The sequence below is a fragment of the Trachurus trachurus genome (genome assembly GCF_905171665.1).
Source record: "Trachurus trachurus genome assembly, chromosome: 24".
Taxonomy (NCBI): Eukaryota; Metazoa; Chordata; class Actinopteri; order Carangiformes; family Carangidae; genus Trachurus; species Trachurus trachurus.
In genome coordinates, this window is record NC_139910.1 from 24,598,950 (window position 1) to 24,743,128 (window position 144,179).

Sequence of the window (144,179 nt, forward strand, 5' to 3'; positions counted from 1 at the left end):
AGTCTGCCATTAATAAAACATGGTGGGCAATTTTAAGAGCATTAGAAGTTTGATTGCTTCAGGGCAGGCCTAGGGGACTTTCAGGACAGTAATTATTTATATAAATGAAATGTCATCTCAGCTCTGGCTCAAGTAGACATAACCTCAGCAGACTCCACATGGAAACACTACGGCACAACAGCTATCTTTCACAGATAGGCCAAGCATGTTGTCAAGCATATTGCTTTGACTGGAGCGCATAAATTCGGTATGTGATATTACATGAAATGTCTTCTTCTTCGCATCAGGCCAAGAGAGCAACAGCAGTCGTGGACACATTGAATGCTGAAGGAAAACATTATCCTGAGTTCACACACACTCTCTTGCCATCCCTTCTGGCTGCAAGCAGCTCCTTGATCCTTACCCATGGGTTTCTCAATAATACATCAATGCCTCCATTATAGCTTGTATCTGCTGGCTCCGGGCAAAGGCAGTTTAAGCTGGGTTGCACTGGGCCAGCATACCACAAATACCCTGTTTGTGGACACAGGAAAGGTTTTAAGTCCAGAGTGTTGCCTCTAAGGAGACATGCATCTCGCGTGGTAAGTGCCATCACTGAATGTGAGATACCTGAACACACCACAGGGCAATATCTACAAAAGAGATGAGGACATGCTGAAATGAAAACTTTGTCCAACTGTAAAAGAGACATAACGTTGACACTTGAGCTCTTTTATAAAAATGACCCAAGTTTTAAGGAGATTCCAGACATAATGTATGTTAAAACATAAAAATAAGCCCAAGGACAAAGCTCAACTCTTGCACATCAGTGGACAAAAGCACATGCATCTTAACCAGCTCTGATTCTGGGTCACAACCTTCGTCACATCCTTTTATCTTCCATTTTTCATGTCTCTTCCATCTGTTTACTCTCTAAAGAATACTAAAATAACATTAAAATCTTAAAATAGAGCAACATACATGAAAGAAAACTGCATATAATGCAATTTTTAAGAACAAAAAGAGCATCCTGTGTTGTCGAGGTGAAGTGCACAGACCGGTCAAAGCAGCCATTTTGATGTGTTTAACCACAATGTGACAGGACTGACATAAACAATGAAAGGTCCACTCTAGGACAGCTCATGGTAATATGAATATTGCTCTGGGATTTGCTTATAGTCGGTGCTTCATTATGCAATGTTTAATATTAATAAAGAAAGTACAAGTATATATTATTCATAAGCTGATTTACTGTGGTGTATGTGTGTGTGTGTGTGTGTGTGTGTGTGTGTGTGTGTGTGTGTGTGTGTGTGTGTGGACTTGAGTGACAGATTGAGATGCTCCCTTGCTACCGGCAATACAACTAGACAAGGCTCTTACTTTTCTACAGGACACATCCTGACAATTTCTCCCACAGTTAAGAGGATTTGTCCGAGCACGGGTGAATATATAATGCATGCAGATTCCAAATTTTAATTTGGAGGAAGTAAATGATTCAATGCTGGCTTTTCTCTGAAGAGAGGCTGAGAGGGGAACAAAGAGGGCATAAGATGTTACACATTGTCTGGTAGTCTGCACTTACACAGTAACCTTTAAAACACTCAAAGGTTATGATGACTGTTATGAGTTGTTGTTTTTGTCATATACAACTTTCCAAGTCAAAGAAAATGTACTTTGTTTTAACCAGTTTTTTCTTGTTTACTTTGTGATGCGTAGTCCTTAGATTCATGTTTGTTTGGTTAATCTGGCCAAAGTTACTCCTCCAGTATTTTTTTCCTTTGGGAATACAATTGCCATGTAGCTATAGGTAGGTAGCTAATATATAAAAAATAATAATAATAAAAAAATCCTGCTTAAACCAATTAAGATTATTTATTCACAACTGTCTGTAACATGACAAAACACAAATGAAGATCTAGGCCCTATGTGTAAAAATAACAGACAAAACAAAAACTCCCAAAAACAATGGTAGGATTTCAGTTCACTGTCATTTTGTTCAGAGTGGGCATATGTAATAATTATATAATTGGCAGGATTTACAAACTTAATGCGATGCAAACCTCCAGCTGAACTGATCCACCTGTCACTTTCTAAGTGTATGACAAAATCTAATAGCTACCAAATAAGCCCTAAAGTGTCTTAATTTATTCAAGCTATGATGATGATGCGTGTGTGTAACTTTTTTTTTTTTTTTTTTGAAGCTGTGATCATAAGATTGTTTCACACCGACTGCGCTGATATTGCGAGTGGAGCATCTATTCAAGTTATCTGGTCAATCATAGGCTGCATGTGCCAAAAATCCAGTCCTGGCTCCGCAAACCCACAAGTAATTATTTGTCTCCCTCTAGTGGATGTTATTGGTAATAATATATTTTCAATATTTGAACAATATGAAGAAAAAAAAATGTAACACGTGTGCCTTCTTTGGAGGGTTTCAGAGAGTATTATCGTAAGCATTTCTATAATTAATGTGGCAGAGGAAAAGGGGTAAAACAAAAATCTAACCACAGTACAGACGTACCAGATGTCCTACGTGATGACGTCGCCAACAGCCTCTGACGTGCTGAATAATGGCGATGCCCTTGTTACGATGGGGACTGTTGTTGATCACTTTTTAGCCAACTTATTGTGAATAACTGTGGATTACTCGTACAGCCGTCTGCTTTCGGTGATTTAGTCGGACAGCTACATGTTAAAGGTAAGGCTGGTGGTTCGTCAGAGACAGACGGACGCTAATAAGGCTGAATTATACTTTTCGAGGCTTCCCGGTGTTCAGACCTCGAGTGGAGCAAGTTTGCTAGCCGAGGTGAGCTAGCTGCGGCGGCCCGGCAACAGCACCCACCTGCTGAAGTGACAGCGCTGACTGTCTTTATCTCAGGTGTTTCGGTAATTTTAGCCTCTCTGGTACTTACCATTTAAGTTATACATGTTCACAGAAAACTCTCGAGGCGCGTCTGTGTATTTGGTCCCACGAAGCTAACTTTTCGTTAGCGTTAGCACAGCAGTCATTGGGGAATCTTAGCGAGAAGCTAATGGTTTCATTATGCTAATCGCAGGGAAACAGTTTACGTCGCCATCGACATTAACAATCAACTGTTAATTATGTCAAAGTATTTATGTTCTTCTGTACACATAGTAGCATGCTTGACTGTGGAGTCACTCATGAATGAATGAATGAATGGGAGAGGAGGGGCCGTGTCCAACATAATGTCCCTGTCAGCCTCAGTGACGTCTTTGCTGTTCTCCTCTTTATGGGATATTTGGCTATTAACAGCTAAACTGGGCCATTTCTGGTAAAATGGGACATGTGGGGAATGTAAATAGAAAAATGGGGAACCCTCTTTCCATGTGTCATGCACTGCATACCAGAAGAAATGTATTGTGTTTAAATACACCATGAATATGTGGAGGCTCTGTGTATTACAATAGCTTTGTAGCCTTTAAAACTTGAGTTATGCATCTCAGGTTGTAGGGTTGTTGTGTTGGCTGTCGACTTTTACCACTCTTTTCTCCACAGTTGTGACATGACTCCCTGGATTCTCTTTGGTTGTCAATGTTGTTGTCTCAGTTTTCTAGATAAACATTGTTATAATGTTGAGGAAAGCACAACTAACTGCTGCCTTTCTGTCTTTCAGCCGTCCAGTGCAGCGGGTCCATCTTCTGTTGCCTCTCCTCAACCAATGAAAGACTCCAAGGACATCTTGTCAATGACGGGCCAATCGATTCTGGATCACATCAAACCATGCTGGTACTGGGACAAGAAGGATTTAGCCCACACCCCGTCTCAGTCTGAGGGCCTGGACCCTGGCACAGAGGCTCGGTATCGGCGAGAAGGAGCCCGCTTCATATTTGATGTGGGGACACGACTGGGCCTGTATCCTTGATTGATTGGTTTAGAAGAAAAACCAGTGCATGGTTAAGTTTCTCTGGTTTTGGGTACCCTAACACCATCCTTTAGCAATTACTAATATTTGCTTGTGTGAAGGCATTCAAGTGCTGAACTACTTCAAACCTCAAACTTGATTGATATAGCACTTTTCATACGCATTAAAAACCCAACCCTTCTCACACACTGATCACACCATTTTGTTAGATGTTTTTTGCCATAAAGGTTGATATCAGACAATTGTGTAAAGAACTTTAAATGTTTTGTGATGCCCTTGACTGTCATCAAGACACTATGACACACTGGCGACTGGCATCATATATTTCCACCGCTTCTACATGTTTCACTCCTTCAAGCAGTTCCCCAGATATGTAAGTTCGATAGTTAACTTCATTTCTTTTAATCCCTGGAAGTGAACAGAATGTGTTGTATTACCGTTGTGGTTTGTGTCTCAACAGGTGACAGGGGCATGTTGTCTTTTCCTGGCGGGGAAAGTGGAGGAAACCCCAAAGAAGTGCAAAGACATAATCAAAACAGCCCGCAGCTTGCTGAATGATGTGCAGTTCGCCCAGTTTGGAGATGACCCAAAGGTGCACTTTCTGTTTTGTTTTTTTTCGCTCTGTTGTCTTGAAATGTTGTCCCTGTCGACACTGGGCATTGAAAGTGCAAAGAGACGGTGAACTGAACTCAACTATTTCAGTTAGGGAATTTGTCTTGGTCACTGAGTTCAGAAAAGGAAATAATAGTCTTAACTTGGATCTGTTGTAAACCAGTATTACACAGCCCTGCCATAATATCATGTTACTTTATCGAAAGAAGAACATTCTGCAGCCTGTTTGCTGTTAATCTGCTGCAACAAGCAACCGCACAGTAACACAGTAATCTTATACTGGTGGGTTCTGCCTTTCTGTTTCCACTCCTAACCTTTGAAGTCAGTAGTGTGCACTGTAAAGCCCCGTTTCCACTATGCGGTACGGTACGGGTCGGTATGGAACGGTACGCTTATTTCAGCGTTTCCACAACCATAGAACCGTACTGGTCCCATGGTACCCGTTACCATTTTTGTAGTCTGGCCTGATGGAAGTGCGTTGCTGCGATTAGCCTCTGATTGGTCGGAACGAGCCACCCGGCGGAAGTCCCGCCTCCGTGCTGCAGCTTTCACAGTCTGCCCGGTAAAGGGAAACATCAACAAACAACAACAGGAACCGAACCATGGATCTATTATACATCCGTGTCTTGAACTGAACAGAAGAAGAAATATCCGTCAGCGGTTGCCAACCGCCGTTAAACCGTACAAAAGAATAAATATCCGTTAACGGTTGCCGACCGTCGTTACACCGCGGACCCAAATCCAGTTTCCAACCGGCAATATTTTGCAAGTGCACCGTTGCTACGGCGCCGACCGCAACGACTGTGACTGGTTGAAAAAATTCCAAATGGCCGGAGTGTTTTTTTCTCTGATTGCAGAATCATAGGCGGACCAGCCAGACCCTTCTTCTCTGGAGGAGGGTCTGGCGAGCGAGACTACCATTTTTGTAACCCTTCTGGTTGGGGTACCTAGCACACAGGACCGGTTCCCTTGGGGAGGAGCCAAAGCACTGCAACGGCAGTAAAATGGGACATGTGGGGAATGTAAATAGCAACGGAGTCTGGAGTGCTGAGGAGGTGCAGGCTCTGCTCTCTATTGTTGGTGAGGAGGCTGTGCAGCGGGAGCTCCATGGCGCTGTGCGGAATGAGAAGGTTTTCCAGCTGGTTGCCGTAAAAATGGCAGAGAATGGGTTCAACCGGACCACGAGCCAGTGTTGCTACGTAAGTCGACGTAGCGGCGCTGCGACGCGCACTCCGCCTACCCCTGAAGGTCCCCTTTATAGAATGGAAACGCAAAGCTGACCATATCCGACCCGAACCATAGCCGTACCGATCCGTACTGTGCCGTACCGTACTGACAGTGAAAACGAGTCTCAAGTGTCTTGCATGGTATAACTTACTTCACATGTTCTATGTCCATATGTTCTTCAACAGGAGGAGGTCATGGTGTTGGAGAGAATCTTGCTCCAGACAATAAAATTTGACCTGCAGGTGGAGCACCCCTATATGTTCCTGCTGCGCTACGTCAAGCAGCTCAAGGGTACGTCAGGAAATATAGCATCAGATCCATACACAGTTTGATGCATAATTATGCGAGTAGCCAGTAAAGCAAACGCTGTTTTTATCTGTTACAGGGGAGAAGAATAAAGTGTGCAAGGTGCTGCAAATGGCATGGACGTTTGTCAACGACAGGTAAGCAGCTGGTGTTCAAACACTGTCTCCGGTTCTCACTCTTGGTGTCTCCTCTCTTTGATTGACTTCATGTCTAAAACTGTAGCTCCTAACCAAAGCCGCTAAGTAATGTGTATTGATGAGTGGTTGAATTACAGAGATGAACTTTAAAGGCTTCACAGCCTATGTTCTTTATTTATAAAGAACTTAGTGTACGGGGGTGTCACAGTGGTTAAAGACACATACCACATAACCGCAATGTCACGATTTGAATCCGGCCAGGGGGCTTTGTAGCCTGTCGACACCTTTTCTGTCTCTCCCCCACATTTCCTGTCTTTCTCTCTATTGTGTGTTGACAAATAAAGGCAACATGGCAACCGAGCTCAATTCAAGAGTACACAGTCAGACGTAAAACAATTCATATAGATAGTATGTCTGGAAGTTCCAAATCTTCCTCTGTTTTATTGAGAAAAGTCAGATCTGAATGGAGCCATGTTTCCCCCTGTGCTCCTTCCAGCCTGTGCACCATGCTGTCTCTGCAGTGGGAGCCAGAGATTATTGCAGTAGCTGTCATGTACCTGGCCGGCCGCCTCTGTAAGTTCGACATTCAGGAGTGGACGGCCAAACAGTCGTCACGCCGCTGGTGGGAGCAGTTCGTCCAAGACGTCCCGGTTGAGCTGCTGGAAGGTGCTGATTGTACATCTTATCACCCCTCAGGCCTTTCATTGATACTTTCATCTCCTTCCACACTTGTCTCACCAACATTGTCACTCTCTTTCAGACATTTGCCACCAGATCCTGGACCTGTACTCTCAGGGCAATAAGCCCATCCCTCAGCAGATACAGGAGAAGGAGCGGGCACCTGCTCCCCCACTCCCTGCTCCCCCGATTCCACAGGGACAGCCTCCCACCTCCAACCCTCCTCCTCCACCACCAAAGAAGACTTCCCCTCAGGGTGGCAGCCCTGCACGCCAGCTCAAACGCTCGCATGTGAATATCCATTTGAATTACACTCTCTACATTTAGAAAGTCTCTCTTTTATTCTTAGGTCAGGTTTCTTTATTTACTACTGTATTTAAAAGTCTTCATTACATGTTACAGCTTGTATGTGTGTTTACCTCATATATCTCAAAGCAGCAGAGTATTTATATTCATGTATCCTTGTTTCAGACGTCCCCCAAAGATGAACCAAAGGCTCCAGGTAACCTCTTGTTAAAACCTCATGCTCATTTGGGTTTTAAAGTAGTTGAAATCTTACAAATGCCTGTTCATCCACTGAAGGTTTTCTCATTAGCATGATAGTTGTTGTTTTTTTTGTAAGATTTAATGAATATTCAAGCCTGGAGTAAAGTGTCCTGATTTTTACAAGCTTCAGCATCTTGTTTACTGGTATTCTCTTTTATTTTCACAGAACAAGTCGGGTCAAAGATTCCTAGACTGGAGAGTCCAATGCCCCCTCTGCCGACATCACAGCCTCCCTCAGGTAACTGTTGGATTTCCTTTGTGAGGAAGTTGCAGTGATTTAGATGTAGTTTGGTGCAGAGCCTAGGTACATGCTGACGTCGTCTGAGCGTCCTGCTGTGTCGTTGCGTGTGCCATCAAATAGGCCTATAATGAACAGCCGGGGACCCCCTACCTGGGACTGCAGCTTAGAAAGCAACTCAAAGTCTTTAGTCTGCCTCAGTCTGCTTACATAACCAGCAACTTGTCTGGACATTATGTTTCCTAACGCACGCATACTCCTAACCTCTCCCAGACCAATCTGATTAGTGTTTGAGCCCGATAATGAGACCTCCTATGTGGCTGAAGCCTGGCAGTCATGGTCTGGCTGTGCGCTCACTGTCTGGGAATGAAGAGGTTGTTAGAGATCATGTGGGAATGAGCGGCGTTGTATTATTTACGTGCAAGATGATGCCAAGTTTTTTAACAAGTTGTTTTCTCTTCGCCATTTTTTTCCCCCCTCGTCGCTCACCAGACCGAAAAGCTCCAGCTCCGGCTCCGGCGCCTCCCACAGAAGCAGAACCAGGAAGCGAGGCCGCCCCTCCTCCCCCGCACGCTCCGCCTCCGCACCAGCCTCCTCCCCTGCCCCACCGCCCTCCTCCGCCCCCGCCCTCCAACTATCTCATGTCCACCACCAGCTCCTACATGTCCGGGGAGGGCTTCCAGAGCCTGCAGTCCATGATGAAGACGGAAGGCCCGTCCTACGCCCCCATGCCGCCCAGCTACGCGCCCCCGCTCCCGCCGTACCACGTCTACCCACCGCCCGCAGCGCCACCTCCGGGCCCTCCCCCTCCTCCTTCCTCTTACCCACCACCCAACTTGCCCCCGACCTATCCACCTCCAGGTTACAACAGCTACCCTCCGCCTCCACGCATGCCACCGGGGCACGTCCCCCCTCCAGGGATGGGCCTCCCGCCTGCCGGGTACCCTCCTCCACCTCCTGTGCCCCCAGGACAGTCACAGGTCCCCCTGCCCCCACCGCCTGGCATGCCCCTGAACCGCGGCGGGTGGATGAGATGAGGGTGCGATAACGGTGTATGAACTGAGGCTGTGCGGAGGGAAAAGCTCTCTGCAGAGGAAGAACAACCAGGAACCTGTGTTATTGTGGCGCACACACACAAAAAAAGAGCTTTTCCACCTGATTAACAGTTCCCATGGGTTGTGAATACAGGCTTATCAGCAGATAGACTTGAAAGGAAAAGTGAAGTCTGGACAGTACTGTTATGAAAAACTAGAAGTGCTGCTGAAAGTTTGCAACAAGAGTCTTGAAATATTTGTTTGACATAAGTGACTTAAAGATGCACAGGATTGGAACGTAGTGTATTCATTTTCAGGGTCCTGTAACCAACACTGTCTACTCATTGCTTTTGTTCTGGGAATGTACCAGGAAATAGTGGCTCCATGAATTGTTTTTTTTCTGTTTCTCTTTTTTAGTGTTGTCAGACTGCTCATTCGCTAATTATAGAGGGATGAACTTACAACCTTTGAGTGAATCAGAGGCAGAGTCTTAATTTTCCTTGTGTATTCTATCACCTTGTGTTTTGATTGTTGTTAATTTTCAGTCACCCCCAGTGTTTTTCTTCTTTTCCACATTCCCACTGTTTTACTGAAACACAGAACATACTAGAATCTTGAGATGGTTTAACACTCACCCTGAAAAATGCTGTATATTCAAACATGTTCATGAATGTACAGTGTGTGGAAACATGTTTATTTTTGTCTCGTTACATTTTAACCACACTGTGGTCATGTTGCATATGCCTCTGCTAAAACTGGCCGTGCTCTATTTTTTCGTTTTTCACACCTCTTATTTCCTGTTATTTGTTTTGAGTGTAACTGCTCTGCAACCAGCTTCACACGTAACACAACAGAAACCCAGTTATAAAACCACCCTGACATCAAAACACTGGACAGTCTATGGTATATTTGTACATATCTGATCATTTCACTTAGACTTTTTTTTTTGAAGTTTTCTATCCGTATGTGCCTTAGTCAGGCCTCTTTTTTCTGTATCCTGCACGCAGCTGTGGTTTTGTGTCTGAGTGGCACTTAGGACAGTACAATAACAATAAAAACTTGCTTTTCCTACTTTGAACTGAGTACTGGTGGTATGTTTGCAGCTCTGTCAGATGAGCTTCATAAGCACAAGGCCGGAACAATGAAAATACATTGCAATGAGTTATTATTTCAGTAGGAATAGTCATTTCTGGATTTCATTCTCACATAAAAAATTAAAATAAATAAAAAATCCTGATTTAATTTGTATTGGTTCTTGCAACTAACAAGTGTGTTTTACCTGGATAATGTGATTCATAGGCCAGGCCCTCTGGAGCACAAAAATGCTTCATTTATAGTATATTGTGGCACTGCTCTTGCCATTTAGTGTAGATAGTGTATATTTCACTTAGTCCTTATGGGCATCAATCAAATATGTTCTTAAAGGATGAGCAGTAGAGTGCTGTTTCACACTATTATGTTAAAATATTAACATATATTCAAATACAAACATTTATACAATCTACAGCAACTTCTGTTATATTTATCATTAACAGTAAAGTTTATAATCCTCCTTCACTAAAAATACATGTATTATTTTACACCAAATTACTTCAGTTTTTTTTAGTTGAATCAGTTGGTCTTTCCATGAGCCTGTGCCCCCCTGACAACAGCAGACATCCCTGGTTCCTGGTCAGTGATGCACAGAATATCTCATTTTATTTCCAGCTCAGCACCAACAGAGGGCAGCCTCGCTCATCCACGAAGGAGAAACAACATGTCTGCAAAACTGTCTGCTTTATCAAAGAAAGACAAAAGTTCACAGTATCATTAACCAACTTTTTTATTTTCTCCCAAATGTTTCTAAAAGTGGCCTATGTAATGTTTTTTTTTCTTTTCACCTGCCAAATCCATCTCATCAGTGAAATTCATGAAAAGAAGTTATACAGCCATGCTCGTTACTGCAGGAATTGACATTTATTTACGCCGTAGATTCTAGGTTTCTGTACTGTGGTTTTAGCATATAGGCAGAGAAAAAGAAACACTATAGACGTTTAGAAAAAAAAAGACAATTGGGTTCCAAATCAAAACACCATGCAGAAAAAAATGTGGCACATCTCAAATCAAATGCCTTATATAAAGTATTCAAAATTGTATCATGGCTTCAAATCAGTTCCTAGAAAAAAGGACACTTTTAAAAACCATACTTTGATTTATTTCTTTTGACCCATTATTAGAGAGAACAGAGGAGCATGGCGGGCACCCTCGGAAATGTTCTAATTTGGAACAAATAACACTAGAGATGGGAGAGCGTGAGCTGTCAGTCACTGAATTGATCCATCAGAAACAAATATCTGATCAGTTCAAAGCATGACTGATCAGCCACTGATAGCACTCCCATCTCTATCTGACACCTGGCAATAAATACTTTGACAAACAGCTGTTTGTTCATTCTGACATCAAGAAATACTCAATTGTTAGTGTTATTTCAGAAGACATCTAAGGGAAGACTTATCTCTCATATTCTAAGAAAAAAAAAAGAAGATTCAACTTTTAAGAAACATGCGCTGCATAAACACACCTGCTGAATCCATGACTACAGAAAAGGTCTAAAGAGAAGCGACCTTTTCATCTACTGAGATACAAAATGACAACCAAGGAATTCAGGGCAATCCAAGAAGCCATCCAAACTGAACTCAGGGTTTAGTATTTGGCCTTGGAGCTCGTGTTAACGTTAATGGGACTAAAGATATTTTAGAGAGGATTCAGCAAATGTCTTCAGCATTCTTCAACCGTGTTGTAACCAGGGTTCAAAAAAGAAAAGAAAAAGAAAAGAGGATTCACAGGCAGATGCTACAGCTGCAACAGAACCATTCAGTCTCCTTTTCACACACACATACACGCACACATGCGCACCAACACTCTCGCAGTCACAGATGGGCAAAGGTAAAGCTGTAGCCCTCCCAACCTGAGAAAATGATTGTCAAGCATGCACACAGCATACAATTTGAGTTTATTCCACAAAATAAGAAACGGATCTATCCGTCAGCTCCGTTGAGATGGTTTTTGATTCAAAAAAATGGCCTTGATACATTTTCAGAGGTTACAGAGAGAAAAGGAATAAAAGTGATTCATCTGGAAAAAGAATAATTATTAATTAAAAATGAAAAATAAAAAGATTAAGTTCATTACCAAAAGCAAACCCTGTTTAAAGGTCCGGTTGTGTGTGTGCTTTTCAAACTAAATTATTGATCACATGGCCACGCTAGAATACAAAATAGATAAATCAACAATAACAATGAAGTAGTGCCATGGTTTTATACATAATATACACAAGATAACAGTGATCTCTAGACTTCATTATCCATAGACTTGTCTTATAAGCAAAAGGCGCTAGGTCACAGTGGGTTTCACTTGGTTAACACTTTAGAATGCTAATTCTAGTTATACTTGTTGACCACTAGGGGGAGGGGCGATACATGTGACAGGAGCTAGGATCTCTATAGGAGGTACTATCAAAACTTATCTGAAGATACCACCACAATGTTGCTTTCCACATCCTGGCAACATGACAAGAGATGTCTGCCCCTGCCGCCTCATCATCATCAGTCCTGTGCTTGAAACCATGTCATATCGCTATAGCTTCACGCAGCATAGCTGTGCTCCGAAGGGACTAGAAGTGGTGTGTGTAGGCCTACTGTATGTGTGTCTTTGTCTGTGTGTGTGTTATGTGTTTGTTTTGTACAGAGAGAGATCATTGTGTAGCCGGACGCCTCCGAAAAACCGACAAAGAAAAAAAAAAAAAGTGGCGAATCAGTGAAACTAGCTGCCAGTTGTCAACATAAGCTCTGAGAGATAAAAACATGTTGTGCACGTAAAGTCGTACATGTGAAGGAACGGACTAACAGGGTCCGGTTTTGTGGCTACGTCTGCCAGTCTGGAGAGAGGAGTGTTTGCTGAAGGAACGCTGGGTGCTGTAGGCAGTGAGGGAGCACGGCATGATGGGTCGCGGTGGTTGTGAGGGGTGTTTTCAGGTGAGTGTAGGTACTGTAGATCCTCATCTTTCTCTCTCCTCCTCTCTCTCTCTCTCTCTCGCCGGTTGCCGTGCTACAGCGGCCCTTTGAACTGGTTCCCAGAGAGGTGCTGTCTGATGGACAGCTTTGATCCTGCTGCATCACCCAGCTTTCTCCACACCACCTGCAAACACGAGGGGAGACAGAGAGAGAGAGGGAGAGAGGAGTTGAGACGTGCAGACGGAGAGGCAGAGACTGAGAGAGTGAGTCTAGGCAGAAGAGAAAAAAAAGACTTTCTTCTTCAAGAGTGAAAACTTCAAATGCTCACAGTTTGACTTTGAGCTGCACACACACACACATGCATTACAGTAGAGCTATCTCTGTATCTGTCCTCTGTCTCTGCGAGGCTGCTCTCTGGCACCGAGATCTTTCAGTGAGGGAGTGAGTGAGTGAGATGGGGGGGCCCCCGGGGGACCCCAGTGATATTACAGAGGTACCATTGTAGTGCTCCCCAGATTCCTGGCCTGTCACATACCTCTGCCGGGCCCAGATAGCACGGCTCTCGCTCTGTCTCTCTCTCTAATCAGCGGACCTTTTTATCCCGGACCAGGCCTTTCAGCGCCAACACAGAGAGATGGAGGGAGATGAGGGAGATGAGGGGAGGGAGGAAGAATGGAGTGGGGTGAGGCTGGGGCACAGGGCGGGAGGGAGGAGGAGGAGGAGGGTGGTAGTGGTGGGTGGGGGTGCTCTTTTCCCTGCCGCTCCAGTTTAATTGCTCTGACAGCTCAACTACGAGCCTCTATTTAGGGCTTCCAGTTTAGAGGTGGCTTTGGATGAGGGGGGAGAGAAGAGATGGAGGGATAGAGAGAGAGAAAGAAAGAAGGAGAGCGAAAGGCAGCTCCGTGCCCAGGACACTGCTGCAAGTGTCATCCCAGACCAAATGAGTCTGAATGAGGGTTCCTCATTAGTGAGAAGCAGCTCAGAGCCTGACCTGATTTACTCCCAATGGAGGAGAAGGGAGAGGAGAGGCCCACGGACAGAACAAACAGCAACTTCAATGGAGATAAGCTTCCTTTGTTTTACGGCGGTGGGGGCAGTGGGGGGGCAGAGTGGTGGTCAAGGAAGGGGGGGGCAGGTGTTGTTGCACTTACGTTACACATCTCTCGCACAATGGCCTTCTCCTTCTCGCTGAGATCGTCCTCGTAGTCCTCGGGAACCTGCTTGTCCAGGTTCTCGTGGACCTCCAGCACCTGAAGGCAACACACACACACACACACAGCGATGGGTTAGTGGTTATGATGCACTGAGCACACACACATGCTCCCTGAGTAAGGTCTGCAGTGCTGACCCTGCCCTGTCATGCACCCAGAGGTGATATATACAGTAGATTAAATAAAACTGAACTGAATTAATCAGTTGCATTAATATATTAACCTCATTGAACACAGACACATAGACATGTGGTGATCACTGATGATGCTGTAGTGGAGCAAAAACTAAACCGTGTTTGTTGTCCCAAACCTTTTCTCTGCTGTTATTTGTAGCACTTTACTTCCCTGTTTTCATTTCATGTTTATTTTTCCTGTACTAACTCATCTGAGTCTGAACCCAGGTTTAAACTTGACTTTTCTGGAGCATTTATATTGTTATCATCACAAATTCCTTTCTGAAATAGCAAAAAGATCTGATTTAGGTATATTTAACTGAATTTAAAAATTTCAACTTTAGTATCAATTCTGCACTAAAGCAAGAGATACTCAAGTATTGAGCCTTTTTTATTGTGCAGAAACAAACAATAAAAGATAGCAACAAGTGTGAAAATAACAAAGGCCACAGAGACAAGACAAGAACATATGTGACAAAAATATGTGTCACATACGACAGGAACATGAAGACAAAACCATGCTGTGACAGATCTGGGTCAGGGTAACACTGGATCATGATACTAATTAGTAATACTGCAACAACCAATAATGCGTGTGTGTGTGTGTGGGTGTGGGTGTGTGTGTGTGTATATACACAAATATATACACATTATACATATATATATATATATATAACACACACACACACACACACACGACCCAGATTTGACAACACATGGTTTTGTCTTTATGTCCTTGTCTTATGTCATCATATATATATAGGGGGAAAAAAAGAAAACATCAAGAATTGGAATATTGTCTGAACTTGGATCTAGATTGGTTTCGGCAGCTCAGTTTGGTCTAGTGCTGTTTACTAAGGTAAGAAAAAAACTGACCAATCAGAAATAAGACCATAACTATGCTATTCACTACCTACATAGCTACATTTAAATAGCTCTGTAGGTGACACGGCTTTACAGCTCTTAAACTTGAAGTGCGGCTTAAATGAACCCTCTAAAACAATCTGATCACATATCATACCTTCATGGCGTGCACCACGGCCTCAGGCTTCTGGACGCAGGACAGGTAGCCTGTGGCGGGTGAGGACTCGCTGGTAGGGAGACGACCCGTACCCTGAGGGGAGAGGATGAATAATAAAGGGAAGAGACCACTTTTAGATTTTTGTTGGTGTCATTTCTTCCTCAAGAGACGGTGCACAGAGCAGAACGAGCAAATACTGTATGTGAGACGAGGGAGGGTGACCTGCGACAGAGGTTAAAAGCCAGATCTTAAAAAGCCCACAACATCTGGAGGACATGGTCCCTGCACACTGTCAGCCCACAGTATCTCCTCACATCTGCTGTCACACAGAGTTAACCCCCCGCAGTCAAATGACAAGCAGCTCACAGAGCTCTTCATCTGACCCACACCCGAGACGCTTCGCTCGGTAAAGAAAACATAAACCACTCTCCCCTTATCAGTGGGTGTGTGCTTCTGATTCGACCAGAGAGATTCCCTACACTGTAGCACTGAAAATGCCATCCCCTTCACCCCGCCTCAGATCACCTCTCCTCCGCTTGTGGTTTTTCTGTCATTTTTTGTTGTTGCATTGGCCGTGTATTCAACTGCCAGCCAGGTCTGCTACATGCACACTGTGATTTAACCTGGTGTGATGGGAGCAGCCAGCCAGAAAGAGAACCAGGGGGTTTGCTTGACTCATCCCACCCCCTGGTTAGTTCCAGACAGTACCTCACTGTTAGAGGGACACAGAGATCTCTGGGACACACAATGGCACCATTCACTGTAACCTGGCATCGGGGTCCTGCATTAGACACAGCTCCGTGGCTCTGTTAGCCCAGGTTCAATTCCCCAGCTCACTGGTGATCCATTTGCCGGCCCCCATTTGGGTGCCAGAATGGGCCCACAAAACCTAATGGCACAGAGATAAAGTAATAACCCTAGTGCAGCCAAGAGGGATGGTTTGTGGAAACTGCCCAACAGTCTATTCATATCACATCAGCCTCATGAAAAATTGATTTTTCTGCTGGTCCTGAGGGTTATGGCCTGACAAATGCTTTGCCTGACAGCCATAGGAAACCGTGGGAATAACTGTTTTTCTTACCCCTGCAATGAAAATAAGCATTTATTTCTTTCCTGAGGCAGTGAGAGGTCAATATGACTGATCTGTGAGATAGAAACAAAGGAACATGGTGATTCTTCAAAGTAAAATTGACGTTATACTCACAATGATACACTGATAAATAAAGTCAACCCTTACTTGATCAATTGTGAAAGCCGGCAGATGAATAGCATTGTATTCATGAGCTTTAATATCACAGACATCATGAATAGAATGAAAAGGTTAATGTGAGGTTCGGTTATTATATTATTATTGCATTGAAAAGGTTGCTGCTCAGCAGCACACTCTAAAGTTTCAGAGAGCACCAACAAGCTCTTAAATGACCCATCTGCTTTTATCCTTATTTTTTACAACCTGTCAGTCTGTGTATTCTTTGTGTTATTCAGTTTTAATTTGTATTTATTTATTCATTTTTCTGTGTGTTGTCACTTTTCTGCATTTGTCATCTGGCCTCCATTTCCAGTCATTTTTATTGACCTGATTGGAAGTCTGATCTGCTATCTGATCTTCAGACTGGGTTGAAATGAATGGACAAGTTTGGAAAATGGTCTGAAAAACTTGTGATTATTAAAGGAATAAGGACACAGGAAATGTCTAGGGTGATAGCCTATTATTACATCCCCTCATTATTAAAAGGGGGAAGTCGACATTTGAATAAAAAATGATACACAGAATATAAAATAACAAGCCCCTTGTTAAAAACAAACACACTCTCCACTGTGAGTTTTTCTTGTTTAAGGTCACAACAGCTTCATTTCCAATACAGCTCCTCTACACTGGACTTTGAAGTCAAACCACCAGAAAAAAAATATGTAAATCACTGTCACCTCTGTTTGATGTTCTGCTCTGTGGGTTAAAGCCATTATGTGAAATGCGTAAACACTTTGAGTGTCATAGTGTTGAACTTTTCACTTCATTCTCCGCTGCGGTAAAGAGAAGGATTTGGACAGCGCAGAGGCAGAGTCTGAGCATGAGCCAGCTCCAAGCAATGTTTATTAAATCAGGCCTGCATAAACAGGCCTGATTTAGGCCTGGCAGGATGAGGGAGGGGAGCAAACGCTGTCAGAATCAATGGTTTGCATTTTGAGCGTACAGAATCCGAGTCGACGGTTGAAGTGGTTGTGAGAATCACACTGGCTGGCTGCTCTCTTCCTCCATCCATCTTCTCTTTTCATCTTTCTCACTTGTTTTCTATCTATCTGACAGTATCATGCACACTCACTGACCTGAAAGTGGGCCTGAACGTGAGACAAAGGACTAAATATAAAGGATGAGCTGATAGATCAGGATGGGTACACACAGCAACAGTCCAGTTCACTTAAGTTCTCTGGCCCCCACATCTCTCATTTCCCTCTAAATCTCCCTCTTCATCTTCCAACAAGGAAGGGACTTTCTTTAACTTCAGCCTTTCTCAAATGCAAATCCTCCAATTTGATGAAATGTATCTGAAATGCAGTGATACAAACCCATCCTCAGTCTTCTAATGAGATAATTTCACAACGCAACTAGATGTCATGTCTGCAGGAGACCACAATTCATACCTCATGTCAATACCGTGACCTTGTTTCATGTGTAAAATGAAACGCAGGGAGACAACCATCAAGATAATTTCCATCTTATCCTTCCTCCTGTAGGAGAGACCTTCCATCGGGTCAAGGTTCATGAACGTTATTGAGTGGCAGGAGGCTCCAGAGGGAGGGGTGGGGTTTGACCCCGCAAGCTTAAAGGGGTGCGAGATGGCCTGCGCCTCACACTGGGCCTGTGATTAAAACATAATATTGATTTTTTACACAGGGAAGATTTAGTCCTCTGGGTAGTGGCATAGCCCGACTCTGACCTTCCTTAAGCAGGCGGAAAACAATTATCCAGCCTCTCCTCCCCAGACAGTGGCAGGGTCACGGGTGGCAGTGGATTGGAGAGAATTATTACTTTCATAGTGGGATTTTAGTTCAAACAGGCTCCAGGGGGGAGGATGGAGCTGACGGGCCGAGGTACAGGAGAGAGAGCAGAGGAGGCAGACTCCTCTTCATTTTCCTGTCTTATCTTTGACTTGGTTTCTGTTCTTCCTCTTTTCTTTTTTCCGCCTCATGTCTTTTAGTCTTTTATCCCCCCCCTTCCTTCTGTGTGTGTGTGTGTGTGATTTCCCGTCATGTGTGAGACTGAGGTTGCCTGTGGAGGTATAATTGGAGAGTTAGCAGTAAAGTGAATTAGAGCTGACTTGACTTGATCCCACTGCTCCAGTACAGTCCTCCATACAATTAACCATGTGTGTGTGTAATGGTGTGTGTATATGTGTGTGTGTGTGTGTGTGTGTGTGTGTGTGTGTGTGTGTGTGTGTGTGTGTGTGTGTGTGTGTGTGTGTGTGTGTATGTGTGTGTGTAATTAAACCATAACAACATTTGTTACAAGCAGTGTCACAGTGTTGATCTTTGACTATAGCTGCTTGAGTGGTTAGGTATGAATGGGCATCCCTCCTGTGCGTCAGTGTGAGTCTTTATGTGTTTGTGTGTGTGTGTGTGTGTGTGTGTGTGTGTGTGTGTGTGTGTGTGTGTGTGTGTGTGTGTGTGTGTGTGTGTGTGTGTGTGTGTGTGTGTGTGTGTGTGTGTGTGTGTGAGCCTTCTGGGTACTGACCATGTGCATGGCTTCCTGGCGCTGGGGCAGCGAGGACAGCTGGGACTCTGAGTGGTAGAGGGTCATTCCCTTCCTCAGGGCACGAAGGTCACCTGGGTTACACTGCTGCGTACAAACACAAAATACAACATTGTATGTTTGTGAAACATATAAACAGAAAAAAATACACAGAGACCAGGCATCAGAGCCATGACAACTAAAAATATCTACTGTATACATATCTACAACTAAGTGTTTCTCTGAATGCGTGTTTTCAACCACCTTTGGAGTTTGGCACTGACTTGACTTCTAAATAACTCGCATCACATTTTTCCAACTTACTTTGACTTAGAAATTAACAAATTAATCTCAAATGTTAATATTTAACATATGTGTCACATGTATTTTGCTTCACTGTAACTGGTACCGTTGTACAGAACCTACTGTACCTACTTTACCCTCATACTGTATACCGTAAACATTAGTAGAGCCCAACTTATACACTGCCTGTCCCCAAAAACAGTCACCATTCTAAGCTAATAGGTAAGAGCCTCCCATTGGATAATTACTGCATGGATAATTATGTTTCAGCTGGCAACAACTTATTTAACCCTAACTGATGCAGTCTCATTTCTTAAACAACCATGTTGGAAGAAGATGTTCATCTGTTTCAGAAGGGTCAAATTATTGGCATACCAAGCAAATAAAACATCGAAGGAGATTGCTGAGACTAAAATAGGGTTAAGAACTGTCCAACGCATTATTAAAAACTGGAAGGAGAGTGGGGAACCATCATCTTCAAGGAAGAAATGTGGTCCAACGTGACCACAGAGTCCAGACCTTCACCCCATTGAGAATTTTTGAAAAATTAATGCAACAATGAAACAATGCCACAGCAAATGCATTCTGTAATCAAAGCTAAAGGCAGCCCAACGAAATATTAGAGTGTGCAACTTTTTTTTGGACAGGCAGTGTATATATTTTTACCACGTGTGTGACATTTCTGGACTACTACCTATTATATGTGCTGATATGTAAAACAGCACACAGGCTATTGACATCAACTAATAATACCTGGCTGGTTTATTTATCGGCCTAGATTTTCATTTGAGAAAAGATATTGCATAGCTGAACCAAAAGCTCTATCACCTTCATTTACAGTCACAGGAATTGTATTATTTGGATTATTCAAGTAATTAAATTAAATTCAACTCAATCGGTCTTTATTATCCCCAAAGTGGCAATTGTCTGTGCAACAGTGGTCAACACTTACACAACACCCAAGTCAACGCACATCAATGGAATAGCTGCACTTCTGAGAAAAAGTTAGAAATGCCATTAAAATATGTTTTACTGCACTTTACTCTACAACTTCTTTTTGTGTTTTTGCCTATATTCATGTCTACAATAACCAGTACTGTCAGATGATATCAGCCTGCTAATGTTTCCGCCTGGTCCACTGTGTATATTTAGATCCTCATTTAGGACTCTGTGGGTCTGCCCCCCCCACCCCACCACCCCACCCTCCTACGCAGGCACCTGCCTGCACTCTCGTCGTCACTCTGACGCCACATTGCTTCAAGCGCTTCCTTTGCAAAGCTGATTTGTAGTTGTTGTGAGGGTTTTTTTTTTTTCGAGAAGAAAAAAAAAAGGCCCTTCAGAGCACCGGGGCTGTATCGCATCGTGCTTCATCAAGGGACATTACGCAGGGACACTGTTCCTCAGATTTGTCCTCATTAGCAGCCAAAGACCACTGGTTCCTGGGGGCAGTAACCAGCCTCGCTTCCCTCCGTGGGCAGAGAACACGGCAACACCACTGTTCCTTATGACATTTCTCATGTCACGCACTAATGTTCCCTCTGTGCGCGGCGCGGTGTGTAAACACACGTGATGCCTGGGAGCGCTGGGCTATAAATAACCCCAATGAGCTGTGGGTGCGCGTCTATAGATGCATGGACATTGTGCAGTGTTGTCTGCCTCCGTATTATCTCTCTCTGTGTCACATAACTCAGGTGCACACTCGCATGCGGTTTTGCACACAATCAGCATTCACCTCGTCTCCTCTGTCCTTTGATGTCCCCTTCCCCTCTTTCTCCTCCAGCTCAGTATCCCGCTAGTGTTCCTCTAACCTTTCCCAATCCCTCCCTTGGCACTTCTTGATCCACCCTTTGGCTTTCCATATTCATGCCCTCGATTCTGCACCTTTGCTAACATCTCTTTGTCATTTCTCCGGGCTTTTTGCGTCTGTCAGTAGTCTATGCTCTGTATGCCGTAAAAACACAATGAGAATAAGCAGACCTGCTAAGATCATCATCTTCTAAGGGAGTTTCCATTATCCAGTTATGATTCATATTATGCCGAATCCAGTCTTGCAAACAAACCAACACGTCTCCAACTTTACTTCCTTCCCTGACCTGACCTTGACCACTGAGACCAACAAAGCTATTTGTTTGCCAGACAGCGGGGGGACAGTTGGCCCTCTGCACAGCCTTCTTGGCTAAAGCCCGGGCTCCTTCCGTCTATCCATCCATCACTATGTTCTTGGAGCTGACAGGGAGAAGCTGTGGACGCCACGCATCATTTCCTGCTTGAGTTATGAGGTGTGGGGGGTGACGCCGCCTTGACACAAGGGTACAGAGGATGGCAGCACGCTCCCCCAACAACCACAGGTTCATACAGGACACAAGCAGTTTAGGACTAATCCCTGCTAGACACTGTAGTCTGAAATAATCATTTTTCCTGACTGCAAGGGCAATTCTGTTCCTAACCTATTTGAGAGTCCAGCCCCAACCCGCAATGTGTTGTCTCCAGAGGTGGGAAGCAGTTAGTATGTTTTTTCTTCTTTTTTCCCCTTGTACTGAAGCCAGCATGTTAACCAGCTAGCCCTGACCCGGCTGGCCCATCCCATTATTCTACAATACAACTTTATTGCAGCATCCAGGCAGCCCTGGAGAGCCAGTGCTGTATTATAACCTGTCTTCTTGTAAATGAAATGATGGCTGAAGCTCCTGGTGAGAAAAGCTGTTGGTGCAAATGTTGTGTAGCATTAGCGAAACATATACAATAGTTCCTTTAAAGGGATAGTTCACCATTTTGGCAAATTGGCCCATTGTTATAATCCCTATAGTCATGGGAGTAGATTTGTTACCTTTAATCCAAGCCAAATGCAGAGACTGCTTGCCGGAAAACTGCCCCCAACTGCAACGTGCATCAGTGGTTTTGCATGAATTTACCTCAAAAACAACTGTGTCTCGTAACGTTCTGTTATTATCTCATAGCGTGGTGAATGTGCAGGTCACAACTTGTCCACCAGAGCGTTTTGGAGTTGTTGGATTGTGTATTTGATGAGTTTGATGAGGGAAACCAAGAAATCCCATTAGCCTCCGTAGTGTAGCTCTGAGCAGCTCACGGCTCTGCTCCGCCGTTCTAAAAACAGCTTGCACCGACAATTAAAGGTAACAAACCTACTCCTAAAACTATAGGGATTATGGCAATGGGCCAATTTGCCAAAATGTTGAACTATCCCTTTAAGGCCCCATTAAAAGTTTACTTTTTGGTGATCACTTTATTAAAGAGAAGATCCCCAAATCCTGAAGATTTTCCAGTCGTAGGTTTCCCTCCATTTTCACTATGAGCTATATTATGGGATGGTGCAGCGGGAAGGTGACGTGGCATAACAGTTTGTTTATTGTGTCCTAAGCCCCCCACCCCTGCTTTTAGCCAATCTGAGGCAACACATTTTTTCAGTTGATAAATCAGCTATGCTAAGTGTCAGTAAATGAGCCACAAATTGTCATCATTCAGGTGTCCACTCTCACAAAATGATTTCTGTGAGCCTGCAGTTATCCGAGTGTGTCACACGTGTGCGTCTCAGACTCGTGCCGAGCTCTTACATGTTAATAATCAAGTGGCAGTGAACATGTAGGGACAGCCAGACACACTTCACTGAATTAATAGGGAAAAGTACTGGTTGGGAGAATTGGGAATCAAAGCTAAAGAACAAATCGTGTACATGCACGTGTGGTTGGTTGGGAATGTTTGAGGGTGTGGGTTCGCACACACACACGTGTGCAAATACACCTGTTTTTCTCATTGTGTTTACACCTGTGCTGTGTGGGACTTAATATCTGCGGTGGGAGCAGGTTGTTATCTCCCGCCCCTGTCCCTTCGGTGCAGTAACAACCTGTCAGCCAAGCTTGTTTGGGTCAACATTCCTGTGATAAGAGGCTATTGTTTCCTTCAGGCTTAACACAAGTTTCACTGGACCAGTTTCATAACACAGGAAGTTAGGCAACATGTCCATTGAGGCAACTAATTCACTGTAACGATGCCACCTACTAGCATTCAGACACACCATTAAGTAGGCTATTACATAAGAGTCAGATTAAATAGTAAACTGGAAAAAAACTCTTTTTTCATTATTTACTGGTGTACACTTTCAAGAAATCAAAGTTTATTAATAACACAAGCATCCAGATGTTTCTTAACTCCAGACAGACATTCCCAGGTTCCTCAGTTGCACTCACATACCAGTTGTTGGCCATGCATTATGGATGCCCAGTTCTACCTGCCTCCGTATCTTAAATTATTCACCCCCCAGACATCCCGACAAGCCAGGACAAGCGTGTGTCATTTATGCACCAAAGCACAATGTAGCATTCATTCACCTGGGGTACCTTCGTACCACCAAACACTGACTGCGCGGTGCAAAACAAGGACAGAGGAAGGCTTTCTTGCCAAGATAGGCCACATACAAGCAGCTCCACCTGTGTTCATTCATTAGCACAGCATGCCAGCAGAGCGCAGAGGGGCCAAAAAAACAGGACTGGACACAGAAGCAGGACCTTTACAAGGTAACACAGCCTAATTCCTTTGTGCCTGTGACAACAACGCTGTGTCAGAGAGCTGATTCAGTTCCATGGTAATGTGTGTAGCTTCACCTTGTCGTAAATTTGGGGTTTTTTTCACTGATAAAACTTACCACAGGCCTAAACATAGATTTAAAGAAAACTTTGACAGAGATTTCGAATTTGTTTGGATGAATGCCACAGATGTGTACAAGTCTAATGTCTTTATGATGAATATAAAGTTACAGCTTAGTTTAACAACAAGCAGAACGATGCTAGTCTGGTTAAAAGAGAAAAAAACAAAACATGAGTCTACAGAGAAATATATAATAAATCTTGGTTTTAAAAGGGATTATGAGCTAGAATATTTCTCAGCTGGGTGCAATGACTTCCTGACCACCAGATGGTTAGATACTTTACCACAGCATGTTGTATTTCCTCTTTGGTTAGAGGCCTTCAACAGGGGGTCCGTGACCCCTAGGGGGTCCACAGAGGTACTACGGGGGGTTGGGGTCGCAAAATGTTTGGTTGATTAGACTATTTTTTATATTATTTCGTTTTCACATTTGTGTTTAAAATAAAAACGTCAGTTTGAATAGCTTGTCTGCATGATTACCATGCAATTGACAGACAGTTAACAAGGTCTGTTTATAAATGGCAGTGGGACGACCCCCTACTCATTGTAGGTTCCATGTTTAAAATAAAAACATGAATATAAACCTCTGTATTAAGTGAATAGGTAAGTATCCAATGCACAAATATGTGTACAGTTTAATATAAAACACAATTTCAGACAATATAGTCGGGGGCCCTTGGCCTGAAAAACGTTGAAGACCCCTGATAGGTAGATTGATACCAAATGATTTGTATGTCTTCATGCTAACTAAGCTCACCTGCCAGCTGTGGCTATGTCTTCATATTTACTGTGTGAACAGAACTTGGGAGTGGTATCAGTTTTCTCTTCCAACATCTCAGCAATAAAGCATCCTGTGTATCCTTTAAACATTACCACAAACCTGATTCAGCACGCTTTTGTAAAGTGTCAGCGTAAGTTGAACATTTCATTATGCAACTGAGTTCACTCGGCTGTTACGCTGTTACAGGTGGTCCTTTTTAGTGTGTCCACCCTCTGTGTGAAGGGAAAGCAACAAGTTCAAAGCTGAGAAAAGTCCCACCACCAAACGGATAAAAAAAAGGGGAGGAAAAAGCGAGAAGAGGCTCGACTGGTTGACAAGCAGAGAAGCCAACGAACAGTGGCATTTCAGACAGTTACCTTTTTCGTCTGTATCTGTGATAAGCTATAGCGGCTATAAGCCTGGAGAGAGAAGAACATAATGGTGGATTGGTTTAATATTTCATTAATTTTATTACGTTGTGAATATTTTCCTCCTGTGCTCCACAAAACATATAGACACAGTAAAAAAAAAACATAAAAGAAGATGTAAAGGTTTTCATCTCAGAGAAAGAACACACACATTATCACTTCAATAGTGAACAAGGGCCATTAACTCATTTTTAGAAGCAGGTTCATATTATTTGCCTTGACAATGTGTAACATCTAATTGTAGCACTTAAAGGTTATGAGGATCATTTAGGGTTGGTATTCCAGCCTACAATCCCTAGTTGCCTATATATAAATCTGATGTGAGATAATTGGGGGAAGAAAAATCACAAAAAAAAAAAATAAAAGCTTAAAATCAAAAAGTCTTTTTAAGTGTGAAATTCCAGCTCAGCTGTCTGCAGCCTGACATTCAATTAAACTGAGTCACATCAGAAAACCTCATGATAAAAAAAGACAACAAATGATATATGAAAGACAATGCTGTAGATATTTTATGCTATTTCTATACATTTTGATTTTGAAATGACTTACACGCTTCAGTTACATTTCACCAGGAGTCTGTGGTGTGCGTGTAACACACACCTCTGCAGACTGACATGCGACCTCCTGGTGAACCAGACCAGAAATCCACCCACCCTCTTTCTCACACTCCCAACTGCACTCACTCAGGCCTCCATCCTCCAAATTTGAGAGAAGTCAGAGCAAGGTCAACTTTGGGAGAAATGCTTTACTCTGTCACTGTCACTTAATGCCTCTCTCCCCTCCTTTTACCTCCTCTCCTCTCCTCTCTCCTCCGCTCCCACAGTTCCCCTCGGGGGCTAACATCACGGCTCGCTACTGGAGCTTACTGACTCCCCATGAATTAAACATGGATAAACATATTCTCCAACTAACAGGCAGGCTGTTGTGAGGGGGTGGCTACAGAGAGGCATCAGGCTACCACTTTATCTCGCACAGCTGCCGATCACATGTCTCCGGGTGAGTTGCGAAGTTGCACAAGAGGAGTGTAGCGAGGGTATGAGTTCAAACAGCACCGGAGTGGGCAAACAGATGTCTGTGACTGAGAGGCTGACAGTGACGCAGACGCATGTGCCTCACCTGCGTGAGGAGCTTGTTGTTGTCGTCCTCCAGGATCCGTACTTTCGTCTCCAGCTGCCTGATGTAGTTGGAGGAGGAATCTGAAGAGAGAGAGAGAGAGGAAGCAGAAAAGAGAGAAGTGATTAGCATTTAAAAGACCTCAAGCGGAAAACAGGCAGGCAGGGCCACTGGAGTACACTGACCACATAGAGCTCCAAAAGGTTGCCCAGCACTTTGAGAGACCCAAACCCTCGTGGTGAAAGAGCATTCTCCAGATGAGCAGCTTCACGAGGGTTAAAGTTGAAAGTTGAAATATGTGCAGTTTTTTTTTTTGACACTCAGTTGACTTAAAAATAGTTCTAGCAGCTCAAAAAACAACAGCGTGCACAGGTCAGATGTTGTATGAATAATACTCAACCACATATTTCTACACATGGGAAATTAAAAATGTTTGACTGTCATTATTAGTGAGTCAGCGGCTTAATCCTATGAGAAAACAGTGAACAGGACGGGACTTACAATGCTAACATGCTAACGTTTAGGAGGTGGCTATAATGTTCAGTTCCTTGGTTTAACGTGTTAGCATGTGTTTAACTTTTGCAATTTAGCATGTTAGCATGTGTGTAACTTTTGCAATTAGCACAAACCACAGCTGAGGTTGAAGGAACATTAGTTTTGTAGTTGAAAATCAATTTTTTGGACTTTGGCCAAAGGGAACAAGTACCAGAAAAATGACTGGCAACAGCTGACTGATCAAAATATTGACTTAAAAAAAAAAAAAAAAACGGATTATTTTGGTCCATAGATGTTTTAAAAACCTGCCAGAGTATAGTTCAACATCATGACACAGCATTTTGTGACCAATCAATAGTGAAAAGCATGGATATCACACAAATTAACACAAAACAAAAAAAGCTACAGTACAGCTAACCGTTGAGGAAATCTTAACTGTTACTTTGTAAATCTCTCTACCATCTGCGGTGCCTGGTGAAAAGTCCCCATGTGTTAAAAAAACTAGTTGTAGCTGAGTGTCAAGGGTCAAGCGCTGAGCGTTCCCACCCAGATTAGTAGTGCTTGACCTAACTTCTGACCTCAGACTTGACTGGGGCCATTTCCCCATTTGGTCCACATTTTCCCTGCACCTCTCTCATTCACCGTGAAACAGGCATCACCGTCTTTTTTTGACATTCGTCACAGAACTATTCCTCCATCGTACACACCTGACAAACTGTGCAATTGTGGCCTAAGTGCTCCACAGAGAGGCACCATCACTGCCGATCCTGATAAAGCAGCATTCTGCGTTAACATCAATCAACCCCAGCGGGTTCAAACCAGGGACAGCAGCTGTGTGAAGAGTGGAGGTACAGTTTGACTCAGTAGGTGGCACACAGCCTGTTATCTAAAAAGGCATGTTTAATTTACAGTGAGATCAAAGCCGAGCTGCGCACAGGAACTGAACTCCAGCAGCTAAGTGAGGCGCGCACCACTGTGCACACAGCTTTATTTTATTTTGTTTTCTAAGTGGAAGCACAGAGAGGCTGAGCGCGGAAGAAAAGCCGGTGGGGAGGTTGCTGATGAAAATGATGGGTTGAGTAAGATGCAGATGAGAAGTCACTGCTGTAGGGTACCACACACACACACACACACACACACACATGAAATCACAACTTGTTGCACAACTTTAGGTGAGTTGGTGACCTTGGATTTACCCAAACAATTTCTATAACCTTGTTGATAATCACTATGCAACCAGGCTGGCACTATTCTGCAGAATCAACAATCAAGATACACACACTCAGTATACACACACTTAACTTTTTTCCGCATTTTGCACTGTAAAGGACACAGTCAGAAACAATAGCTGGAGTTTGTTATAATCAGCTTTCTGCTGTAATCTGAATTCTTAAACAATGCAAATACAAATCATATTAAAACAGTTTTCATAGACGGTAACATATTAGCAAAACCAGTTTAGTGCATATATATGTTTCTAATGCCTTTCTCGTGAGATTCAAACATTTACAATTAGCATTTACTACTGAGACTATGTTGTAGTATGACGTTTTGCATTCAAAATACTGGAGCCAAAGTTTGATTTACACTCAAAATGATGCTTAGTGCTAAATAAATCAGTAGGTTTTCCATAGCTAAACAGCTGATTACTTGTGAAAGTCAGACAGTGTTCTCTCAGTCAGTACACAGCCAGTCTTCTCTCTTCAGCGCCAGTCCAAATGCTCTGTATGTCACTGAGACACTTGAAATATGCCAGCCAAAATTAAACAATACAGTTGCAGATGAGGAGATGTATGGTGCTTGCTTCTATGGTGCATAAACGGTACATAAATACATAAACTGCATGTATTTTCCAAGAGCTGAGAGTAGACACCGAGACTGACAGTTGCCCCTTCTGGGCCTGAAGGCCTGTTCATGTCCAGCCCTTCGACTTTTAAGGCCAGCCAGTACAGACAGTGCTGTCAGCTGGCTGGTTAGCCTGTGGTTGGGTAGCTACAAGAGGAGACTGTAGTGACCAGAGCTGGTAATCCTCCCTTCCTGCCCTTTGACCCTCTAATCTGGATTCATCTGCTGGCCTAACCTGCAGCCAGATCTCAAGCCGATTAGGATGAAGGTTCCTCAGCCTTCAGTCATCAGCGGCACACTCAAACAACAAAGGAAGCAGCCTCAGAAAGACAGGAGGGACAGAAAACCAATGTTGATTGCTTATGATTTTTTTTATTTTTTTTTTATCGTGTGTGGTATGGTTTAAGTGGTCTGTACTTTACTCAGTGATGGAGAGCTCTCAGTCTATAATCCAATAAACTCAAAAGTCATCCAAGTCTGTCAGGGCTTATTTTTTTAATCTCCTTATATCTAATTAAATAAAATTTAAGATAAGCAATCTAAGATAAATAGCTCAGACGTACCCTATTTGATGGGAGAATCCCAGAATTGGCCTAAAGTGAGGAATCCCACTGCCATGAGCTCTGTGTCTCCATGAACACAGCGCCATCTCTCTTTCCCCTCTGCCTATCTATAAGCCTTTGATGTGTTGTAAGGGGTTACGTTAAATCTCAGAGCGCATCACACATGACATGATTAAGTGGTCCTGCTTAAATATGTGCAGATCTGCCGTGGGAACATTCACAGGAACACCAAACATGCACAACCACCTCCCACACACACACACATACACACACACACACACACTGAGCCGCAAGGATCTGCAGGGAGAAGCCCGTCACCCTCTCTTTAACACCCGGCTCCGGCTCTGTCATCATCCTGGTGGGAGAGAGGTCAGGCAATAGAACTGTTCCTTGGCTCCCCTGCCACTCCTGCATCCTTTTATCTCCTCCAACCCCTCCGGCTTCACAATCCTCTCTCTCGCTGCTCCACCATGAAGCTGGAGGAAAAAGCTACAGATCACACAGAGATGGCAGAACCGAGCCAAAATAATTACCCTGCAAAACACAGCCCAGTATCTTCTCCTTTATACACAACAAGCACAGAGGGGAGAGGCTGCCATTACTTATGCATAACCTGAGCATGATCTTAAGGGCTGATAAAGTAAAAGGCCCAGTGAAGAAGCAGAGAAGTATAAAATGTCCAGCTAAGCAGTGCACAACAGAGAGATAGAGAGATAAAGAGAGAAGAGAAAACCTTGCCCTTATAACACCTATGTAAGCTATTTTAAAATCTTAACAAGTGTTGTTTACCCAGTGAATTGAGCTGATGCATGTTTAAGTGTGAGAATGTGTGTATTTGTGTGTGCACCGGACAAAAGGTGACGCAGACAGTGGTGTGAGTCCACCCCCCCACACACACGTCACTTTTCATCACGTCAGTGCCACTGTGACCCACTTCCAGCAGCCACTCCCTCCTTAACTCTGCCCCACTCCCTGCTTCCCTCTCTTTCTGTTTTATTGCATCCCTCCTACTTTAACTGCTCTGCCCATTGTCTTTCTATTCTGCTTTAAAAAACAATGAAGACATTTGAGAGACTGACCCACCGGTCAACTTTGTAGGTTGGTGATGAGGAAAAGGAAATATGTTTGTGTCTTATGTTCTTGTCACTGTTAATCGATATATAAGTTCAGCAGCTTCCAAAAAAACTTGTGTGTTAGTGACCTCTTTTTTTGTTTAGTTTTTTTTGCTGGGCTTCAATTATCCTAAATCCATCTGTCCATCACAGCTTAACATCACGGCCTCTTCTGCACAATGTCAGTCACTCAACACAACATTCCCTTTGGCTGCAAGTTTTGTTTTTTTTCCTGCAGACAGTTTTATAGCTTTTTGGATTGAGGCACGTTTCCCTATCCAAACTGAATGCCAATGAAAACAACTGCAGTGTTAAAACTGAGTGAAAGGGTTGATGTGGTGATGTGTGTGGGGAAAAAGTGACCGCAGTATGTTTAAAGACTTGTTTCATGAGCAGGTAAAAAACATTTTTTATTTCAAAATCCATCCTAAATCAAGGCGCACTTACTGTAATACCACACTGTTACATGGTCTTCACCAGTAGGTGGAGTTTGTAATAAGCAGGATAAAGTTGATATTCTTTGCTTTTAGTAATGTCAATAAATCCCACAAAAACTGATTCTACCAACACAAACCAAGTGTTGCCTGATAAAACACATTCCTAACATGCATTAAAGGTTTCAAAATCCATATAAATAAAATATATAATATAGTATAATTGAGTGGGAATCAATGGCTTAACAGATCAACGCTGGGGAGGTTTTGGTTTTTCTTCTTGGCGGGGGTGGGGGGGGGTTTGGTCTTTTTATTGGACAAAAATCATATCTTACAGCATATGGCAGCATTATATTGTGCTCACTGTTTTAAAGGACATAATGATTTGTGATCATACAATGGCAATGGTGTAGTCTTTCTGTTAATATACAATACCATTCCCTTCTTTACATTTCTACTGCTTTTCCATCTCCACATGTGTTCCTTTCGTCACGCCCTTCCTTTATATGTTTCAACCCCGAGTGTAAGGCAGTAGGTGGGACTGAGTTTATTGGAGGTCAAAGCAGGTCGCTCTTTAAGGAGGCAAAGTACAGGCAGACAGCACAGAGTAAGACATGCTGGTGATTAGGGCGGTGTGTGATAAAATTAGACCATGTGTGCACACATTTACACTGGGCACTGAGCTGATATTGCCAGGAATCTACAGTAATGGCAAAAAAAACTACCTGCACACTGTGGATTCCATTTCCCTGATACATCAAAATAAGATAATAAGAAGTTAAGAAGGACTGGGTTTTGGAAGGACTGGGTTTTGGAATCCCCTCATGTTTTGAAGTCAGATCCTTTGGCTGTTTAGGAGCCTGCAGTGCATTGAAATCACTCTGTTTTTATTATTCCTGGCTCGGCTCTAGCTTTCATCTCCTATTCACAGCTGTGGCACTGTGTTTTAGCACAGAGACATGGATATTCTCTCAGCTCTGTGTGTAAGTGTGTGCTGAGTATGAATGAGTGCAGCATTTGTACGATAGGGAGTGAGCGTGGGTTGCATGGGCGTCTAAGCTGACTGTGTGTGTGTGTGTGTGTGTGTGTGTGTGTGTGTGTGTGTGTGTGTGTGTGTGTGTGTGTGTGTGTGTGTGTGTGCGTGGGAGGGAGGGGGTACGAGCAAGCGTTTGTGCGAAAGAGGGGATTTTTTCAACCCATCTGTTTATATATGTGTGTGTGTGAGTGGATATGTGTGTTCAAGGCAGGAGGTTGGGTCAATTACCTCAAGATGTTGAAGAAAGAGCAGAAACAGTCTAAACAGTCTCTCCCTCTCCTTCCCCTGCACCAACACTAAGTAAAAGTACAGTGAATTCCATGAAATCTGACCTCACTGTCTACACAAAGTCCAATTTATCATACAATAACATCTCCATTAACCAGCAACTTTCAGAAAGTCTGGAGAGAACATACTGAGTCATTGCTGGGAAGAGGGATCTGAATGAGGCCCACCTAAGAAACTGGAAAAAATTAGGGAAAAAGAGGGGAAACGAAACCTCATCAAGAAGAGGCACCACTGCTTCTAGTCAGAACTTCTAGCCCGAACCAGTCGGGTGATCAACTTTTAAAATAAAAAAATAAAAAAGTGTGTTCATTGTTAGGACTTCCACTTCATTCAATCTTTCAATAATTGATGAGGAGAAGGAAAGGCAGTTGTCTTTTATCAATTATTTTTCATCGATAAATGACTTAGACAATAAAGTGATAATGATTTATTGCTGCTGATCCAATTTGTGTCCACAGATCTTTTGCTATAAGATAAGCCCCGCTACCGTTTGTTACTGTTGCAACTGTCAATATACTGTCAGTTCTTGCACCACATACTGTGACAGATTCAAAATTCATTGTCATTTCTGAAACATGTCTTTGTTGATATGTAAACTTAAATAAAAGGAAAGGCAAGTCATTCCAAACCAAAGAGAGTCATCTTGTCCACTAAAATGACAGCCATTGTCTAGTTGACTTTGTAAGATTGTTGGAAATACTGACTACAGCTGACTTGTGTGTTGCCAGCTGATTTATTTAAAGGGGAACTATGCACATTCGGTCACTTTTTCGCTGTTTTGCTACAGTAACCCTCCTCCCGGCCATGTGCATTTATTTTCAACAAAGCTGAGGAGAAAGCAATCCATGGAGCGGTGGATAATGTTGAATATCATATGTCACGATGTGTATATTTGTGTAGTCTAATCAGTCATAAACCAAGAGATTACAGGTTATGTGTCATGGTGCCGCCGAGACAAGAGCTGGGACACCAGGGCGGAGGCGTGGATTGGTTGGTTTTCGGCCAAGAGATGCTAGGTGGAAGGCAGAGAGCCTCCATTCTCCCTGTAACAAGTCATTTAACCATTACAATTACTCTGAAGCTGTTTAATAAATTAATAATTTCAATGTTGCTGTAAAGAACTTGCATAGTTATTCTTTAACATGAGACGTGTAAAAGTGTCTTCAACATGCACATGGCTACATTAGCCTACATAATATTGTGCCAAAGGGCAAAGTCTTCTGTCACAGGCTATACAAATTTCTAAACAGGTCTCTAACCTGTTTAGCTACATGTCCTACGGTAAAACATTCTATAGCAGTGTCCTGCATGGGCACACGCCCTTTAAGTTATGTCTGAAATGAACATGTTCTGTATTTTTCTTAAGTAGGCTGGCTATCCCTACTTCACAACAGAGCACACAAAAAGAATCTAATTATATGCCCCTTAGATTTAAGTTTACTGTAGCTAGTAAGATGGTTAGCTGGACATGCTAATGTTCACAGCGTCCAGGCAAGCAAAGAGGCTGATTTTTTTTTTAGTTTTGCTCTTATTTGGGGGGTTTGTGAGGGCAATAATAAAGAGCCCCCATTCTCCAAACTTTATATAACAGATATTACTCGTATTACAGCCCAGTTATGTTGTTTTTGGCATGCGTAATTTAACAGGCCCCCCTGTGCCAAGTTAGACTTGCTACATGCTAACTGGCCAGATGCTTTTGGGGGGAGGCACAGAGTTCAGTTAGCAGACTGATGATAAGTAATTGCATCATCTCCATAATTTCTTCTTCCTGGGTAGGCAACACATACACAGCAGAGAAATAATGTATGCATACAAAAATATGAACATACACTTTACTCTGTATGCGTATGTGTATGCATGTAGTGCGTGCTTCCTCTGCTCACTCGGTCATAGCCAGGGCAAGCTGACCAAAGGAACAGAGAGGAACAAGTTAAGTGGGCACCCATGCTGCATTAATGAGGGGGATGGCAGAACCTGGCAACCCAAGCACGTAAACCACGGGGCCCTGGAAGGGCTTCAAAGGCTCGACTGTGCTCATCAGCTGGCGGGGAGCTAACCCCATCTGACAAGACATGGCACTCACTCTGAAGGAGAGAGAGTGCCTCACCTCCCCACACACTCTCTGGTATGTGTGCAGATTTACATGGGTGAGAGTGTAGTATGTTCTAGAGACATGTTTTTTCATAAGTGTGTGCGCATATCTGTGTGGAAGACGAGAGAAACCCCATACTAAGTGACTGGTGTGAAAGTTAAAGTGCCAAATGGATTACACCTAAAAAAGGGCAGGCTGTGTATATCAGCAACTCTGACAGGTCGACTAGGTGGAATCAGCTTTTTAATCATTTGCTGCTGCTGTTCACAGGAACGCCAGGCAGGACTCACTTATAACCAGATACACCTCAGTGTGCTTTTCCATGTGAATTACCACACTGCATGAGAAATCATCTGTGTCAAATACAAAACTACTACAAGTGATTTTACCTTGGCATAAATATTTAGCACACTTCGGTTTGAATATTATATGAATATATAGCCCTGTGAAGCCATGTTTGGTCTTCCTGTGGAAACACCACTGCTGATAAGCTGTGATGGGACCTTGGACCTTGACCACACAAAGATGACTAAATAAGCTGTGTGTTAACTGTTGAAAACACTACTGCTTGAGTTGTGACCAGGGTTTTACTACCTCTTTGTGAATAATATCACAATATCAAATTAATCAATAATGAAATGGAAAACTTCTTAAGACTACTTGAAGAGATTTTTTACTAGTACTACCCTCGGACCAGAGCCCTAATTACTATACAGGAATTCACTTTTGTGTTTTCCTCTGATTAAATGGTACATAAAATTCCTGAGCTCCTTAGTCCAATCGAAGAGTTTCTGCGGTGGAAAGGCCCTTTAAGTGCTTTGTTTTGGATTTACCCCTGAAAACTCACTCCCTTACAGGCAACACCCATGTAAGAGAAGCATTTACCTCCTTGACTCCCGAGTCCCGACTGACGTCTCCTGAAAGGACCAAGCACTTCTAAACTTCATGAGATAGAATAGAGAGACTATGCATTCCTTGAAACTCAAGACAATGAAACAGAAAGTCTCCTGGAACATTTGGACCCTCCTTTTAGAGAACTACGAGAGCTAACAAGTGCCATTGCGTAAGGGGTCCTAAAATAACCGTGTTACGATGAGGCTGTAACTGAAATCACCCTGTTACATTCCTTTCCAATATATGCTGCTAGTGAGCATGGTGGCTTTAATGAAAAAATCATTAAGCTTCACCAAAGGACAAAAAGAGAGCTTAGGTCAAACAGTATAGATCTAATAATGTTCAGTGTCAACATACTGCGGGTCCTCGCTTGTTTCCCACCCCACGCATCCAGGCTGAACCTCATTTCCTCTCAACATAAATCAATCAGGCAATCTGGATAAAACAAGAGTTGACAGGGAATCATTATTGACTTCATCTAATGAGCCACAACATGCTATGTGTGTAATTATACTGGCAGTCATTTGAAACTATGCGGAGGTCAGTTGGGACTCTTTAATGTAACAAAGGCGGTTAATGTCTATCGAGTGGAAATTGAAGACCTGTTTAAATCTCTCATGTCTTGATATTGATCGTTGTGTCAACATCCTCAGTGGGCGAGAGAAAAGAAAGAGGAAGAAGGGCAGAAAGAGAGAGAGAGATAGTTTATTTATAGGTATTTCCAGCAGACAGTAACACAGACGTGTCTTGTTGCTATCACACATCCTGTCCGGCAAAGTGATGCGGCCCTCCCCTGTCTCCTCCGCTCGCCGTCACCACCCTTGCAGGGTCAGCGGACGCCTTCGCGCGCCTGAAGCTGTGCACAGCTGGCTGGAAATGTGTCTACGTGTGAGGAGACGTGTTAATGTGTGGATTTATAAATAACGAGTCCTTATATGTGATCGGGATGTGTATTGGTGTCACTGAAAAATCCGACAACGGTACAGTACGCTCCACTGCAGCCTAACAATCAAACGGCAACAAGGCCCAGATGATCAGGCCACTTGCAGGGACGGTGCCCTATGACCTTAATCTTTTGATTAGGTTAGAAGAATGGCAATCTGGCAGCCAGTTGGATTTAATCCCATGAAATCAAAGCTGTGGCCTTATAGTTGGTCCACACCCTTAATTACTGTCCATGTGTGCATGTGTTGGCCATTCAGTGAGATACAACAGAAAAGATTATTTTTAGATGGATTGGCAAATGGATATTGTTTGTCCACAGAACACTACACTGCAACTCATATATCTATCCTTGCGTGTTCTGTTTATTCATTATCCACATTGATTTTCCTTATAGGGGTCATGGGGGGGGGGGGGCTGGAGCCCATCCCAGCAGACACTGGGTGAGGGTGGGGTACACCCTGGACAGGCTGCCAGTCACTCAGAGAGCTGACATAAACAGACAAACAACCATTCACCCTAGTTTAACAATTAGCCTATAAGCCTGTAGCTATTTGGACTTGGGGGGGAGGGATCCAAAGAGGCCAGAACTTTCTTGCCGTTAAATGACAGTACTAACCACCACCACCACCATGTTCACTGTAGTGTTTTCCAATTCCAAGAATACAAGCTTACAAGCTTCTCGCTATGTCACACCCGGTGACACCTCTGGCCCCTTGACACCGAAGGTCAAGGGGCGTAAATCTTGATCCAGGGATGGGACGGCGCATTCCTCTGGATCAGTCAACCAGTAAATAGTGGTGTTCAAAAACCCACACAATCCCATTTGTTAAAAACACATTTCAGTATCATACAGATAGTTAGACGTGTTGTGGAGATTACCTAGATTTTGCAAGCAGGAGTTATGAATATTTACTTGTCGGTTAAACTGACGTCAATCAAGGCGCTTTTTTCCAACAGAAACATTTAGAAAACGAATGTGAAACCAGCAATTTGACTCCCAGCGTGTGACAGCAGACGCTGATATGTTGACTGTGAACGTCTGCATGTCATCAACATGATGCCCCACAGTGCCCATGGAAGGCTTTGCAGAAGAGGCTTAAGAGACGGCTGGCTTTTACCTCGCGCAACCCACAACCCACTGCAGTGTGTAAACAAACACCAGAGGGCATTGTGGGTAGAGAGTGTCCTCCCAGAGCCCATGGCCCTCTTTAACCTCATTCCTCTCCCCGTTACCACGGTTTCGCCACCACAAACCCCATGGCAACCCAATTTGCATAAATCTGCATACCTCCCCGTTCCTTTAAAAGCCTGTCTGGCTGACTGCTGAGCTGGCAAAGGCTGTGCTTATGTAAGCAGAGTACAACAGCTAGCAGTTAGATGGTAAATACAGAGGACATTCCTTCAATAAGTATAACCCTGAAACCCCTCTATTATCGGCCTCTGAAAATCCCATCGGCCGTGCGGGTTCTGATGCAATCTGAAAACGGGGGCTTCGCTCAATAATGTGGAAATAAGCCTTTTCTTTCCAGTGACATCACCCAGTGGTTTCATTAATGTTTGTATGAATAATAACCACATCGGATTTCATTCAAATGCAAATCAGAGGGGAAAGGCAGAGTAGGCAAGATTCAACCTGTGGCTCATATAATCCAAATGTTGACAGAGTCAGTATCGCTTCGGTGCTTTATCTGTGATTGACTAGACCTCAAAACAAAGCATTACCTGCGACAACATGTAGGAAATCCTAAAAACTAGTCTGGCAAAAGTCGACTTGCGAGAACGGCCCCGTTAACGCCCCGTGGCCCTGTGGAAAACGCCGGGAGAGATTTACAACAGCACGAGGCCAAAGCTCTCACGAAACAAATCATTCACTGCTCATTCTGAAGCTTTACCAACTATTAACGGAGCACTGACAGATAAAAGGAATCTCTGAGGGGCTATTAGCACGGTAATTGCCACAAAGAGAAAGATATCTTACGTAAGAGCTGCCCAGATAGACAGTTATCTCATCCTAACCACGGCTGAAATTGAATTGATGTTGGACCGGAGTTCCATAGCCTCTGACTCGACCTGACAGCAGCATTTTGAGATGTGGTGAGACTAAGCGAAGGCGACAGCACTTATACTCTGCAGTTGTCAGGAAAAGAGGCCATTAGAAAGGAAACAGGAGAGTTGAGAGGGAGCTGTACAGTAGGGAGACAAGAGATACTGTGCAGACAGGACAGAAACAGCCATAATAACCAAGGGAATTCTATTTCATCCCATTATGAATGGTTTGCGTCGGCTCCATCCAGGTCTCCACTACAGAAGACAGCAAGGCTCGGACTCATTATCCACTTGATCCGTGGATGTTTCCCCTCTGACTTATTTCTCAACTCACTTCAACGTACTGGAGAGAAGTGACCAATGTTCCTGACTCTGAGACATCCTCATCCTCTTCTACAAGACAGAACTCTCTGAAACGCATCCAAACAGGAACATGGTGCTGACAAACACACATGCACAGAAACAGGCTATTTTTAACCCCACCAACATAAAATCTCCTTGTAAGAAGCAGCGGCAGCAGCAAAATAACATTTTAATCTACCAAGTGTCTGCACACACAGATACACACATACACACACACACACAGATACACAAGCTTACCCCTGCCGATGGCAAGACACCTAGCAGCTGTAGACACAGGAAGAGAAAAAAGCACATGTGCATCAATGTATGTTTATGTGTGTGTGTACGATCGAGAAAGAAAGAAAGATGGAGTCAGGGTGTGAAACATCACAGAGAGAAAGAGTCAAGTGAGCATAAATGCCAGCAACCTTTTTTTGGGGAGGAAAACCTTACAAGCCCTGACAAGCAAACATTAGGCTTCGCTTGTGTTTATTTTTGTCGCCGTTATGCCTGCTGGGCTGTGAGACGGGGCCGCCAACACAACATGTTTTCTTCGCATGTCTTCTGTTTGATCACAGCTGCCAAGCATTCCCAAGGTGTCTGATCTTGTCTAATGACTTCCAGTTTAAATGGACTGGCCTGATCATCTCCTCAGCTCTGGATCTGTACCACCTTCAGTCTAATGCTTGTTGACAATATAATGATTTTCATGTTTTACTAATTATCAGTCATTATAAATTACCTTTTTTTTTCAGGAAATCATATGCCGCCATAAAACTCTTCAATGTGCAATAGCTCAGTTTAATGTGCAATACTCCAGCACTTTACTTTCCTTTTAAAATAGAACTTCTTGTTTTAAATAATAATTAACTACTTTTAGTCTTTTACCTCTGATGTATTTATTTATATGTATTGCATTTGAATTTCTACTTGTAGGTTTATTAGTTTATTGGGAATTAGATTAATTTTCTATTCAGGTCTGCAATTCTCTAGATAGTGCTGTATATTTATCTTTTTTTATTGAATGACATGTGAATGCTGCTGCTGTAACTACCATAATTTCCTGTGAAGGATTTTTAAACTATCTATCTATCTATCTATCTATCTATCTATCTATCTATCTATCTATCTATCTATCTAAAGTAATTTAGAAAAGTGAAAAAAAAATGACATAGTTGACTATATCATGATGGATTTAGAATTGAGTTTGCATACTTCTATGAAGGGACCCCCTCAGACTGGGTCTGGATGACCTGGGGGTTAACTTGGGAGACAGGACAGCTTGGAGTCAGACAACTTGATCCCCTTTCCAAATAAAAAGTTCCTCAGACCCAGTTGGTCCCAGGCCCCCTGCTGTGGGGGTGGGGGGCTGTTCTAAAGGAGGTCTCATATGCAACAGGTCAGTCAACTCTTACTGGCCTGGTGGAGACATAAAGCAAGCAATAACTGGGAGGAGAGTGGGGGATGAGAAGGGAAATTAAATAAAAATAAAGGCATTAAAATGATTTAGGTGGATTGTTGTCTTTTTTTAATTATTTGCTCTTTTGCATCTTTTTCTTGTCTCTATTGGTTTGAGTCGAGTTTTCCCTCTTGTCTGCTGAAAAGAAAGTAGAGTGAATGGGATTTTTTTTTTTAAACATTCTCTTGCAGTTATTCTGTTACTCTTATTTCATATTAACAGTCAATAAACTGAAAAATACAGCTTAGTTGTTAAGTGTTCTCTTGACAAATGCTGTCCCAGAATGCAATGCTGGCAAGCCAAAAATAAAAGTAAAATTGGCACAGGATATCAAGACAGCTCTAGACAGATATGAGAACAGAAAAAGGAAATGTTCAGTCTTTAGGGAGGCCTTTCAGGTTATTTTGTGACTTTTATTTGGCAGTGGAATTAGTCACTGTTTGATTGATGTCCGACATGTATCGTATTCATTTGCATAAAACAGTACAGTACAGAGTGTTGTACAGTCTACACCAACTCCAAGAATAGTCTGATGTGATGTGAGTATGTAGAGCAGATGATATCCAGTGTGCATGTAGCATGGAAGTGGGGCAAAGAGTCTGGATGTGGGGAGTACTACAAGGTGAAGAAACATGGACCTACACTGCTGACCTACACACTCTATGGCACTGTGTGTGTATGTGGACACTGTGCAGTGTGTGTGTGAGTATACAAATCAATAAAACAAGCAGCGGCTCAACCAAACGCATCTCCAATCACAACTACAGTGATTTATCACACCAGTTAACATGTAATTGCAGCTAATGAGTGGCTTCATCAAACAGCGCTGCTACCAGCACCAGCCCCATCCCCACCCTTAAGGCAGTAATGACATTTACAACTGCTGCAGCTGCCTATGTTAAATACATTTACAATTTAGGGCAGTGCATCTGATTGGATGATGTAGTGGATTAGGGCTATGGCTATATATAAATATATATATACAGTATATCCCTATGTACTGTAGTCGAGTACATAGGGAGGGCTTTAAATGTCATTATACACTGTGCTGTGGTATATCATAACTGTCCCAATGCCATAACTGCCACTGCAGCATTGAAGTGCTCCTTCCTTTTAAGAGGCCCAAACCACCTCTGACTCTGTAGCCATTAGGTTTATTAGTGTAGCCTGTACAGGGGGCACACACACACACTAACACAGACACACACTCACATAAACAAACACACACACACACACACACACACACACACACACACACACACACACACACACACACACAGGGGAGAATCACAGGAACAAATTCCATTAGTGAGTGAGACTAGAGGTTTATAGCCAGATGGTTAACCTGACCTGAATCAATCTGATGAAGACTTCATCTTACACACATACACATACACATACACATGAATATAAATACCTCATAAAGCCTAATGGAAACTCATCAACTGGTAATTTTATTATATCAGACCTCCCTGACACCCCATCGTTTGGTCGTCAAGTCACACGTTCTCACTTTATGATGCATGGCTATCATTTACACAGCAGGGTGGCCACAGAGGCAGTCGGTCTGATACAGCCTCTGACGGGGCAGAATCACGTCAGCCTCATCAATCTAACAGTCACAGGCTTTGAAGATCTTTTTGGGAGGGGGAGTCTGGGTCCAATAAGTGAACAAACAGCAAAATTTGTTCCCCAACTATAAAATTAAACTGTTTTTGACTGGAAAATTATAAGTGTGGCTGAGGCTGATGTGCTGCCACTGGATTCCAAAGCCACTGAGCTGTAGGAGGTGGTTGAATAAAATCCTGGGGCTACTGGGCGCATTTTATGTGATGAATCTCTCAGTCTTCTTTTAAAATAAACACGATGTAATGCTCGTCAGCTTAGCTGTATCAGTCCTCTTGCCTAAGTTTCCACGGGAAGGAAAAGACGCACATTTCCCAAAATGTCAAACTATGTCATCTTTCAATATCCTAAAAAAAAAAAAAGGATATTAACTCCTAAATTCAAAACATAGCACCAACATTCAGAAGCAAAAAATCATCTGAAAGTATTTCCATTTCATTTTTATGACATTTTTATTGTAAAGTGTGAACTGTGACCAGCTGCACCAACATAGAGTATATAATGCAATACAGCAGGTCCTAACAGGTCCTAACAGGGCCGTAGACCTTTAATGATGTGTGATATTACAGTTTAAATGTGTCAACATTATACGTGACTAATGCTCAACATCAGACCATTTATAACTGCCAAAAAAAACGATGAACACCCAATTATTTGCTGTCAGATTGAGCTGTGTTCGACTGTCTGACTCCCCTTAGCTTCAGAATAAAGACACCAGGGATGAGACAACAGCAAGACTAACTTTATCTTGGACAGCACAGTTGGGTCAGACACACTGTGTGCGACCAGCTGGTCCCTCTGACTCAGTGGATCTTACCGACAGAGGGAGGTCAGCAGGAAATCACGAGCAGAAACCGGTAGAGGAAACAGTTGTTGGCGGACGGGACAACACAGCGAGGATGAGGCCGTCAATATCCGATCGCTGCAGATTCCAATATAGCTTACTAAATCAGAGGGTTAGAGGTTTAAGAGAGGCAGACTGATAATAAAAATAAATGCTAACTTGCTCCAAATGAGCCTTCAGCTGTTTTATGCCTTTTTTATATAGGGAGGGGTTATCAGACCTTTAATCATCTTACTGTAAAAGCTCCAGATTAGCAAACAGGAACATATGCTGGCTCTTTGTCCTCGACAACATTCTCTTGCCTCTCTGTCTCGTTTTAAAGAACGCAATGAGTTCAGTGTTTTCAGCTGGTGGGAAATTTTAAAAACTGCTTAGTGTTTTCCTGTTCCCCCTCCGTGTCTGTGGATTTCCTGCACTTGTTCTATTTTTTTCCTTCCACTTTCCAAAGAAACGCGGGTCGGGCAGGCTGGTGACTGGAAATTGCCTGAAGGTGTGAATGTATGTGTGTGAATTAGTCTGCCAGGCCGTCCACCCTGCAGACAGAGCGCTGGCCGGGTCAGGGTGGACAGCCTGTCCAAGTGTTTGGGTACCTTCCAGTTTCCCACAACCCTGCACAGCACTGAATCGGAACAAGGGATGTATTATTGATTTTGTTGCATCTGTGTGGCGTCAGCACAATGTCCACATACAAAGATGTACGCCCGACTTTTTAATTGCACAGCCCTGATTTATTAAAACTTAAAAGGCCGCAGGCTGAAAACCAGTGTCAGCATATTTATCTGCATCACAAGCTAAATTATTAGCTTTAACATACAGTGTATTCTTCGGGACTGCTACACAGCAGCAAACTATGTACCGTAAATAATTGAAAAACAACAATGTCCCACTTCTCTCTCTCTTCAAACTTGTGAAATTTGAACTTTAATTCGACCCTTCTCTCGCATTTCTCTTTCCGCATGTGAAATCCCATGAGGCAGTTCAGCAACAGGGCATGTTCACAGACTCCGACGCCTGACTTACGTAACCAATTCTCTGTTTTTATTATGACATAATGACAATGTGCTGTGCTCTCTCTTTACCTTAGATCCAAGTTCCTGTCAGCAGGCTCCCCTTATTGACATTTCTCTGGAATTTGAAGTCAGGGTAGGGCCCCACCCAAGAGCTATTAACATCTGCAGCTATGCAATAAATTTTACAGTTGATATCTCAGACTGAAAACCATTACTCATCGCAAAACTGTGAGTAAGTCAACTTCAGACCACCGACGAGATGTTTGGTGGTTGTAAAACATTTTAGCAGATGGAAATAATCCAAGTTAAATCAGTTATGAAACACACTGGAGGTTATGTGTAAGTCTATAAAAGCAAAGTCATAATTGAGATTTGTACGGTGTTGCATTTGTTGGATTATAGTGTCGCATTTGTTGGCTTAAGCGACCGACTGTAATGTGGAATAGAAGTGTACAATACGTGTGCCTATGTGCATCTGCACTCATTATTCCTTGAATGCTTTGAACTTTAACTTTTTTTACTTTCAGAATTTGCTGAATGAAAAGAATTACGAATAAATTATTCAACTTTCCTGCATATATTATAATTGTAGGTTTGGAGGCCAAAAAACACACTTTGCACTCCCAGTTAAAAAGACATAGAGATGCATAGAGTGACAGCAGCTGTGTAGATGGAGATGAAATGGATTCCTCTGCTGAAATATTTACTTCTCTGAAAATAAAAGTATAGGAGGTCGACAGGAAGCTCTTCAGTGCTGCTGCAGTGATATTTCAAGCCTTTTTCTGTGTTTTTAAGGCCCCCCACCCCCCCCAAACCCAAACCCTCTCAGCGGCAGCAGCTGAGGTTTCAGGCCATTTCCCAGCTGCGCCTCCTAGCAGTGCCATCTTCCTCTCTTTCATCCTCTTGTTTTGTTATGTCCTCCGTTTGCCTCTTTTTTCCCCTCTCCCCTCTCACCTGATCCTCCTCTACCTTATCCGTCGCTCTTTGCCCCATCTGTGCTCATTTCACCTCCATTTCTACTTCTTGTTTCTCTCCTTTTCCCTCCTCATGTCCCCTTCCCTCACTCTCCACAACCCCCCCCCCCCCCCCCCCCCCCCCCCCCCGTCCACTTTTCCTAATCCTACTTCTTGCCTCTTCCATATTTTTCTCAATTTCCCTCAATTCTGAGATTCCCCTTCTCCTCAGCCACTGATGTGGGCTCCCCCGCCAAAAAAACCTCCTCCGTCAGCCTTTCCACCCATTGGGTGAACCGCACCGCCATGACTGTGGTAAATACAGCATTAACACAATGGGAATCAATTGTATCCCTCTGCTTTCATTTGACTTGGCAAGCTTTTGTGATGCCATTATCTCATCCAGCATTTTCCAAACGGCCAGTTATTAACTTCTGCATGGAAACGGCTCATGTTGTACCTTTCATCTTGTGCCACGCTGTATAAATACTGCACCATATGCAGCCTGGGTCTGGAGAATTACTAACTGGTAGCACATGACACGGCCTTCCTCTTCATCCTTTTCCATTTCATGCCTACCGCTTTTGTTTGTTGTACATGCGCCGGCTACAAGGAGGCCCTCGAGGTATACACTGGTACACATTCCTTCTTGATGGAGCAGATTTAAAGTCACTGGTTGGACATGGCATTCCTCCGCAACAAGAGTCAACTTGTTTAAAAGTTTCCCAATCAAAAAGGAAAAGTCCGACAGCAGTAATTTGTCAAGCATGGGGAGAGAGATGTACAGTTGAAAGGCACAGAGCTAAAGGAGGTGCCACTCTATAGAGAAAGCACAGTTAAGCACACCCCATAATACTGAATAAGAGGGCATGGTATCCTAGCAACAGGCATAGAGGAGAAGCTGCTTGCTCTGCAGTGTCCTCTGTTGCTCCTGGATCTTCAACCTTGCATCTCTCTTTCAGAGGTTTCTCCACAACAGCCCTCTAGGAGACACTTTGATCCTTCCCCCCATCCTTTCTCCCTCTACTTCCTGTTACGACACCCTGTTGCACCCTAACAAGGGCACTTTCATCAAGTGTGCATGCCGTTTAACAATGCTACGTCTCCTGAAGGGTTGAAGAGAGAGTGCCTCGGTTCATACAGTGCATATCATATGCAGGGCTACGTGCCATGTATTTAAAAGAGTGGTGGGCAGAGAGATATAGCGCTGGATCCCGCTCTTCAAATCCTTTTAACGGAGAAGCCCTCCCCTCCAAACCCTCTGCCATGTTTCAGAGAGCCTCGGCACAGCTCAAACATCAATGGTTTAATCCCCTTCCATCTTTTGTTGACTGAGAGGAGAGCGAGCAAGGCACAGAGGATGTATAGGAGATAACACACTGTAATACATCTCCAGAAATCCCTCTTGGCGCGGTTTGTTACTCAATTAATCTAATTCAGATTGAGATCACATAAAATGGGTAACTAGACTATACTTCATCTGAATTCTTAACCTGTACTGAAAATTTCTGTTGACGTCCGTAACTCGATGTGGGAGCGGTTTGTAGCAGGACTTTGACAGTAACGTCAGTCAAGCGTTTGATAAACACCACAGACATCAGGGAAGACATCCAATCAGCTGATTTGAATCAGCTGTTTGCCCGCACCCGCACTCAGAGGTTGCCACGGTGATTTTAATTGTTTAGCTTCACCGAGTGGGACATTGAGAGACACCTGTCAAATTCACATCATAACTGCTTTCACATAGATTTATATTTTCAGAGAGAGGAGACTCTGCTAAACGCCGTGATACACAATTTTTATAGAGTGAAAAATGAAGCACATTTTAAAAAATGTCCCAGCTTCCTGTTGTCTGCTCTCAGTTTACATTTGACTGCCTGGGACAACTGGATGGTATTCCTGCCACTTTGAGGCACATAGTCCATGTTCTGTACATCTTTGTGTTTTAATGGACATGAAAGAAAAGAGGACAGAGGACAAATTATCCTATGTTCTGCAAAAAGGATGGAGGAAATTCATGCCCATGAGAACGAGCCATACATAATTCTTCAGACCAGTTAAAGAGCTTTTCCCCATTTGGTGTGATATAACATCTGCACCAACATCAGTCCACTCAACAAAAATGCAGACAAAATTAGTAATATTTTGGAAAATATGAGATATTTGGCTGTAGAATTTCACAAAAGTCTTTTTAAAAACATAAAGATAGGGATAAGGATAAGATGCAACAAAATCAATAATCCTACTAGTTATGGAGACAGTCACACACTGATGCCCTCCAAGCCTTCAAAAAAAGTATGAGTTTCATCACTTTTATATTAAAGCAGTCAAATTTTCAAATCACAAAGTAATTAAATAGCATTTTAACATGCTGTAGCAAACTTTTTAGTTCACTGAACATAATAAAACCTGTCATATTTACTCTGCCACAGCGAGTCAACTTGTTGATGAAAGCAAAAAACTAATTTAGAGCTGGTAGCTTGGTAGACGTTGAACACAAATGAGACACAGCAGGCGAATCAAGTTGTCGCAATTAAAGTTTAAAGTACAGCATTAAACTGTTTTAAGCTCAAAAGCTCTAGTTTGAGACCTCCAGGATTCGGGGGGGTTATGAGGCAGCTTGGTGCTGGTAAAGTATTAACCAAGCTTTGTTTCATTGCAAGCTGACGACGCCCGATTCCAAATGTGCTGATGCCGAACTCTTCCAAAAAACAGCAGCAGCAGAGGAGTGAAGCAGTGTGAGATCAGAACTAAAAGAGGCCACAGCGCTGAGAGAAAGAGAGGAGAAACAGGCTGGCTATAATTGGCTGTCAGAAGTGTCATCTCCTCTCAGTGTGTGAGTGAGCCGAGTTTGAAATATGCTGCGTGATGCCCCACTGAAGATGAATTACTGGCTGCAATTGGCTCATCGGACACCGAACCAACTCTATATAAGAAGCCATAATGGCCATCCCGACAGAAACAGGAGAGGGTATACCATCTCTTCCTCTAACCTCCGTCAAAACACGAAAAACCAAACTCTCTCCATCCCTACTTTCAATCCACTTTCCATCTACCAACCTCGGCTACATCCTCTTTTAAAGATCCGGCGCTGCGGCCAACCAGAGCCGAGCGGCCCGTGTGTAATCTGACATTATCTGCACATCTGCTGAACCCAGAGCTAACGCTGATGGAGTTAAAGAGGATCGGAGGGGAGACCCAGGAACATCTCCAGAGTTTTAGATAATCATGTGGACATCCCTGATGGTTGTTCCACGAACATTAATACCGGGCACAAATATCCTCCAATACCATGAATATCAAATACATGCAAAACAGATGAAGAGATAAAATGCTTTCGTACGTGCACCCCTCTCCCTCTGGTCTGCCGAGGCTGCCAGTCGTTGATTTAGTCCGACAAACTGCGTTCTCATATGATTATCAGCCTCCACCTAAGCGCTTTATGATTGTCACAGCCGCATCGCCCCGACCGAACACACTTGCACTCGGCAGAGTTCAATAAATAATGACTTTGATCGGCCTTTATAATCTGAGATCAGGTCTAGTTAAGTGGGGCGGTCTTAATAGATTTGTGATGGCATTTTATCATTGCTGGGCATTTGTCATGAGCAGCACAACTGGGGCACAGGGAGAGAGATAGATGAATCATTTTTTAAATAAATATTTAATGTTGAGGGAACATTGATGATGTATTCATAGCATTCAGAGTTCAAAACTGGCCCCTGACCTTCCCCATGTGACTCACCTGCTTTTTATTCTTTATGTTTTATTGAAGAAAGCACAAGGCGGAAAGCTTTTTGGACCCGATGGGAAACATCAGACGAAGGTTTTAACATGTCTAACTATGTTCAGAATTATTCATGTGACTGTTCTTGGCCGCTCTTGGTGTTTCGCTTCATTATCTCTCTTTTTTTGGATCACCTTCACAGCTCTGATAAAAGCATTATCAGCCATCAAGAATATTAAAACACATTTTTGAAGTTTTTCCATTTACCGCTTAAGGCCATTAATTCAGTGTGGTTCAGTTTTGCTCATTTCTGATTTCAGAACAGTGGGAGAAATCCAAGTATGAGAAAACAAAGAGGTTAAAGAGTCTACAACTATGCTGCAGTGTGAGTCTGTACATAGGGGAAGCGGTGCTTTAAAGGAGTCCCTTTATTTGTTAGCCCCCCCACCAACTCTTCTGATATTTCAGAGACAGAGAGGAAACTACTCTCCACCGTCTTTGTAACACTGTGTGGATAACAATAGGCCACACTGACAGATGGGCACAGTTGCATTAGTGTGAGGCATTAATGGAGAAGAAGGAGGAGCAGCGCTGGAATGCCTGAAAGTCTGTAACCTCATCCACTGTGAGAAGAATTCAAAATACAACTCGCATGTTCCCCACTTGGCTAATTCTTTACATATTTAGCAAACTAAGAAAAGTGTCCCATTTCTCCATTCATAGACTTCATGCAAAAGTTCCAACTACTGCTCCTTTCCAGGCCTGAAGTAACAAAAAATGAGTTGAGGTAAATGTCCGTGTCGGGGCCCATCCCAAACCAAAACAGAAACATGTTTTCCCAATGTACAAAGCTCCGTCTTGGCACTTAAAACCCAGGCTGCAAGAGGAAATTAGCCTGCAGAACAGTGGAGCAAGGTTACCTGAAACCATCCCAAAAAACTTCCTGAGAATGGAGCAACAGCATCGAGACTGTACAATTCATTCCAGATGCTTCGGTCGACCGTCAAAGCTTCACATAATCTCATCCATCTCGAGGGCCTGCTGCCAGATTCTGGGTTTTTTTTTTCAGGCGTTCCAGTTACGTAAAAGTTACAATTACGCCTGTGAAGCCGTTAATCAAGTGTTTCGATATTTGTTTATTGTAACAGCGCAGCAGATTTTCTGTCAGTCAGCTAAATCGTTTGCACAAATTCCTTAGACATGGACAAGGGACATGTCGTCCAACTTGAAAACTAATGAGTCGTTCCATTTGGGATCTACCAAAAAAAAAAGTGGCCCCACGGACACATCTGGAGCACCCAAGCGAGAGCAAAGACAATCTGTAACTGTTAGGCTACTCCACAAGTTGGGAGTTCGGTGACAGCATTATTTAAATGCAAGAAAGGTGAAGACATCTGCTGACTCCAGTCTCCAATGTCACAGCAACTAAAAGCAAAGAGCTGACAGGCAGAAAACCCAGATGAACACCTTGTTCCTCCCAGGCCTCGAAAGGAGCTGATGAAGAGGTGTTCTGTTGAGGAGTTGCTGACTTTTGGCAACCTGGGACCATTCCACTGTCGAAGGTCACAAGGTGTGATGCATAGACAAAACCGAAGTGCTGATAGTGAATTTATGGAGCGGCCCCAGATGGGTTTTTGTAACTGGACCCAGTTACTCTTTTGAATCCCCCTCCTGTGTCTGTCCTTTGCATCTTATTCAGCTGTTTAGATCTCATCCCATCTGATATACTGCACAGATCAATAAAGGTCTTGCCAGAGGTGCAGTACCTCTCAATAAGATTAACTTTAGTCAGTTAAGGACTCGCTGACGATGGGGAAGAGAACAAGAATGGGGTGTGCCTTTGCCAGAACCTTACATGCTGCAGGCAAGCTACATTACAGAATTCTATGTCTACTGTATGTATCTATGTATCTATGTATCTATGTATCTATCTATCTCAAGGTATATTAGAATCCGTAACATCATCTGTCAGTCTACTCTGTCAGATTAAGAAGAGCCAGGAAACACAATACCAAGGTTCTTATCTTTTGAAAGTTGTTACAGTTAATCAAATGATTAAAGTGACTACAAGGACTTTTCGGAAAGCGAAGTGGCGAGCCGACCACTAAATAATAACATCAAAATAACTATAAAGACAAAGCGATATATTTATCGAAAATGGACCCATTAACAAATGTGGTAGATTCATCCACATTAATATGATACTCTTTTATAGTCAAAAGCAAACTTCTCGGGGTATTTTTAAGTGTAATGTGAAAGTGGCTACAGGGTAGTGATGAAACAACAGAGTGTAATCACTGAATTACCTGTGATTCTCACCTTTATGGATGAGTTTGTGGCTTTTGTGTATTCGTTTTGGATAAATGGCACACCGTTACTCTCAGCAGCTCTTATTTGCATACAGTTACAGCAAGCAAATGGTTTTTAGGAATAAATAAAATGCTACTTGAGCAGCAGCAAATAGCTAATGGACAAAGTTAGGACCTAACTTGTGAACAGAGAAGAACAAGAAACACTGTGATCACAAACAGACCTATAGCTATGGGAAAATACAATTTTCTTTAAAAATAAAGAAAAAGTTAATATTTTGTTTTTAAAACAAATCCTGCCTACCCCAGCTGTAAGGGGCAGATATTTTTCTTTAGGAGCTGATGGAATACAAAATAAGGCTGAAAAAAAGTACTAGCTATATTTGTTAAGTAGACAAAAACACAGTTCCAAATGAATGCTGATGTTGCTTTGTATCTGCTGGATGTGTAAATAGCCACTGCTTACACAACAACAACAACTTTGTAACAGGTTTATGCCTTTGTTTAACTGCCCCAAGTGGAAGTTAACAATTAGTATACACTGCTAATCAAGCAAATCAAGAGGTTAACCACAAAAACAAGAAGCTAGTGACAACTTGTTGACAAAGGTGCCAGGCCTTAAAAATGTCCAGTATGATGATCTGCTTCTTAAAATAACCCATTGTCTTGTCAACTTTTCAAATCTGAAAGTAAAGCTGATTACAAGAAGATAAGTAAAAATCTGTATGTAACTCCGGCCACACCCTGTTTGTTTCTAATGAGTGAGTTACTTTTCAACAGCAAACACACACACACAATGCACACACGCACACACACAGAAGTGACCTCGCTGTAGCCAGCATCATTCTGTACGGGTCAACCAGCATGGAGGCCGGCCATGCCCAAACCTATCCCCATCCCCCTATCCTTTACTTCCCTCCGCTTCAGTAACTCTGAGGCCAAGCATGGGCGCCGTCCACTCGCCCCACTGATCATTGCTGTTGCCTAGGCAACTGAGCAACCCAGCCCCTCCAGCAGCCCACTGCCCATTGAAGAGAAAAGAAGGACATCCACTTCTATCAGTACAGACGAGGAGAGACACAGGAAGCGCAAAAGGCCTACATGTGTGTAAAAGGACGTACATTATTTTCTACATGTGATACAGTAACCCTGGTGACCACACAGATGTAACAGCAGGTGCAACTTGTTGAGAAACTGATCTTTAAAAAAAAAAAAAAAAGACACTGTGTTTGTTCTTACACCGAGTCTGTCTGTGCACACAAGACCAGCGCTGGCTCAATAACCCCATTCTGTCTGCTGAGTGTTGTGCTGATGGGAACGAAAGGACAGCGGATCAGAACGCAGGTTCACAGGAATCAAGAGAGAGATGGATGCAGATGGATGGTGAGGGGGAGACTGAAGAAGTGGAGCCTGTCAAGTGAGGAAAGACCGGAAAGGTGGAAGTTCAAAAAAGGGACCTATAGAGACACACTTTTTTAGGTTTGGACCATATGTTTAAAGGGATAGTATACATGATTATTACATAGCGTGGTGAATGTGCGGGTCACAACTTCTCCACAAGAGAGTTTTGGCGGATTGTGAATTTAATGAGGGACGGGGAACCTGTACCACTCACCTCCATTGTGTTCGCTGAGCAGCTCACATCTCTGCCCCGCAGATCTCAAAACAACATGCACCGATAATTAAAGGTAATGAACCTACTCCTATGACTATAGGGAATATGGCAATAGGCAAATTTGCCAAAATGTTGAACTATCCCTTTAAGTTTTCACACAAACACCTGGCAACACATACGTGCAGGTGAGTAAACGTGCAATTTTCAGCAAATACAATTGTGGAGGAGCTTCTTGCAAAGAAGACGGTCTATTTGGGTATATATTGGTTTGGTGAAGCACCACAAACAACAATTTTCGGACATTTACAAATACACCATCCTACCACTGGTACCACTGAGACCAGAGAACCTCTCACCTGGATGATGGATCACCATCCCCCTAAAAAACCAACCGGTGACGGAACCAGCCAACCATCAGTATAGCTGATACATTACATTCATGCAATCACCCGACCCTGACATACTTTCATTTTCCATCTTCCTGTTTCTCTTTGCCGACTCAATCCTGCTGTGTCACTAAGAGCACAGAGACCCACTTCCTCTTTTGTTTATCCAGGAATGTGGGACATCCTGACAGGCTGGCTTTTCATCGACAGCACACAGCTGAGAGTCCCCTTCCCGTGACTATTTCTCTTCTATATACGTACGCGTTTGTTTCCATTCCATTATCAGCGCTATAAGCCCACGCCCCGGCCCAACTCCAGCAGGGTGCTGGGAGATGCAATTCAAACAAACACCACTCTCAAAGTGCACCTGATGCAACTCAGTCACTGTGGAAAATTAATTTCAGAACATTAAAATTTCAACACCACCAGAGGAGGTTCATGAAAGAGCATTTATAGTGACTAGTTTGGCGCCTTTGGGAGTAATTTGCAAACTACAAAACATAAAAAGAAATGACATGTCAGCAATTCTTTTCAGAACAGTAGTTTTTAAATAGAGCAACCACTTCTACATGTTTTAACATGACCTAATACGATCCTAATAATGTCGCGTGTTAGTGTTAGAGCTGTACTTTCAGTTGCGTCGCCAAGAGCAGTTGTTATTCTTTGTTGAGAAGTTTTGATTACAGGAACACACCATGGAGGAGCCGCCCTTTCCAAGGAAGGTACAAATGCCACAAGGTCTAAGAGGTTCAAGGAATCGAGTCAGCATCTTGGAGCACAGAGTGTGGACAAACAGGATATCAGCGACAGAAAACATCCTATTCCTGCTAAGACTGCCTTTCATAGCCTCGCAGACATGCCACACAATGACTTGAAACCACAGCCGAGAGGAAAACACCATTGTGTTGTTGATCCTCCAGTTTCCTTTGAAACTAGAAAGGGGCTCACACAGAGAACCACTGAGGCTGACTTTGACTAGCTGGCGGTGATTGATTGATATTTATTTAAGAGAAAAACAAAAGGAGATACTGAAACCCTGACTCTTTCTTTGAAAAAAATAAAAGCACGGATAAAGATTTTTGCAATAAACAAAGTAAAAGAGGAACTTTGATTCTTCCTCATAGAAAGTGACCTCAAGAGGTCTTTGAATTCAAAACTGTACTCTAGAGAGAGAGCTACACGTATGATCTGTGCTTTTTACACCTGCTGACAATCCACCTGAGAGGAAGACGACCAAGCGCTTCTGTTGCACATGAATGCAGAATATTAGGGCGCTGACTAATTTGTGTAACTATGATGAAATGCACACAGGCTGGCTGCAAACTGGGAGGGCTGGTTCTTCAGTTTCATTGTGAGATTTCAGGTCATGTCACTCCCCAAGGGGAAAAGAAAAAGAAACTTAAGAGAGACACAGTAGTGAGACAGAGAGTAGAGTTTCTAAACCAGAGAGAGGAAGAGTTCACACTCACTGTTCCACCTCATATATTAAGACTCACACACACATAAAGGCCAGGTGATAAAGACCCTAGTTTAACCATGCAATTTCAACACCTCGCAGCGAGTTAATTAGGACTAATTTGAACATAATTTGAGGCAAAGCGGGAAGGTTTACAAGGTGACTCAGCACTGACTACACAGGGACGCTTACTTAACAGATGTAGGAGGCCAGTGCGAGCCAGTCTCCATTAATCTGAGACAACATCGAAAACAAGATTCACATTGATGCATTGTAATGAAATTCATAATCTCTGGTGAATCACTAACCGAGCTGACCGGTTTCTGAGAGCCACAGGCATCTCTAGACTGAGTCAATGAAGTCTTAACACTATCACCTCCGCGTCTCTAATCTAACAGTTGATGCTTAGCTTGGCCACATTTTAACAACCTGTACACTATACCTGCCGGGACCTGCTGGTGCTTTGTTACGTACCCCGCCCTGCCATCGTTCTGTTCATTTATGAAAATGAGAAAAAACTGCCCCTGGCCAACAAGCATTGGAGCTGCCAGTCCCCATCGGGCAAACTGTTGGTAAAAAAGATGTACTGAGCAAACTGGTCCTCTTTTATGGAGCAGTTCATATTCCACGTGAGTAACACAGCTACTTTTCTGCAACAGATTCCTTCATTTTGGCTTTCTCATTGGATAGCACTGTCCAGCTGGCTTGCTACTTGGTCAGAGTTTATGGGAAATAAAACACCACTGCACTGTGAAAGGTGCTAAAACACTATCCCACCCTGTCTAATGCTATGTGGTTCCCAACCTTTTTTGGCTTGTGATCCCATTTTGACATCACAAATTTCTGGCGACCTCGCGTCCATCATTCAAGATGCGCCAGCTGCATTTGCATGTTGAACTCAATTTATATTCAAGAAAGTAAAAGTATAGAATACAGTTGTTTAAGATTATGTGTCGTGTTTTAATCACAATTTTAAAAGAACGATAATTGGTTAAAATAATATTTTTATCAGTAATTTCTTTTAATCAATTACTAGACATTTCAGGCGACCCCATTTGAATTTCAGGTGACTCCACGTGGGGTCCCGACCCCAAGGTTGAAAAACACTGCTATAGGGTGTCAAATTGAAAAAAAATAGTAGCAAAATACACTGATGTCAGCCTCGGTCTTTTTCTCCGCCCAAGACTGAGAAACCTTGCCCTCTGTGATTTAGAGTCATTTCATCTGCCGAGTTAACAATATTGTCCCTTTAAAGCTCTTTGCCAGCTAAGAGGCCTGAGGGAGTGTTGAAAGGTTTGTTAAAAGTCAACAAGCATTATTGCAGAGAGGCTCTTTATCAGTTCATCTGGACAATGTCAGAGCAGCACTTTTCTGTCTCGCTTGGCCACTTTGTCTTAATCTCATAAAGCTACACTCAGTCTGTGTGGCATTATGTGTGTGTGTGTGTGTGTGGGGGGTGGGGGGGGGGGGTTAATGCAGGTTCTCTATGACAGCATCATATTTCAGTTAGTCTTTGACTGGAATTGGGTTGCAGACCACCTATAGTGAATGCAGTCGCTGAGAGGTCTGGAAATAGAAGTCACTATAATAGGTCACAGCATCACAGTGGTAGTCTGCTCAGCGTAGAGCCCCCGCTCCACTGTCTTTTTATTTCTTCAGGGTAAAAGCCTTCAACCTCCTCACACATAACGGTACACTCCTAGTCCAAGTAAACATGCATACACACACACACACACACACACACACACACACACACACACGTACACACACACACACACACACACACAGCTTGGATCCCCAAAGGAATTGGAGGGGTTGGGGGCGGGGGTTTGTCAGGCGTGTCAACGCACAAGAAATTCAATTAAGCAGACAGCAGGATGCCTCCGAAACGCAGCCTCCTTTGAGCTCAATGTGCCTTCCAACAGACCCCCGCCACTCCTCCACCCCCCCAAGCTTCCCAGCCAACCCCTTTCAGCCATTCAGCCACTCCCCCAACATCGCCAGGATCCATTGAGGGCCCTTTGCTGGGCTCCCTTTCATACACTTCCCTCACAGTGCCTCACTCGCTTCTAAAGAAATGGAGATGCATCGGCCAAACAGATTTAAATAAATAAAAAAATAAGTAAAAATTGACTAAAGTGGTAAGAAACTCGAGCCTCTAGCTCAAACAGGTTGGTTTTACTCTCGGGACACTAAAGTTTGTTTCATCCTGCTCCTTCTATTCCATCTGTGTGTGTCTGGCACCCAGACAGATGCTGTTCATTTAGCACTTGAGCGGCAATCCTCGAGCTTGTCTCCTAAATGCCCGGGGGAGCCACTGGCATTTGGACAGCATTAAATAAAGCCACTCTGCAAGACCTCACACCGCGACCGGACCTGACCCCGCAACATGGTCGCTTCACTCAGATTTCAAGAAGGCAAAGGAGGAAATCTGTGCTGGACAGTGGGGCCGTGGTCTTATAGCTGGCCCTGTGGAAGCTATAGCTTCACAGCTTGGAAAATGATTTATTAATAGAAGTGATGAAACACTTGTTTGATCTCACTGCTCCTGGGTTCAGACATCCAACTTGTGAAACAGTAGATTTCAGATTGTTTTGTTGTTTTTATCAACCGGCATCTTAGGCAATGTTAATAATAGTTATGTTCTCTTTCTGCATGGAGTTGTTAGTAATTGTCTCAGCTTTATTTAGGACAAGATAGCATCAATCTCATTACCAATGCGTTTGGTTTGAACAATAAAATAATGAAAACCACCTCCCAAGTGAGGGGGGGGCTTTCCCATGCTAGTGTGTTATTGTGTATCTCTGCATCATTGTCAGTGATGAACACACTCAGCCAGAGCCTCAGGGGCACCCAATGTCACACACACACATCTCATGAAACAACACAGCAGCTTATAGAGGTGCTAGGCCACCACAGACACAATATTGATGTTACATAATAAGAGCCAAATGCCGCCAAAAAATGTGAGTGTTATCATGAGTGTGCACATGTGTGTGTGTGTGTGTGTGTTTCTGGATTAAGGGCTCCCTTGACTCTCTCTCTCATGCATGCCTCCATCCTTTTGTATTTGTTACCTTCACAGCGCACAATTCCAGGAATGACCGATGGATAACATGTGACCCTACGTGATCTGATTTGAAGCAGCTTGTTGTGAGCTCCTGCATGCTGCTGCCTCCCTGTCCTTATAAATCAGGGTACTTCTTTTTTTTTTTTTTTTTTGGTCCATGAAACCGTTCATTTCCCACGCCAAACAGATCATGGCGAGTTATCGGTCCATGTGCTAGCTAAACGAGGCTTAGTGTCCTCCTGTTCCATCACGGGCGTTTTCATCCCAGCTTGCAGCTCTCAGCCGTGTATTTAGGCCTCATAACAGGGACACTGATTTCTGGTCCCACGCCATGCATTTTCAAACGGGCCATGAGCAGACACAAGTGCTCTTCCACATCCAAGGACAACAATGATAATCAGCAAACGAGCCACACAAAAAACGAGCCACACAAAAAATCTATTTCCCCCCCCCCTTAAAAGCTATTAAGATAAGTCCTCTTCCTTGAGGACCACGAGTGCACTGACCTAAATCAGTGCAAAATTCAAATGATAGGGTAGCGTGGGACTGAAAAGGCCACTTAAGGATGATGTGTCAGCATGTGTGTGTGTGTGTCCAATCAAGACTTTACAGTAAGGTTAAGCCAAGACCCCCGCCCCCCCTCCCCTTAGCACCATGTTAATCCTTCATGGAGATTTTGATCAGCATATGTTGTCAATGCCATCACACTCATATGGTCACCATGCACCACAGCCTGACTGTATTACTGTACCTATGAGCAATGAAACCAAGGAGATGAATATTGATGTTGGTCATACAACCAGGGTTCCTACACATTTACTTTTTCCAGACCCTAATTTCCAGACTTCGCGGTAATTACTCATCTAATTAGGCTACTCAAATGTGACATTTGAGTAATTATATGTGTATAATCTAAGTAAATTATGCAATGCATCATTTGTTTTCATTATTCTGAATTTTTATGCCATTATGTCACCAAATAATTTCCAGGGGTTTGTAGCAAAATAACTGAGCCAATGTGAAGTTCACCTGAGTATTATATTATTTCCATATAGCCTAATAGTTTCCATTTTCCATAGCCTACTTTTCCAGATCTGGAAATGTATAAAATCAAATTCCATACTGTCCCATACTTTCCATACTTGTGTAGGAACCCTGTACAACAGGTTCAATCAGCCTACACAGAAATGTTTAGAAAAAGTAAATAGTTTAATGTGACTTAGGAGGCAGCAACTAAATCAGGGGTGGCATGAAATCACCCACATTGGCCCACGTGATTTATTAAAGACACACAAAGTTGAAAATATAAAAGAAATAGGGTGCAATGATCCATGCTTTTATAACAGACCCAGCCTAATTGGATTGGATTGGATATGTGTCTTGTGGTGCCCTTAAGTCTATGTGCTGTTTATGACAGCAGGTGTGTGTGTGTGTGTGTGTGTGTGTGTGTGTGTGTGTGTGTGTGTGTGTGTGTGTGTGTGTGTGTGTGTGTGTGTGTGTGTGTGTGTGTGTGTGTGTGTGTGTGTTCACAGGTGGAGGCTATACTCACCATTAAGTCCATTTGGGATGCTCCTGTGATGGTGCGGTGCTGACAGGTCGTCCATGGACCTCCTCATGGTGGGGCCCAGTTTACTGTTCTCTGAGCTCTTGTGTATGTGGTTGTGGTTGTGGTGGTCGGGGCTCCCAGCGCTCCCCGTGCTGGACGTGCTACTCCCGTCCCCGACATCCCTGACGGTGCCGGTGCCCCCGTTCAGGTTGGTCAAACTGGACTGACTGTCTATGGAGCTCCTGGAGCCGGCTCCGTTCCTCTCCTCGTCCAGCATGAGGATGATCTCCTTCAGCTCAGAGTTCTCCCTCAGCACGGTCTCCTGGTTGGCCTCCAGCTCCTTCAGCTTCATCATGTAGGCGCCCACCTCCTTCCACATGGCGCTGGCGGTGTGGCGGCCGAAGCGCTGCCACTCCCGGGACAGCTTCTTGCCCTTCTGTCGGTCGTCGTCCAGGAAGCAGCAGAGCTCCCGCAGCTCGTGGTTGTCGTCCTGCAGCTTCTGGTTGATCTCCTTCAGGTTCCGGATCTCGTGCAGGTGCACCTGCAGCCTCCGGTTGATGTCTTTCATCATGTTCCCATGCTCGATCATCAAGTTCATCTTCTCACCGTCAACCTTTCTTAATCTCCTGACCAGCTCCTCTTTGCTGCTCCTCAGCATCTCCTCGTCCGTCAGCTGGCTCAGGTCATCCTTCTGTCCCTCGGACGGATTTTTAGCCATGATCTGTCTTTTAGGCTGCGAGTCTCAGTTCGTTCAAAAAGAAAGACGTGCTTCAGATCAACTATCAAAACTCATCTAACCAACCCTCAGTTGTGGAATCGTGTTAAAAAATGAACACATGGTCCAAAATAGCTATCACCGTGCGCTCTGGTTGTTTCAACAGGCCGATAATGAAAAAGGGAAAATATTAATATGATGCTATGGCAACCCCGAGCACGAACTGAATGCCCTCACTAATCTTTAAAGGAAAATCCTTTGTGAATCAGAGGGAACAACAGATGCCATTCACATTCCGTCAGCAACCAAAACAAAAAACAAAAAAAAACACAAGATTTAACAATGATTACCAGTGATTTTCAATCAATCAATCAGGTCCTAGTCCTGGTCCCGTCAGCACAACAACACGCCGTGTCCCGTCGCACCGTGCACCGTCTCCGCTGGACATCGCTCCATTCAAACGATCGACGGGGGGGGAAACGGAAAAACGCAACAAATTGAAATCTTGGTCGTGATTTAACGTGAATATCGCGATCGGTCGAGTACACGCGACTCCTCTGCTCTTGCAAAAAAAAAAAGAAAAAGAAAAAAAACAAACACTTTTTTTCTGTTTACCGGAGGTGTCCCTCTTGAACGCGTTTCACCGTCAGCACTAGCGCTCCTCGGATATTAAGCCTCTTTCACCGAGGTGGGTCGGCGGTGGACGGAAGGATTCAAGCCCTTTCCAACCTCAGTCTGCTCGGAATTAGCTGCGGACCCCCCTCCCTCTCCTCCTCCTCCTCCTTGTCCAAACACTCGGGTTTGAAATCATTCAAGAGGATTTGGGCCAAGACGGCCAATCAAGACGTGGGAGAGGAGTGGGCAGCAGGTAGATGAAAAGTGCGCTGGAGCCTCATAAGGCTCAGGCTCAGCCCTCTTAAAGGAACAGTGAGACGAGTTCAGCTCCGAGAAAACCAATAATATTCCTTCAGATGGGCTAAATCACAACAGAGCAGGAGGACTCACAATATTAGAAAATGAATTAAACATTATTTTACTTAACTTAGAGTTTAGATGTCAGGCTTTAGTTTGTAAATGTTGGTCACAGGTTTTTCTTTGGAAATCTGTGAGCATAAAAAGCTGCGTTGTGTAACTGCCCTAACAACAGTTTCAAAAATCTAAAAAGCTTTAAATCCCCATATATTAATATCATCATCCTATTACAACCCCCGATTCGCCATTTAAGACTCTTATGCTATTACATGAAATGATAACAATCTCCTGAAACGAGCGGTGATTCTGCCACAACTAACAGGTGCTTTGAGGTTTCTTTGCAAGCTCACAGCGCCCTCTTGTGTACAAAGTGGGCAACGCCCCCAAAACACACAAGGCTGAGTGGGTACAAAAACTAAGCATAAAATAATATCAGTGTTTCAAGCACTTAATGTGATCGACATTATATACATTAGTAAAAAAAAAAAAAAAAAAAAAGGAGCGAAACAACTGTTTAATTTTTCAGTGGTCTCTTTATTTGAGTAAGCATGATTCAGTATTTTATGTTAAGAGCAGTTACTGAACTATAATGTCAGCTCATGCAGATTTAAGTGCTTATGATACTGTTACCCAAAAAGGGACAATTGCTTAGATATAACAACATTCATGATATTTCCAAGTATTAATATAATCATTCATTGTACATATAAACAACATTGTATTTGTAAATGATTTTTAAAAATTAGCCTAACCGTAAAAGTAATAAACCAAGCTGGCAGCAATCAAGACTGTTATTCAGTGGATAGTCCGGTTCATCTACAGACCCAGTCGCTCCACAAGGACTATTACGTTTCTTCTCATATTGTGACGCTGTGGCTATTTATTTCTTCTAATTCCTATGTCTGACAGTGCATATCACTCCACTCTTTGGCCTGAGTGTGGCATTATCCAGGATGTCAAAGGTCTGTCCGGGGACAAGTGTGAAATCAAACCTCTGGAGCAGCTTGGCCATCACCACTTTAGCCTCCATCTGAAAACACATGCAGTGTGTTTATGTGTGCCGTAAGCGTTTGTGTTGATAATCTGTGACCGACTTTCTTGCCATCACTCACCTGAGCGAAGTTCTGTCCCAGGCACGAGCGTGGGCCGAGGGCAAAGGGGTAGTAGCAGTAATAAGGCCTTGTTACACAGATAAGATAAAACTTTGATTAATGTAGAGCACTTGTTGCTTTGATCTGCTCCAAGTGACCGACACAGAAAAATAAAACGTGTCTCTGGATGCAACTTACTTGGTAACGTCAGGGTGAAATCTGTCTGGATCAAATGTCAGCGGGTCCTTGAAGAATCTGTCCATCCTCCCAGTCACATAAGAGCTGAACTGAAGTTTTGAACATTTTAACAGGAAGATGTTTTTTGTGTGATAGTTTTGTTGCGTTTTATGTATATAATGCAGAAATACTGGACACACACTTTCAGCTTCAGAGGTACAAAAATGTGAACACTCACAATACAGTTGAATCCTGCAGGTATGTGGATACCGTTTATGACCATGTCTTCAAATATATCACGAGATGTGCCTGGAGCTGTCGGGTAAATCCTCAGAGTCTCTTTCAACACCTGGGGTGAGGTTAGAGAATGACAGGCACATCTTAGGTCAACTGCTTGAAAAATAATGGATACCCACTGCACATTTTAGAGAGGTGGAAGGCTAAACTCCTCATTAAAAGGACTTATGAGGTGAACTAAGAGAGCACGAATAAATTAACTACTAATGAAACGCTAAAACATTCCTCCCAACTTCATGGCATATACCTGGGACAGGTAGGTCAGTTGGCCCAGGTTGTCATAGCTTATTTCCTGTTTCATCCCAATGACATCATCCACCTCTTTCTTCACCCTAACAAACAAAATACAGTTAAACATCGACATCATTCAGCAGATATATTATCAAGCTGTCTTCCCCTGCATTGTTAGCTCTTACTTCGCCAGTATATCAGGATGTCTTCCCAGTTCCATGATGCAAAATGCAAGCTGATTGGCTGTTGTTTCTTGACCTAGAGTGTTAAAAACTGTGTCAAAAAACAACTATGCTGCCAGGACAAGTTGTATGGGTTCTGCACCAATGTCAATACACTTGAATTACATTTATACTATTGAAATCTGGGTTCAACTTTTTGGGGTGTCTTTTATGTTATTAGCCATATTTATTTTATAAAATTGTATTTTACAAAGCAGAAATAACACAGACTCACCTGCAATGAAGAATGTCACAAAATTGTCCAACATGAACTCTTCATCTTCTTTAGTCATGCTTTCCTCTGAAGTAACAAGAAAGTAGAGTGAGCATGTAAACCAAAACTTGACTGATCTCCTTTAATGACAGATGCAGAGCACACCACATGTGCATACATACACTCTAAAAGATACAGGTGTCTACATTTCTTATCTATGCATACATATACTGTATAAAGTTGAAAATGTGTGTATTGAAATGATAACGCTTGTATACTGTATACAAGATAAAGCGTTATCATTTCAATACATATATTGATAGAATAGCATACTAAAGACATTAAAAAATACATATGCATTTTTTAATGTCTTTAGTATGCTATTCTCAAAACTCAATACATGTCAAATCTATGCTAGCTTTTACCCTGTTGTTTTTAATTATCATAACCCTGTTCCAGAACAGAAATATAAAAAAAAATGTAAAAAAATTAATCAAAGTTAACTTTGGGGATGTTAACCTTTGTTCGCAGTTTTAATGATCTGCGTGAGAATATCCTTGGGAACGTCATCTCCGTTCTGCATGGCAGTCTTCCGTTCATGGATCCACTGTGCTCCAGTTGTGCGCAGCAGGCGGCACGCTTCCCTCACTTCATTAACAAACTGTTTGTTTTTTGGCTTGAACTGCAAATACAAGATATTAAGATGTCTGGCAGTATTAGAGATTTACATTATGTGAACTCCACACAAACTAGCAGTAAAGTCATACCTGAAAAAAGATGTCTCGGATGTAATACACCATTCCCTTGAGACATGTCTCAATGGCTTTAGGGAAAGGTGAGGTATTTCCCAGCACGTCTACATCCACACCAAAGGCAACCTGAGGGGGAAGAAACAAACAAACATACATTCAGTTACAACATGGTTTGATGAATCTTTGTGCTAAGCTTGCACTTTCTTTACATTCGAGAAAAACTTGAGTTTGGGATACTGTACTGGATCAGACGCAGACACACTACCTTGGCAATAACATCAAGGGTAAGACAGTTGAATAGGTGGAGCATGCTGGCTTCTGCTTTGCTATCAGCAAGATCTGAAAGTTTACTCATCAGGTTCTCTGCTCTCTCATTGAATGTGCCCATTAGACCTCTCAAATACCTGAAAGCAATGATAGTTTTAGGCAGTGGAATAGTATAAGACATAGGCTACCTGCAAAGCTCCCCAGACATTTACTAACCAGGCAATGTTGCGCAAAAGAAACAAAGAAACAGTTAGCCGCTGTTAACAGGACCTACAATTATTGTAAAAAAAAAAACACATATTGGGCAAATTCCCCATTCTGCGATAGGTAAATAACTCACAAGCTGCTGAACGCAGGGTCCATGATCCGGCGCTGTTTGTACCACAGCTCATGGTCCTGTGCTGTTACTAAGCCATTACCAAGGAACCTTGCAGAGAGGCATGAACACAACACTTTCAAAATGGTAGAAACATATTGTAAAAGATTTGACATCACACCAGTGATCCATATAGATGCTGTATCTTACTCGATAATGTCAGTTCAGGAGTTCAAGATATTGAGAGTATCACAAAATACACTGTATCTGTATCCCTTAGATAGGCTACTTATCTGACAAATTACCTTTGACCAAATAGGTTGAAGAGTTTCTTGTATACCATTCTATCTTTGGGGTACTTTGGGGACATCAGGATTTCCTGTACGTGTTATTAGGGGGGACATCGGAAGACAAAGATTTATTATCAGGAAATATGGTTTTACAAGGAAAAAAAAAAAAAGACAAGTTGTTGGTTTTTTTGAGTGGGTGGCTGCCATTTCTGTGAAATCTGTGCACTTTCACACTGTTTATTGCGCAAACTTATGTAACTCATAGTTACACAAGTGTATAGGCTAGGTGTAACGTTTACCTTGGTCGCTTCTGGACAGGTGACACAGACTGTAACGTAATTGAGAATATTTAACCTGTAAACAGGCCCATAGGTCTCTGCCCTGTAATGACAATTTAGTGAGATTTGCACGTAAATACATCCACATTTGTGCAGACAGACTACAGAAACAGTAGCCTATATGGGTAAAACTCGTTCTTACCATTCCAGAAGCTTGTCTTGTATAAGCTGGTCATTTTTCATTACCCTCAAAAAAGTCGGTGAATGTCCGAGGAGGAAACTGCGAGGACAAAATCAGAGGTCAGGTGGTCTCGGTGTATTTAACGTTAGCTAAGGCTAAGCGACAAGAAAAGAAGTATTGTTAGCATTAGCATAACCCGAACAGTGTCCCACTTATCTTACCTGTCTCTTGGTGGCCCAGGTATGTGGTCATATTTCATATGCATGTGTTTCACATACACGCAATAGCCAAGAAATGCAATGAACATCAGAAAGAGCAGAAACATCAGCCCCTGAGCGGTCCAGCTCAAGAGGAGATGAAAAACTGCCATTTCGTTACGACTGATCCGCGAGCTAGTGGACCGGGTAGGCTACTGGTCAACGGTGAAGTGTTGTACAACAACGTGTGTCGGACGTTTAATGGTCGTTAACCTGTATCAGGAACATTTCCGCATTTTTATCAGATTTCTTCCTTCTTAGAGCCACTTGTTAAAGTGTGCGTGCGTGTCTGGCTCCATAGCTCAGTGGTTAGAGCACTGGTCTTGTAAACCAGGGGTCGCGAGTTCGATCCTCGCTGGGGCCTGCGTTGTGATAGCTTTTCTCTTTCTGTAACTGCTGTTCAGTTTCAGTTTCATTCTTTACTGTGAATGGAATCTTACACACTCTCTCACACATACACTATAGCTATAGTCCCCCGAAATGTCTGTGTGTAGTGTACTGACCCTACAGAGAATGTATGAGCATCACTGTCACGTCAGCTCATCAGGCTGGCCCCCAAACTGGCTAACATGTGGTTGTAGGCAGGAAACCCTCCAAAACGTCTCAACCAAAAAATTGCAACACCTTGAGGACACATTATAACACCTGCAGAATGGAACATTTTCTATTGCAGTGTCACATCATTGGCAAAACAAAGTATGCTACGAGGGGAAAACACCATAAAATGTATTAAAGGTTACTGTTTTAATCATTATAACCAGAAATTATATTTTTATGTTTGAAATGTAGGCGTAACCAGATTTTTGCCAGTAATACCCCTTTTTTAAGAAAAAAAAAAAAGAATGTGTGTCTGTTGAAATATAGGTGGCCTAATGTGCACTGGCCCTAACTCACATCTGTGAGTTTTACATAAAATCTGTGATGTCTGTATGTCCTAAACCTGGGTCTGAATCATTCAGCTTTGCATTGAAATCCATATAGTTACACAAACATCAAGACCTCTGTCTATTGTCTCAGCTAGGCCTATAAGGTCCCCAAAAACCAAGCTACTTTTTTAAAAGCAGAATAAAGCCTGTGTCATCTGTCCGCTGTAAGACCTAGTAAACGTTGGCTCATGATAACCGTGGCACAGAGGTGAGTTAGAGTTTTCACAACTTTAGAAAGTTTGAACCAAAGTCTACTGGCCTCAACTCCGAGTTCATCCCTCACCAATCAGTTTCAGCCCAGAGAGGCAAGGGAATTCCTCCATGACTGAAAATAGGATCAATATTGGCAAACGGAGCGTGGAACTACGTAGTTAGATGCACTTCACACATCATATCACAGCTGCTTTCACCCTCTCATGGTTGATTCAATTACACTCATCTCCAGGAGCACTGGGATAACAGGGTAATTGTCTGAGTCAACACAGAATAGGTTTGATAAGGAGATGCATTCAGGAGTGATAGGCTAACTGATGCAGATGGACATTGTGAATCAAACACGCACTTTATGCTTGCTCGTGTAAATATATCGGCCGATCATTAAACGCATCCTGCGTTGCCAAAAAGGGCTAAAAGGCTGTGTGACAAAGCGAGCGTGAAAGGCACAAAATCTGATTTAGACTCCATGTTGTTGCTTTAGCTCTCATTAACCAATCGCTCCTGATGCACCCTCTCCTCAATTCCAGATGCATTGGTCTGTAGCATCCTATTTGTGGGGAGAAATATGGTGATCTATATGATTAAAAGATATTTCAGGATATCTGATCTGACTGCTTTTTTTTTAGCTGATTTAGGTCTGCAAATGTGAGCACAGCTTTTATAGCAATGACGCAACACTGCTGTCATTTTAACGGATGAAAAAGGAGGCTCTTGTTAAACATGCACATACTTAACATCCTTTAGTCTGACATGACATGAGGCAATGAACAGCATACCAATCTGAGCAGCAGTGGTGATATACACACACTTTAGGATTATTGTTATATGGTAAACCAAGCTTCTAATGAGTCCAAGTGTGTATGGTGAGAATTGGTGTTCATGTTGCTGTATTTCTGGTTTCATCTTTATTCATCCCTGCAGATCATCGGATGACAAACTTAGCAAATAATAAATGGGTAAAAACATTTCATTGATGAATTACTTTAGTTTCAGTAATTTAGTTTCTTTGAGTTACTGAGGCAAAGAAAGAAAAACTGAATTTATACATTTCATTTTCTATTTGCTATATTGAATATATTTGATTCAATTAGACGAAATGTTTGCTGTGAAAGGTGATAATTCATTCCTCCTTTCTTCATAGAACAAGCAATAAATACATTAATAATCAATATAATGGTAGGATCAGCCCATAGTGAGAGTTGTAGCCCTCAGCATCCCTGGGCTCTTTTATTTATGGTCTTAATTTAAGATTTTAAATGCAACAACTTGAAAACTGCAGATAACTTTTTCAAACATATTAAGGGATAATAAATTCTACCACGTTTCTGGAGTATGGCCTAATGTTATTCTGAATAAGTTGTTAAAGTTTCAGGCTGAGTAGCAGGAGTTGTATTTTTTTATGTGCAATGACCTTTTTTATACAGTCTATGACAAATAGAGAGGGTTGCGTTAAAGCCTGTGTATTTAGTCATATTGACCAGCAGGGGGCGGTCTTTATCAGCATCCTCTAATTTCCACAACTCTCCCATCTCTCTCTTCTCCTGCAGAACATGCACTGGAGGCTCATTAGGCAAAAGTGGTCGATTGTGATGTTTCCCGGTGTGAAAGCGTGCCTGTAGCACAATTCACTGAGACTGTGTTTGTTTTCCACCATACCTGCAGAAACAAGATCTCACATTCTGATCTGAGGCATGCAGGGCAGCTCACCTGACCTGCAATACCACTTTCCTCCTACTTGTTTACTATGATCCAGCCATTTCTATCACTAGGGCCACTTCATACCTGTACATATTGTTCGCAATAACCTCCAAGCTTGTCTGCATTCTTATCTTAAAAAGAACGTGCAATCATATTTTTGGTCCAGGGTCTTGGCTCTGTGTAAACGCTGGAGGCTAGGGGCTGTTTGATGTTGTTATGGCTGGCTGTCTGCCGCCTCAGTACTACTGGATCTGCAGGGCCCTCTCATGTCCAAAGGTATTGTGTTGGCTGCTCTTTTGATTATATTATCAACAGAGAGAGAGAGGGAGAGGGAGAAAATTAAGACTCCCACTGGACATGAGTAAACAAACAAAAGTTTGTAGAGTCTGGTTCATCCAAAGAATGTGAGTTATTCAGACTTCTCTGAGGATATTGATGTCCAGTGTTGGGATTATCATGCGGAATATTGTTCTTGCTTGATAAAACAATTTGCCTGTCCTTGGTTTGCAAGATTGAGAACCATGAAAAATATAAAGGAGGAAAGGACAGCTTGACACTAGACATTGTAAAAAAAAATGAGGTTGATGTTGGATGGACATGGATTATATTTCTGTTGGAACTGAGAAATCAATGCACCTCTTAGATTGATTACAACAACTGACCTTTCCATTTGCAGTTTTTGCCCAGCAGCCTACTTTGGTTCATTAACAAGTAATATGAACCTTCACAAAGAAGCCAGTCTTACTTTCTCACCACTTTTCACATGCAGATGGTGAAATTAGGGCAACAACAAAAAACAAAAGTTTTATTCCTGCTCTAACTCCTGGGTTTTCTAACAATCTCATGGGTGGAGGCTCCATTTTGAGATTAGTCTTGTTGATCATCTCAGAACAAGGCCTTCCTCTGTGTCAGGCTGGTCAAGGAATGGGATAAGTCAAACTCCAGATAATCCATTAGATCCTAAGATCCACTGGCATTCATATAAGTCCTGTAGGTAGAGCAGCTGAAGCACGTACGTTTTTGTGAGCATTAATACTGTGCTTGTTTCAGTGACGGCTGGTTTTCATGCACTGCTATGGGCCCTTTGTGTGAACGTGGGGTTGCCCCCATCGCAAGTCGTCCACAGGGAGAGGGAGGATGGGGGACGAGACAGCGTGTAACGGGAGCAGCGAGGGACTTGAAGGGCCATGCTGTTTGCAGGTTGACCAGCCGCAGTACACCCAGAGGAAATCTCATGTTCCTGCCAGCCTACAAAAGTAAACAGATCTGTAACCACCGAGCACTGGCATGAGGCCTGGGCCACCAGCGCTATAACTAAAGGAATGAATCACATCACACACACGTTCACTGGCTAACGTGTAGGTGCATGGTGAAGCAGGGGCTCAGGGCCGTGCATGGCAAATCAAATCTTTTCACATTTTGAGTGTGTAATGATTGACGCAAGTTCGAAAACACCACATTGACTTTTGGCGAGTTTGAGCTTCTGTATAACCACAGCGCACTCCCTAAGTGACGTTGATGAACATGCCCTCCGCGAGCTGTGAAGTGTATTCACCCAGGTTTTTCAAAACGCATCCGCCTGGAAACTCTTGCTTCATTCAATATTTCAGATAACATCTTTTAGCCACAGAGTTTTGAAACCTCCTCTCTCTTTTATGTTCCTTTTTTCCTCCCTCTTCTGTTTTCCCTCTCTCGGCTTTCTCCTCTGTCTACACATCTGCGGTTATTTATCTGTTATTCTGCGGCAGCAATGTGGTCAACATGTGTCTGGCTACCCTCCACCCAGCACTCATCTGTAGTCAACATAGGAAATCACTGAAGGACCATAGTAAACCTACCAAGCTCCTTATCGTTCATAACACAGTGTATACATAACGAAGGGATGGATTTCTATCTCCATAACATTAGTACATCCTCTGCTAATTGTGTCCCATTTCTGACCTAATGTTCAATCAGAAAAGGCATATAGCCATTGTTTTTCCTCTCTCTCTCTTCTCATGGGTCAACAAGAGCAGAAGTGAAGGATAGACACCATGACCTACTGGAATTAGAGTATCTCAGAGGAGTATTTGGATTGCCTAAGCCTATGGATTTGCATTACCCTGACCTTTGAACTTTTAATCTCAGTGTTATTTAATCCTCTAGAAAGAGTATAGCCTTAGACAAAATGATTGTAGAAATAGATCAACCTAGAAACCCCGGCGGTGTAGATGGATGACAGTGATGGTGGTTGTTAAAGCATACAGGAGCTTAAAAGGTTAAAGTTGTGGTACAGCATGGCTATTTTTTCTAACGGGTCAAGTGGGAAATCTTGATTTTGATTTGGCCTTTTCTAGAACTTGAATTGAAAGGCCGCTCCATCCATCCTGCTCTTTGGACAGACTTAAAACTTTGAGCCCAAAACCACTACTGAAAATTATATTCATGAAAACCGTGACTCACCACCAGAGGACTTCCCACAAGCACATTTGTAAATCCCGAAGCACACATGGCTTAAAAAGGCTGCGGTCGATTGTTTAGAGGCCGGACACAAAATGTTAGTATGACTTTTGACTTGTAGATGTGAATTGAACTTATAAAGAAAACCAAAGCTAGACTGAGAACACACAGACGATAAAATAGAGTAAACTGAGGAAACGTTTGATGCCTTTGGTTCAAACAGCAAATGCACCCACTGCTAACGAACAGGCTAAACAACTCATTCGTGAGAGCTAATTGAACCCTGTAACGACACAAGGAAAAAGGTAACACGGAAGAATAATTAGGGTCTTGTGCCCATTACTTCTCATCAAGGCAAACACTAACACACAAAACCACAACCTATTATGCACAGGTTATGAAACAGTTCAGCATTTAGGCTGAAGCTACCACAAGCACCTTGATGGACAAGTCACTCAGCACTTAATAAAGGGACTTTTGATGGTCGTGGAAGTAATTAAAGGAATAATTTGACCAATTAGAATATATTTGTTTGCTTTTACTCAAAGTTGAATTTAGTAAGACTGATTGCACTTTTTTGTCCACGCAAATATAAATCTGTTCCCAGCAGCCAGTTAGCTTAGCCTAGCACAAAGACTGGAAATGAGGAAATGGCGTGTCTCGCTTCATTTGATGGTAACAGTATCCAGAGAGTCCTCCCCACATTATGACTGATTAAACAAACGTGTTAATTAGTGAGCTTTAAAGGTGCTGGTCGGCAGATTCTGATACCTTTGGACCGAGTCGGGCTAGCTGTTTACCTGCTGAGTCTTAGTTGATTGTAGTTAAAAAGACATGGTGATCCAAATATTATGAACTGCAGAAAAGGCTCAACTATCCCTTTAATATAAAACTCTTCTGTGCTGATGTCCTGACATGGGGAAGTCTCAGCCATTTGGTGTCTATGAAAGAGGAAACTGTATGGCCTGTATCTATTGGCTGCCTTAATGCTGCGAACACTGTACCTGCCTTGTTGGAAAAGAAAGGTGCAGAAAAGTTTGGTCAGTCAATAACGAGTACAACTACTCGGTTGTTTTTGAGGAATTTCGCTCAACAGTACTATGCTATGCTTGGCTCTGCTACACGATATCTAGCCTACAGCGCGCAGGGGGGGGAAAAAACGACACATATAAAAAGTCAGATGATGAATGCAAGTCTTTATATATATATTTCATCAGCATAATTGCAACAACATTTTCATAGAGCACTGCAGTACAACATAAAATGAAACACACACTTAATGTTGCTGTATGAAGTGATATGAGGCAAGTGGTTTCCCTTTTGATAATGGGTGCCTTCATTTTTCAGTCCGATTAGTGCACCATGTTGAGTATAGTCATTTCAAAGCTTCAACAAACTTAAAAAAAGAGAACAGACAAATAAATACTGTACAACACCATATATGTAATACTAGATTCAGAAATCACAAAAAGATCATGCTTTTCTCAACAGAACAATTGATATACGCACTTTCATAGAACAATGCAGCATCTCTGGCGAGTTTCCCTTCACAATTACACTATCATCAACAAATGGCAAACATGAGTATTTGATATATCATTTGTGTGTGTATGCGTGTGTGTGTATACATATATATCGCATATATATACACACATATACATACTTTAAATAAAGTGCCTTCCTTTAAAATCGGTGATTCCAAAATGTAAATGCACGTCTGCATATACATATGTGGAAGCAGAATTCCTGAAAAAAAGGTTTGGAGCGAACATCCATAAAATCAGACTGGATAGAAAGGGCCATTCCTGGTAGGTCTAAGATTACTACCACTACACAACTACTGCTAAAATGCTAAGACATTAGCCTCATCAATCCTTTGTAGTATAGGCTACCTAATGGTGGCTAAAAGACTGACTGCCTCTCAGGGATGTTTATTTGAGCAGGAATATCCTTTCTATCCAATCAAGTTCTGTACATAAACCCAAAGACCCTAAGCCAACAGCTTAAACAGCAATGACATCTCTGCATCGATTCGATTGTAAGGGTTCCCAATACTTTCAGAAACTGCTCAAAGCATTATCTCTTCACCACTTCCAATCTGGATTACACACACGATACCCCATGCTAATCTTTTACCCAAATACACTTTGTACAAGGTCCAATAGTGCTCCATTATCGAGGTAAATGAAATTTGTTTATCATTGTCAGTTAGTCCCCCTGAGAACATTGTAGAGACACATCTATGAGCACAATCTACTCACTGTAGAACTGAATGTTTTTCCTACATTTGCACCAAAGAGACTTAGGAGGCTGGAGTTACACAGGCACCAACAGTCTGATTTTTTAACTCTTTGGCACCCGGATCATATATTTTCCTGGCTGTGAAGATGGTGTGAGGAAACGCATGTGTGTGTCAATCTGTGTGACAAAACATTTGAAATCAAATGTGCTGTTACTGTAGCATTACTGCCTAAAGGCTAGTCTCATAATTCTCGCTAGCAAGCTCCATAATGACAACAGAAAGTTTGAAATTATTTTTAGCTTACCTCACTGGTTCACAACCCAGATTATTTTATTATTACCAATTTTTTTGTCCCAAAAGATTGGCTAAAATGTACATTACTCTGAATGCATGTGGCATCTTTTGGGTTTAGTAATGTCCTGTCCCCTTCATACCTTTTGAACCTGAAGAATCTTATATTGTAGCAGCATAGTTGGGATATTCATCTGTCGGACTCTGCCCATGTATGTGTTTCTTTCAATCAATGCAGCCCATATTCATACATTTCCAAATGTAAAAACCTACAAGAAGCATGATCAGGATGTTTACCATATGTTGCTATTGTCAATCACAAGCACTCCAGGACACCATCAAAAAAGCCTGTTAGCAGGCATCATGCTTACACGCACCCAGGAGAGTGTACTGAATATAAAGAGAGAGCTTGATGTCATGCCAGATGTATAACAGGTTGGCAAGCATTGGGAGAACACTGCATTTTTTTCCATTCATGTAATTCAGTTCAGTTCAGTTGAGCCTGTTGTCAGGACACTGTGCCAAATCCTAACTTGAGACAGCCACACATCACCATCATTTCTAAACCCCACAAATTGACCAATCGCAAATGTGCATTTCCTCCGAGTCGTCGATGCATGATAAATGGCTGATGCACGGTTTAGATGTAATATTTCTTGATTTTTAAGGTCGTCTGTCTCCTCTCAAATTAGGATTGGGCCCTCTGACTCTCTGAGTGAAGTGGTACTTTTGGCTGTGGTCGCTCAGTACTCCCTGGCCTCTTCCAGTTCATTCATGAACACGTCTTCATGGGGGTTCTCTGGGCAGCTCAGCCCGTTATTGGGAGGCCGCACCGCATGGAAGCGGCTCCAGTCTCCCTTGCACAGGATCCAAGGCAGCACATCCACTTTGAAGTGTAGCTCAGGTGAGAACTCAGTGCTGATGAGGTTAGGCGTACCTGCGCCTTTCCCCCGCGTGATCAGCCGCCCGCGATCGTCATAACAACAGTGCTGCGCTGCAAGAGTAGACGAGTCACCAGAAAGCGCTGAGCGGATGCAGCTGTGAGCCGAAGGCTTGTAGATGTCCAGGCGTTCTTTAGAGCCACTGGCGTCGCGCCAACGGAACTGGCGGGCATGGTGCTCGTCGTAGACGCTGACCACGGTGTACGCCACTTCAGAGGGGTAGGAGCAGGGGCAGCTGGGCAGCTCAGCCAACACCTGGTGGAGGTACCTCTGCAGGAACTCACTCTTACAGTTGAGCCACTTCTCACAGCTGTCCACATCTGTGTGAAAAGGTGACACCACATTAAACTGTGAGTTATAGTTGTTATTGGCATCATGAAACATCTCCATTACAATGAAAGCCAGAGGTTCTATTGACTAGTTATGTAAATGCTGTAAATCAAAATAAATGCTTAGTAACATTGTGGACTGTATAAAGAGCCTACAGTTAATGGTTTAAAATATGATCCTGTTCATTAATGAGAGATGTCATAGAGCAGTCATCATCAGATAAACTCACCTGTTCCAAATGGCTCTGTGCCATTCTCCATGTCGAAAGGGAAAGGTTCAACTACGGTGTTGACATCTCCTACAGAAAAAGAAGAGAGAAAAAGCTCAAGATTAACAAGCAGCAGAGACATCAGCGTGACAAAAGAGTAGAGTAACCTGGCCTTGTTTCTTATAGTGAAAAGTATAATCTCACCAGGACAAGGCTCCAAGTCGCACTTAGAGGCTTCTGTCAGAGTGCAGGAGTAGCCACAAGACTTTGTCCTCTTCCTCTCACCGTGTCCGCAGGTCACTGAACAGGGAGACCAGGGAGTCCACTCGTCTGTCTCCTTCTCTGTGGAAAAGGAAAATTCAAACATGGTCACTATCATTCTGTTACATATGGGTCAAAATGTAGTCTGTTCTACTACGAATAAGCATCAAATCAATTCAACAAGGTAAGAGGACGTCAGGGATTATGAACACAAGGGAAATATGAAGGGAAAAAAAGGAAAAGAAAAATCTTACAGCTTTTGGTTGAAGTGAGCCCTGCTCCTTCTAAACCGTCTCAGTCCATATAAATGACAGTTTTCTCCTGGTCTAACCTTTCCCATGCAAACCCATATTCTTTTTAAGAAGGCTTTAGTAAAATTAGAGAGAGAGAAGCTGTGCTGTGGCTGTCCGCCTCCGCACCATGTTTCCTTGTGGTGTTAATAACACTGAAAACAAGTTATTCTTGATTAAAGGCGAGGTGGGTGCAGAAATACCAGTCTGGGTGTAGCGAGCACCCAATTTTACTTTGTGGGCGCTGCCAGCTCGCCATGTGGCCATACGAGAATGAGGTCTCAGGAGAGTCTTAATTACAAGAAGAAGCTGAGGCAGACATCCTTGATTTATGTTCAGCGAGTCTTTAGATGTGACCACTTAATAGGCATTGTTGCCCTTTTCTGGCTGCACAACACTTGAATAGATAAAGTCTATATGGTGGCAGATGGATAGAGGAAGGGTTATAGAGGGAAAACTTCAAACACCTACTACCACATTTTGATATGACACTGCAACAGCAGAGGTCTGTACACAACAACAACCTTCAAAAGGCAGCCCCGTCGTACCCACCTTTCTATCTGGCATATTTCTATGACAAGTGAAAGCTTGAGGCTGTGGTGAGCCCATGACTGCACTCTGATATACAGGAGAACTCACACAAATTCGCCTACCCACTGTGCTGTCCATCAAGTTTTATCTTTTTCTCCGTCTTTGCACCCTTTCTTTTACAATATGCACACCTACACTACCTCTTTCTCTCTCATTATTTACTGTTTTTACTACTGAATTAGTGGTCTGTGCAAGCTGAGACACAACATTTTTTCCCACCAGAAGAAGGCAGAATTAAGAGGGGGAAGAGAGCTGTAAAAGTTATGCAGGGCCCTGAAAGCCCCTGAAATTCTTGAACTGGCTCAAAAGGCCGTGCCGCAGAGGGCAGTGAGGGCCGCCAGGGTCTGGGGGGGCCCATGGGGTCCCGGAGGAAGGATGAAAGGGCTGGCCGAATGGCCCCTGTCATTCTGAGTTCCCAATCTGCCCTCTAATTGTCCACAAGCAGAGGGCTGTTTTGTCCCAGGGAACAGTGCCGGCCTCACGCTGCCATTAGCAAGCGCATCTGACCCATCTTCAAAAGGCAGGCCTCCGCGACCAGCACGACCAGTGTCGACTTCAAAGTGCCCATAACCCACAATGTCCTGATGGTCGAGTGCTCATGCTGCCTCGCCTGCTGGCATGCTAGCTCTCTCTGACTGTGAAGGCAGTTATCATGCAGCTTTCCTGAGCCACTCTGTTGTTCCCCCTCTCTCCATTGTTCCCTCTCACTCTGCCCCTCTCTCTCTCTCTGTCTCTCTGTCTCTCCCTCCAGACATCCACGTTATCTCCTTCTCTTTTTTTCATATGATAAATTGAGTGACTGTATTGACATACTTTCCCTCTTTTTTTGCAGTTTTGTCTTCTGCAGGATACACTATTAAAAGCCACGATGGGGTGATATTTAAAGAGCTGTGTTCATGTGGCAGTTCTAGCAGACAGCGAGTTGTACCACTTGGCAAAACTTACCATAGTAGCTCTGCATTGGATCCCAGCCTTCGTTCCAACGAGTATCCCAGTCCCCGCCCACTCCGCTGGGTAAGGGCTCCTCGCTGCCATAATCCAGGGAGTAATCTTCCTCCTCCTCTTCCTCGCCAGTTTCCTCCACGCCTGACCGGCTGTTGCTGTCCTCACTGGAGTCGGCGTCGGTGTAACTCCAGAAAAGGGGCCAGAAAAGCTTCTTGCCTCCGAGCCAATCCACCGTGGAAGAGGGGGAGGAGGACGAGGAGGGCAGCCAGTCTTTTTCCTTGGCAAGGTCCATCTCTACCTCCATCTGAGGGTCGTCCACCACCTCAATGGTAACCTACACAGCAGGAGAGAAGGGGTCACAAATGAGCACATCAAGTCCGCAAAAAGTGGTATCACAGACAAACAACACAAGAGTTTGTCCAATCTTTCACTTATTTTGTCTGCTTTACGTGTCATCATGAAACTGCAGAGCAAATAATACTTTCATGAAGCTTTAGGGCTTAACTTACAAGCTCTTCTCAAAAAATCAACCATCTCAAATCGGACTATTTTAGCAGGCGTACCTTCTCCCCAGATCTAAGTCAGCCAGCCAGACGTGAGCATGAGCATTCAGCCAACCAAACAGTCCTCTCAGGGAGAGAATCTGAGCATTTATTCTGGATAACTACCTCTCATTACCTCAACATGACTCATCCTAGATGCTACAGTACTTCCAAGGGAACCGGTTCGGATGATGTGAAGACCAGGCAAGCAGGGAGACTACAGGGGAAATCTTTTCGTAACCATTGTGAAATTAATTTCATAGTTAGGAAAGAAATATGATAAATTTATATGCTTCCATTTGTCTTAGTTGAGCATATCCTTGGCCGTTGGTGTAGCAGAGTCTTTCAATGAGAGAACAGTACATCTGGTCTGTATGCTACATGAAAAGTCATCAGAAATTTCATCAGTCTCCGTATTTGATATAGAAATAGGCTGGCATCATTATGTCCCTCCAACCACATCCTGATTACACTGACCAGAGTTGCATAACTGCCCTGAGATAAGTTAAACAGAACAACTTTTTGAACTTTTTTTTTAACAATTTAGACGGAGATGATGAGGACTTAATGAACACTTATGATTACAGATCCCCCTTGCCTTTAATTAAATCGTAGCGAAGAAAAAAACCCAAAGAACAGTGCTGGCTGGGTCTCTGAAATTAGACTAGGAGATTGTTGATTGTTTTACATTAAGGAAATAAATCACTTTCTACAAGAAATTACAAAACTACCCAAACTTCGTTGCATCAAAAGTTTATTTAACCCATAATCCCCCAATCTTGGTTCCTGACTTAAGCAGACAAACGACACTATCCTATGTTTTTGTTACGGGTTTAGATTGTGCAGTGTTACCAGCTCAGCTTTTAAATTTTAATTATAAGAAGAGTGCCCATTTTTGTCACCAAATACACCTCTCCTCCCACTCACCTGTATGTTGGGGTTCTGTTGTGAGTTGATATCAGCATTGGCCAGGTCTGGAAAGTTCTTTAGATCCAGGATGAAGGGTTTGGTCTCCTCCTCAGGCTCCGGCTGTGGAAGGACGCCGATGGAGCGGTGCTGTGGGTGCGACCACCTCCTCTGGTGGCTGTGTGGTTCAGGCAGCAAACTCTGTACCTGGTTCTGCTGCTCCAACGTCTCAGGGACATACTGGACTCCACCGCTGTGGGCAGCGTGGCCATGACCCTAGTGGACAATGCACATTCAGACATTGTATAAATTATGGAGTTTTTATATGAAGCAGACACAATAACTCTGTTGGAGCAAAATGAATGCGTTTTGCAGCCTTGTTGACTGTGCAGGCACAACCCTCAATAACGCAAAGAACAAGGGCGGATGAGACAGGCCTAAAGTAGCCACTGGCACATATTCAAAAGCCAGTGGCTATTTTAATACAAACAACAAAACAGGTCCATCTTTTATAGTGGCCCATTGATGAGTATAGAAACAATTAGTGCTCTGTTTCCAGGAAGAAACCTTGAAACCATCTACCACTTCACAGCTTGGTCAGCAATTCCTAAAAGCCCCTGAGGCATCTAACTAACCAGCCAAGTGACCAACCAGCCTTCGTTCATTTCATTTTTTTTTTTTCCCACAACAGTCATGGCATCCAGGCGGTGGACAAAGAGGGGCCTGTGCCAGAGAGATCCTCTTTTAGCTTTAATGAGAGGGCCTGGGAGGCGTGGGACCCCTGGGCTGGTGCAAGTGTCTGAACCTGCTCTGCTGCCGCCACCACTTAATTTGACCTTTCAGGTTTTACAGTTACTAAGAAGGAGGGCCAGCAGGAGGAAACATTGATCTCCGAGGTTGATGGTGATTGCCGATGGCATTATAATAGTGGGGGGAACTGTAGATATGTGGAGTGGATCCGGAGCACAGTCATTGAAAATTGATTTTTGGTTGGTCTGATCCTCTAGTGTGCATTTGTCTGTTTCACTTCTAACAGGACACACATTCACTTCATTCCTGACACTGGTCAAAACCAAACCTAACCAGACTCTAATGAACCCTTGTCTGCTATTCACTCTATATTATCCTGAATACGCTAAAGTGGCATAAACATATGATTGGGCAGTCTGGAGCTGAGCCAGCTTGTGGTCTGCTCAGAACAAACCAGTGGCAGTTAGAGGGCTAAAGAGGAGAAGAAATGTCTGAATTAATGACCGGTCGGTTGATGATTTATACTTATGGCCTCTAGAACAGGGCGTACTTTTCACTGACTGCTTGTGATTGTCCCATAAAGAAGTTATGTGGTCAGTCAAATCCAAGCATGTGAACACATAATGCCTGTTTAGAGGAGAAGCCCCGTCAAGCATGATAAATGATGGATGAAGAGTTGGCCCCCTCCCCAGATATCTGTAAACTGGTGGTGACAAGTAGATAACCTTGTGAGGATGTTTAGCCTTTCTCTCTGTAACTTCATACACTGTTTGTTGCAACATGTGTGCAAATATTACAGATATTTCGATAAATCCGAAACCCGCTATTTACAACATTTTTTTGCCACGACCACTCAGCATCAAACACACTGAACACATTTGACAGGCATTTCTAACACATGCTAAGACAAAATATTGAAAGTAGTGTAACAAGATAAAAGAGAGGTATGTACATGTTAACACCTTGAAGTCAGTGTACACAGATTGCATAGATTTAAGGTTGTTTGAGTCCAGTTTTAAGCTGAAACAGCAGGGAAATCAATTATTAGTAGTAACTATTCTATTCTGGTAATTAATAAGTCGTTCATATGCATTTACCGAGGAATAAATAAAGCTTTGAACTAGAGAGTATTTGCTGTTTTCTCTGTCTCCTTTGGATTTTGGACAAGACATTTGAAGATGTCAAACCCAATACTGCCTGACAATTTATATACTGAAAGATTAATTGACTGCATCAACAGTGAAATAGTCAGTCAGCTAATTAGCTAGTGCTTATTTCTCAATTGATTGAAAGTCAGAAAGTCAACACTTTGAGCATCTCCCATATTTAAAACGTCAGTTTCTTTTCTTTTGAACTCACCAACAACAACTCTTACTGCTCCGAAGTCCAATAATGACTTTTGAAATCCAAGACCAACCAACATTATTCTCTGAGTCTGTGAGGCAAGAAACACAAGCCTCTTACTTTAGCTTCTCATCTAACACCTGATTTATGGTGTTGCTGTCTGGTATGAACCTTTATTGGCACAATCCTCCAGCATGATGCTCCATTTTACCCTGTTACCGGCCTGTTACGAGCCTGAATACATGACATGACATATCTGATCACCAGCAGAGACCATACACACCTAACTCTCTCACACACACATGCACCTCACGACGTAAGGACTTACGTAAACACAAAAGGGCTAAGTCCAGAGTCATGAGAGAGGCCACATACTTTCACACCCTCCTCATCTCGTCTTGTTACACATCTGGATCCTGTATTCTTTCGCCCTGTATATCACTCTCCTCCTCCTTCCCCCCCCCCCCCCCCCCAGTTTTCTCTGATCCTGCTCTCCTCCTCTCGGTAGTGAGCCTGTTCTGATCAAAGGGCCCGACGGCTGATGGCATGCAGTGTGTTTAACAGGGGAGACTGTATGGATGCAGCGGGGGACCTCGGCCCGGCTCTCCACAAACATCAATGACAAATCCGACCCTTTGGCAAAACACTGTGTCCTCCTTTCAAGTGACTGCAAATAATGATCCATTTTTGGGTTGCTGTCATTGCTGCTGCTGCTGCTGCTGATGATGATGATGACACACATTCAGGTTGGGGAGAGGAGACCGGTGGGATAGGTGGGGGCAGGATGGGCTGAAGAGGTGATGGGATCCAGTAGACTTTGGAGGTGGGGGTCGGGGGGGGGGGCAGGCTGGGAAGGCAGGCGATGTGGCAGCCCTGATTTATGTGCCCGCAGATATCAAAGGCCCCTGCACTTGGCTGTTTCCAAACCATTACAGAAGAACAATAAACTATGGGCGCTCTTTGATCGCCATCTTTCGCAAATGGAAACGGGACAACAAATGCATGCCTTGGTGGAAATCGGGGTGAGGTTGTGGAGGTGGGGGGGGGACACAAAACAGACAGGGCAAACAGGGCAAACAGGTCCCAACATTTGGGAAAGAGGCCACTTCGACACAAACTCCTCCTCCTCCTCCTTTACTGAGAGATGGGGGTAAAACCACAAACAGGAAATTCCACATTAACACAATAAAGAACCAATGTAAACAATCAGATGAATGACACTTGACCCCGGCTCCAGTGTGAGAGATGCCGAGGGTTCGCCTTATTCTGGTTACATAAGCATCTCGTTACCGGGCACCCGCTTTACTGAGCCTCCCCTCCTCTTTCTAGCTCTTCCTCCACTAATCTCCCCTCTCCATCCACCACTTAGACATGCATCCAGCAGGTCACAGGCGAAGGTACACAGTCATCAACTTGCAGCCCTTTGGGTGAATGAAAAGCACAATCTCATAAGCAGCAGCGTGTATTTTTTCTCTCCTCACTAATCATTCCCTTCTCTTCTTCCCGCCCTCTTTTTCATCTCTGTCTCTCTCTCTCTGTTTTTTTTTTTTTTTTTTTTGCTTTGACATCAGTCAGAGAGATGATGAGAGAGAATCCCAATAGGGCATCCATGGGAGGCCACACAAGAAGGAGAGAGTTCAAAGGAGAAAAAACTGAACCCTGACACAAACACACACAAACAGACTTTGATATCCAAATACGTCATGTGTAACACAAACATTCCCGTAAGACGCACACCACACACAGCACAGCACAGCACAGCACAGCATGTGTGTGTGTGTGTGCATGTGTGCCTGTGTGTATAGGGAATTTAGATTTATTATAGCAGGGTGTTTGCCCAGTGATGGCAGACCTTACTATACATGGAGAGAGAAGTGGAACAAAAGAGAGCAACATGCTGTTTCAGCTAAATTTACTGATTGAACCAGTGATAGAGGAAAGTGGCTGACTGCAGCAGTTTCAACTTTTTCTTCAATATCCAGATAGTAAACAAAATAAGTGCACAATGAATGGTAGAAGATGCATTGTAAATGATATCAAATTATAGCCTAGATTACAATGTTAATCTAATATAAGTATTATGTAAGTACTTTATAGCAGTGTGTTTTGTACTTCATAACATTTATGCTATTAATAGATTTTAGTACATATTTGAACTTTATTAACACTTTTCGGTAGCGTTTGTATTGATATTAATACATTGTAAAATGAACTATATTGATAAATGGAGCAGTGATATGAAAATAAAGTTTCATTTAGTTTCATTTTCCAAAACATAACGGTTTCTCAGCTGCAGGTGTGACTTCAACACGTCGCTGCTTTTTCAAAACCTATCTGCTTAACTTTCTATGCACCGAGAAAAAGAAAGAGAGAGAAAAAAAGCTAACACATAAGAAAGTGAGAGGTAAACTCACCTTGTGGGCCACGTTCCTGTGTCTGGTAGGAAAGCCCGTACCTAAACTCAGGAGAAGCACCGACCAGAGCACGAGCAGCATCTGAAATCTCCCCGCCACCTCTTGACGCATCTTGTCTACTTCAAAGCTTCCTGTGAACGTTTGTAGAAAAAAAAAAAAAAAGTACTTTGGATGCTTCTCTCTAACTACTCTCGCTAAACTGCTGCGTCGGCTCCGGAGCAGCTCTTGTGTGTCCCCCCCTCTCTCTCGTCCTTTCTTTCGTTTGTCAGCAACTTTGATTCGGGACAAATGAAGTTTTTTTTTTCTTTTTTAGGCCTCGTCGGTCTCCAAGTGTCGCACTTTATGAAGATGCGCACCGGCGTCCTGAGGTATCCCGCGCGCTATCCATATCTGGCACCGGCGCCTCGCGCAGCAACGGTCACTCCGTACGGCGGCTCGAGCTCAGCGCGTCTCTTCCCCATAAAAAGCGACGGGTCGGGAGAGCCTTAAGTAGCAGAAAAAACAAAGTCAGATACCCCACGCAGAATATCTCCCCGTCCGCACCGGCGCTCGGCTTATTCAACTACTTTAAACTGTGAGTCACTCCGTCGTGGGTGGGTGGGTGTTTTCTTCCAATACATTGACATCTGGAGCTCATAGTATGCTGCGCGTTTTTTTTTTTTTTTTAGTTTTTTCTTTTCTTGCTGGCTATCTGTCTGATGCGTTAATCCATTATCCAGCTGAAGTTCATCCACCGGTTCGGATGCATGTGTGAGTGTGAGTGTGTGTTGGTGTGTGTGTGTGTGTGTACCGCCCAGCCAACCGGTTTTGGTAAACTTGCCTTTTACGCACGCATTCAGCGGGTTGATGCTGAGGGAGTTGGGGGTGGGATGCTCATTGCTCACAGCTGTGTGTGGAGGGGGTTTGCGCTGGGCCACGGAGTTTCTTGATAAGGTAGCCTTAAAGGTTTAGTTGGCTTGTTACCTACAAAAGGCTGCAGAGGAGTGTGGACATTTGGCTACTCACTTCACAAGAGAAAGGTCCATTTATCAGACTCTGATATGAATAAATAAGTGAAATCATTCTCCTCCTTCCTACAGTCTACTCTGTCACGTTTTTTCTCCTCTTTAGACTTGTTTTGCCTCTGAACTCAAACAAGTTATTATCTCATCCTGCTGGCATACTGTTTTAGAAAATTACCATTTTAAGACTGTAGTGAATGAGTGGCCAATGTGGAATGCTGTATAATGGCAGGATGTCAGTGACTTATCAGTCAAAAAGGCTCTACAACATGTTTGTCAAGAGCTTTTAAGCGGTGACTAAAGCCTGTGTGTGCTGTAAATAAACACAAACCCATTCCAGAACTTGATACTAAGAAAGTGATTTAATCTTTGCAGCACTGTTTCCACCAGCATGGTCAACAAACATCATGGCTTTACAAACTCCTCTAAGTGGTTTATCTTCAACCCCAAACACAACTCCAAGGGCAAAAGCAAATGATAAGTAACTTTTCCAATGGTCACTGCAGGTCAGATCGCAGGTATTTGCGGTAGATAGGCTGGAAACATGTCACATCACATCAAAGAGCTGTGAGCAAGTTCGCCTTTGTATAATCTCTCTGGACTTTAATTCCTCAGTTTCAGTGAGGGAAAACTGGCTGAGAGAAACCGTCACGTTGCTGTTTGCAATTACATTTTTGCCTCCATAGACAGAAATGTAGAGGCCGAACATACTGCATGGTGCTGCAGACAGCTAGAGAGGAAACTCTGACAAGAAGAAATTCTTTATGTCAGAGCACATTTCTGAAGAGTGCAAATCCAGATCATAGTCATGTGTTCCACCTTTTATATTACATTTATTAAAAGCAAATGCATCTCTGAGTTGTTATTCAAGCCATTTTCTGTGAAAGAAAAGAAAAAAAAACACAATATTGGAATGACTCACACAAAATTAAGACTAATGTCTAAAGGATGTACAGTTAACAAGAGACCCCAAAAAACCTTGGCGTGCTGTGCTAAAAAATGCCATAAATATCAACAAAAGCATCTCTGAACTTGTGTTGAGTTGAATCACTTTGGTGAACATGTGTAGGATTGGTCACATAGCCAGACAATTGCCAGCTTTTAGACTGGCTGCACCGAAGCACCCTCCAATTCACATCAGTAAAGTGACAGAACGTAAACACACACGTGAACACAATGTTTGACGGAGACATGTCATGTACGCCGTGTTTGGGGTGATCTCACACAGAAAAAAAAAAAAAAAAATCAGACAAAACACTAAAATAAAACAAAAACTGAACAATGAAAGCAAGTTGATATGGAATGTCACTCCAGAAGATGATCACAGCTGATAAATTATACGAAAACAAGTACATTTAAAGCATATTTATACAAATGTATGAAGGTTTCAGTGACTACGTCATCTGTGCATTTACAATGCCTGTCAGTAGTGCTGCACTGAATTTAAGACGTGTAAGTAGTCAGTTAAAACACATACCTTCCACTGGGACACATTTGGAGCTGCCTTTCAGGTAATAGTTAAGATTTTCTGACAAACGTAAGATAGCAGAAAACTGACAAATAAATAAAGCCGTCTGTACATCGGATAAACGTGGGCACAGCATCGTCATACATACAGATCCTAGTTACAGCGTGTCATCGTGCTCAGAGATGGGTGTCGACGCTGAAACACATGAAAGCACTTGAGTGAAAATGGCTGAACCAAAATAGAAAAAAAAAAAAAAAAATCACACATGTAGCTCATTAGCTTATAGAAATGTTAAAGACACTGGGCTCAAGTTTTTGAGTGCAGGTGTAAACAGTAAATAAGAATGAAAAATATTTCTAGAAAATAAGCAGTAAAAAATATTCCTTAGTCTTGCTCCCTGGGATTCTTTCCCTGTTAAATTTTATTCGTTTGGAACATCTGCTTTGCATTTTAAGAGAAAAGGTAGAAAATATATCTATACATATATATATCCTTTGGTGAGGGAAAGAACCCAATATTCTATACTCTCTATTCAAGTAAAAGTGATTAGGAAAAAGCCATCAGATAAATACATAAGGAGAACACATGCTTATGTTACTCCTGTGAAATAATGTATCTCACTTTGAGGTTTGGGAGGCTACCCTAAGGCAGTTTTACCAACTTCGGGATAAATAATATTTACATATATAATTTTTTCCTTTGAGTGCATCATAGCAATAGCTATGATCAGATTTCGTTTTCTCCAAGTGCATGAGTATGAACTCATGACAAAAAAACAAACAAAACAAAAAAAAAGTCGGTCTACTTTGCTCCAGGCTGGTTGACAAAGAAACTCCACGTTGTTATTATTGCACAAATAAGATACACATTTAATGTGCACACAGGGATAAGACTTGACGTTAGACTGGTGTAGTCACAATAAGCTAGGACAAACTGAAAGGCTGTCAATGCGCTCTGTAACAAACGGACACAGGATGATGAGGGTGATTTTGGTCCTCCCCTGTTAGGGGTGAAGAAGCTGGACAGGTCACTGACTGCACACAGGCTAATGAGCGATGCTAGTGTGCAGGTCTTAGAACGGGGTGGACCGGGTTGAAGGCTTAGGTTCTGGTGGGTCCTCGAGAGTCCGATGCCAAGAGAAATTAAGACGTGGGGTGGAGAGACTGGCTCAGAGGGATGAGGGATATCAAACAAGAAAAGGTAAAGTGAGGGAGGGAAAGTGATTTGGTAGGAGGGGGCGATGTGGCTCAGTCCTGCAGCAGGCTCTCCTCTGACATCCATCCCAGAGAGGGAAGCGGCTGTTCACGTCTCGAGTACTTCAGCTGCAGCAGGTCACCCACTTCACCGATGGCTGCCAATGCCTGGAATAGGAAGAGGAAGAATGCTATTAATCTGACTCCAAAGAGACATGATTTACACCAGCTAGGATGAGTGTAGATAGTGAGACAGACAATAAAACACTCACAGCTTGAAAAGAGATTTCTTTCAGAGGTGATAAATGAAGTGATAAACCGTAATCACACTTGGATTTTAACCACTGAATATGTCAGAGAAGTAAAGGAAAGGGGGCTTCGAAAAAGAAAAGGTGAACAGAAGGCCTGCCTGCATAAACCACAACTGAACAGAGACTCCTCCACTTCTTCCACAAGAGACTGTATCAGCATTGCAACGCTGCAGGACACCTGGAAACAATTTACCTTCCTCCTGACCTTTTTTCTGATTCAGTGGTTTGAGAAATAGCGAGAGCTGGCTTTTCCAAAGACGGAAAAAGCGGCTCCTCGAAGTGCTCTACAAAGACAGGCTGATGCCCTTTAAATGGACTATTACAAACGGTGTTGACATGCTCCTCAGTAAGATGAATGAAGTGTCTTTGGAGAGACAGAGCAGCTCAAATAAAAGTCTCTGTCTGAGCCACACCATAATACTCAGAGACAACTTGGCCATCCAAGTTTCTTCATAATAAAGGACATATTGGGAGCCTTTATTATTCAACAGACACACACACTCACACAAAGCTGTCAGTCAGCAGCCAGACAGACAGATCTGGTTGATTAACAGCTGAGAAAGCCTTATTGAGTGTTTGGATCCACGATCATCCATGAATCCAAATAAACTCTTATTCCATGTTGAGGATAAATAAAGTCTTCAGCTATAAACATCTGTAACGACATCCTCTCGACTGGATCCAGGGCTTAAGAAGACAGACTCTGAGGAGAGATCAAATGTGCCTTTCTCTTACATCTTGAGTGATAAATGTGGCTGCGGTAGCCTGGAAGTGGCAGGATTCAATAATTGGAGTGTTTTTGTTTGCATGTTGTTATTGTTTAATCAAAAACATAAATTTTAAAATAACAGTAATAAACAAGTTAAATTAGATTTTCAAGATGATTTAGTTTCCGCCCCAATAAAAGTTTTTCTGTTGCTCCTGCAAGTGGAAATTATAGACACGCCAGTTCACAAGGATCTGTTTTGCCAGTACTTCTGAGGAAAACTTTTGGTAATAATAAATGAAAGGAAAAATAACAAGAAAAGACAAAGGAGCTGCCACTGATGTCTCCTGTCATCAGTCTCAGACCATTTTTTGTATTAAAAAATCATTTCCGAATTGATTTTAACATGGAGTTTTGCAGCATTAACGTCTACTAACATTCACCTTTATGCACTGTTTGAAAATAAACATACACTATGCAGACCACCTGCATTGTCAGTTATTTTTCTGTTTCAGGAAGTAACTGGACCGACTGGGAGACTTACTGTGTCTAGCATATCTCTGGTATGCGCGGCCGAAACGCAGAAACGAGCCCTCGATTCGATGATGGGTGTCGCTGGGAAGCCGACCACCACTGTGCCGATGTTCCTCTTCAACATCTCCCGACCAAAAGCCCTGTAAAGCAACGCCACCATTAGACACAGGGCAACACTGGGCAAACCATTAACACACCATGACATCCTGAAGATGTTCTCTTCAATGCATTAAACTGAAGTAATTCACAGCTTTCCACACATCAACATAAATTCTATTCTACCCATCACCCACCATTCTTATCTCTGATGTTAAAATGCATTGATTTAATAGTAAATATAAATAACATGAGGACGTAGTAGGCATACCCAATTTTGGCGGGCATGTAGAGCATCATTGGTACCACAGGCGAGTCGTCATTGCCGTAGATGATGAAGCCCATTTCGCGCAGTTTCCTGCGGAAGTAGGTGGTGTTCTCTGATAGCTGCCTGAGGCGATCAGCACCTGGAGTACACAGAGAAAAAGTGCTGTTTTAGAACTACATTTAACAACACAGGCATATACTTGTTGTTGGTAAGAGATGGGTGACGGACAAATTAAAAAAGTTAAATTATTATGGCAACTTCGACCATCTTGTCACCCTGCATGGTTAAAGGTCTTGCTGAGGGGCTGTGAATTAACACTGTAGAGACTGTTCACTGATGAGGAAAATCCTATTAAGAGATTCAATCATAATACTAACAACATTTTACTTATTAACAAAGCTTGTGCGTGTTTTTTTTTAACTGCTTTTCTGCTGCAATTAGAAAACTCAGAGTCTCTCGGCTCTGATTGAAGCCCCTCGTCACCGTGGTGCACCCACACAGGTGTTTTCACTTCATTTGCCTGATTAGCTCTCTCCTCATCAGCTCAGTGCCCACACACACTGTCCTTGACTGACACTCTGTACTGTATTAGCTCCACGGCACCTGTTGGGACAGGACTCTATTGTGATTACTGTAAGTGACCTCACAGTTTCAGGCAACCTGTGCAGGTCTAATCAGCCAGAACACCTGTGGGGGTGAGCGGAGCAGCTCTTCTACACATCGTTTCTCTGCCTTTTCCTTCACTGATAATTTTTGTACTCTAAAGAGTCTGCTTTTAATCTGCAATTTTAAGTCTAACATGATACAGGGTGGAGTAACGAGTTAGAGTTGATGAGCTGATAAGTTCAGGAACAAAACCATGTCAGCAAATGTAAAACGACCTTGTCTTCTTACATGTTACACAAATTTGGAGACCAGTGACGGGAATAACTGCGTTATAAAATAACAGCGCTACTTTTTTCAGTAACAAGTAATCAAAAACAGTTGCTGTTTCTCCCGTTATAACGCTGTTATCATTACTGGCAATAAAATGCTCCGTTACTTGACTCAAGAAGACCTGTCACAAAATAATTCATATGTTAAAGTGTACATTATACACACTTTTCAGTCCATCAACTAAGTCGGAAAAAAGCTGTTTATCTGGAACTAACCAGCTCACTCAGTATTCCTACGCACAGGCAGCAACGCAGAGGAACCTGCCTGTGTGGAGGAATATTGGGTGAGTCGGTTAGTTCCAGATAAACGGGAGGTCAGGGTTATGGTGAGGGGGTTAGGGGGCGAGTCCAAGTAATTTGACATATTTGAGCATTTTATAAAAAAAAGTAACACAATAGTTACTTTTCCTGGTGATTAGTTACTTTTATAATGTAGTAATACAGTTACTAACTTAGTTAGAAAGTAACAAGTAACTATAACTAATCACTTTACACTGTTGGAGACAGCACTTCACCGCTGGCCTTTGAAGATAACCAGGGTTCTTGAAGTCTGAGGTCAAGGGGCTGAAGCCACACAGGCATCAATCCTCATGTGTCAGTCTGACGCACAGTGTGGAGCCATTCACTGAATCCTCGGGCCGAGCCTCCATGGACAGCATCTTAACAAAGCAAATAACCGGACGGCACAAAGCACCGACAGCTACACACATCTGCCTGGCTTTGCTGAATAACAGAGCAAAATCATCACGGCTTCAAAGCACCCTGAGACACAACAAAGTCTGACATTATATTTATCCAGACTTTTTTTTTCCCAGACAAGGAATCCAAAGCTATTCTCAGCATCAGTTGGCAGCAAAAAATAAGTAATGTATGATATTCAGATTTGCTTCTTAGCATTCTCTTCAAATTGAAAAAAGCTTTGCCCCCTTTTGTACCCCTATGTATCATCCACATATCTGATTGATGTAAGCTTCAAACAACAAATGTCCATTTTGATGCAGGCCGCTGCCGGGAACCATGAGCAGCCGCCCTTAGCAACTCGAACGCACCAACAAACCGTTAGCAGGCAGCTCAGCTGTCACTTCAACTTCATGTCAGTGTCTGGGTCTTCAAAGGCTTGAATTTCAAACAGTGACGGGGCTGCAACCAATCAGACTGTCATTGTTAGTCTTCTACAAGGAAAACATGTCAGGCTGGGATATGTTGCAAGGTCAGCCAGTTTGGCCTTCTCTTCTCAGAAACAGTTTGAAGACAGAGCTGATGACATTGTGGAAAGGCCACACTACACAGGATACACTAGGTGTTTATTCCTGCTCCTAATGGTTGAATGGCTGGGGAGTAAGGTAATCTGATCTTATATCAGCATTTTAAGGGAGGCTGCATCAATCAAGCTCCGTAAAGACTAAAGAGGTGCCGCCCGGTAAGAAAAACAAGCCTTGGTGATCTGTTTGTGTGTGCAGGCTACGAGTCCAACAGGGTTTGATCTGCACAGATCTCTGGCCCTGTGCGCCATGCTGTGCTGCACCCAGCGTGAGGGCAAAGAAGCACATAAATGTAATGAAACACACATCTGAAAGCCATAAAGGGAAACGGTAGAGGAGACGGCATACCACCGATTCAAGACCTTGTTCTAGACCGGCGTGACTCAGAGAGAGGGCAAGGGACTGTCCACCTACCGGTTTCAAAGAAAAAAAAAGAAATCACATCCTGAAAGATAAAGACAGGAGGAAACTGCTGTGGCGGACTACAGGGAGACCTTCAAATATGCAAAACCGCATGAAACATGAAACCCAGCCATACTGCAGGCTTTATCTCACCGTCATCAGACTGGTGAGTGAAAGAAAACACCTGCAACATTTAAGAGCAACTTTTCAGCCAAGGAAAGACACGCTCAAAGAGCCCATTTCAAAATAATAGAAAATAAACAACATTTTCCAAAGCAATGTTGTGCAACTTGGTATGACAACTATCTCTACAGGAACAACAAAAGAAGACTAGCTGTCACTGTATAACAGGAAGTGACTATTTATGGCCTTCCTATCCCACTTTACAATCTAAAGGGCGTGTGTGCACGTCGATGTAGGAAGGGCACGCACCCACGTGGCATTACAATCATACTTAGAATGCGTTTACACATGACATATAATATGATAAGACTGTGTAACACACCTTTATTTACTGGTAAGTCATTGCCAGCGATAGCAGCCTTTATCACTCGGCTGTGAATAAAACATGTGGAGCATAAACAGGCGCACACAGTATAAAGAAGTCAAAGTACAAAAGCTGGCAAAGGTGAAGGGAGTTGAAAGACAACAAATGCCTCAGCTTAAGACCTCAGGCCTGCTGGAATGAAAGTCTGAGTAAAAAGGCCCATACTGCCATCTTGTGGTCATGTGTGATACCAGCAGACCAGAAAAAGTAAAATCTCCAATCGGACAAAGGCAAAAAAGGACATCGCCACAGTTGCTTCTATTTGATCGGTATCGTTTCAGGCACCTACCAAGTGTGGTCCCGTCCTCTCCCATGATGATCTTCATAGAAGTGATTATCTGCTGGGCCACAGGAGGGGACATGGAGGTAGCGTACACAGCGCTGTGAGAGTGGCGTCGCAAATAGTCAATCAGCTCCTGCAGAGAAATGACATTAACGTTACCTCTTCTGTTGGCCAATTACAACAGAAACGTGAAACATTAAAATGAAGGAGACACTGTAGTTTGATACATAAGCAGCTTCACAATAGAAATGCTGTTAATTCACTAAGTTGAATGCTTAGGACATGGGCTTCCTCACAAACAATATTTCAGTCAATATACAGTGTGATCTGAGCAGGACTCATCTGGAAACTGTGGAAAGTGTCACAGATAGTTACTTCTGTATTTGAAGTGTTGCTTAAGATGTAGTTCCATCTTGTATTTGAATATTTTTCTCTCCCAAGTCCAACTTAAGTGGTACGAAATTACCACTGAACCGAGTTGTTCAGTTGCACTGACTGAAAATGAAAGTTTATCATGAATCAGATCATTTTCAGACAAATGGGAAGCTAAGTTTCCCATTGCTGGTAAACAGTATTGTGTAACACTAAAACTGAATGACACACAACGTGCTGGGTTTCAGTCTAGGAACTTGCTATGGCCTCTAAAGAGGACTAGGTGCTCTAGCTACTATTCCCTTCAAGCAGAGGACGCTTCATATGTGTCATCTGAGATCTCCTTAATTTAAACACTTCACCAACCTTTTTGCCTCCAATGTATCCCCCGGCAGCACCAAAGCTCTTGGTGAACGTCCCCATCATGATATCCACGTCTTTGGGATCCAGGCCAAAGTAGTCCACCACCCCCCTCCCGTTAGGCCCCAGGGCTCCGATACTGTGGGCCTCATCCAGGTACAGATAGGCCTTGTAGCGCTTCTTCAGGGCAATGACCTCTGGTAGTCGCACAATGGATCCCTCCATACTTGAGAAGAAAAAAAAACAATTTGGTAAGAAACACATTTTTAATGTGTTATTATGCCAGCAGATTGGTGGGCGAAAATGACAGGTATATTTGTTTATAATTTATTATTCAATATAAAACACAATAAAGTGTACAAAAAGTGACGAGGTCTGAATATGCTTTGAAGGCACTGCACTTAAATAATACAAGTAGTTCATTTAAATGACATCATCTTTCCAGCTGATATACATGTTTGCGTTTACTGACTGACAATCACAACCTCAATGAAGTCAGAAAGCTGCGGTGTAGCTGAGGGGCCATGTGGAGCAGTTGACCCTATAGACAACTTCTGACACTGGCGTGGGTGTTAATATGTGTGTGTGCAAGCACTGTCTATTTTAGCAGTTGAAGCATTTGCTTTGAGATCCCAGAGGACATGAAACTCCATTAACATTGCATTAGTAAAGGGCATTGATTATGTCAGGCAGCTTCACTGAGATCTATATTGATCAACACGATCAATTACCTTTATAGTAAGTACACTTCAAAGAACAAGGAATAGATTATCCTAAAAGGAGAGTGGGCACACTTCCAAATTGCCATTATTTTCTATATTTAAACAAAGTGAAATCGGGGAATGCTGCCACCATGAAGGGACTGTGAGTAGGAGATGTGTGTCCTACAGTAGAAACCCTTAGGTATTAGTATTGACATTTTGTAAAAATGTCTCTGTCCAGTTGTTGTTTGTTTGAGTCAGCAGAGACTTCTTACACTGAAGTCTCATCTGCTGAAATACTGCTTAGCCATCCTATAAAATGTTGGTACTATGCCCGTATCATAAAAGGAAACCCAAGAGCTTTGCAGTGTGACATGTCTTTAACAAGTTACAGATCTGTTACAGATGCATTATGGGTAAATACAACACACAAGTATTTTGAAAGGTGTTGTCTTTTGTCAGCCTTTTGTTCAAATGTACAAATAAAATGACAAATTAACTGCTAGTCAAGCTAAATAAAGATTAATGAGTTCTCACCCAGACAGCTGTGGGTGTCAAGTAATTGGCAGTAAACACAGTGCAGTGTGATACAGCTGTGGCATAAAAATACTTGGTGGAATCGCAATATAGCAGAAATAAAACTTAATTAGCTAAGTTAGCTTAAGGTTAATGGCAGCGTGTTATTTGGCTCAGGCAATTTTCTGGCCTGTATGTTTGTGTGTGTAAGGGCTAGAGTTAGATCTACTGTAAGAGAAATTAAAAAATGATGGTGTGTACCTGTATATGCCCTCCACCACAATGAGGATTTTCTTCCATGGTCGATGTGTTCTCGGCTGCCCGTGTACAATGGCGTCTCTCAGCAGCTTCTCCAGGCTTTGCATGTCTGCAATACAAAAAGGAGTTTCCGAATTAAACACTTTCCCACACTAGTTTCAAGTTACTTATTAAACAACCGATAGTGAGAAAAGGACATCTCTGAGCCAGAGAAAAGGGTTTGTCGGCCAGGGATAGATCTTATTCCTCTAAAGTAATCGGAGAGCTTTTGTGGAGTAATGGATGAGCGTCAATATTTTATGGCTGCAACCCTTTGAAGCACCAAGTGTTTCCTTAGCACTAAGCCTGCCTAGTTCCTGGTGGCTGATCGTTGGCCTGGATGAGTCAGGATCTCTGGTGACTGTGTGTATACATGTACCTGTGTGTGTTTGTCCTTAAAATGAATAGATAAATCACACCACACCCACAGTCAGTGACTACTGTGTGATTCAACAAAGTGAATTAATGCAGAGCTGTAAAAGTCAAGTAAGTAAGCCTGTCCTTTGTAGTAAAGACAAACTGCATTCAATGAAGCAACTGTAAGTAAAAGCAGATTACAGCAAATGATGGTCTCTATAATAATAAAAGGTCCATTACAGCCTCTTTCATCCTGTGACTTTAGTGAATGTGCAGGATGTGCGCACAAGTCACAATCCTATCTGACTGATCTCATGAAAGGTGCTTGGCATTGGAGGTCACCTACTGTTGTGTTTGAAGACCCGAATTGTGGAGGCAGACAGGCGGGCTCCCAGCACCAGCGATGCATGATTCAGCTCATCACTCAGGATAAGACAACCCTGAAACAAAAAGAGAGAAAGACATTTTTCTTTTTGAACTTATGTTGCAGAGTTGTGTTTTTTAAAATCTGATTTCTATGTTGCAAGGGAGGCAACACCTAATTAGCCAAAGTCAAACACCAGTACTTCTTTAGAGCCCCGCTTGCAAAATGTTCAATGTTGAGCAATGACTTGCCCAGATTAGTCTCTGTAACATATAAAGAGTATTGCCAATACTGTTATCTACTTGATTTTACTTTTGATACGTTAGAAATGAATAGTCACAAATGATGTTTGTCTAATTTTCTATTAGAATTGAGACCGTGGGAGCAACTGCAGCATTTAAGAAAACTGTAGCTGCCTGTTTTAGTGGCATGTGATGTTGTGACATCTTGCAGCTCCAACATGCATTGTTAAAAGTTCAGGATGCATCACATGAAGTCAGTGCTATACACACACCACATTAAGTTGAATAAGCCTGTTGCCCGTACTTAACCTGTGGGTGTGACAACTGTGACATAGTTCATCTGGTGTTGTGCAATGTAAATCAATGTAATGTGTGATAAACCCAAAGTGTGTGTGTGTGTGTGTGTATCATGGTAATCACATTATTGCAAAATCCATTTCATGACAGAATGTGACACCAGTGACAAAACCAGTATGCCTCGTAAAAAAAAACAAAAAAAACAGACAATGACATAAGTGAAAGATATGATAGCCTGTTGAAGTAAATATGATTTTGCATTAAACAGAGCACAAGCTCACTTATAAACAAGAGCAAGTGTTTTCACAGGTCTAAAGCTGGAGTAACGTAAATCCAGGATGGGAATTGTTGTTCATTTGATGATTAATATGAAGTCAGCACATCCAGAAATTCACACACGTCACACAGTTTCCTCTGGTCATTGAATGAATGAGCTTGTTACATAACACACAATTCCACCATGACATAAGGATGTGAGTTAGCAGAAGGATCACGAGTATAGTTAACAATTTATGAACCCTTGTGACAGGGGCAGTGCGTCAGATGTGTACTGTCTCGTCGTATGTTTCTTTTGACCATCTGCATTTTTGTTTTCCCCTCATTTCATCAGGAAATGTGTTCTTTGACTCAAGGTACACACGGCTGTCAGCTACTTCCTGATCGAGCACTGGCTATAGAAGAAAAGAGTACATAAGGACACACGTAAGGAGCACTGGTGTGTGTGTGTGTGTGATTTGTTGGGGTTAGAACAACAGCGACTGGGACAGGCCAAATATCACTCTCTGACCTGCAGCTCTGTTTTGAAAGCTCCGGCCCGGAAACTAGTGTGTTGTGGAACAGTCTGAACTTTTCGAGCTTGGCCGTACATCTGAAAATATTTTTCACTTACCACAGGAAACAGTGTTTTTCCTGAACAGTAAAGCACTAAAAACTGTTGCTTGCTTACAATTACAGTGTGGGACCAAGGAAGGGCCACTGTGGCCATGAAGAAACAAAAGAATATCCAAAAGCAATCAAATCAAGAGGAACAGGCTGTTGTGTGGAGAGCAAGAAAAGGAAAACAAAGGAAGTGAATGAAATTCCATACCTTCCCAGTAAGAGCAGGAATGTTCATAGAGTTGGTTGCGAAACCCATCCCGAAAGTCATGGATGACTCAACACCAAGGAACCTGGCAACCAACTGCTCCATCTCTTCGTGGATGTCCAGGTTACCTGGAAATGACACATTCTCAGTTTAATGACAACTCCCCATTCGTGTACTGTAACTTGTCTCCTGAGAGACATGTTCAAGTGACTCTTTGTGCCTTTTTATAATGAAAAGAAACACTCCTTTATTACTTGATCATAAGGGCTAGAAGTTTTTTTTTTTTTTTTCCACTCTTACCCATTTCACAGCGAGTGCTGGCCACTCCGACGCCGTACTTTTGCGTGGCTTCGATAGCAGCGTCGGCACACGCCCCGACGTTCTCAGCAAAGCCCAGGTAGTTGTATGAGCCCATGTTGATGACGTCTTTCACCACTTTCCCTGTGTGACTGAAAGCGACAGAGACCCAGAGAGTCAGACACAGAACAGGTACCCTGACTCTAGGTTAATAGAAATAATTAGGTTCAACAGGGTGACTTTGTCTGCACTGGTTGCTTGGCAACAGGTTCCTACTCAATGTTGTCCTAACCGCCACGGTTATCAAGCGTGGTGATAATATACAATAGTTTATTGTCCAAAGGGAACTGACCTAGCAGAGGCAAACAGAGAACAAAATACAACAAAGCTGTGTACATTACACACATACCAGTCAGAATCACAAAAATATGACACAACCTTGACTTCTCAGAACGGTTTATCTGCAGAGTCTGAGATATTAATGCAATTTCCAAAATGTGTTTTAACTGTTTCACAAAGCACTATATATATTAGTCCTGCTAACAATGAGTGATAACACTGATTGGGTATACTACTGTGTGTTTGTGTCTGGAATACCAAAGGACTCGGTTCTTGTGTGTACTGAGTTAAGGCGTTCTCAATTCTCTTGCCCTTATCAATTAGAAATAAAGTAAATAAACAAAATTAAATCAAATACACACCAGTCATTTAAATATTGCGCCATCCTAAGTTCATACTTGTACCATTGCTGTGTCGAGGTATGCATTTCAGACTGCTTTGTAGCAGTAGTTTCTGTTCAGTGCCATGTGACAGATACTGGTGCTTTCAACATAACCATCTGAATCATGGCTTGCATCACTCTTATAGAAATACAAGGTCAATGGCTTAAAGTGCTCATTGGTGAGCTTCCCGACGAACTAAGGATCAGAGGCGCAGAGTCCCACCTGTGGGGAAGGAATAACCACCATGGACAACGCCTCGATTCTAAATTAAGCCTGTGTGCACACTCCCCACCACAACACAGCAACTTACTCAAAGGTCCAATTGTAGTCATGGGAAACCCTCTCCACCAGGTCCATCTTGGCACCGGGGACGCTACAGATTGGTCGGTTCCAGTTGTCTCGGATCCTCATGTATAAGTTCCTGGTGTAAAAGTTCTCAAAGTCCTGATACAGTGGGACAAAATCCTACAGAAGAAATGGGAACAGAAGCACTGATTGTTAATTTACTATTGATGTAGGCAAAAACACTCTACCAGGTGATAATCAGCCAAAAGTAGTGTAGTCTAAGTCTACTGAGACAATGGTTTTAATGTTCAGACTTGAATGGCTGGACCTACGGTTTGTTTTTAATTAGCTTCTGCATTCAAAAATCCCCAATTGTAAATATTAATGTACCTTCTGCTCCTCCCTCTCCCGGGCCACGTGACACTTCTCGATGTTCCAGTGGCGGAGGAAGTCTCGGAGGTAGCCAAAGACGGTGAGGATGCCGTAGCCCATGTAGGTGAGCACAGCCACCAGTAGAGGGGTCTCCTCAAACGACTCCACAAAGGGCTTCTTGTACAGGCTGGAGTTGTGTGTGACATTGTGGTTCTGGGGGCGAATAAAGTACAAAGAACTTGCAATAACATGTCTCTAAAAGTTACAATTCAAATTTAAAAACACAGATTTGATGCTAGTATAAACACAAATACATCTGGAGTCCAAGGAACAGATTTAGGAGTTCAGAAGAGAAGCAACTCATACCACTTTTTGTTCAAATAAGCGGACCCTAAACAGCTGCTGGTTACTCCTATAAAAGGTAATGGTTTATCTATACTACAAGTCTGTTTACTTATTAAATCTGCCACATTAGGCAGCCCAATAAACTGTGATGGAGAGCAGACCAGACCAATCCAGTAAAAGTTGGGCACACACTAAATGACAGCAGGGCTGATTTGTTAAAACTGTGTTTTTCTTGGAAAGAGTTAGAAAGCCAATAAAGGTTCCATAAGCACATTTATTCACAGAGACTTCACCACGCCCGGGCCCCCACAGACCAGTGAGCTGTAAAATGGACATCAACCAGGGTTCTAATTCATTGGCTTTTATGAATAGCAATATTGATCTTGAATTATGGGCCCGTACAAAAGGTGGTCACATGCTGGAGGAGCGCCACACACTCCAGAAAAGAAAAATACTAGCATTATAATTCCCAGCTGGACTGTGGACCGGCTGTCTACAAACCCAACACTAAACAAATGAGGGCGGTCACTCATTATAGGCTCTACCCTGCAGCTTAGCAACCATACCTCATGTGACCAGTCATGCTTCTCCAAGAAATACCTCTGAGCCGGGGAAAAGGAGAGAACTGCAGTGTGTGTATCCAGTCAAACAGGTCCCACTCTCTCTAAAAGTGCCAAAAAATGCTTTGAGAGGCTGGTAATCCAGTAGCTATGGTTTGCAAACCGCCCCCGAAAACACATCCACGTCCATCCAGTACACCACTCAAAGTCACTGTTGCATACCGGCGCCGACCACAGCAGCTAAATCCAATTTTCCTGACGTCACGTTTGCTTAATATTTTATACCTGTGTGCACAAACAGAGACTGAGCAGATGTAGGGGGCCTGTGTCGTTCCTTTATACCTGGACACAGCAAGGCCACCCTCCTGAGAAGAGTACACCTTGGGGATCTGTACTTTCACATGCTTGCTCTGCAGCTAAACTGATGATGATCACATTTCACTGTTTACACAAAAATAAAAAACTTGCACAAGGTGAATGTTTCACAATAAGCCTAAAAAAAGAGTGAATGAGTCAATGAGCTGCTAATTGTCAATTCAGTGCACGGTTCTTTGCCACTAAGTGATTACTGGCACTGTTATCTCAGCTGAAAGCTGTTGGTGAGATCACTTTCCTGGTTGTTCATAAAATTCCTGCCTCTAATCACTTCCTTTATTGTTCCCTATTGGGATCATGATTCCTGTATGGAGGGATCTCTAATAAAGAAAGATCAATTTTTTTTCAGCTGACCCAGACCCTTAGGGAAATTCATTACCAGACAGTGACTGAGGTCAGGGTTTAAATGGACTTAATACTGCACTTGTCCTTCGTGGAGTTGACGAATATCATCATGATCCCAGTTTTACTAGCTGTTTAAAGGGATAGTTCACCCAAAATTCAGAAGAGAGAAGTTTCAGAGTCCTCCGTGCCTTCTCTGAGTTACAGGGGGGCTTGGCGCAGCACTGCATGTCCATATGACGGTTGCGAACGGAGCTCACTTTTCTTAGTCCAAAAAGACACACCAAAAAACATCCAAATACCTCCATAGTGCTCATCTGTAATGTCCCTCTTGTATTGAAGCCCCAACATGAGAAATTGTTCTGAAAGAAATTAAATAAGTCTATGTTTTAAGGTTGTTTGTAGCGGAAGCTCCCAGTGTTGCTCTGCCGGAATCTCGCGCGATTTGCGGAGCCGTGAACTGGGTGTCAATGCAAATGGCGCAAGATTTGCACAGACACAGGCAAAGCAGTGAACTGAGATACTGGGAGCTTCCGCTACAAACAAGCTTAAAATATAGACTTAATTTTTTCCGGAACAATTTCTCATGTCGGGGCTTCAATACAAGAGGGACATTACAAACGAGCACTATGGAGGTATTTGGATGTTTTTTGGTGTGTCTTTTTGGACGAAGAAAAGTGAGCTCCGTTCGCAACCGTCATATAGCAGTGCAGTTCTGCGCCGAGCCCCGCTGTAACTCAGAGAAGGCACGGAGGACTCTGAAACTTCTCCCAGCCCTTAGTCAACATGAGGGTGAGTAGATAATGAGTGAAATTTGAATTTTGGGTGAACTATCCCCTTAATGGCATGATGCTACTTTTCAATATCAGTAGTGTTTCTAAGTATCTCTAGTGTTTGTCATCAGTAAACACTGTGCATAGTATCATTAATGTTCACCCAGTCACTCCTTTTGACGCCACTAAATAAAGGATTGTCAACACACTGAGGTGTTTACTGAGAGTTGCATAGTTATCTTAAGTTAAACAATAACTTATCTTGTAGCTTTGAATAATTAACAGCATATATCCCTCACCAGCCAAAATCTGACAGCACAAACAGCCATGGTATCAACTGTGGCTATTGTTTTGGTATGGTATGACAGCCACAGCATCTGGACCTGATTGAATAAATCTGCTGTATGTTAAAATCAGCAGCCCTTCAGTCAGGAATGTGACATTCTGCAATGCAAGCACCGGGGTATTACTTTGAGTTTGCTTGGTTCTGTATGGTTTGCAGATCTCTCCTCTGTTTTGAACCTAAACAACTAAAGAAAAAAAACAAAAGCATGTGTGTACCCCACCTCCACACACACACATACACTCTGTTGTGGTGCCTTTTTTCATTTCACCCCAGGAGGGACCACACCCTTCGTGGCCTGGAGACATTCCTCTCCCGCTGAAGGGTCATGTGGAAGCATGCCTGCCCTCCTCTCCCAGGAGACACACACACAGACACACACACACACAGATAGACAACCTATGTGGTAACAGCACAACAGGACCCTGGTCCTCCTCATCAGTGTAAACAGAAACCAGTCTAACTTCACTCACACACCTACATACACACTCATTCAGGGGCACAGCAACAACAGGGTGTAGGGTTACAATAGCAGTCATCACTACAACCCTCCCTATCAGGTGGCATACACCACCAAACAATGGCTTTAAAACGCAACACAGGTGGTTGTGCATTATGTACACTTTAAACCTTACTGATAGAATAACTATTTATATTTTAATACTATGTGAGGAGCTTTTTTCCCAGTATTTCAAAGGAAATCCAGTGTTAGATTTGACAACAGCTCCTGAAACATGTCGCATTGGGACAAACCACTAGGTTGGGACGTGAGGCCAGGTAGACCGGTATATGATTTGAATAAGACAAACTAATTGGATTAAAGTTGTTGAGTTTACTTGAGAGATGACGTCAAGCTGCCGTCACATGGCCTCAGCTCTCACTTTTCGTCTTTATTAACGTCAACTCACAGACAAGAATGTATAGCCGCAACACGCACACGGAAAAAAATAATGAATAACATAAAAGCTAACTTTGTTTCCTTAATTCAAATGAGGCTCGTAAACACACCACTAAAACACAGCACTGCTTGTTTATGGCCCTCCCCCGCCGAGCAGTTGACGGTTGGGCCTTACCTTCTCCCTGGGGCGGCGATACTTGTGTGGCTGTTGAAACAAGCAGTGGTTCTTCACGAAGCCATTTTTGCTCGGTTTTCTGCCGTTTGAGGTCCGGTGGCAGGCGTCTCCGTTCAGCAGCTTGTTCGCGGAGCTTTCCGTCATCTTCGCGGGGCCGGCGGCGACTGGAAATTCTACAACTTGTGTAACGTAAATGGTGAAGTCATGTATGAGATGGGGAAGAAGACGGTTCAGACGCCCACTCCTGCACTGTGGCCGCACGAGCCTGCCGGAAGTCCCCGCCCCCTGGGTAGTTTCATTGACCAATGGCGTTACCCCGCCACAAAGATCGTCTATGTGAAAACAATTCTTAACTCCAACCACTCTTGTAGGTATTGAGATCTTGTCAGAAAAACAAAAGCAGTAATATAAATAATGATAAACAATAAATAAACAAAATGAATACATAATAAATAAAACAATTAATAAACAAAAGTCTATATATATTATTATAAAAAAAATAAGGATCTATGTGTTTTTGCAACTAGATCCACATTACAGTATCCAAGAAAACACTTGGATAGGCTAGCAGATTCTTTATGCAATTTGACACACACAAAAAGAAGAAAAACTATTCAGTAAAACTCCCTCACCAAATGACAATAATAACAAAACAAAAAAATAATAATTAAAACGTCTATTGAATAATATCTAAGTTGATATATTCTGCAAGCTCTGTTAAACATAATTAAAAGATAATCAATTGTGAAGAATCTAAATTATTTTTGGTAGCATATTGCAATTTTCTTGGGTGGCAAACTTCGATAATCATGTGAAGCTGTGCACATTACACAACTCCACCCAACAGGAACTGTAGGCTACGTGCATGACTGTATGTCGCCCGTGAATAGTGGAACAGTGTGAGAGCTCTTTACTACTTCTGCTTCTCTGCTAGGCGTCACCCTCTCTTCAGTGTGGGACGTCCTAACGCCCAGCCCATGGAAATAACCCATAATAACCTTTGCTCAGGCGTCAACTGAATACCCGTTTCCACTGACGCTGTTTTCTCACCTGTGGGGGGATGCAAAACAAGGGTCAAGGCGATTGCTTCAAGGAAAAAGGGAATGGCAATCAGCGGTGAACTGACTCATATGACTTCAGATGGGTAAAAGTCCACTTTAGGTCTCAGAAAAGTCCTCTCCTCCCTAAAGCCCTTGTGTTTGGCTGTGAAATATTTGGGTGGCCTCTGCTGTTGTTTTAACTGCCCATTCACCTCAAACACACACAGCTTGTGGCTGGTGATATGGCCCCAGTGACACCACACTGATCCCTATCAGCCTATGTAAACAAAAAAAAAGTCAATCTTCAATCTTCTGGCATTGTTGTTAAAACCCATGTCTCATATAAAACAAATTTAATTAATTACACACATACTGTATTGCAATGTCTGCCCTATAGGCAAAGTGCAGTATTTTTTTGACCAATCAAAAGTGTGGCATACTGTATTCTCTTCAATCTGGCAGAATTTGATAATGGTACTGCTAAAATTTCCAGAGTTATTGGGCTTTTTATTTTGCTGTCCATCCAAAAAAGCACAGTGAAACCAAGCCAACAGTATCTGCACCAAAACCAAGGCAAAAGTGCAGTATCTGCCATAAAACTGTCCAAATTGGTCACAAAATATGCCATAAAATGGTCACAATTGGTCAGAAAGACAGAAAGATAAATTTAATTCAGTCCACCTTTATCTAATCAATTATAGACTTGGTAGTTATTCATAATTTGATGCTTAAACCTGACAATGAAAAACACAAAAAGCTGTTTTTCTCAGTTCTGCATTTTTACAGCACTTTGCCTTTGTAGGGCAGTTGTGTGTTCCCTTTTCCTTCACACAGGGCATGGCTACGGAGATAAGAAGTTAAGAAGAAGAAGAAGAAGAAGAAGAAGAAGAAGAAGAAGAAGAAGAAGAAGAAGAAGAAGAAGAAGAAGAAAGGCCTCTGTGGTGAGGTAATCCAGAAACAATGGGAGAATTTCCTGGAGTCACAGCTGGGATTTTGCAGTGGATCTCCAGGTTGTACTTCCTGCTCTCTTCCTGTTTGATAAATGTGGTATGGTGAAACGTGCCAGTCTGCACAGACCATGCTATGTTTGCATGTTTCTCAGATAAGGTGCCATTGTTTGGATAACCCTCCATCTGTGAGGTGAGCAGAGCCATGCCCCCTCCCTTCCTTCGCTGTCGGCATGAGTTTGTTTGTTGTGCGGGGGATTATTTTCATGTGGAAATAATGCAAATGTTATGCAGACTCTTTATAACACCACAGTTCAACAAACCTAATCCTTCTTTCATCCTCCTAGATGGCACTGTTGGGCTACACAAAAGGTTGAGCCCTGTGTGTTGAAAGACCTATACGATCGCATGTTATGCAGACACCGTGGGTTAGAGTTCAGTGTTCAGGTTGTATTGGTGTGCTGCCTGTTGTTTTAGGGGAGGGACGTCCATGATTAAGACACTGCTGATAACATCTGATGATTTGATTCTCTAATCGGTTTTCAAGGCTTTCCCTTTTGTTTCTTCTCAAGGTTGTAACCTTGATCGGGGAATAATGAAACATCAGTCTGGTCAGTTTGAGCCAATGTGCACAAAAGCAGTTAAGCTCCCATCCATTGCAAACCCGATGAAGGCGATAAGCATCCAGCTTTAATAGGATCAGAGGCAGGGTTAAAAAGAAGGAGGATCTGCTTTCATTGATACAGAACCTGGAAGGAGCTTTAATCGTGACTGCAACTCATTCTGATGAGACAGTGGAAATCACACAGAATTAAAAGGAATAAGACATTTTGAATTATCTCTTCTTGATGTGCTCTCTGAAACCTGCTGGCAGTGATTATGTTTTCGCACTCAACGGGGCCATATGCAATAACACTCCAAAGCAGGAGCAGCTGGACTTAATAGGTACAGTCTAGAGGACGTCTGAGTAATAACCAGCAAGGTTTTGTTGATGTAATTTCTCAGATAATCTTAACAGTATAATGTCCTTGTTTTACAGCTGCTACATACAGAGCAGGCCATGAGTATTTAGACACTTAGGCATGTTTTGTCCTCCAGGCTCAGTGCCACATTCAATTTGAAATCCACATTTAAGTTCCAAGTTTCAGCTTTAATCTGAATAACAGAAAAAAAAATTGTATGAGAAAGAGAATCCTTCAAACTCATTGTGTCCAAAAGTTCAAAAATGTTGGAGAGATACACATGACCTCATCACATTTAAAGGGATAGTTCAACATTTTTGGCATATTGGCCCATTGCCATAATCCCTATAGTTTTAGGAGTAGGTTCATTACCTTTAATTGTCAGTGCAAGCTATTTTTAGAACGGCGGAGCAGAGCCGCGAGCTGCTCAGAGCTATGCTACGGAGGCTAATGGGATTTCTTGGTTTCCCTCATCAAACTGATCAAATACACAATCCAACAACTCCAAAACGCTCTCGTGGTGAATGTGCAGGTAACAACTTGTCCTCGAGAGCGTTTTGGAGTTGTTGGATTGTGTATTTGATGAGTTTGATGAGGGAAACCAAGAAATCCCATTAGCCTCCATAGCGTAGCTCTGAGCAGCTCGCGGCTCTGCTCTGCATCACCTCTTCCCCTCGAAAAAGCTCTTTGGTTGCTTTGATCACATGTTTGGTCAGGTCGGATGAAATGTCGTCCAGTGAGTTTTGATTAATTTGGCTGATTCTGAGCACAGGATGCTCCTTCAGACCTCTGCATCCACCCTGCTGCTCCCATTAGTGGCGAAATCATCAATAAATCCCAGTCTGTCAGTTCCAGTGGAGCCATAACAGCTCTGCTGCCATGTTTAAGAGATGAGGTTTGCTACGGTGCATGAACTATTTTATCTGTGTTTTTTGCAGCCTGCCCTTCCTGGTTTTGAGATTTGAGAGTTTGCATCTTGTTGTGAATCCTCCGGTCATGTCTCCTCTGAAATGAGAAAACATTAAGTTTATTCTTGACTTGCTGTGCAGGGTTTTTTTTTATTCACCATGTAAATAATTATCCACTCATCCACACAAATTGCACTCCTCCATCTGCCAGGTCTTTGTTATGTTCTAGCTTTCCTGCATGCACCTGCCTCTGTAGAAGGAATGTCTGTATTGACTGACAGAGTCCCAGCCTCATGTGTGAGCTCCTTTTGTGCCTTAACTTACATTAAAACAAAACACAGCTGCCCAAGAAACATTCGGTAGCCGAGTTTCCAATTACTTTTGAACCACTGCAATTTGGGCCCTTTGTGTTAAAAGTGCTATCTCTCCCACACAGCTTTTTCTATATTGATGCAAACTCACCTAAATGAAAGCTGAGACTTGGTACTTCAGTGTTTCCATTATTTTATTTCACACTGAATATGCTGAAGGACAGCACCCGAAGACCAAATCATAAGGGACAGAGGATGAGGACAGGCGAAGCGTTACATCTTTTTATATTTTCATTTTCTGTCAGACACGTTGCTTTTAGAGAATGATAGCCACACAGGATTCTGTCAGACTGCACGGTCTCTGGTGAGGAAATGATGGTCATGATCATGAATATGATTGTTTATCAGTGAGGATCCCCATTAGATGTGCTCTAAAGCACAGCTAGTCTTATTGGGGTCCTGATTTAAAACATACATTTACAATCATGACATGACTAAGACAAGTCAACAAAAACTTACATTAAATCTTTACAATACATATGAATCATCATCCTAAATAAAAAACATACATAAGACACCCCAGTGTACAGTGGTTATAGAATAAAAAGGCAAAACAAAACAAAGTGACAATAAAACAAAAAAAACTACATAAGCCTAAAATGTAACAGTACAGCTAAGTCACCAACCTAAAGTGGAAACATACATGAGGTATTGTTATTGTAATAACAGGATCTTCTAGGCCATGAAATCAGATTGAAATACCTTACCCTGTCTAGTGTGTATGTGTGTGTGCAGTTGTGCACATACGGTATCTTACAGATACGACATTCCACTATGTTTTTTTTATTTGCTTTTTAAATATTGATTTGTGTGTGAGCTTAGTCATTCTATTGTATGTTTCAGAAAGTTGGTGTTTGGTCTAGGAAGCATGAACCCGCCTTGTTGCCTGTCTGGTGGCATATGTACATAGTATATGAATCACAATGTGTTTTAGCTGATTGTATTGGTATGATGGAGTTTTGGACTGTAATACTTTCCATGTCGAAAGAAGAAGTGCAGCATTCACTTTGTCCTCAACTTTTAGCTATTGTAGACCGGAGTACATGTTGTTGATGTTATTGAGCATTGCAGAACAAGGCGGGCTGCCTTGTTCTAATCTGCACCAGCTTTTGTTTATACTATCTGACAATAGTCCAGGTGCGAGAGTATGATATTGTTTAACACTATTTTTGCCATTTGTGATGTAAGTTATTTTCTGACTTACCTATTCTATTTACAACAATGCTAATTATAGGGCATATCATCACCACTAACAACAGAGCTCTAAATATCAGAGCTGCAAAATATCAAAACTGAATAGAATTAGTGCACAAAGTTATAGCCTTTAGTGAACCATTCATAACATTGTCAACATCATCAACTAAGTCATTTACATGAAATTTGCACTTGCACATCAAGATGTCGTAGAAATGCATATTTACACAGTGTTTAATCTTGGATCAGTTCACCAACATCAGCATCATGACCCCTGCTCCTGACCCCTGAGTGTGTTGTGATGACATATAGGTGACATGACATCACTACTCCCAGGCCTTGGGAACTAAGGCGTTATACATTACTCTGCAAAAGTGCTGACATTGCCAGATTCTACTTACTGCTGTTAGTTTTGGGAGTTGAGCTCTGGTCATTTGTTACCACCACAACGTTTAAGTGTGTTGGTGCAGGTTGATGCACCGACCCTGCCCTGGGCCTCCTGGCATCTTAACATGCTTGACTTGATGACATGGTGACAGATATAACTACAAGAGCTATTCACATGTATATTGATTCTTCTGTTGTCCTGAGTAGTAAGATAAAGTGTTTTCCTGCATCTCTATTGCATTATGAACTAAATATATTAACTATCCATGAATGAATCCATCGGTCCAAATATAATGCAACAGCATAATGTCCCTTATGAGAAAAAACATCATAATTACTGTGTCTCCATGGACAACGTTACATGTCACTGTCAGTATTCATACGGTATCATTCAAATGACAGATGCTTTCCTATTCACCAAAGATGTGTTCCCACTCTCTGCTGCAATTTCCCTGCTTTGATGTCATCTAATGAAATCATCAGGAGAATCAATCTCTCATCCTATTCCCCCGACAACCTATTAAGACCCAACGCTGCTAGAGAGGAAGTCTAGGCAAGCAGGCTTTTTTCATTCTAAATGTGGTAGATGACAAATGATGAAATCACAATAGTACACAAGTAACCATATAAATGAGTATAAATGAGCCTGCCCATTGCTGGGAATTAGGCTCATGCACGAACAGAGCAAGTGCCAGTCACATCCCAATCAATCAATGATCCTTTTCAGTCCTGCTAGATAATTCAAGCCATCCTGCATTGCAAATGGCAGGTTGAAGCGGGAATAATGGAAACAAGTGCAGCATAGGGCAGGAGCAAATGATACTTTCTTTCATCATCAACATGTTAGTGGGGTTCCTGGACACTCAGTCATTTCAAATTGATGCGAAAGTTTCGTTTTCACTTCTGATTTGAAGATAAGGGACTAAAGAACTTTTTTAGTTCGAGTGTTAAGATACCAGATTTAAAAATTTAAAAATTGCCCTATTTTCAAAATGTTCACAAGCGAAATTATGAATCTTTTAAAAATGCCTTAATTTTCACATAACTGCTGTATAATATTCTTTTTTCTTCCTATGTTATGTTAAGTCAATATTGTGTGAGGAATCAACTGGAGTTGAAATATTGATACTTCTGGTATGGCTGCCAATTTCAATGATGGTTACGGTATACCTATGTTTTCATGAATGAGTGAATGAATGAAAATTAAATAAACATGATTGGAGCACATCTTGATTAACACAAATGAGACAATACAGCAAATATTTATGGAAGGAGGAGATTGTCTTGCACAGCACAGATCAGAACCTCACAATGGTGCCGATGGTGTCGGGAATAAAGTCCAAAAAAAGGAAGGAGTTCCACCGCACACAAAGGGGTCGTATAAACACTGATTTATTTAAAAAGTCAAGCAGCAACGCGTTTTTACCTGTGTGGGCTTCATCAGGCTATGGATATTTATGGAACTAGAGTTAGATATGAGAATAAGATACGACTCTCATGTTTTAATTTGTATTTACATTTTACAATGAAAATGCACTGGAGAACAGGCTAACAGAGCTGTCTTACTTAATTTTCCTGACTTGGTAGCTCGTTAGTTAATTCTCAGACTGTTAACAAGCATGTAGTGCATGAGCTGTACTGATTTCGCTCATATTTTGAAGGCAGGCGAACAAAGTTAAACATCTCAAGAAGTATCCTAACATATTTTGAATGAATACGGAAAGTGGTCAAAGTAATAAATCCCAGCAGTATGAGCAGTGTTTGCTAGCACTGGGTAAAAAAAAGGGGTCCTTACTGTGCAATACGATGCTGAGGAAGAAATTATGTCATGTTATTAAATTATATAAATTATGTTATGTAAGCAATATGGCCGACTGCCACCAGCTAGCCCTGCTCCTTCCACAGATGAAGACATTGGCTGAGGCGTCAATCAGTTTCTGTCAAAGACAAATCCCAGAGCAGTGGGTGTGCACTCCCACCACGGACGGGCAGGCCCTGCCCTGTGTAGCGCGTGTGTGTGTGTGTGTTGGCGGAGGGGGGGGGGCTGCTTTCTGACTGACACAACCATTAGACATTGTTACGCCTGTCTAAATCTTCCCTCCATAATAGATTATCCAGAGAGGGGACCACTGAGGAGAGGACGGATCCTGATCTCCAGGATTCAGGTGAGGCAGGCAGGACGGACAGATTGACAGGCGGACCATTTTCCAGTGAGCAGCAGACTCTGTCCAGCTCTAGACTGCTGCTATAATGATGAGTGAATTCCCACCTCAATATGCACAGATGAGGAACTAATGATAAGAAAGTGAATGAGTGACAGAGGAAAGACAGCTTGCGTCGATGTGCGCTTCACTGGTGAATGTCAGTTTGACAGATTCAATTTACAGACTTTGTGGCTTTGTATACTGTATTCACAATATAAATTCACAGTGCACATAGAAATGCCCACATGAATATAAATTGGCCTGACAGGAATCTGCAGATAGTAATATGCAATAATGTTAGACATTACCAAACTTGGAGTACAATGTAGGCCATATTTTTAAATCCTGAACGTTGAGCATATAAATTATTGTTATTTTTAAATGTATGAATATTTGGTAACACTTTACTTGAAGGTACCGTCATAAGAGTGACATGACAATGTCATAACAGTGTCATGACACAGTCATAAACGTGTCATAAACATTAAGTCAATGTCATTAAACATTTATGACTGTTGTCATTAAGTGTCATTCGTTTTTGTAATGACAAGTTGACATTATTTTGGTTGTCTTGATTATGACACCTTGACATTAATCAAGGTGACATAACCAGAAGTCGTCTTTGTCATGACAACTTGACATTAAATTTGTTTGGGATGTCCTTATTATGACAACTTGACATTACTCAAAGTGACATTACCAGAAAAGGGCCTTGTCATGACAACTTGACATTAATGAAATATTTTCTGTTTTGTTGACATAATGATTATTAATTAGATGTGCAAGGTTACAGAACAAATCTAGCACTTGGTCATTGTTGTTTGACAGGATGTGGACAGGATACCCAAAACTGACTGTCATGACACCATTATGACAGTGTAATGAAGAAATTCTCTGACCTCAAGTAAAGTGGTAGCATTTTTATTTGTCATTAACATATCATGAAGGATAAACTGACTGTCATGACACAATCATGACAATGTAATGAAGATATTATGTGACCTCAAGTAAAGTGGTAGCATTTGTATTTGTCATTAACATATCATGAAGGATAAACTGACTGTCACGACACAGTTATGACAACGTAATGAAGATATTCTGTGACCTCAAGTAAAGTGGTAGCATTTTTATTTGTCATTAACATATCATGAAGGATAAACTGACTGTCATGACACAATTATGACAATGTAATAATTTTTTCACATCACGTAAAAAAGAAATCAAACATTTTTGAAAGCTTGAAATTATAAAAACTATTATACTGACAATAAATAAAAAACAAATATAATAACAGTGTCTAAAAACCATAAAAAAAAACATAAATAAATCATTCAATTTCCAGGTGGAATTTTATGTCAAGGCATGCCTTGACCTCAGCTGCAGCGCTGCAGTTGTAGCCGGGACGGTCTGCAGGCCCCGGCTACACTGGTTGTGTTCTGACCCAGGGGTGGGTTCACACTCAGGTTTATTCCTGTATGATGGCGACATAAAACAAAATGGATGTGAGTGAATCTTCTCCTACCACAAAATAAATAAAATACATTTAGCAAGTAGACTAGTACATGGAGGACGCACTACCACATGCACACCGCACACACACACACACACACACACACACACACACACACACACACACACGTAGAGGGAGAAATCGCGGCAAAATAGCTTTCTCTCTCCTGCTCAAAACGGTTCTTAAAACATGCTACTCGACAGAAAACACCACAAACACATCTCCAAACAGTTTCACATTAACATTCATTGGATAAATTAGCATTAAAACTCATCAAATATAACTTTTTCGTCCTGGAGACTACTACATTACCTCAATCATTCAGGAACAGTGCAGACGGACGAGAGAAGGGAGCTACATGCGTCATATCCGCGAACTTTCAAAATAAAAGCTTGGACTTGTAAAAATGAAAGAAATACAAAAATAAATCCATGAAAATTGAATTATTGAATTATATTAACACATATCCCTATGTAAAGCAGTATAATTCAAACTTTCATGGATTTATTTTTGTATTCCTTTCATTTTTACTAGTCCAAGCTTTTATTTTGAAAGTTCGCGGATATGACGCATGTAGCTCCCTTCTCTCGTCCGTCTGCACTGTTCCTGAATGATTGAGGTAATGTAGTAGTCTCCAGGACGAAAAAGTTATATTTGATGAGTTTTAATGCTAATTTATCGAAAGAATGTTAATGTGAAACTGTTTGGAGATGTGTTTGTGGTGTTTTCTGTCGAGTAGCATGTTTTAAGAACCGTTTTGAGCAGGAGAGAGAAAGCTATTTTGCCGCGATTTCTCCCTCTACGTGTGTGTGTGTGTGTGTGTGTGTGTGTGCGTGCGTGCGTGCGTGCGTGCGTGCGTGAGTGAGTGAGTGTGTGTGGTGTGCATGTGGTAGTGCGTCCTCCATGTACTAGTCTACTTGCTAAATGTATTTTATTTATTTTGTGGTAGGAGAAGATTCACTCACATCCATTTTGTTTTATGTCGCCATCATACAGGAATAAACCTGAGTGTGAACCCACCCCTGGGTCAGAACACAACCAGTGTAGCCGGGGCCTGCAGACCGTCCCGGCTACAACTGCAGCGCTGCAGCTGAGGTCAAGGCATGCCTTGACATAAAATTCCACCTGGAAATTGAATGATTTATTTATGTTTTTTTAATGGTTTTTAGACACTGTTATTATATTTGTTTTTTATTTATTGTCAGTATAATAGTTTTTATAATTTCAAGCTTTCAAAAATGTTTGATTTCTTTTTTACGTGATGTGAAAAAATTATTACATTGTCATAATTGTGTCATGACAGTCAGTTTATCCTTCATGATATGTTAATGACAAATAAAAATGCTACCACTTTACTTGAGGTCACAGAATATCTTCATTACATTGTCATAATTGTGTAGTGACAGTCAGTTTATCCTTCATGATATGTTAATGACAAATACAAATGCTACCACTTTACTTGAGGTCACAGAATATCTTCATTACATTGTCATGATTGTGTCATGACAGTCAGTTTATCCTTCATGATATGTTAATGACAAATACAAATGCTACCACTTTACTTGAGGTCACAGAATATCTTCATTACATTGTCATGATTGTGTCATGACAGTCAGTTTATCCTTCATGATATGTTAATGACAAATAAAAATGCTACCACTTTACTTGAGGTCAGAGAATTTCTTCATTACACTGTCATAATGGTGTCATGACAGTCAGTTTTGGGTATCCTGTCCACATCCTGTCAAACAACAATGACCAAGTGCTAGATTTGTTCTGTAACCTTGCACATCTAATTAATAATCATGTCAACAAAACAGAAAAGATTTCATTAATGTCAAGTTGTCATGACAAGGCCCTTTTCTGGTAATGTCACTTTGAGTAATGTCAAGTTGTCATAATAAGGACATCCCAAACAAATTTAATGTCAAGTTGTCATGACAAAGACGACTTCTGGTTATGTCACCTTGATTAATGTCAAGGTGTCATAATCAAGACAACCAAAATAATGTCAACTTGTCATTACAAAAACGAATGACACTTAATGACAACAGTCATAAATGTTTAATGACATTGACTTAATGTTTATGACACGTTTATGACTGTGTCATGACACTGTTATGACATTGTCATGTCACTCTTATGACGGTACCTTCAAGTAAAGTGTTACCGAATATTTTATACAATGCATAGCAAAGCAGCGGTAATTCATTCATCCTGTGTGCAGGGAGAAAAACAAACAAAGGTTAATGTGATAGCAAACATCTGCTTATATCCAGTAGACACAGAGCAAAAATAGCATTTACTCTGAAATGTTCACTTTATTTTTCTATGCGAGTTATCTGGGTTTCTTTTTCTTTTTTTTTTCCTCTTCTGTGACTGGAAAATGGTTTATAAGAGCCGTGAGTCTGAAGGGAATCAATAAATCTGTGAGCCATGAAACCAAAACAACGATGTTAAAAAAAAAAAAAAAAAAAGCTAAAATGCTCCCCAGAGCTGGAACTGCATAATCGTGTAATAATGTTCTGTAAGTTTGTCACTCCAAGTGATGCTATTCACATTAGACGCAGCCAACTGATGCATTGTTGGTCTAAAAATTCAGGTTAGTGCATCTTTAAGGGAAGGTTGCATTACTTTCAGAACAAAGATGTGGATATGAGCCTCCTGCTAAAAGTTTTGAGAGTAAATAAATGGTCAATGTATATCTAGTGTTGCACATCTGGCCACATGTCAATCAGTGACGTCAGAGTAGAAACTTAATTACAGATAGTTCATTGAGGAACAGCGTTTCAGGGAGTAAGAAATGTTTGGCACTTGTGATTCAATCCTAAAAGTGACTCATCTCTTCGTGTGGGAGAAGAACAGTGTCACTGGCACAGGGGAAATGGGACCATTGTTTTCTGTGGATGTGGGTGTGTTTCTTCAACAAAACAAAAAGACTGCCTTTGTTACAGCGGCAGCTTTCAATACTGGAAGAGAAGAACAAATCTCACAGTGTGAGATAAGATCTCTCGGTGGCCGCCGTCTTCGACAGGTCAACGGTGGCATTGGGGACATTTATCACCAAACTTATTGCTTCGCTGCCACTGAGGAGTGGGAGGAGGGAGACATATCACGAAAGGCATCGCAAAACAAACTAAGCTATCCTCCGTCAAGTCCAACCAGTGGAAAGATGCGCTGCAACAACTCAATATTGTTTATTATGTCTGTGTTTGTTTTCTTGGTGCAAAGATAAGGAGCTATCCATCATGGCCTCTGCTTGTGACCTGAGGATTCCATTATGGCCCGACACAATATGTTCACCGTTTACATCCACCAGCGCACAAAAGCAATGCCAAGGAACCAATTTCCTCGTACCTTCATGAATAAGAATCTCATTCATCTTCCTCTGTGCACATTCATAAAGGCAGACAAGAGCTGAGTGGGTAGCCATTATCAACCTGTCTTTAACACTTCAGCGTTGGTCTGTGCAGAAATGCAGGCTGAAGGCAGCATGTCTTTGCTGTTATGAGATTGCAGCAATGCAGGATTGAACATTTTTATTTTAATTTTGTCTGTTGCAAGGATGTTTTTTCTTTCCTGTTCATGCATGTGCCTCCAAAAACCTGGCAACAATCAAGCCACCCATGATTCAGTTACCCTAAGCCGCCACATGTCAGATTGATTTCTTCACGCTGACACTCAGACCAATAAAACCCCTGCTGTCCTTACATCACCTCACACTGGCAGCAGGGTGACTTTCCATTCATTCAACATTTATTCACACATGGGGCTGCTTGGCCACATTCCCCGTCTACATCATTGCTCCAAAGCGGATAATTTGTATTAGTATAATATGGAAACGATTTTAAAAAAGAGTCAGGTCTGGACAGATAAAAGAACAAAAACAAAATCAGATACATCCAGACTCAGAGGAGGGTTGGGCAAATAGATATGCTGCCCGACCTGAAAAAGGTCAGTCTTAAATTACATCAGAGTCTCTCACCCACCCTGGAGTCATGGGTTTGTGTTGTTCAACCTGTTTTCCCCCAGGTGCAGAGGGGAGACGGGGACACACCACTGCTTCCACCCCACACTGATAAGGAATCAGATGACTTCTGGGCATGTTAGCTTCTCTCCATGTGAGTATAGGTCAATGTTAAATCACATCAGAGGCACTTAATGTAATTGAGTGAGGGATTAATGTGTTCTAGTTTGGTTCCTCACTTGCAGATGGGCAGTAAATGGGAGCCACAGTGCCTCAATGTTCCTTCTCTGAACCAATAGGTGATGAGAGCTGTGTGGAGTCTGACCTCAGACAGTGAGAATTGAATTTAAAGTTGTGAGATGTTCATTACACCAAACCAAACATTTGACAATATCCATGTCTGGTATTTTTTTTGTGTGTCTCAATTGCCATTAAGCTTTACACATAGTAGTCTCTATATAGGCATGGGCAAACTAAAACCTGCATATGCAGTCTGTTGGTATTTTTCATCCGGCCTCTCAAATATTGGTACAAAATTGTCCAAATTATACCACAAACTATGATGCACCAACAAAAAGCAGTGACCAACAACACTGCTTCCATTGAAACTGAATGTAATTTGAATGTAAGATTTATTTTACTTTGAGCCAATAATGGCTTTCACATGTAATTTAGTTAGTTAGTTCACACAAACACTCTCCATCCATCTGATACTGGGCTGGCCGTCAAATTGAGCCAAAAAGTTTGCCCACCCCTGCTCTATATTGTAGTATATTGCCAACAGTGGAGTCCACCATAACCACACATGATGATTGACAATCCCAAGTATATCTGTAATTATCAAGATCTTTGTACGAGTTGTTTTCCTGTTGTTATAACATTAGCATTAGCAGCTGTTCAGTGTTAAGACGTTTAAATGTGCGGTGCGACTTCTTCAGGGAAGACTGGACGCTACAGTGACTCGGTATCGGGAAATAACAATAAGGGCTAGCTGGATAGCATGCTAACTTTAGTAAAGACAAAAATAAGTGATGGAAATAGAAGCAAATTGAGAGTTGCTTTCCGCTAATGTTAATGCTAATGGTGGCAACAACAAAACTTTAAAATAGCAATAGAGAAACAAAGCTATGCAACAGACCAGCAGGGTTTTTATGATAGCATTGTCAAAGTGAAGTGAGGTCATTATAATTTGATCTCCTCTATTCATATAAAATGTTTAGTTGGATATAAACATTGCCACAGTTGTAGGCTCATGCAGAAAACTTTGCAGGTACAGTGATCCCTGTGAATATCCCAATACAATACACCTCTTTTGGTTTGAACTCTGATTTCAAGCTCCTCGTTGTGTTTTTTCACAGTTCTGAGGCTATAACTTTTCTTATGGCTGAAAAGGACCAGCAATAAAACATGGCATGTACATCCAGAACATTGCACCAGTACAGGAAGCCATAACTACAAACACTGCACATTGAAAAAACATAAATCATGTGCATATAACAACTGTCTGAGCCCTATTCAGCCATGAGTGAAAGATGGCACAGTGCAGAGATTTGTGGGTCTGCTGGGCTGTGTAATGCCACGTTGATTATTTTCCAAAGGCTGGGAAAATAAAACTGTCAGACTGCATAAATCATAATTAATTGTAATTAATGGAACCAGTTTTGCTCTAATCATCGCATAAATCGTGCAGCCCATTTCTGGAAGGAAAAAAAAACGTCACCGCTCAAACTTAGTAATTGATGGCTTCTCTGAATACATCTGGGGCTTTCAATCATATGTGTTAATGGGATGCATTACTCTGGAAGAGATTAAAATAGGGAAACTCTACTACGAGCAAACTATAACAATTACACAACCAATCAACTTCCCACTATGTTGTGAAAGTTGGAATTAAGCAGCTCTAAATTTGACAGAGAAAAGTAAACGGAAAAAACACTGCATCTTACTTCTAAATATGTAGCGCCAGCAACACCGTTTACTTCATAGTAAATACAAAGACACATACCAGTTACACACTATATGAAATTTATTCCATTGGTAGTAATATACAAGAATTATAAAGCTTGTTTGCTTTATCTTACAGGTCAAGTTTATATCACTGTACATATTCTGCCGTCAAACCTGGGCTCAAACTGTGTTCACAAATACACCAGGGGCTTAAATAAAAACACAGCTGACAAAACTCAATGGGGGAAATGTGGGGGACAAATGACACGAAAGAAAATATGAACATTTCCTGCTGAGTTTCTGTTGTGTCTGTATACATGTATATATATATATAAAAAAAACTAAAAATCTACACACTCCCTTGGCCCAGCAATCACCATCCACACCTAAAATGACATTTCAGATGCAGAAGCAGATCCCACACATGGCTATTGATTTAGCTCCACTTGCCTTTTATTTAACATATTAATTCATGTTATAATTAGCAAGAATGCTCAATATGTTCTTAACAGAGCTGGGTAAACAACAACTGAGGGGAAAACGAAAGACAAAAAAGCATCTTTCACTATCTTTCTCATTGAAAGAAAACAAAAAATGGACATAATTCCTGATAGAGACTTGAGTATATTAAAACCCCTCTCGAATGCAGAGAGAGCATTGACTATTTCCTCATCCTCTATCATGCCATCGACTGTCCTGAGTGGACGCTGTGCCCGTGTGCTCTCACTCCTTCCTGCGTTTCTTGTCGTGGTAGTCGTCCTTTGAGCGGCTGCTGGTGGAGGGCCTCTTGGAGCCGCCGTGCTGCTTGGCCTCCTCCAAGAACTTGTCCAGACCGAAGGGATCCTCCTCAAACTGGACAGGTCCATCCCGCCTCTGGCCGTGGTCGGCACCTGAGAACTCTTTCCCTGGAGCAAACCTGCTGTTGGACAGAAAGAAAAAAAGTATGAACATGCTGCAAATGTTTCCTCTCATAAAATCATTACTGCGCTTGTTGTGGATTTGTTGCATTTGTTTTTGCCATCTTCAAAGCAGCAAGGAGGGAGGACGACTGAAACTACATACTAATTGCTAGCTGGTCGCTGCTGCTTCAGTGGATGTATAAACACAGACTGAAATCAAAATATCAGGGTTTTCCATGGGACATATGTTTTTATGTTGTAGGAAATACGCCTAAGTCCAAGATTTTGTCATTGATGTTTTTGCACAACGGTGTGGCACCCTGCAGCCGGCCAAACATTCCTCGAGGACAATGACAAGCTGGTGACTAAACATATGGGACAGGCTATGCTCGACTAGTAGAGTGTGGCACTGCTGCCCCAAGGACAAGGTCTCCTGCTGGGACATCATGTGCGCGCTCGTCCCGTGCCTCAAAATAAAGCTTGAATGACCTCGAAATGTTTCAGGCTTTTTATCGTTATTTTCGAAAAAATCATATTTCATAAAGTCGTAAGCTCGACAGTCCTGCTCACAGCCGGACATGTACAAAATAACCGTTTTCGAAACACGGGGGCTGTGATCCATTATGAGTTATGAACAATTTCAGGAAATACTTACTCCATAATAATACTCTAGAAAAAAAATCAACTCCCCTCAGTTTTTGAAATGAACTTTTCCCCCTGAGAGAAGAGCCACGTTGTTAAGCTAATGTCCTGTGATTATCACCATTAAAAACATAGCCAGCTAAGCTAACACGTTGATTAATGCCATTAAGTTTAAGTGGTTTCTGAACAATGTTTTCCCTCATTAATATTTATATCAATGCAACAAGGTGCTTCAACTCTATTATGTAGGGACAGCTTTTTCTGGCATCTTTATTATACATCATTACACTTAACTGATTAAATTAGTATGTTGTCTATACTTATGAATTAATAAACAGGGTTTATTTTGCGCTAGCACTAGATGCTGAAGCACACTTCTTAAGGTTCACATCATGTTTAACACATGGATGTGTAAGTAAGCAGCTCAATGCTCATTTATTTGATATTCAGATATCCCAGAGTTATCATGTTTGTGATTTAGAGGTATCTATGGCACACGTGATTTTATCTTTACCAAACAAAAATGATAAATGAGCCTCCTCCTTTCTGTTTTGTGTTGCTTCCTTGTCTGTCTCCCTACCGACCGAGAAATTGCGATTTTTTTTTCCAATGGTACACATGTAATGGTAATAGGATATATAGCAAAATCAAAGTACTTGTTGTGCATGAGTGAATCCAGGTCGTCTGAGTAGGCGTCCTTGTCTATGGTCTTGCTGGGTCTGTAGATGTTTGAAGCCATGTCTCTGCCGCTGCGGAACGGCTGGTCGTACACGTTGTATGTCTCATCTTCACCACCAGCGAAACCGCTGTCCATACCCTGGAAAGACAGAGAAATGAGGAGAATGGGAGAACAAATTATACAAGAGCACAACAGTGGAAGTACTTTCCCTTAGTGTCCAAGAAAAAAAGCTGACGGGTGGATTATGAGGCGTCCAAACTAGGGAACCATTTTTTTTTTAAAGTTTCCTTGTGCTGTGGAGCTGGGAATTGAGCCTTGTACACATTTGTATTTTTACCCCAATCAACACAGATCATCTGAGCTGATGTAAGGGACCGTGTCCACCAAACACACTTATTGCGCTCACAGTACTTTCTATACAGAAAAAAAACGCTCTCAGCGGTGACCGTTTGTCGCCATGCTCAGAGCACTGAGAGTTGAAATCTTTTCAACTTTTAGAACAGCGCAGCACTCGTCAATGTCACTTTGTCACACTGACCAATCAAAATCAAGATGGTGTGGGATATACTGTATGTATACCGACAACACAACCGGAGACACAGCTCGGTTTTTATATTGCACCCACACTCGTTTTGAAGGTAGGCCGATCTCAGGGTCCATGTTGAAAGCTGCGGCTAATGCTAATATACTATATATTACGCTTCGTTGTAGTGTTTACATAAGGCAAGAACACAGAAGTGTCCGAGGACTCGTTATGTAACCTAGCAACAGAAGCATTCTGACGAGAGAGAGAGAGCTCTACAAGTAAGCAAGAGCATTGTCAGTGGTGTAGGTGTGTGTTCTCACCTTGCTCTGATTAAAGAGTCTCTGGTCGTACTGGGCCTCACTGGAGGATCGAGGGTTGGGCATGCCCAGAGCGATGAGCTCGCTGATGTCCCTCTCCTGGTCTCTCTGCAGCTTGGACCTGGAATAAAGGAAAGTCTGAGTTTAAGCAACGATTCATTGAACAATTAACAGGAAAATCAATTAGATGAAAATGGAAAAATGAACTGTTATGAACTTTTTTTTACAAACTTGTTCTATTATATATGTGTTTTTCAAAGTGTCAGGAAAAATAACAATACTAGTCTAAAAGTTCTGAGTATGCCTGCAGGTTGTTGCTGAAGTTTTTATTCAGTTCTTGGTGACTTTTACATCTCAACTGTCCCTCAGCAAACAGCCTCAACATCTCAAAGTTAAGTGAAGGGTAATTCTACAATAACAAGGTTTCTGCCTTCTGACAGCTGGAACTGTGATTGTAATGAGCTCTCCTCTGAATTTCACTTCCTCCTCTCCTCCAGGGAACCACGACTCCATCTATCGCCAAGCCGAGACGGTGTGCACACAGACTTGACACGCCAACACACACACACACACACACACACACACACACTGATCACGCAGCTCACATGCACATGTCTTTGGATCATTGGAGACAAGGACTGCTGCCTGAGTACTCTGCTGGAACCTGCAGCATTTGTTCAGTATTACTGCTGGCCCCATGAATGATTCAGCAGTGAGGAGTACATCTGTACCTGCGTGCATGTGTGTGTGTGTGTGTGTGTGTGTAAAGGAGGGGTGGGTGAGTTCACATGCGGTATGTTTAAAGTGCGTGTCCAGCACCTCTTATCAGGAGCAGCCCTGGAAATGTTCCTGTCGTGCTGTCTCTCTTTCCTTCTGTCATGGCGGATCTCGTCACGCTCCCTGGCCTCGCCGTCCTCGCCACCTGCCGCGTGAAGCACAAAAAGGAAATTTTTTTAAAAAAGAAAAGAAAGAAAACCACACGAGGACCGGAGTGGGAGATAGATGATGTAAAATGGTGCAGTGGAAGTGCAGAGGTGACAGGAAACACGGGATGTAAAGGGAGAAAGTCAGGGAGAGAAATGAGAAAACGGGGTGAGAGGAAGTGGAGGCTGGTTGTAGATAAAGTTACAATAGATGGTGTAGAAATGGAAGATAGTGAGGAGGCGGTGGATACACAGCAGGAGGGAGAGAATAAAGTAAACTCTCAAGACAAAACAATGGCAATGTGATAGAAAATGTTAGAATCTCACACAAAAATGTCTGTTCAGGTTTTGTTTGTTTGTTTTGAGTCAATGTGATGTTACCACAGTAAAATACTGGACCCTCCAACAGCTTGTAGGAAAACAGGACATGCAACACTGAGTTTTCTCCTCCTAAAATATGTGTGAATTATCAGTGGGGAAGCGGAGACATCATTTCACAGCTTACTGGTGCTGTCAACACTAACAGGGTGAAAAATGTTGTCATCACTTATGCCACTCATGTTCCAGATTTGGAACTGGCAACAGACTCTCTTGCTTGCTCAGAGGACCACACACCCACAGATGCCAGACAACCTGACAACATAGTCATATATGATGGAAAACTTCTGACAAACTAACTTTTTTTTCCTTTAAAGGGGAACTATGTAAGTCCGGTGGCTTTTCTTCTGTTTTGTTTATGCTCCTCTCACCCATGTGCATTTGTTTAAAACAAAGCAGGCGAAAAATCAATAAATGGAGCGGTGGATAACGTTGCGGCGTGTACGTTTGTGCAGTTTTAATCGTCATAAGCAAAAGATAGAGAAATCCTGCTTAGTTCCTCTTTAACCTCAGGACTCACCTTTGTCCCCATGACTCTTGATCCCTGCTCTGCGGTCTCGAGCCATCTGGGCCAGCTCCCTCAGTTTCTCCTCCTTCTTCTCTTTTTCCTTCTGCGCCATCTTCTTCTCTACCTGAGCTCTCATCTCCACAGCCTCTCTGGCCTAAAAACACAACAAGCATTTCAATGTGTTATCTACATATTGGTAAAAGCGGTGATTTTTTTTCTTTTAGGATAACACTGAAATTATAAACTGCTGTTCAAGATCAGTCACACTGATGGTGTGGTACCTTTCTATCAGCGATGTACAGCGCCTCGGCCAGCTTGGCAAAGTTTTCATTGATGTGAACTGTTTGCAGCCCCCTGCCATCGGCAGCCAGACGCTTGTCAAGAGGAATGGTGTAGCCCTGAACAAAATCAAACACACACACAACAGAAAAGCATTAGTAGAGAAGTGAAAGACTAGCACAACTGAAATGACAATGACAAAAAATGACACATCCAAAACAAAAAGAATGGATGTGTCCATATGAACCACTCACAAAAACCACTTTGACATTTAGAGATTGAAAGTGTTCCAGATCTTTCTGTGTCATGTTACCTTTGCGTTTTTCCAGTTGGAGATACATGGAGGAATCTTCCACTCCTGCTGCTCCTTGACTGTCATCTACAAAATAAAGGATGTGACAAACATGTCTTTTAGACAGTGCAAGCAACTTCAATTTTAAAGTATCAATATAGCATGAGAAACAGAACTGTGTGTTACGTAAGTGTACCTTTCTGCTTGGAGAATGCATGACGGGGGCAGGGGGAGAGGGGGGGCCGCGAGGAATCTTCTTGTTGATCCTAAAACACACAATAATACATCCAGTTGCATACAAAACGTGTTTTCTTTTTACAGAACAGTCTTTGTACAGCAGTTAACTTCAGACATTAAGATATATCCAACTAAATGTGTGGAATTCTGAAACAGAGATTTCTTTTGGCCATCACTTGATGCTTAGGCCCCGTCCAGACGAATACGCGGCTTCGGCTTCACCGAATCTTTTTCTTAATCGTTTTGAAAAAAATCTCCGTAAACACGGCATCGTTTTCAGAAATATCTGCGTCCACACGATCACCTGAAAACGACCCAAAACGCTGTAGTACCTACATACTGCAGGCGTGTGTGTGGAGTGTGTGTGGCGCTGCAAGCGCTGCTTGCCACACATAAACACTTAAAGGTGTACAGAAAAGAAAATTGAATTTGAGCCCACTTTGGGTGATAAAATTAATGTGATAACTCATCTTTCAGACGTTGTAGGCCAAACTTTGTGCAAAATTCTATTTTTGAGTAAATCCGGGATGAAAGTGTGTATTTTTTTTTTCGCATTGGATAATGCAGGCGCACGGATTATACGTCAGCCTGTACACGATTCACCAGCCACTGATATTGGATCCGTAATCCGTCATTCAACGTCTGAGACACGCACACACACACGGAGCTCGGGCTCGCCCCAAGCTTTGAATATCCCGCCCGCTCGATAACGACCAATCAAATTCGTTTTCCTCACTCGGGTAAACTCGTGTTGCAGCTCGTGACAACTCGGCGCGACAAACAGGACAAACGGCCATTTCTGTACACCTTTAAAACAGCTGAAGACGGGAAGTCCCCGCTGTAATTCAATAGAAGAAGTCCCCCGCTGTATTCAAACTCAAACATGGGATTAAATGTTGACAGGGAGTCATGTCAGAGTAAATATTACGTGATGATTAAACAGACGTGATTCAGCCGCAGCGTCTGAGCGACGCGACGTTAGTCGGCCGTTGTTGTTGTTACGTGCATAGACTGTCACTGTGCAGCTGCTGCTGCAGCGGTGTGTGTGTGTGTGTGTGTGTGTGTGTGTGTGTGTGTGTGTGTGTGTGTGTCTCAGGTTACAGGTAGAGCGGCGGGGGGCATGACATCATCGTTTATGAAAAAGTCCGTATTGGCCGTCCAGACGAAAACGCTGGGGCGGCGTTTTCAAATTTTCCCACTCTGGGACCCGTTTTCAAAAAATACCGTTTTCACTGTTTTGGCTGTTGTTGTTGTTGTGGTTTTTGCGTCTAAAGATGAATTAGTAGCTTATTTCTGTTGTACCATATGAAACAGCATACAGGTTTTTTTTATTTTTTTTTTTTTTATCATTGTTTATTTTGTTGTTGTTTTTTCTTGGGTTTGTTTGTTTTTAGCTTTGTTTGTTTGTGTGTGTAATTTGTAATTTTATTTATTAAAAAAAAAGAAAAAAAAAAAAATACCGTTTTCACCCCCTGAAAACGCCGGATTCGTGTGGACGCGAGGCCAATCCGATAAAGTATTTATCCGGATTCGAAAAAAACGGATTCGTCTGGACGGGGCCTTAGTTCAGATGGGCAAGTTACAACAAAGCATTATCACAAATGGACACTATTCACATGGCAAAAAATACAATGGTGTTATCTGCTCAACATAGTGAAATTTAGATTAATTCTACTAATCTATCAGACTGGTCTTTGAACATGATGACATGAGCAGAGATAGGTCCTATCCACACGAAAATGTTTTATTGATAAACGTAGATTTTTCCATCCGGTTTGGGGGGGTCCGTACACACGCAAACATATTGAAAACGGCTTAAAACTGAGATTTTTTAAAACTCCGGCCACAGTGAATATTTTTGACACATTGACATGTGGACAAGATGAAACGGATATTTACACATTTGTCACGTTGCGCACCGCAGCTATTTGTTACGTTATTATAGTAACCTAATTTACTAAGACACACACTGCTACAGAAGCTACAGTCTATGGACGTAACAACAACAACACCAACAGCTCAGACACTGCGGCTGAATCGCGTCTGTTTAATCATCACCGATTGTCATATTTACTCTGAGATGACTCAAATACAGCGGGGGATTTCTTCTTTTATTGAATTTCAGATGGGGGACTTTCCGTCTTCTACTCTGTTTTAAGTGTTTAAGTGAGGCAGCGATACAGCACCACACGCTCTACACGTGCCTGGAGGATGTACTACAGCGTTTTGGGTCGTTTTCTGTGGATCTGTGTGGACGCATATATTTCTTGAAATGATGCCGTGTTTACGGAGATTTTTTTCAAAACAAACAAGAAAAAGATTGTTTTTGGGGAAGCTGTGTTTTCGTGTGGATAGGGCCATAGAGATGTTTACTTACTTGAAACGTGGGGGTTCCATGGGGTCTTTCTGCATCTCCACCATACGGATGACCCTCTGTTTGGCCCCTGAGTTAAAAGCTACTCCCTGCTGGGATGGGGTGTATCTTAAAGAGAGAGAAAGAAAAAAGTGTCACCACATATAAACCTTTACATCATCAACATTAACAAATGAAGGTGATTTAGACAATTATCTAAATTTATAAATGACGGTCAATATGTAAACTCATAGACTTGCAACATTCCTGCTCCATTACACTTTCTGCTCTAAAATTGTGCTCAAATTGTTGTTATTCTCACACATACCTGATGTACTGTGCAGGAGCCTGTTTGTCCGCAGCTCTTACAGGCATAGCAGCAGCAATCTTCTGAGACACCTGCTTGTCCAAAGCAGCCCGCGTCTTCTCTGTAAGCTACAACAGACACACAACAAGGTAACAGTGTTTAATGTAAAATAATAGTCCAATACATTTTTAAGTTAAGTTTTCAGAAATTACTCATATATCTACAGATTAGAGTCATGGTCAAGACAACTTTGCAGAGGATAAGAACATCGCAGAGTAAATGATCTTGAGAGAAATCTACATCTACCTTGGACTTACAGCATCAGCACAGAAAAGCACAGTTTTTCCCACACAATACAACATACAATTTAAAATGTCTTACGTCTTTTACAGACTCCTCGTCTGGCTTCTGTAGTTCCGGTGTATCTTGATTTAGAACTTCCTTTGGAAGAAGGTCTGTGTACTTGCTGAAGACCACCTGCAACAATGGAACATAAGAAATGCTTAGAACTGCATGCCCAATAACAGGCTTTTTCTGTGATTAAATAAAAACATAATATAATATAATATAATATACATAATACCAACCATGGCAACATATAACAGTGTAGATTATGTTACTGTGAATGTAGAATGTGAAACAAGCTGTGTTTTGTCAGAACAAGAAGATGGAAGATGTTACATGGTACTTTGCAAGTGTGTGTTGATTGGGCAGATCAGTCAGTCATTGTATACCTTATCTTTGCCCTGTCCTTGTCTGGCGATGGCATCGTATTTGATTTTTCCCTCTGCATCCACCTGCACTGCCAATGCATTGGACGTCTTCTTCTTCCTGCCCATCTCCAGAGGAAACTGGGCCACGTGGATCTCTGGGAAAGCTCCTCCATCTCCAAAGTCCTGCAGAAACACAGAGTATGCAGCCAACATGAAAAGATGTACTTGGTGTTGACAAATCTAGTTATCGTTTGGCAATGACTCCTCTAGCCACCCATAGAACATCACAAACAAAATTTCCCCTAAATATCACCAACAAGTTACAAACATAGTCTCATACCCTCTCTCTTTGTTTTATACTGTTATATATTTAACTATTTGCATATGTTTCTACTTTTTTCACTTTGTATGCTACAATGCTACTGTAACAATCAAACTTCCCATGTGTTGATCAATAAACAGTCTTGTGTCTTACCGCAAGTGAGCGCGGCACCCAGCCTTTTCTGTGTCCGTATGGAGGGGGCTCTCTGTGAGACGCGACCAGAGCGGTGGAGTAAGTCTTCTGGGCCCGGAGCCTCTCCTCTGCCTCCAGCTGGTCCTGAGACAGCTGGGTCGGCGCCGGTAAGAAGCTGCAAACAGAGTAAAGAAGTGAATAAGCGGCATTGTTACGTGTAGTTAGCGCTGCTGCTACAGGGGCCTAGCTAGCGTTAGCCGTGAGTGACGTCCACAGAGAGGAGCTTTGAGGATTACTCTGAGATGTTGAGACCCGTGGCTTCACAGTAATAACACTCTGAAGAGTCCATACGAAGCTCGGGAAAGGCATCGCGATTATAAAGTTGATAAAGTGGTGTTATGGGAACGGCTGTTCGTTGCTAAGCTAACTAGCTAAAGTTAATCGTTCATCTTACGACACACACTTCCAGCTAGCGAGCTAACTAGCATTAGCCGATGCCATGAGCTTTATTCAGAACAGACAAACAAACGACGGAGAATAAATATTAAACGTCGGAGATTAATATGAAACCTGAACTGAACGACACAAACCTCCCAACGAAAGCAACATACGATCACAATTTTATGAATTAAAAACTCAAAAAGCCTTGTCGCCGGACTCACCTCGTTAGAGACATTTTCCCCTTTCTTCCTTAGCGAAAAACTGCGCATGCGCAATGCATGGGACTGAATAGAACGGAACAGAATAGAAAGGAATAGAATGTGCTTTAATGTTTTTGTTGTAGGCTACATTATTGTGCTGTTTACGATAGGCTATGTGTTACTCTTTTTTGTTATTTTCTTTAATCAAACAATTGGCAGTGTAACACCACACTGAGAATAGTATAGAAAAGAATGTGCTTTTAATGTTTTTGTTTTCTAAATGTGCTATGATATTAGGTTTTAGCTATGTTATTTTCTTTAATCAAAAAATTGGCAGTGTAACACCATTGAGAATAGAATAGAATGTACTTTTAATGTTTATGTAGCCTACGCTATTGTGCTGTTTATGAGATTTGTTGTTCTGTATATTATTTTCTTTAATCAAACAATTGACAGTGTAACACCATATAGAACAGAATAGAATAGAATTTTCTTAAGCATAAATAAAGACCCATAAAAATGCTACCTACTTGAATGAAAACTGCAGCAATCATCAGGGGGAGTAGAGATATGGCTTTAAAGTTTGACTGAACAAAGCAGGTTTGGATTTCTCTGCAAAGTGGTTTCATCCAAAAGGATAAATCTCATTGAAGACTCTGAAATTGCCTCTGAGTAGTCATGGAGTGTCGTAATATATAACAAATAGAGCAACAGAGCGCAGTCAGAGAGTAACTCACAGCTACAAATCTTTGCTTAGACATTCACTCTCTGTAAATATTATTGCTTAAATCCATTCACAAGTAAATTTAAGTTGACTTGCAGATCTCTTACACACATATCCATTTGAACAAACTGGCCTTTTTCCACAGCATTTTGGCGTGTTATAGTAGCAGAAGCACAGATGTTACTAATGATATTAACAATAGCTCAGTTTTATTGGAGTGCCCCAATTAACTATGACAGTGTGACAGTGAGGCAGCATTTGCTATAACAGGACCTTGAAACTGTTGCAGCAAAATGCAATCAGTCATCATTCATTTATACTTACGCATGCTTTTCCTGCTATGACACGTCAAAATGTCTGCTGGGAAGGAAATAAAATGGGCCATTTAAAACATTGTATTAAATGATAATTGTATCTTTGGAAAACTTAATGAGCTTAATAGTTTAATGGTCCAACTTTTAGGCCTTGGATAAAGGCATAAATATAGACAGGTCTGAGTGAGAGCTTAATAGCATGATAAACATAGGGACGTGTTTAAGTGCCATAAACCTAACAAATTGCAAAACAAACCAGTTGGAATGTTCAATATCCCAATAAATATTGCTGAAGTCTGCAAGGCTCCACAGTACAATCGATGCATTTGAAATCAGTTGGATGTCCATTTCGAGTTTCACAGCAGGACTTACTGCTGACAGCTGATGGAGGTGCGTGGAAATTGTCACAATTGTTATGCTTACAGTTTCTCACAGCCAAGAAAATAAGCAGTGCTGTGTCCATGATTCCCTGCAGCTGACAAACAACACTTGTATTGTCTACATACATGATCACAGGCACCTACAACGCATCTGATTTAACATTAGTAGCTGGTATCCTATTAAAATGGAGAACTGGAAGAATTTCATGCATGTTGATGTTTTATAATATCAACAGTGATGGGGTTTCACAGCTCTTATTTGTAGGGATTTCATATATGCTAATGATATTTTTCTAAAATGCTAATGTTAAATGTGTGAGAGGAGTATGTGTGCTGATGGGCTGGGGCTCATTTGAGCACTTTGTCGATTCCATTCCTCCTCACCGGAGCTACTGCAGACACTCTACCAGGGCGACATTATCCTGTGGAAAATAGCCAGAAGGAAAGCCTCAAGCTGCTCCACTCTCAGCTGCCATTAAGGCATATATGTTTCACTTGAGACTACTAAACAGACGGAGAGCATAAAAGTTTGCAAAATGCGTCTTGCCATGGAATAGGAGAATTATGTAACATAGCCATAATAGACTCTGCTGTTATGATGAGTGTGATGAATATCTTGACTCAGGCTCTCTTGCCATAATGATCAGCAATAAAAGTGACATTGTGGCTGTGAATGACAACTTGTTGGTGTTTTTCCTCTTTCTTTCTTTCTTTCTTTCTTTCTTTCTTCTTTTGCCTGGCTGTCTGCATCGTTTCCATCTCTCTATCTCCTCTGTCTCCGCTCCCTTCCCATCTTTCTTCCTTCCTCTCTGTCCCTGTTTGTTGGAGGAGGAGGCAGTCTGTCAGTCTCTCAGCAGAGACGTAGTTTATTAATGTGACACAGGGTAAAAGGACACGTCAGAGGAGATCAATCACCAGGCGGTGGCACGGGACAACAAAGCTTTTAATAAACCCAATCATCTGGGTGCTTCTCTCTTCAACCGTGTCTGGCATTTGGCATTGAGAAGCTCTATACCATTCTGTCTACCCTCCCTGTTCTCGCTGCTGGATGACTGATGGAGTGGGCATCGTCTCACCACTCAACTGGAATCACCCTCCAGGGAGTGTGTAAGTGGTGCTTTAGATTTTTGAGTGTTTTCTTGAGGACGGTGGGAGGTGTTTGAATTCAGTTCTTGGGAAAAATAAACAATGACTATGTCAAAATTCCTCAAACACCAGCTTTATTGATTGATTGATTTTCCAATGGGATCCCTCTGAATCAAATATACTATAACCTGTCCCTTGAGTGGTATTTACAAATCAGATACAATGGCTAAGGCCAACACAGCGGACCTCTCTACTGAGAGGCGGCATTTAGTGGAATAAACTCAGCGTTTTAAATGTCAGATCATGACAGCTCCAGAAACTGTTTTCGCTGTCTTCATTATGAGGCCAGACTCACAATAGGAGGGGGGTCATCCACATGCTGCCAGCTGTGTTGCTGAAGCTGAGGTTGTGGCAGTGGGCTTTGATGTGAGCCAACATGCTGGCAAGGCTACTGGCTATGTCAGAGCTCAGAGAAGCAGCAGCATGATGTGTGATATCTCAGCGTGCTCCATCTCAGGTGTCCCTGCAGGTCACAGATGGACCAGAGCAAAGGGAGGTAAAACTGAAGGAGGGGCAAGTAATAAGAAAGAAACGTTTTATGGTCAAACCGTAAAACAGACCCAGACCAATCAAATAAACAAATCTTTTTTTCTTCTTCTTTTTTTTTTTTGAGAGAGAGTGTATGTGACTCTTCACTGGGGAGTATACACACACACACACACACACACACACACACACACACAAACAAATACATAGTGCACACTTCCAGTAACATCTACACACTAGCCTACTCTTTTTATTGAGCCATTTGTGACACCAAGTCTTCCCCCTCCTCTTAACCCGAAGTAGACGGATCCTCTTGGCCCTTTGATGGTAGAAATCTAAACCAGTGAGCCGAGGGCAGAGTCAGAGTCGACTGGAGCCTCATGAATCTTTGGCCTTTAAAGGGATAGTTCAACATTTTGGCAAATTTGCCCATTGCCATAATCCCTATAGTTTTAGGAGTAGGTTTGTAATTGTCGGAGCAAGCTATTTTTAGAACGGTGGAGCAGAGCTGCTCAGAGCTACACTACGGAGGCTCATGGGATTTCTTGGTTTCCCTCATCAAACTAATCAAATACACAATCCAACAACTCCAAAACGCTCTCGTGTTACGAGATAGAGTTGTTTTCGAGGTAAATTCATGCAAAAGCGCTGATGCGCGTTTCTGTTGGGGGGCAGTTTTTCGGCAAGCAGACTCTGCATTTACCTCGAAAACAACTCTGTCTCGTAATGTTCCGTTATTATCTCATAGCGTGGTGAATGTGCAGGTCACAACTTGTCCACGAGAGCGTTTTGGAATTGTTGTATTGTGTATTTGATGAGTTTTATGAGGGAAACCAAGAAATCCCATCAGCCTTATAGTGTAGCTCTGAGCAGCTAGCGGCTCTGCTCTGCCGTTCTAAAAATAGCTTGCACGGACAATTAAAGGTAACGAACCTACTCCTAAAACTATAGGGATTATGGCAATGGGCCAAGTTGCCAAAATGTGAAGGATGGTGGCATCAAGAGTCTCAGTCACACAACATGTCCAGAGAGACAGTCCACTGCAGCAGTGCAGGATGGTCATGCCTTGAATGTGCTGAAGGTGAACTGTACCATCGCTGCTAACATTGTTTCAATATGATGGTAAAAATATTTTTCTGTTATCACCTATCTATTCTATTTTCTTGAGGTGTTTTCATGACATGTGTAAGCCTCATTAATGTCAGAAGTACTAAAAATGTTTATATTTGACCTATTATATTTTTGGTTCCTTTACTAAAAGATGGTATAGTCATATCACCAAGATGCATTTGTTTCTGAGTGTACCTAGAATTGTTCAAGTGCTGCCAGAAAAAGAATGCTTTTAATATGTGTGTTTATTTGTATTTTTATTGTGATTGAGTGTGTCGTGAGTTTTATATGATCTGTTTATTGTGTTTTTATTGCAAAGCCAAAGACAAATTTCCACATTATGGACGATAAAGACCAGTATTACAATAGCTAGACTCTAGACTTCTCTTGCATGTATTTTTATATTAAAATTCCTCATTTGTATCAAAGAAAGTATGAGAGATGTGAATACAAATGTATTGTCTTTTCCCCACATACCTCTAATGTTCTCAGTAAACACCCTGCATACCTCAGACATTTATGTTGTTCAACTACAATCAGTGAAACGGTAAACAAGGAGATACAGGGAGCACTTGTAAATTCACCAGCTTCCTGAGCTGCGGGAATCAAAAGAAAGTTTCTCTTCCTCTCACTGGCTTTTGTAGTGGGAGTTTGCTCTCAAAAGCTGAGCTCCTCCCTGTCGGAAATGATTCATGTCACAATTATTACCTGGTAAATACTGGGAGGAGAACGGGAGAAAGAAAAAAAATAGAGAGAGATGTGGAAAGAAAGCAAGAGCCTTGTGGCTGCTCATGGGGAGTGAATGAAAAATGAAAATAACTCAAAGTGGGTCAGCAGCCTGCCAGTTCCCAGTCTGGTGAATGCACATGCACAGACAGCCACACACATACACACACACTACATGCATGCATAATGTGCATGTGCACACACAAATTGAGATACTCGAGAGGACGTTTAGTGCATGAGGCGCAGTGAGTTTGACAAAGTGAAACACTGCTTTAGTGGCACTTTGCTTATTCACTGTTACACTGCCGTCCCCCACTTGATATAACAACCTCATAGCTTCTTTACCATGCGTCAGTTTCGATTATAGATGGCAGGAAGATCTTCTTAGATTAGTTTAAGTCTATTTCCATTCACTCCTTACCTGTCAAATGTGGTTACACAGTGAATTTTGTTACTGTTTCCTGTTGCAGCTATTTTGATGAAGGGAATCTGTTTGAATTACATGGATGTGTGTTCTCCGATATTGAGCTAAGTATCATCTGTAAATCCAAAAGACAGGTATGCAGAGATTCTTCATGTGCCGGCTGGTTATCCCTGACCGGTCATTGATGCATAATAATTCACAGACTGTCTTCCTCTACTGTCTGTGAATTTCTTGAAAACGATTTTTTAAGTGGGCCTGTATATGATTGAAAATACATCATGCTGTGAAACAAGAAGGGAGACAAAGGTCAATAGCGAAGGTACGAAAGGATGAACACAAGAAAGATACCACAGAAAAGGTAAGAGAGGCAGGGGAAGACTGAGAGAAAATGTAAGTTGTTTTAATGGCTGCTTAACCTTTAACACTGACCTTAGCCCGATGTTGTTGAGGCTGCAGGCAATGCTATCTCGCCTTCCCAGATTGGAGTCGCTCCTGCTCAGTACTCCTCTTTGCTAGCACCAGGATGGAGTCCAGGGAGAGAGAGACAGGGCCAAACAAGGTCAGCGGAGGGCTTGCTCAGCTTATGAGGGCTAAACAAACTGCAGGCACTGCCAGTGGAGCCTTTAATCTAAAGAAGGGGAAACAGCTATGGGGAGCCCTGAGGAGGAAGAGGAAGGGCTTGGCATGGCATGGCATGGCAGAGTGTAAGGTAAAAATGTGTCTCAATATTTTTTTTCAAATTGATTTAGTTTCCTTAAGCTCCTCTATGAAAGATATGAATACATTTCTTTTATAGAAATAATAAGGTCACAGGAAGGGATGATTCAGTCTGCAGCAGAATGGATGATCCTGTGTTTATGACTGTGCAGTTCATGCAATGATGCAAACAGCATCGTCATATTCACACATTACGTAGCAGTGGTCGCCTGCTTGAGGTTGTGAATCATGCGTTTCACTTTCATTCATCTACTACATACTAGAGAAGAACTGTAACGGAAGAATTGTATATAGTAAAGGTATTCTGTACATGCTGTAATATGAATAATCCCTTCATAACATGACTGTTAGTTAGCACGCTCTCAGTTTTCCAACAATAAAGACGCATGTGATATACTAATGTGTTTATTCACCCATCAGCTTATTATAAGATGAATGGCCCATGTCATATAAATTAGATGCACCATGCTCTCCAGTTCATATATTCACCACTAGATGGCAGCACTACTCAAAGCTGGGTTGTCAGGCTTACACTCACACACGCACACACACACATCCAAGCACATGCACTTTCACAAGTGACAAAAAAAGATGCCTGCAGGTGTTTCCACGACTCTGAGCTCTACTACACTGCATCTGTTTTGCATGAGAAAGAGACAGACATTGAAATGGAGAGATGATGCTGTATCTTTGTAGGTTTTTTTTCCCCCCCTGTGCGAGCGTGCTTGTGCGCAGTTCTGTGCAAGTGCCAGAGAAAGCATTAGCAGAGAGAGAGTGAGAGAAAGGGAGCCAGCAGCGGCCAGTCAGGGCCTCTTTACATCAGCAGGCGGCTTGTCTGAGATACTGTTCTCGCTTCTGTATTTGGACTTCCTCCAACTTGCACAGCGCTCATCCCATTCAGGGTGCTTGGACGGAGGTGGACTCCCATCACCACCAGCAGTCCCATCAATGGCCTCCCGATTTGAAGAGGAAGTCATTAATTTCCTAATCGAGGCAAAATTGCTTTGTCATTCAGATGGAGCTTGTTGTTGAGAGGGGCGAACGAGAGCTAATTAAAATGCTCTCAGCACACACTGACAGCCTTTTGATGCAATTACTCAGCCTGCTGCGTGTGTTCAAATAAACAAGTAAGCGGAGTTGGTTTCCGATAAACCCCGTTTCATGCTGCGCTCATGCCTTTCACACACGTGGCTCTGGTTGCTCGGCGCCTCGACGCTGACCTTGAGAAGGGGAAGGGGAGATGCAGGCGGTGCTAGCAGGAGCAGCAGCAGCACATGAGGCTAATCTCCGGAGCATGTCGCTCGATGAAGGGTGCTGATAGTGAGCAACAGCAGCGTCTCCAGCAGTGGAGATATGTATCGCTCCAGATTTGAGACAGAGCCCTCGAAGTGAGGCAAAGGATTTGAAAGGCAAGTTTAAGCTGCCCGCAGTTCAGCCTCATTTTCTGCTCTGTTTAATGTTCAGCGACGGCAACGCAAGTCAGTGCAAGAAGAAGGAACTGAAAATCAGGTGATATTCCACATAGAGCAGGAAAGGAACTTATAGATGCTTCCTGAATACAATAGGACAGGAAGCAGCTCGATCACTAAGATCACTCTCTTTTCAGCCGTAACGACTTGAACTTCCTCTGTGTGTGCCTGTAGGTTTCGAAGGTGTGGTATATTGACGTGTTGATGAAAAGAAGGGATCACCGCTGACACGTCTTTGCTTGTATTCAAAAAAGAAGTTTATTAACAAGAAGAAGATCAGTGTACAAAAATGCCGAATCCTGGAGCATCTCTGGTCCAAAATGAGATCTCTCTCTCTCTCAACTCAAAAACCTTCCTTTTTATATGTTGGCTTATCTCCAACACTCCACCTTCTCGGGACAGAGAGAAACCTCCCGTCCAGATGGCCAATGACCTTTGACTTGACCTTTTAACTTTTAGGCTAGCAAAAAACCCATATCCTGAATCCCATGTCTCTTACCCATTAGAGAAGACAACAGGGTCATTCAGTCATCTTGGACCATGCATATCCCATTAGGTCAGATGACTTCTAAGCAAATTGTGGAACCCATGAAGTACAACATCTGTCCAGACACTCCTTCAGTTCCAAACAAGGCACACATACAAAGAAGAATACATGATGATGATAACAAGATATTAAAACTAAGAACATTAAGGAGTATAATATACTACAAAGGAATCTTGAAAATCTTCTCTAAGGCGTGAATGTGTGTGCCGGGGTGGATGATTCGTCTATGTATATCAGTGGACATAGTGGTATACAAATCTGTTCGCAGATGTCCACACATACACACAGCTGTATATGGGACATATTCCTGTCACAGTTGGGGAACTGCCAGGCCAGCTGCGCCCTCCAACCGATGTCTGATTGATTTGTTGGCGCAACGTTGGTCCCTGTGCTTTCATCTTTATGCATGGAGGTTCCACGAGGCGGTCAACAGCCCCCCCCCCCCCCCCTCGATTTTCCACACTTGCCTTCCATCTCCATTTCTTCCGTTCATCCCCTCTTCCCATGCTCCTTCAACTCTAACCTTAACTACCCCACCACGGGCTTGCAAGTGTTCTGAAATGGGCTTCATTATCATAAGTGCCAATGTGGTTCACCAGGGGACGGCGAGATCCTCGCCAGCAACCAGACATGTTTCAGTGGTGCGTTGTGCAATGTGACCACTTTGTCCTAACTGCTTTCGACAGGTGAAGGAGACGGGAGGTAGCATGTGCAGCTGTGCTCCACACATACCTGGTAGCAGATCAGCTGGCAACGTCTCCTGAGGAAGAGGGGACACAGCTTTGGTATTCTGGGTTTGTTCCACCTTGTAGAGTTTGGTATTTAATGACAAATTATTGGCACATGCAGCTAAAGCCCTCATTATAATCCTAAACTGTTATTTATCCAGCTACAGGAATAACTCAGCATATTTGGTGTTCTTTCTCACTTTCTTGCCAAGACTAAAACGAAAAGATCAATACCACTCTGATACCTCATGTCTTAGTAAATACCTAAGCTGTTTGACACTGCTGGTTAGCTTATTAGTTTAGCATAATGACTGTAAGCAGAGGTGAAGTTAGCCTGGCTCTGACCAGAGGAAGTGGGGCACTTGCACTGTTAATTAATAACAAATTACTATAATATACCGTGTCAGCAACAACTAGTGCCAGCACCATGTGAAATGAAGTAATTAGCTTACATTACCGCAGTATATTGGCTGGGAATCAATGATCAGACGATTGAGATGAACTTCAAGATGTCTTTATCTGGAGGCTTCAGGATGACTACACACAAGAAGCAGTGAGGCAGAACATGCACAGGCTTGGTTAATTGTTGGCTAACCATAAAGTAATAACCATTATCTTTGCATATTAAAGAGGAACTATGCAAGATTTTTACCTTAATTAAACAGCTTCGGAGTCATGGTTAAATAAATGACTTGTAACTTGTTACAGGCTGTCTGCCTTCAACATAGCGTCTCTCTTGGCCGAAAACCAACCATGCAAGATCAGTGCCGCTGACCCACTGTCCCAGATCTCGTCTTGGCAGCACCACAACATTAACACGCCCCGTAACACATAATCTCTTGTTTATGACAGATAAGACAGATATACACAATGAAACACCACTCCATGGATTGCTTTCTCACCGGCTTTGTTGAAAAGAAATTCACATGGCCGGGAGGAGGGTTAGCAAAACAGCTGAAAAGTGAACAGACTTCCCCCTAAAACCACAAGATGACATGGAGTAACACTCTATAACAATTACAGTTTCTAATCCAAATTACTGTTACTTTGGCAAATGTTAGCTATCTTGCGGTTTTAAGATCAGTTAGACAGGTGTAACAGCTGTGGTCTTTCTATGCTCAGTCCAATGTGTTAGATTAACGGAGGATTTGGAGGTATTGGGGGGCAGAATTATGTTGGTATGTGATAAGTGGTAAGGCTATGTTTAGGATCATCTGGTTTCAGTTGGTTGGTATTTAGGATGGTAATGTATTTAGATTTTTTTTATGATCACAGTTTTTAATTTTTCATGTTTTCAAGACATTACAATGCCACAACAAACATAATACATAAATCTAGGACAGGTATTTCGTTTTTTAATTGGTAATTTGATGACTAAATAATTACAGTTTGCAAGAACACAGCTAATATTAACACAGACATGTTTTTTTCCCCTTTAAGCAAACAGACTGCTGGTTGCGAATAATTTCTGAAATGTCAACCCATTTCTTTGAACTAGTCATTTGGTTTTATAGCATGATGAAGATGATTTTCTCAAATATTTTTTCAGCCAACAAGTGCATTCTGTCAAAGGTATTAAATTACAAATAGGGTAAGACCAGAGAAGGCAACATTGGACGGTGGGGGTGGATAGTCATTTACATCTCAGAGCCAGTCAAGGATAGCAAACCCAAATGGAACTGCCACTACTGTCTCCCCTTTGGTTTTATCAGGCTCTCTCTGAATTAGCGCCGTGTGAAAGCAAACCGCAATATGGATTTGCCAGGCCTCCCCGCATAAAGATAGCTGAGACTCCACCACTTGAGGCCCAGGCGGGGGGGGGGACTGTAGAAGATCACAGGACATGCATTTCATCGCGCTGGCCTGAACCGTGAATTAGCCATGCATGACAGAAAAATACAAGGCATGAAATTAGCTACAGCTCCCTTCCTCTGTGAGCTGTCTCCCCAGACATCAGTTGCTCCCTGCTGTATTTTTTTTTTTTTTCCTGTACTTTCCATTACAAATGAACTAGCAGGAAAATGCAGATTAGATTTATTATTAGGGGTCAGCACTGCAGAGTGGTGTGGAAAGTCACATCCGACGCATAAATCGTTACTACTGCCTGTGATAAAAAAATAGTGTAATGTCTGATGTTTTTCACGTACTGTATTTTGAAGATGTGTGGTATCCTTTCAATTATTCAAAGACATGGCTGTTTTCAACTATGAAATTGTTTTTGGGTGGAGAAAAACGGTGCAATAATACCTTGAAAAAGCTAGGGCGTAATTGATCTCCAGTCCTCATAAATACTCATAACTACTATATAAAGAACTGAACTGAACTTAGAAGGGAAAAGAGGATATAAAAAAAGAGGGCTTCTTTTTGGACTCTGCGCTGACTTCCTGGGCTGTGTCTTTTAGTTACTGGATGAGAGATGCTCACACGCCACAATACACGTAGCTATCATCTTTACGGAAGTCTTCAAGGACTTGGACTCTGTGGGACATTTCTGCGAGCGTCACTTTTGTTTGATGTTTTTATTCCCTCGGCTGGTTTTCCTGGGATCAAGGCACACAGTTACACCTACCGCTTAATGTTCCCATGTGATATACCTACACTTGTCCTTGTAACATTCTCCGACCACACACACACACTCAAACGCACACATAAAAAAAAAAAGAACCCATGTCAATTGTGGTGCCTTTGGGAGAAAAGGAGTCACTCGACATTGACTCAATTGACCCTGCTCTCCCGCTGGATTGAAGTGTTTTTGGCTGAGTGAACAGTGTTTCAAGGTTATGGAGAGAGATGCAGTCAAACGTAATGGCAGCCTGTAATGAGTGTTTTCCTGTGGGATGGACGGTGACTTTGTGGATGGCAGGTGATTCAAGGCCTGAGGGAGAAAGAATTAGAGTCTCTCCTGCCATCTTTGACTTCAGACTAATTTAAACTGATAAAGCACATCATACACCTATTATTATTATTATCTTCTTGTCTCAATCTCTGTCTGTTTGTGTGTCTTTGTCCCTTTTGCTTTGTTTCATTCAACTCTATGTCTTATTCATTCTCTCTCTGCAGTCTGTCTGCCTCTATTGCTGTCAGGACTCACCTGTCGTGTTTTTTCACTTCTGTTTTCCTCCAACATCTTCGCACCCAACGCCTCCGGAAAAACTTGACTGTGATATCTGTTATATCTTTTTTCACAGATTTTACACTCACTTATAAAGGCATGCGTGACTACATGACTACTCATTTCACATGATTTTCCATCCACAGCCTATGTCATGTAATGTGCAGATGAAACTCTGTAAATGAAGGGATTCACTGACATTAAACATTGAATAAAAACCCTCAAGTCACTGGAAGTTGGCTTACACTATGAGAAAAGCATTTGCCTGAGAAATAAAGACCAACTCAACTGGACTGTATACACATGCTTATTGCCCACAGGCACATGATCCACATGATAGATATCTGTCTTTAGAGTTGAACATGCATGTGCATGTGTTGCTTCACATATAACCATGCCATGTATTATTTTTGTGCCACATATTCAAACGGTTAAGTTTCCTCTGAGCTCAGATCCTCACATGGTTTGAGGTCACTCCACACACACGGAGCCTGCATCAATAGAAATGACACGTCTCCTCTTTGCGTGCAGGACATAAGCTATGTTGTGGCAGTAAATGGTGTAGAATAAGAGTTATCGGCCCAAGCATTGTGGCAGAAATAAGTGATAAATCACGGTGCAGCGTGATGCGGACACTTCATCAGGCTGTGCATTTGCTGAATACGCCCGCTGTAATGCTGAAGCAATGAGTGCCATCACTTGCTCCTCATTGTAATTAATGTCACCACAGAAAAAAGGCAGAGTGCGAGAGAAAGATAGAGGGAGGAAAGAGAAAAGAATGGAAAGACAGTCGTGGAAATGAGCAGCTAGCAAGCCTGAAAGGAAGATGTAATTTAGGGTTGGACCAAGTGCCTTGACAGTGAGATAATGGTGGTAATGCAAGAAATGGGGCTGTCCTTTTGAGGGAAGTTAAGAGCTAAAGAGTAAATTCCTACGATTTTTGGGTGGTTTCAGACTGTGTAGCTCCATGACAGCACACTGCTACAGTTTGCACATCAGGGAATAGCTGAAAATACAACATACTGTAGGTACATTTTCTTTAAATAAAGTTTAGCTTATGTGAGCAAACATTTGTCTTTCTCTGCATTCAGCACACACAGAGCAATGTAAGGAAATACTCTCATACCTGTCATTGTCCCCTGTTAGATTGTCTTTATAATAACCACTGTAAATGTCTCCTGGTGTTATTAACTCAATATTGTCGATTTGTATTTAGATTTTTGCCTGCTTCCTGCCTGCTATTGTTTTGCTTGCTTTAGATTGACTAAATTTGCATGACCACCAGATTTTTTTTAGAAATGAACCTAACCTACCCTTTTGAACTCTTCATTGTTTCCATTTTTTTATCAGCTCCCATGTCCTTTGGTGTCTCAACCTTTTCTCAGATTTCCACTTACTGCCATTGTGAGTTTCTAGTCTTGCACCTGTGTCCAATTGTATTTCCTCTGCAGAAAGTGCACCAGCCTTTTTTCTGTAGTGTTTCTTAGCTGACTTTACCTTTTCCATTACTCTATGGATTTGTGCGCTTTACCTACTTGACATCTTATGCACCAACCTAGTTTGAATTAAAGAACCTGCATCTCATCTCTAAGAGTTAAGTATTGTGAGTCCTCACTGTGGGGTTGTGATAGCAGAAACTCTCCTTTTATTCCATGTGCTTTTGGCCTCCATGCACCAACTCCTGTAAAATGCTATATGTTCACAAGCATGTTGCTAACAGTTGCTCTGTAATTTGGTATTTAGCAGGTAGTCTTTAGTGGTTTCACAGTTCTTTTTAAATAAAGGAGGTTGTTGCTGTTGGAAACAAGGTTGACAAAGGAGTGCGTTTCAAATGCAGGTGTTTCCACTTATCAGTTGATTAAGCCTCTTCAGGTTGTTACTGGGGGGAAGATGGCTGTGTTATAATGCTGCATTCGAGACAACTTGCAATTTAGAACCTCCCAGTTGAAAACTCAGTTCAGACTTCACAGCGTTTGAGACACACCGTGCCAGAATAACAAAAAACATGGCAGACCGGGACAGATTTTGCATTCAAAGTGCTTCATGAAGGCATAAAACATTACAAAGGGCACAAAAACAATTTATAAAAGAATGTTTTAATCCATTTTAGCATTTAAATGCATTTTAATTGATGTTTTACCGTTGACCGCGTGGTTGTGTGCAGGTGCAGATTGTTGTGTGACGTCAGACAACTGATTCTTGAAATAGTTGGGATAGATTTTTTTTTCTCCGACTTTGCCAAGTGGGAGCTCTGACATGAGGTGGCATTCGATTACACTTTCTCAAGAGGTCGAAAAGATCTGAGTTCCGAGTTTAGTTGTTTCGAATGCAGCATATGTTACCAAAGCCCATGCACAAAAAAAGGCAAAGATATTTGGTCCCAGTCAAACATGTGCAAGAGAGAGGGAGAGCACATGTGGGGTTGTACAAAAGCTATGAAGGAAGTTTTTTTTAACTTGACTTTTAAAGCTACTGTATAAAAGGTCTTTCTTTCTTCTCACAGGGTAAACAAGCTGATTAAGTAATGTTGATGTACAGCAGGGAATCTTAAGTGTAATTGTCAAGGTTTAATCATGCCTGTGCAGTGGCGGCTGGTGGTCAAATTAGTTGGGTGGGCTAATAAATAAATTATACCCATTAAATGGTTAACACAGCTAAAAGTTAGGGTTATCCCATCTCACAAAAGTATAGCAACTAACTAGGCCTACACACTGCATTAAGTAGAAGGGTCTAGTCCAAAAAAAAAAAAAAAAACTTCACCTGGTTATCTCACACATACACACACAGTCTCTCTCTCTCTCTCTTACGCACGCACGCACGCACGCACGCACACACGCACGCACGCACGCACGCACGCACGCACGCACACACACCCGACGATATTGCTCAATTTAAAAAAAAAAAGAAGAAAAAAAAAAAAGACGATAGGCTATATGCAGCTCATATCGACGGCCTTTCTGGTCTGTTATCGCCATGTCATTTAGGTCTGGTGCTCCCAGTGAGTTTAGAAACTAGATTCTCCACTTCGTTCATGTTAGCAAACACAGTTTAGAGCAGTAAAGTAATGCTACCTGTGATGCTAGCGCCTAGCGCCGCAGTTTCTAGGCTCGTTCGAGATGAGCCAGGCGTGCGCAGAATCGATCGCCGGTGACCAGCGCACAATGCATGCCGGTTAGATTTGTGTCCGACTTGATCCCGACTTGCTCTGACGTCATGCACGCGCCTGCAACGATAACCTCACGAGATCAAGGCGGCCGCAGTTTTTAGAGCCAGGCGCCGCAGTTGCTCTCCACCGACTGCTACCGCCTGCAAGCCTCAGGGCATGATGGGAAACGCGCCGGATCATGAGCTGATTGGCTCTTAGTTAGGACTGCAAACACTACGTGTTGTTGTATAATGCTAGATTATATGAATCTCATGTTGTAGGCCTATACTGCTTAAAAAAATATTCACACTGAGTCAAACTTATGTCCTGAGAAATATATTGGTTATTTATTGGACAATTGCAGTACAGCATAAGAAATATATACTTTGGTGACTTCCTATTTGTATTGACGGCGGCTGGAAACTGTCCGACTTGACTGCAGCTTTCTGTCACCGACCCCTGCTGCTGCCGCCTGCTCTCGCCGACCGTCCAGGCGAGGCGCAGTTCATCTCGAACGAGCCTATTGTCTTCTCCCTCCCACAACAACACAACTTGTCCTCCGGTTCCTGTCATTGGTCTGAAAACAGCGGTGTTGGGCTAAATGAAATTAGCCCCAATGACAAGTAAACCAAGGGGGCGGGACATGACGCCTGTCAATCATTGACCCTGCGTCAGCCCGCTGCTGATTGGTCAGAACCGATCGGCCTGTGGGCTGAATGAAATTAGCCCCAACAGTCGGTCAATGGCGAGGGCGGGACATGGCACCTGTCAATCATCAGAGGCGCAGTTTGTGAACAGGCAAGGCAGGCAACTGCTTGGGGCCCCGAGCCATTAGGGGGCCCCCGAGGGTCGGGGCCAGAAGGCTGTTTTATCGACAGAAATCTCTCAAAATGCGCTACCCGCAGTGACCGCACCCCCTCCCCGTATCGTCGTATAGCGTCGATTTGCAATGACATGTCATTGGGAAACCCCCCTAACGGGGCCCCATGTCATTCTCCGGACCTGATCCCATCTAACGTCAACCTGTAAGATGCACCTTATCACCGGGAGTTTCTAATGAAGCCGAGGGAAAAAGAAGAGTCCACCTGGGAGCAAGACGAGAAGAAAAAAGAGGCTGAAGTAAAAAATAATGCAAGACAGTGGTGGTAAGTGGAGCAGAGTGTAACGTGAACAGTAAATAACTGTTGAACTTATGCTAATAGTCTAACTGGGAGACACTTGAATAGCAGCTAATGTTAGCTTCAGCGAGTGGGACTGCACTGGAGTCAGTCCGACCGACCACCGGACTGAGGGACTCGGTGCGTGCGGTTCTGGTCCTCCACTCGGTTACGGTCGTTAAGTGACAAAAAAAAAAAGCAAGGTAACTTAACGTTATCTGCTGGCCACCTTGGCAGCAAGTAACAACACTATTAACTTGCTAGCTAGCAGGGTGACATAGTAAAGTTATGTTACAGTATTGACGTGAGTAGCCTATTATTATTATTATAATAATAGCCTATGAAAGTGTAAAAGTTAACAAGCTATTGCTGCTATGAAAGCTATGCCCAAGGAAAACATTAAAAATCACTCTCTTATCTCTCCTCAGGATTATTATTTAGGTTTCTGACAACAGCAAAACAGATGGACAAAGTGCCTCCTCCCAGTGCTGTCAGTGAAAACTGTAAGTGTATTGTCATAAAGAATCTTTAGAGGGCATGGCATATTATCAATTAAAGTAAAACTGTATTTTGTTTTTTTGTCATATCAGTTGAACGTCCACCTCCAGTGAGACAACAACAACTGCCCATCATGAAGACGACATGTCACCAGCTTACACCATAACTGGACATTTGTAATAAAAAAAGTTTAAATTTCATAAATTTTTTGTTGGTGTTTTTATTATTTTCATTTATAAAATGATGGTGATAAACACTGGTTGGAGGGCCCCCTGGGGATTTTTGCTTAGGGCCCCACCAGACTCTAAAATCGCCTCTGTCAATCATCCACAGTCGGAAAATGAATGAGAGCAGACTCGGTGAGCTGGGGCTGATTAAAATTAGCCCATTTAGAGATATCCTGTGTTTTTCTTGAAACTATTTAATATTGTTGCCAGTTCCGATTTTACTAAGACTTAAAACAATCTTTTGTATGTTATTTAGAGAATATAATATAGGCTATAATATTTTTTCCTCATCTTTTGTTGTGTAATGCAGGGAGGGCTTAGCCCCACTAGCCCATTGATACCAGCCGTCACTGTGCCTGTGTACGATGGGGTCATATCATATATTTCCTATGACAAAGTTGAGTATCTGGCAGCACGTTGGTGCAGTGGTTAGCACTGTTGCCCTTGGGGCCCTTCTGTGTGTGGAGTTTACATGTTCTCCCTGTGTATGCGTGGGTTCACACCAGGTACTCTGGCTTCCTCCCACAGACCAAAGACATACAGGTTAGGTTTATTGGCGACTCTAAATTGTCAGTAGGTAAGAATGGGAGAGTGATAGCCCCCTACTATATGATGGGTGACCTGTCCAGGGTGTACCCAGCCTCTCGACCTAAATCAGCCCCCATGACCCCAGTGAGGATAAGTGGTACAGAAGGTAAATGAATGAATGACTGAATGAGTATCATGATTATATTGCTTAAAAGACATGTAGTTGTGCAGAATTAAATGATAATGAGATTATATGCCATGATAGAAGATACAGAATATCTAAATGAAGACACTAAAAGTCTATTCTGCAAGTAAAATATTCACAGATGTAGTCCTGACATCCCCTTGACACTATT

At 42.4% G+C, this 144,179-nt stretch overlaps 6 protein-coding genes across 9 annotated transcripts; 1 reads left to right on the forward strand and 5 right to left on the reverse strand.

Annotated features, from left to right (window-relative positions):
- Positions 1-2,543: 2,543 nt before the first annotated feature.
- Positions 2,544-9,687, forward strand: ccnk (cyclin K). The gene is made up of 11 exons (XM_084001128.1): positions 2,544-2,677; positions 3,615-3,853; positions 4,155-4,236; positions 4,324-4,455; positions 5,888-5,993; positions 6,088-6,145; positions 6,642-6,811; positions 6,906-7,114; positions 7,295-7,325; positions 7,536-7,607; positions 8,100-9,687. Exons 1-11 carry the CDS (start codon positions 2,669-2,671, stop codon positions 8,642-8,644), a joined length of 1,653 nt encoding a protein of 550 aa, XP_083857254.1. The 5' UTR covers positions 2,544-2,668; the 3' UTR covers positions 8,645-9,687.
- Positions 9,688-10,480: 793 nt separating this feature from the next.
- ccdc85cb (coiled-coil domain containing 85C, b) lies at positions 10,481-59,652 on the reverse strand. Of its 4 annotated transcripts, XM_084000770.1 has the most exons (8): positions 58,128-59,652; positions 38,382-38,408; positions 26,035-26,114; positions 24,868-24,909; positions 18,769-18,873; positions 15,039-15,131; positions 13,785-13,883; positions 10,481-12,817 (listed from the first exon to the last, which is right to left on the reverse strand). In XM_084000770.1, exons 1-8 carry the CDS (start codon positions 58,840-58,842, stop codon positions 12,728-12,730), a joined length of 1,251 nt encoding a protein of 416 aa, XP_083856896.1. In that variant the 5' UTR covers positions 58,843-59,652; the 3' UTR covers positions 10,481-12,727. The 4 variants fall into 4 exon arrangements, with proteins under 4 accessions (XP_083856896.1, XP_083856897.1, XP_083856898.1 ...); XM_084000771.1 differs by lacking the exon at positions 38,382-38,408; XM_084000772.1 differs by lacking the exon at positions 24,868-24,909.
- Positions 59,653-60,330: 678 nt separating this feature from the next.
- Positions 60,331-64,658, reverse strand: LOC311007236 (cholesterol 24-hydroxylase-like). The gene is made up of 15 exons (XM_084000347.1): positions 64,348-64,658; positions 64,148-64,225; positions 63,967-64,048; positions 63,683-63,756; positions 63,402-63,488; positions 63,060-63,198; positions 62,810-62,920; positions 62,562-62,724; positions 62,064-62,129; positions 61,793-61,865; positions 61,624-61,708; positions 61,318-61,428; positions 61,101-61,189; positions 60,924-60,990; positions 60,331-60,841 (listed from the first exon to the last, which is right to left on the reverse strand). Exons 1-15 carry the CDS (start codon positions 64,494-64,496, stop codon positions 60,701-60,703), a joined length of 1,515 nt encoding a protein of 504 aa, XP_083856473.1. The 5' UTR covers positions 64,497-64,658; the 3' UTR covers positions 60,331-60,700.
- Positions 64,659-72,938: 8,280 nt separating this feature from the next.
- Positions 72,939-81,828, reverse strand: ism2b (isthmin 2b; the record flags this gene model as incomplete). Its single annotated transcript, XM_084000886.1, has 6 exons — positions 72,939-73,456; positions 73,696-73,764; positions 73,879-74,016; positions 75,762-76,095; positions 77,231-77,485; positions 81,718-81,828. The coding sequence occupies 6 exons, from the start codon at positions 81,826-81,828 to the stop codon at positions 72,939-72,941; spliced, it is 1,425 nt and encodes a 474-aa protein (XP_083857012.1).
- Positions 81,829-83,096: 1,268 nt separating this feature from the next.
- On the reverse strand, positions 83,097-101,046 carry sptlc2b (serine palmitoyltransferase, long chain base subunit 2b). Its single transcript, XM_084000463.1, has 12 exons — positions 100,801-101,046; positions 97,008-97,202; positions 96,643-96,797; positions 95,614-95,762; positions 95,317-95,441; positions 93,673-93,766; positions 92,934-93,039; positions 91,462-91,681; positions 90,730-90,856; positions 87,298-87,433; positions 86,941-87,070; positions 83,097-85,547 (listed from the first exon to the last, which is right to left on the reverse strand). The coding sequence occupies exons 1-12, from the start codon at positions 100,942-100,944 to the stop codon at positions 85,434-85,436; spliced, it is 1,695 nt and encodes a 564-aa protein (XP_083856589.1). The 5' UTR covers positions 100,945-101,046; the 3' UTR covers positions 83,097-85,433.
- A 15,252-nt stretch (positions 101,047-116,298) lies between these two features.
- snw1 (SNW domain containing 1) lies at positions 116,299-126,453 on the reverse strand. Its single transcript, XM_084000494.1, has 14 exons — positions 126,407-126,453; positions 125,766-125,919; positions 125,312-125,473; positions 124,959-125,054; positions 124,599-124,705; positions 124,295-124,399; positions 121,877-121,946; positions 121,702-121,767; positions 121,391-121,507; positions 121,122-121,263; positions 120,120-120,222; positions 119,304-119,421; positions 118,435-118,595; positions 116,299-117,156 (listed from the first exon to the last, which is right to left on the reverse strand). Exons 1-14 carry the CDS (start codon positions 126,418-126,420, stop codon positions 116,961-116,963), a joined length of 1,611 nt encoding a protein of 536 aa, XP_083856620.1. The 5' UTR covers positions 126,421-126,453; the 3' UTR covers positions 116,299-116,960.
- Between the last annotated feature and the right edge of the window lie 17,726 nt (positions 126,454-144,179).

Bases quoted from the DNA above. Each gene is read 5' to 3' on its own strand.
- ccnk (XM_084001128.1), top strand. The intron at 4,237-4,323 runs GTAAGTTCGATA...GTGTCTCAACAG, and splicing joins TCAAGCAGTTCCCCAGATAT to GTGACAGGGGCATGTTGTCT. The intron at 7,608-8,099 runs GTAACTGTTGGA...GTCGCTCACCAG, and splicing joins GACATCACAGCCTCCCTCAG to ACCGAAAAGCTCCAGCTCCG.
- ccdc85cb (XM_084000770.1), bottom strand. From the start codon at position 58,842: ATGGCTAAAAATCCGTCCGAGGGACAGAAGGATGACCTGAGCCAGCTG. The intron at 26,115-38,381 runs GTAAGCTTGTGT...CTCTCTCTTCAG, and splicing joins GTGTCTTGCCATCGGCAGGG to ATTCCTCCTCCAACTACATC. The intron at 15,132-18,768 runs GTCAGTACCCAG...CTCTCCCCTCAG, and splicing joins GCCAGGAAGCCATGCACATG to GGTACGGGTCGTCTCCCTAC.
- LOC311007236 (XM_084000347.1), bottom strand. From the start codon at position 64,496: ATGGCAGTTTTTCATCTCCTCTTGAGCTGGACCGCTCAGGGGCTGATG. The intron at 62,130-62,561 runs GTTAACATCCCC...TTGTTACTTCAG, and splicing joins CATTAAAACTGCGAACAAAG to AGGAAAGCATGACTAAAGAA. The intron at 61,190-61,317 runs GTGAGTGTTCAC...TCAAAACTTCAG, and splicing joins CTGCAGGATTCAACTGTATT to TTCAGCTCTTATGTGACTGG.
- sptlc2b (XM_084000463.1), bottom strand. From the start codon at position 100,944: ATGACGGAAAGCTCCGCGAACAAGCTGCTGAACGGAGACGCCTGCCAC. The intron at 97,203-100,800 runs GTAAGGCCCAAC...ATTCGCCCCCAG, and splicing joins ATCGCCGCCCCAGGGAGAAG to AACCACAATGTCACACACAA. The intron at 87,071-87,297 runs GTATGCCTACTA...GTTGCTTTACAG, and splicing joins TACATGCCCGCCAAAATTGG to GGCTTTTGGTCGGGAGATGT.
- snw1 (XM_084000494.1), bottom strand. The intron at 121,768-121,876 runs GTACACTTACGT...TTTATTTTGTAG, and splicing joins TGCATTCTCCAAGCAGAAAG to ATGACAGTCAAGGAGCAGCA. The intron at 121,264-121,390 runs GTACCACACCAT...TTGTGTTTTTAG, and splicing joins TGTACATCGCTGATAGAAAG to GCCAGAGAGGCTGTGGAGAT.